Source organism: Salvia splendens, chromosome 13, assembly GCF_004379255.2.
Source record: "Salvia splendens isolate huo1 chromosome 13, SspV2, whole genome shotgun sequence".
NCBI classification, from domain to species: domain Eukaryota; kingdom Viridiplantae; phylum Streptophyta; class Magnoliopsida; order Lamiales; family Lamiaceae; genus Salvia; species Salvia splendens.
The window spans coordinates 30,691,704-30,811,462 of NC_056044.1; the positions used below are offsets into that span (position 1 = coordinate 30,691,704).

A 119,759-nucleotide genomic window follows, 5' to 3' on the forward strand; every position below is an offset into this window, starting at 1 on the left:
AAGTCGAGAGCGGAAATTTTCGAACTGCATTCTGATATGTTCGAAAAAACCAAAGCGGATGACGAAATCAGCCACGCGCCGAAGTCAGGATACGTACTGCTCCTACCATCAAGACCACGGTCACGATACCGAGGAGTGCCGAAATTTGGCAGCAGGTATTGATGTTCTTGTGAAAGCAGGGACGTTAAAAAAATACCAAAGCAAGCTGCCGAAGAAGAATAAGAAACAGAGAGGTGCGAACTGCGCTCCTCAGGATCCTAAAAGGCAACAGGATCCCGAAGACGATGACGAGCCGCAATATGACGGAGTAATCCAGACCATTGACGCTCTCCCAGCCGGGAAGACTAAGTCGTCCCTAAAAGCAGAACGCAGAGGCGTCAATCGAGAGGAGCCTATGCATAAAAGGCTGAAGAAGGAAGAAGTAATCACGTTTTCAGATGCAGATCCCGTCCCGGCCATTTCTCCTCATCAAGACGCGATTGTCATTCAGGCCGGAGTGGCAAACAAACTGATCCACAGAGTGTTTGTGGATACAGGAGCGTCGGTTAGCATTCTTTTTAAAGAATGTTTTGATAAACTGGAAGTGGATCCAGCTCGGCTCAGTCCGGCCCCACTTCCTCTGAAAAGTTTCGCCCAGGAAGACACCCGCCCCGAAGGTACTATCAGCCTTCCGATTACGGTGGGACGAGCGCCTACTAGCTCCAGTACGATGATCGAGTTTTTTGTGGTAAAAGCTCGGTCCCCGTATAACATCATCCTGGGAAGAGACTGGCTCAACACAGTTCGGGCCATTTGCTCTACTTATCACCTCACAATCAAGATCCCCACTAAAGGAGGGATTGCAGTCATCCGAGGTGATCAAAAGAGAGCAAAAGAATGTTTGCAGATTGCGCTTAAAAGTGCCGAGCAATCAGATCGGCACCATCAAGCATAGCAATCACAGCAGCCGGAGTCAGAGGCAGGAGAAATGACCGAAGTCACACCGGAGCCGAACTCGATGACAGTTCAGTTATACGAAGATGATCCATCCAGAACGGTCAAGATCGGTTTCGCGGGAACACCTCTGCTCCGGGAAAAGACCATCCAGCTCCTCAAAGAGTACAAAGATGTCTTTGCGTGGTCTCCGTTGGACATGACCGGAGTGTCTTCCGAGGTAATTACACATCGGTTAAATATTGATCCCTCAGTCCGGCCTATAAAACAGAAGCAAAGACTCTTTGCGGCAGAAAGAAATCAAGTCATCCATGACGAAGTCCGCCAATTACTGAAAGCGGATGTATTATTCGAAGTAAAATATCCTTCGTGGGTGGCCAATCCTGTGATGATCAAGAAAAAAGAAGGATGGCGGATGTGCATAGATTTTACCGATCTAAATAAGCACTGTCCTAAAGATTGCTACCCCCCTTCCGAACATAGATAAAAAAGTAGAAGCTTTGATAGGCTTCGAAATTTTCTGTTTTCTTGATTTGTATAAAGGATACCACCAAGTTTTAATGGATGAGAATGATGCTTCAAAAACGGCTTTCATTACTGACTTCGGCATTTTTGCTTATAAAAAGATGCCATTCGGTTTAAAGAATGCCGGAGCCACATATCAAAGGATGGTAGACAAGCTATTTCGGCACCTGATCGGAAAAGAGGTTGAAGTCTATGTTGACGACATAGTTGTTAAAAGTAGAAGCACTTCGGATTACGAAGACAATCTCAAATCAACTCTCGACGTGCTCAAAAAAGCCAACCTCAAACTCAATCCCCAAAAATGTACCTTTTTGGTAGATTCGGGAAAGTTTCTGGGTTGTTGGGTTTCAAAGGACGGACTCAAGGCAAATCCCCTAAAGGTTCAAGTTGTTCAGAACATGGCAATGCCGAAGTCCATACATGATGTGCAAAGGCTAACTGGATGTCTAGCCGCACTGAATAGATTCCTTTCCCAAGCAGCCGAAAAGCAACTGCCGTTCTTCAATGTTTTGAAGAAGGCACCAAAGTTTGAGTGGGGAGCCGAACAGAAAAAGGCTTTTGACGAACTCAAAAGTTATTTAGCCGAACTCCCTATTCTCTCTGCTCCAACAGATGCCGAAGTGATATTCTTATATTTAGCGGCATCAGATCAAACCATTAGCGCGGTACTTGTACGAGAAGAAGGCCTAAAGCAGCGTCCTATCTACTTTACAAGCCGAGCATTAAGAGGTCCCGAAACAAGGTATCAACCTCTGGAAAAAATTGCTCTGGCATTAGTAAATGCAGCAAGGAGACTGCGGCCATATTTCTATGCTCACAAGGTATGCGTCTTAACCGATCTTCCACTTCGGCAAGTTTTGACTAAGCCTGAAGCATCAGGCAGAATTGCCAAGTGGGCCATAGAGTTGGGAGAACATTCAATAGAATATCTACCTCGGAAAGCCATCAAGGGACAAGCCTTGGCAGATTTTTTGGTAGAGGCAAAGTTCGATCAAGCAATCCCTATTATTGCCGAACAGAAAAGCCCTACCAATGATGAACCAACACAGCCCCAGGAACCCGAAGTAGAGCCGCCGGACTGTTGGATTGGATTCGTAGATGGAGCTTCGAATAAGACGGGAAGTGGAGCTGGTATTCTACTTATCGCTCCCGACGGACACGAGGTAACTTATTCACTTCGGTTCTTATTCCCAACCACTAATAACGAAGCCGAATACGAAGCCCTTCTTGCCGGACTTCGGTTAGCGCAAAGTCTATTTATCAAATCTCTCAAAATCCATTGTGATTCACAAGTCATAGTGAATCACATGTTGGGTACAAGTGAAGCCCGAGATGAAAGGATGAAAAAATACTTGGACAAAGCGCAAAGCATTAGCCGAAGTTTCTCTTATTTTTGGATAATCCGCATTCCCAGAGCGGAAAATGGCCGAGCAGATACTTTAAGCAAGTTAGCCTCATATCCGAGCTCAAAAGTGGAGGAATTACCGCACAGAAGCATTGATGATGCTGAGGTACTTTCAGTAACCAGCTCGCCGAACTGGATGACGCCAATATCAAAGTATCTAGATCAAGGACAACTGCCCGAGGATAAGAGAGAAGCTCGGAAAATCACATGCCGAGCACTTCGGTATGAACTTCATGAAGGAGTCCTATATAGAAAGTCCTACCTTCAACCGTTATTGCGATGTGTAGGACCAGAAGAGACGGACTACATCCTTAGAGAAGTTCATGAAGGATCGTGCGGCAGCCACATCGGAGCTAGAGCTTTAGCTAAAAAAGTTCTGAGATGGGGATATTATTGGCCAACTTTGGTACAAGAAGCAGTACAGCTCGTGAAGAAATGTACGAAGTGCCAAATCCATGCAAATATCCCAAGGATGCCGCAGACCGATCTATGTGCTATGCAAAGCCCTTGGCCTTTTATGCAATGGGGCATAGACATAGTAGGACCACTACCACAAGCTCCTCGGCAAATGAAATTCTTGATCGTTGCCGTGGACTACTTCACAAAGTGGGTGGAGGCTGAACCATTAGCTACGATAACGAGCTCGAAGGCATTGGATTTTGTTTGGAAGAACATAGTTTGCCGATTTGGCATACCCCATATCCTCATTTCGGATAATGGGACTCAGTTCACCGACAAGACATTCAAGAATTGGTGCCAAGAGTTGAATATTCAACAGCGGTTCACTTCGGTCTCTCACCCACAAGCAAACGGACAAACGGAAGTAACAAACCGTATTTTGGTGAAAGGATTAAAAGCTCGGTTAGAACAAGCCAAAGGACAATGGGTAGAAAATCTTCCTCAAGTCCTATGGTCTTACCGAACTACACCAAAAACCTCCAACGGTGAAACTCCGTACAGTCTAGTGTACGGCACTGAAGCCGTAATTCCGGTTGAGATCGGCATACCCAGCCCCCGAACACTCAATTTCTCAACAGAACTGAATGATGACGGACTGAGAGCCGAACTAGATCTTGCCGAAGAAAGAAGAGAACTGGCCTGCATAAAAGCAGCCAAGTACAAGGAGCAAGTAACCCGGTATTATAACCAAAGGGTGAAAAAGCTGCAGTTTCAAGTGGGAGATCTCGTATTGAGAAACAATGAAGTAAGCCGAGCAGAAAAGCTGGGCAAACTTGAACCCACATGGGAAGGTCCGTATCGGGTGTCAGAAGTCCTGGGAAAAGGGTCTTATAAATTGACTCACATGTCAGGAGAACAAGCTGAATGTGCCATCAATACGAGATCTCCCACTTGAAACTGCAGCTTTTTCACCCTTTGGTTATAATACCGGGTTACTTGCTCCTTGTACTTGGCTGCTTTTATGCAGGCCAGTTCTCTTCTTTCTTCGGCAAGATCTAGTTCGGCTCTCAGTCCGTCATCATTCAGTTCTGTTGAGAAATTGAGTGTTCGGGGGCTGGGTATGCCGATCTCAACCGGAATTACGGCTTCAGTGCCGTACACTAGACTGTACGGAGTTTCACCGTTGGAGGTTTTTGGTGTAGTTCGGTAAGACCATAGGACTTGAGGAAGATTTTCTACCCATTGTCCTTTGGCTTGTTCTAACCGAGCTTTTAATCCTTTCACCAAAATACGGTTTGTTACTTCCGTTTGTCCGTTTGCTTGTGGGTGAGAGACCGAAGTGAACCGCTGTTGAATATTCAACTCTTGGCACCAATTCTTGAATGTCTTGTCGGTGAACTGAGTCCCATTATCCGAAATGAGGATATGGGGTATGCCAAATCGGCAAACTATGTTCTTCCAAACAAAATCCAATGCCTTCGAGCTCGTTATCGTAGCTAATGGTTCAGCCTCCACCCACTTTGTGAAGTAGTCCACGTCAACGATCAAGAATTTCATTTGCCGAGGAGCTTGTGGTAGTGGTCCTACTATGTCTATGCCCCATTGCATAAAAGGCCAAGGGCTTTGCATAGCACATAGATCGGTCTGCGGCATCCTTGGGATATTTGCATGGATTTGGCACTTCGTACATTTCTTCACGAGCTGTACTGCTTCTTGTACCAAAGTTGGCCAATAATATCCCCATCTCAGAACTTTTTTAGCTAAAGCTCTAGCTCCGATGTGGCTGCCGCACGATCCTTCATGAACTTCTCTAAGGATGTAGTCCGTCTCTTCTGGTCCTACACATCGCAATAACGGTTGAAGGTAGGACTTTCTATATAGGACTCCTTCATGAAGTTCATACCGAAGTGCTCGGCATGTGATTTTCCGAGCTTCTCTCTTATCCTCGGGCAGTTGTCCTTGATCTAGATACTTTGATATTGGCGTCATCCAGTTCGGCGAGCTGGTTACTGAAAGTACCTCAGCATCATCAATGCTTCTGTGCGGTAATTCCTCCACTTTTGAGCTCGGATATGAGGCTAACTTGCTTAAAGTATCTGCTCGGCCATTTTCCGCTCTGGGAATGCGGATTATCCAAAAATAAGAGAAACTTCGGCTAATGCTTTGCGCTTTGTCCAAGTATTTTTTCATCCTTTCATCTCGGGCTTCACTTGTACCCAACATGTGATTCACTATGACTTGTGAATCACAATGGATTTTGAGAGATTTGATAAATAGACTTTGCGCTAACCGAAGTCCGGCAAGAAGGGCTTCGTATTCGGCTTCGTTATTAGTGGTTGGGAATAAGAACCGAAGTGAATAAGTTACCTCGTGTCCGTCGGGAGCGATAAGTAGAATACCAGCTCCACTTCCCGTCTTATTCGAAGCTCCATCTACGAATCCAATCCAACAGTCCGGCGGCTCTACTTCGGGTTCCTGGGGCTGTGTTGGTTCATCATTGGTAGGGCTTTTCTGTTCGGCAATAATAGGGATTGCTTGATCGAACTTTGCCTCTACCAGAAAATCTGCCAAGGCTTGTCCCTTGATGGCTTTCCGAGGTAGATATTCTATTGAATGTTCTCCCAACTCTATGGCCCACTTGGCAATTCTGCCTGATGCTTCAGGCTTAGTCAAAACTTGCCGAAGTGGAAGATCGGTTAAGACGCATACCTTGTGAGCATAGAAATATGGCCGCAGTCTCCTTGCTGCATTTACTAATGCCAGAGCAATTTTTTCCAGAGGTTGATACCTTGTTTCGGGACCTCTTAATGCTCGGCTTGTAAAGTAGATAGGACGCTGCTTTAGGCCTTCTTCTCGTACAAGTACCGCGCTAATGGTTTGATCTGATGCCGCTAAATATAAGAATATCACTTCGGCATCTGTTGGAGCAGAGAGAATAGGGAGTTCGGCTAAATAACTTTTGAGTTCGTCAAAAGCCTTTTTCTGTTCGGCTCCCCACTCAAACTTTGGTGCCTTCTTCAAAACATTGAAGAACGGCAGTTGCTTTTCGGCTGCTTGGGAAAGGAATCTATTCAGTGCGGCTAGACATCCAGTTAGCCTTTGCACATCATGTATGGACTTCGGCATTGCCATGTTCTGAACAACTTGAACCTTTAGGGGATTTGCCTTGAGTCCGTCCTTTGAAACCCAACAACCCAGAAACTTTCCCGAATCTACCAAAAAGGTACATTTTTGGGGATTGAGTTTGAGGTTGGCTTTTTTGAGCACGTCGAGAGTTGATTTGAGATTGTCTTCGTAATCCGAAGTGCTTCTACTTTTAACAACTATGTCGTCAACATAGACTTCAACCTCTTTTCCGATCAGGTGCCGAAATAGCTTGTCTACCATCCTTTGATATGTGGCTCCGGCATTCTTTAAACCGAATGGCATCTTTTTATAAGCAAAAATGCCGAAGTCAGTAATGAAAGCCGTTTTTGAAGCATCATTCTCATCCATTAAAACTTGGTGGTATCCTTTATACAAATCAAGAAAACAGAAAATTTCGAAGCCTATCAAAGCTTCTACTTTTTTATCTATGTTCGGAAGGGGGTAGCAATCTTTAGGACAGTGCTTATTTAGATCGGTAAAATCTATGCACATCCGCCATCCTTCTTTTTTCTTGATCATCACAGGATTGGCCACCCACGAAGGATATTTTACTTCGAATAATACATCCGCTTTCAGTAATTGGCGGACTTCGTCATGGATGACTTGATTTCTTTCTGCCGCAAAGAGTCTTTGCTTCTGTTTTATAGGCCGGACTGAGGGATCAATATTTAACCGATGTGTAATTACCTCGGAAGACACTCCGGTCATGTCCAACGGAGACCACGCAAAGACATCTTTGTACTCTTTGAGGAGCTGGATGGTCTTTTCCCGGAGCAGAGGTGTTCCCGCGAAACCGATCTTGACCGTTCTGGATGGATCATCTTCGTATAACTGAACTGTCATCGAGTTCGGCTCCGGTGTGACTTCGGTCATTTCTCCTGCCTCTGACTCCGGCTGCTGTGATTGCTATGCTTGATGGTGCCGATCTGATTGCTCGGCACTTTTAAGCGCAATCTGCAAACATTCTTTTGCTCTCTTTTGATCACCTCGGATGACTGCAATCCCTCCTTTAGTGGGGATCTTGATTGTGAGGTGATAAGTAGAGCAAATGGCCCGAACTGTGTTGAGCCAGTCTCTTCCCAGGATGATGTTATACGGGGACCGAGCTTTTACCACAAAAAACTCGATCATCGTACTGGAGCTAGTAGGCGCTCGTCCCACCGTAATCGGAAGGCTGATAGTACCTTCGGGGCGGGTGTCTTCCTGGGCGAAACTTTTCAGAGGAAGTGGGGCCGGACTGAGCCGAGCTGGATCCACTTCCAGTTTATCAAAACATTCTTTAAAAAGAATGCTAACCGACGCTCCTGTATCCACAAACACTCTGTGGATCAGTTTGTTTGCCACTCCGGCCTGAATGACAATCGCGTCTTGATGAGGAGAAATGGCCGGGACGGGATCTGCATCTGAAAACGTGATTACTTCCTCCTTCTTCAGCCTTTTATGCATAGGCTCCTCTCGATTGACGCCTCTGCGTTCTGCTTTTAGGGACGACTTAGTCTTCCCGGCTGGGAGAGCGTCAATGGTCTGGATTACTCCGTCATATTGCGGCTCGTCATCGTCTTCGGGATCCTGTTGCCTTTTAGGATCCTGAGGAGCGCAGTTCGCACCTCTCTGTATCTTATTCTTCTTCGGCAGCTTGCTTAGGTATTTTTTTAACGTCCCTGCTTTCACAAGAACATCAATACCTGCTGCCAAATTTCGGCACTCCTCGGTATCGTGACCGTGGTCTTGATGGTAGGAGCAGTACGTATCCTGACTTCGGCGCGTGGCTGATTTCGTCATCCGCTTTGGTTTTTCGAACATATCAGAATGCAGTTCGAAAATTTCCGCTCTCGACTTGTTCAATGGTACGAACTGAGCGGGCGGTTTCTCAAGATCGAGACGTGGTCCTAATCTGCCTTGTACCGGTGCCCTTTGAATTCTTTCAAAAGGAGTTCGGCGAGGAAGCCCCTGATCGCTATGATCGGGCTTCTTTTTGTCTCCTCTGGATGAGCTGTCTAAAGACCGTTTTCGACGGTCTGCCTCATCGGCACGAGAAAACTGGTCCGCAATGTCCCACATCTCTTGAGCTGTTTGCGGACTGCACTCAACGAGCTTTCTGTAGAGAGCTCCGGGCAGAATTCCATTTTGGAATGCCGAAATGACAAGTAGATCATTGAGATCATCTACTTGTAGGCATTCCTTGTGGAATCTCGTCATGAAGTCGCTAATTTTTTCATCGCGACCTTGACGTATAGAAAGCAGCTGAGCCGAAGTGATTCGGGCTTCCGCTTTCTGGAAGAATCTCCTGTGAAAAGCATCCATTAGATCTCTGTAAGATCTAATGCTCCCTTGAGGGAGGCTGTCAAACCACCTTCTTGCGTTCCCGATAAGCAGCTCGGGAAACAGCTTACACATGTGAACCTCATTGAGACCTTGGTTCGCCATATTATACTGATAGCGTCCCAGGAAATCATGAGGATCCACTAACCCGTCATAAGTCATTGACGGAGTTCGGTAATTCTGTGGCAATGGAGTTCTGGTGATATCATCCGAGAATGGAGTCTTCAGCGCTCCATACATAGCGAATCCGACATCTCTCCGGTATGGTGGAGATGGAGTTCTCCTGTGATTTCGGTAACAAGGAGGAGAAGGAACATGTCGGTGGTGAGGATTCTTTCTCCTGGAAGGTGCGACACTACTGCGGTAGTGACTTTCATGTCTGGAGGGGGAGGGAGAATCCGCTGTTTTCTTCTCCGGCTTCTGGCTCTTTTGCAGGAATGTTAGGAACTCATCCTGCTTCTCAGCCAAGAACAACTTGACAGCCTCATTCAAAGCGAGCTGCTGGGGAGGCTCGGTGCGATGACTTTTTGAGTGGTTTGTTCCTTCACCGTGAGAACTGGAGGCAGATTTCTCCCGAGGCTGTTTTCCAGACCTATGGACTGGACTAGCTTCCTCACCTTCATCACGGACGGAAGTATGGGTATTATGTGATCTGGTACGCATTTTTTTTTGGTAGAAAAGGATCAAAAACTCGCTTTTATCACAGTTTTGGTTCTCTGTTTCCCACAGACGGCGCCAGTGATGATGTGGCGAATTTTTGATGGGAATAAATGCAAGTAATAAATGATCACAACACGGGAAATTACGTGGTTCGATTTACTGAGGTAAATCTACGTCCACGGGAAGAAGAGAGGGCAAATTTGTATTGCTTGGTCTCGCTTACAGATTACAATACTGATTTGCTATAAGATTCAGGATCTAGAGAGCTTAACCCTGGTCTATCTGATCTAAGTTCTATTTATACATTCGAACTAAGATCGTGGTTTGCAGCCCTGGTAGTGGGGTTGATAACTGCTTAATACCACTAAATAGATCGTGGGTGTAATGGAGGTCGTGGAGATCCTGCATGGGTCCACTATCTCCTTGTTCGGTCGAATACTGAGACCGAACTGCTGAACTTTGCCGATCAGCTTTTGCCGATCTGAGAGTTGAGCTCGATTGGTCGGCTTTTACCGAGCTATAGGCTGTGACCGGACTCTTTGGTTGTGCCGAACTGATATCAGCTTTTGCCGATCTGAGAGTTGAGCTCGATTGGTCGACTTTTACCGAGCTATAGGCTATGACCGAACTCTTTGGTTGTGCCGAACTGATACTCTTTCTTGGGTTTTGGGCTGATGGGCCGTCACTGCTATTGGGCTCGCAATTATTGTTTAGTTGTTTAGTCCGTATCCCATCACCCAGCATTGCTTTTTCCAGCCCTCGTATTCTGTATTCTACTACCCCGTGTGGGTTGATCTATACAAAAAATCACACAATAATCTTCTTAAAAGGTGAGGTTTTTACCCTTGAAAGCATAAACAAGTCACGCGTACCTGTAAAGCTGCATCAGCATCTCGTATCGCAGCATTTGGTTTCTTCAATCTGATAAAGACAGTCGCTGAAGAAGAGAACATTGATATAGTTATCCGGACAAATCGGGCAATATGAAATACGAGTTTTTTGAGCTACTCACTTTCTGTGGAGGATCATTGTCCGGCTCCACAATGCCTGAATTATCCAACTCAACGTCAGATTCAACAATGTCGTCTCATTGGTGTATCGCGCTTCCTTGAATCAAATGGCTTTATATCCTCATTGCTCTGCATCAGGTCTTATGTCATCAGTGAGTATAAATAACAGTAATAATGTCAGGTCGTGCATATAGTAAACAACCGAGGTAATAATGTTAAAGGTGTGGCCCTTCCAAAATTATCAGAAAATTGTTCCTTCTGATGTTACCATGTAGCTTGCAGTAGCAGAAATACACAAACAAACCTCGCTAAGAACATCAACGACAAAAGTTAAAAAGTGCAAAACAAACCTAAAGATGCTAGCATTCACGAAACGAATAGCGATTAAATGATATGCGAAACATGTTCATTTATGAAGAGTAAGGCTCGGTCCTCCAGCATCCAACGTCCAACGCTGCTAAACTTGCTAATAAGTAATTTTTTCATGTACTTTACACGTGGCCCTTCCACGTTGTCACCAACTTGAAACGAGCCAATATATAAACCTTGCGCCATTTCAGATCAATGATGGATGGGAATATAACTACTGCTCAATTTGTCACCAATGAAATATACATAACAAATTGGAAGTCATTAACGATGAAAGCATAGAGACAGTGTCAACAATGGATAACATCAAAGAGTTCATTCGACTTTCGATTTTCACAAGTGAAAACACCATCAATCCCAATTCTTAATGACATTCTTTTGCAACAAGATCCAAACCATCAAAAACCAGACAATGATAAATCAATGCAGTTAGTTCATTCCATTTCAAGTTGGCAACATCAAAGCTTAAAAAACAATTAAATCAGACTTACTCCAAGATCCAACCACACAACTCAACATCCAAAATCCACAAACAAGTTTCCATTTTTAAACATAAAACACACACAATCAAGAAGTATCCTTTCGAATCAACGTGATTAACTACAGCTTCATCAATGCATGAAAACAAAAAAGGAAGCTCATGAATGTATATCACCGATCCTCTAAACGCCGGAATTGGAGCTCCCAAACTGAAACAAAAACAAAAGAAAAACAATGAAACCCTTAAAACTTCCTCAATTTACAGCAAAATTAATGTTGATAACCAAAAAAGTTTGCACCTTTGCAGAAAATTCTTGAAAAATGCAAGAGATGGAGTGTGCAAGACATGTGGATTTAGTTCGTAGCACTCCACAAAACCCTTCAAAGCCTGAATCTTTTCCGCCTCCATTTTCTCTCTTTAGCTTGCTTGAGTTCACTCTGAATATTTGAGAATCTCTTTCTCCTTCAAAATGATTATAGATTCTACATATGCCTCGTTTTATAAGTGTTGGCACAAAACGGGTCTTCGGGTTGTCCGCAATCGGGCCGGGTTTGGAATAGATTCTATATGTGCTCAAGTTTCTTTTATCGGTGGATTTGAATTATAAAACTTGATAATTTTAAGTTGTGGGTCGCCTAGGGTCCAGTTTACCCTTTAGATATAAAATTAATACTTTTATTATCTTTTTAATTAAAAATTATTATACTTTAATTTTATTATTTAGATATAAATCATGATAAAGTTTTAATCATGTAATATCACGTTGTAATTGTGTAATATCATGTTTAGATCGTTATCATGTCGTGTCAAGTTAAATTGTAAATTACTAACGTTAACGATACAATTTTCGACATGACACGAAAATTTGACACAAACACACACAAAATCAATGGGTTGAGACTCAATAAGGACCGGTGATTTTAGATTAGGTTAGGATTGGCTTTATTGGGTTTGATCGATATCAGATAGACCCAATAATGACCTAATTCGTATGATTTACCAACTAAGCGCATATAATTTTATATTGTTAATTCTAACCCTCAAATTTGATGGAGTACTATATTATTTTCTTCTTGGGATATAATTGGTTACTACTCCAGCATATAATGTAACTTGTAAGATAGTCTAACATGCCGAATAAAAAAGTAAAATATCAATATATTTTACTTGATAAAATAGACAAGTCATTACTAATATATTGTTGGGTTTTTTTTCAAGAAATGATGTTCCCATAATAAATACTTCCTCAGTCTAATAAGAATATGCACTTTTTTTTTCTTTTAGTCAATCAGAATATGCACTTTCTAAATTTTGAAATTCTTGTCTCTTCAATGGGACGAGACTCATCCACTTAATCGGAGTAATACTTTAATTACATTTCCTTTCTAACTCCCTCTTATTTTATCAATTATGCATTAAAACTCGTGTCCAACTAAAAATGCATATTCTTGTAGGACAGGGAGAGTTATCTATTTGTAGAATCAACTGGCAAGACATCTCTCCTTAAATTAAAAAAATCAAGGAAAGTTAAATTTACATTTCAGATTTGTGGGTCTTTGAAGATCATAGTATTAATTTTGTGTAAAATTCCTATCAAACTCAAGAGAAAATACTAATAATTATTGATAGTAGCATTCATTTTGTGGAAAATCTCTATAAAATTCAAGAGATCATAGTAATAAATATTGATAATAGTATTAATTTTGTGGAAAATCTCTATCAAACTCAAGCGAATAATAATTTTGTAGGAGTAATAATTATTGATAATAAGAATTCTTCCCTTTTTGTTGCAAAACTTAAAATCTATACAACGTTTTTCTGATTATAAGACTACTACATTCTTTAAACAATTCAGTAATACAACAATGTTTAACACACAAAAAACAGAACATAAAAATTCATACTAATATACACAAAGCCCAAAGGTATAACACAAGCTGAAACTGGAATTGTTTTTATCTTGCACTTCATTTTTTTTACCCGATGGCCCGATTGCGGACAACCCGAAGACCCGTTTTATGCCAACTGGAGCATATTTAGAATCTATGCATTTTGAAGGAGAAAAAGATTCTCACAAACTCAAGCAAGCTAAGGAGAGAAAATGGAGGCGGAAAGGATTCAGGAATTGAAGGGTTTGGTGGATTTCTGCAAACTGAACCCACATGTCTTACACACTCCAACTCTTGCATTTTTCAAGAACTTTCTACAAAGGTGCTAACTTTTTTGGTTGTCCACTTTAATTTTTCTGTAAATTGAGGAATTGTTTAAGGGTTTCATTGTTTTCTTTTGTTTTTGTTTCAGTTTTGGAGCTCGATTTCCGGCGATTGGAGGATCGGTGAGCTAGATTCATGAGCTTCCTTTTTTTTGTTATTTCTGTATTGATGAAGCTGTAGTTGATCAAGCTCATTCGAAAGAATACTTTTTGATTGTGTGTGTTTTAAGTTTTAAAAATGGAAACTTGTTTTTGGATTTTGGATGTTAAGTTATGTGGTTGGATTGGATCTTGGAGTAAGTTTGGTTTAAATTTATTTTTTTGAGGTTTGATGTTAGATGAATTGAAACATTGAATTTCCAACTTGAAATGCAATGAACTCTTTAATGTTATTAAGAGTAGGGTTTGATGGTGTTTTCACTTGCGAAAATCAGAAGTCGAATGAACTCTTTAATGTTATCCAATGTTGACACCATATCTTCCAATTTGTTGAACATATGTATTTCATTGGTGATAAATTGAGCAGTAGTTATATTCTTATTGAATTATTAGATTGGAAATGGCACGAGGTTTATATATGTACTGGCTCGATATTTATGTTGGTGACAACGTGGAAGAACCACGTGTAAAGTACATGAAAAAATTATCATATTAGCGAGCTAAGCAGCGTGTGATGCTGGAAGACTGAGTCTTACTCTTAATAAATGAACATGTTTCGTGTATCATTTAATATCTCTATTGGAATCGTGATTGCTAGTATCTTTAGTTGCAGTTTTTAACGTTTGTCGTTGATGATCTTTGTTTATGTGTTTCTGCCATTGGAAGATACACGGTAACATCAGAGAGTAACGATTTTCTGACAAATTTGGAAGGCCACATTTTAACATTATTGCCTCGGTTGTTTCCTATATGCATGACCTGTGGTTATTTTATATTCACTGATGACGTAAAACCTGATGCAGAGCAATGACGGTGATGACCATGAAGATAAAAAGCCGTTTGCTTCAAGGAAGCGTGATGCACCAATGGAGGATACCTTAAATAAGGACATTGTTGAATCTGACGCTGAGTTAGATAAGTCAGACATTGTGGAGCCTGGCAATGATCCTCCACGGAAACTGGGTTGTGTTGAAGTAACCGAAGATGATCAAGAAGCTGATCAGTTATCGAAAGCAAAAGCTCTGGAAGCACTCGCTGAAGGTATGCAGTTTATGGAATTCATTTTTAAATCTCATTGCATGATGCTGAAGCTGCTTCTCATTACATAACTATTGTCTAATATTTTTCATTTTAAGTAATTATGTTTCAACTATTGATTAATGAATATGTGTTCTTCTCAGTAGTTATATTCTCATACTGATTCGTTTATATCTTGTTTCTTCGTATACTCATCTGCGACTTAACTTACGCATACAATAAAAGTTGGTCTGAATGAATTGTATTAAGTTCCGTTATTCAATTTTTCTTACGGCCTAAAACTCAAACTCTTTAGTGTTCTTAGACTCTTAGCCTTGATACGTGTCTTAGTCAATTTCGTTACGTTTGCTTGCAGGAGAAGTCATCCTGATTCATTCTGGTAGCGACTTGGATGAGAAACTCGATGCTGCTTCAAAGGCATCTCGGCTTTCAGTTCTCTACTTCACCGCAACATGGTGTGGGCCCTGCCTTTATGTCGGCCCTGTTTTCACTAGCTTGGCGGCTAAATACCCGAAAGTCGTTTTCTTGAAAGTGGACATCGACAAGGCTAGACAGGTTGCTTTTGAATGGGACATTAGTAGCATCCCGACCTTCTTCTTCATCAGAAATGGTGAGGAGGTGGATCAGCTCGTCACCGTGGACAAAAACGCGCTCGAGCAGAAGATTGCTCAGCATGCTTGATTGATTGTGTTGGAACAACTATCTACATTTGATCTATAGAACTACATTTTTTGGAACTGTGCATTACAAATAATTCTCCTTTGTTATTTATGTTCGGATATTACATGTGAGTTGTCTCACGTTATAAATGTGAAGGAAAAAAAAGAGATCAATTACATACCGAGTGAGCCACTCTTTTTTTTGTATTACCAATTAATTTTCGAATGGAACCTCATAAAAGTCCGGCTAGTCTTCCTTTAATGTGGATCGAAGCTTAATTGAGAAACTACCAAAACAAAGAAACTTAATTGTCGAGTCTGATGTTGAATTGAATGATTCAGATGTTGTGGAGTCTCGAGGTATGGCTAAAGTGATGTTGGGCTTGTAGGAAGAAGCTGCAAGAGATTTGCATATGGCAAGAAAGTTCGATTGTGACTAGGAGCCTACTGTGATGAAGAAGGTGATTTGCTTAATCTAGCAATGTTTTTCCAAAGGTTATGAAGGTGAAAATACTGTAAAAACAGTGCTGCTTGTAACCTTTTCAGGTTGAATAGAATCGCAAGAAGATTGCAGAACACCGCCAAAAAATACGAAAGGCTTCACATAGCAAGGGAGCAGAGAAAGGCTGAATTTGCTTCACTGTTAAACAATGGTACGCTTACTGGTTTTCGCGTTACAATTCAGTACTTTCGCAAGAAGAAAATTGCATAAAAAAAGGTTCCAGTTCTGATTTCTGAAGTTGGTTTATTTGACAAAGTTGTGTTACAGGGTAAGCGATCCGTGTCGAATCTGCTAGGGACCTGATCACCTGAAGGTCAAGCTGAATGCTGCTGCAAAGACGTCTCGCCTTGAAATAGTCTACTTCACTGCAACATGGTGCGGCCCCTGCGTCCACATTGGTCTGACATACACAAAACTAGCTTCAAAATACCCCAAGTCAGTGTTCCTGAAAGTCGACATTGATGAGGCGCGCGAGGCAGCAGCAAAGTGGCAAATCGAAAGCATCCCGAGTTACTACCTGTGGAAAGATGGAAGAGTGGTGGATGAAGAGCTCCAGATGAGGATGAACTCACTTGATAAGATTATTCCTGAACATTAATTGATAATTAATTTTTAACATAAATTAAAATAGACAATAAAAAGTTACTAACGGTCTAAGTTCTAAATTTCACCACGAATTAATGTTATCAAGCCTTTTTACTAGTGTTGGCTGTATTTGGTTTTCTTGTATTTTAAAAAACACTGGTCTAAGAAATGAAGTTACTGGTTTAATCCTAACTCTCAAATTTTGATATTTTTATTATCTTCTTGGGATCTAATTAGTTAGTAGTATAACGTAAATTCAACCTAATTTGTAAAATAGTCTAACATGCCGAATAAAAGGTAAAATACTCCATTAATGTCTTTTACTTGATAAAAATAGGCATGTTATTAATAATGTATTGTTGTATTTTCTTTTTAAAATGTTGTTCATAATATAAGTATATCTTGTTTGTTGGTAAAATTAATTGGTAAGACATCTCTCCTAGAATAAAAAAAATCAAGGAAAGTTTTATTTACATTTGTGGTTTATGAGTGTTTGAAGAGAGAGAGAGACGATGTAGTTTTCAATTGGAAATGTTGCCCGCGTCATCAACTCCAACTAACTTTTAAAAAGTAGTGCCTCTGCAGTACGGCGTCGTTATTGGCAACTTATTTCTTTCAAAGAGTTAAAAAAAATAATGAACAATTTGATGAACATAATTTTTTATAAGTAAATGTAGTATTCCAAATTTTGTTTAATTTAGAGCACAATACTACCTTACTTAAAGGGAAATGTTGAAATGAATTGAAGGAAAAATCAACCAAATCCTAGTGAGCATGGGTGGTTCCAATTTAACAGAATCACCCATATCCCATCACTTTTGTTGGCACATTCAGCTCGAAGGCAATACTACAATCTGACACGAACATATATGAAGTTAATCGAACATAAACACGCAATTTTTGGATTTGGGTCCTTAGAGGGTCGACCCAATAAGAACCCGATAATATCGGGTTGGGTTTGGGTTACCCGTTAAGAAATAATTTTTTTTAAAATTATTTTTATAAATAAAAAAATAAACTTTAATTTTATTATTTTGATTTAAATCATGATAAATTTTTAATCATATTGTAACATGTTTTAATTGTGTGATATTATGATATAATCGTTATCGTGTCGTATCAAGCTAAATTATGTGCTCCTTCTGTCCCATAATAGATGTCACATTTTTCTTTTTAGTTTGTCCCACAAAAGATGTCACATTTTTTTGGAAAAAATTCTCTCTCACATTAATATAAATATACTATTTTCTCTCTCACATTAAAGAATGAAAAGTATTTGTAATGGATTGTTCAAAAATGTAGTTCTATAGGTCAAATGTAGATAGTTCCAACACATTCAATTACCCTAAAAGGGGATGTCAAGATTGTTAAAAGGGAAGAAAAACCACTCTGTATTTTCTCTTCTAAACATCGAGAAATCAAGATTCATCAAGCATGCTGAGCAATCTTCTGCTCGAGCGCCTTTTTGTCTGCCCCGACGAGCTGATCCACCTCCTTACCATTTCGGACGAAGAAGAAGGCCGGGACGCTACTGATGTTCCATTCAGCAGCTGCATCTCTAGCCTCATCGATGTCCACTTTCAAGAAAACAACTTTCGGGTATTTACCAGCCAAGCTCGTGAAAACGGGGGAGACATGACGGCAGGGCCCACACCATGTTGCAGTGAAGTAGAGAACTGAAAGCCGAGATGTCTTTGAAGCAGCATTGAGTTTCTCTTTCAACTCGCTGCCAGAATGAATCGGGATGATTTCTCCTGCAAGCATACGTGACGAAATGGAGAAGACACGTGTTAAGACTTACTATAACAACTTGAAACGAGAGTATTGGACAATAGTTGTGTGAGTATTGGACAATAGTTGTGTGAATATACCACGTGTTAAAACAGAAGCAGCTTCGGCATCCTGCAATAGGACATATATATAAAAAAGGAATTACTCATTCAGAACTAAGGCTCCATTCGGTATCATGGAATTCGGCTTGAGGAATTGGAATAGGAGCTTTCAATTCCAAATCCAATGTTTGAATTTAGAATTGAATTACAATTCCAATTTCTCCCAATGCCACAATTTGAATTAAGTAAATAATTGAAATAGTTATAAAATCGGTCACCTTCACACACTGCACACACAATGCACACATAATGCAGTCACACTTCATATCAATTCCTCCAAATTCAATTCCATATACTATCATTTTTACGGAATAAAGGATTTGGAATTGAATTATAATACAATCCCCAAGAGAATTTGATGAATGAAATCGAGGAAATATATGTCAGGTTTTTTGTTTAGATATAACTCGAGGAATGTAGCATATTTAATACTCGCTTGTGTAGAAAAATCCATTGAAGTTTTTGGGGTGGTCGAAAACTATCAAATGCTAAAATAACCAAAAAGGTTAGGACTCACTTGACGCCTCTTCCTCTCAAGCTCGACTCGTCTTAATTCCTTCTCTTTACGCAGGCGTTCATATTTCCGGTTGTGCTCTTCAATTTTCTTTGCATTGGGTTCAACCTGAAAAGTTTTAAGTAAAAATCATATAAGGCAACTCCAGTTTAAAATTGAAGCCAAAAAACTAGAAAGTGATGTTTACCTTCTTGAGCGCTAGTCCTATCTCCTCATCAAAATCCAACTTTGATGCCACGTGCAAATCACGAGCAGCCTCTTCCCACGAGCCCAACATTGCTTTTGCCAGTCCTCGTGCTTTGTATCCTTTTGCCGAGTCTGGGTTGATCTATACAAAAAATCGCAGGAATAAATCAATAATCTTCTTAAAAGGTGAGGTTTTTTACCCTTGAAAGCATAACAAGTCAAGCTCAAAGTCACGCTTACCTGTAAAGCAGCATCAGCATCTCGTATCGCAGCATTTGGTTTCTTCAATTTGATAAAGATACTCGCTGAAGAAGAGAACATTGATATAGTTATTAAACACGACATCTCCTACGAAAATCTCTACAGTTCACAAGCATGAGAGTTACCTCGATTTCCATATAATATTGCCGAGTTTGGATTCAACATGATTGCCTCGGTTAGGTAATCTATGGCCTCACTTAACTTTCCTGAATTGGTAGAATAGAATTTGCAACAGTTATTCTCCTAGAAAATAGGCTATCGACAAAAAAATAGTAGTAAAAGAATTCCATAAATGGCATACCATCAGCGATTGCTTCCATAGCTTTTGCTTTCGATAGTTGAGCAGCTTCTTGATTTTCTTCAGTTACTTCAACGGAAGGGTCCCCCATCTGCAATAATAAAGTAATCCAGTGTGTAAAAGGGAAAAATCGGGCAATATGAAATCGGAGTTTTTGAGCTACCCACTTTTTGTGGAGGATCATTGTCAGGCTCCACAATGTCTGAATTATCCAACTCAACGTCAGATTCAACAATGTCGTCATTTGAGATATCCTTCATTGGTACATCGCGCTTCCTAGTATCAAATGGCTTTTTATCCTCATGGTCCTCACCGTCTTTGCTCTGTATCAGGTCTTACGTCATCAGTGAATATAAAATAACTAAAGGTCGTGCATATAGGAAACAACCGAGGCAATAATGATAAAATGTAGCCTTCCAAACTTGTCTGAAAATCTCTCTGATGTTACCGTGTAGCTTTCAATAGCAAAAATACACAAACAAACCCCACAGAGATCATCAGCGACAAAAGTTAAAAACTGAAAAACAAAGCCCATGAACCTAAAGATGCTAGCAATCACGAGACGAATAGAGATTAAATGATACACAAAATATGTTCATTTATGAAGAGTTAGACTCAGCATCAACAGCGTCACACGCTGTTTAGCTCGCTAATATGACACGTGGCTCTTCCACATTGTCGCCAACTTAAAATCAAGTTAGTATATAAACATCATGCCATTTCCGATCAATTGATGATAAGGAATCTAACTACTGCTCAATTTGTCACCAATGAAATACATATGGTAAGATATTTAACAGATTGGAAGTGACCAATGATGAAAGCATAGAGACAGTGTCAACAATGGTTAACATTAAATAGTTCATTCGACTTCCGATTTTCGCAAGTGAAAACACCATCAATCCCTATTCTTAATGACATTCTTTTGCAACTAGTTCCAAATTATCAAAGCCATACATGATAAATTAATGCAATTCAACTTTTCAATCCATCTAACATCAAACCTCAAAAAAGCAATTAAACCAAACTTACTACACGATCCAACCACACGACTCAGCATCAAAAACCCACAAAAAAAATTTCATTTTTAAACTTAAAACACACACAATCAAGAATATTCTTTCAAATGGGCTTAATTAACTACAGCTTCATCAATACAGAAAAACAAAAAAGGATGCTCATGAATCTAGCTCACCGATCCTCCAAACGCCGGAATTCGAGCTCCCAAACTGAAACAAACAACAAAATAACAATTAAACCCATAAACACTTCCTCAATTTACAACAAAATTAAAGTTGAAAACCAAAAAGTTTGCACCTTTGCAGAAAATTCTTGAAAAATGCAAGAGATGGAGTGTTTAACACATGGGGGTTTTGTTTGCAGTACTCCACAAAACCCCTCAATTCTTGAATCTTTTCCGCCTCCATTTTCTCTCCTTCGCTTGCTTGCTTGCGTTTACTTTGAGTGAGGATCTTTTTCTCCTTTAAAATTCTTAAATTCTAGAATAAATTCTCCAGTTCTAGAACTATTCACAAAATGGGTCTTCGGGTCGTCCGCAAACGGGTCAGGCTTTGCACAATTTTTGTTTAATTAGTACTAGTAATTATTTTAATTTAAAAAGATAATGTATTTTCTTAGATTTATTATATTGATTAAAGTTTATAGTAACAAGACGGTTAAAAATATAACAAACAATAAAAAGTTATTTATTGGAGTACATTAATAGCCTAAGTTCAAAATTTCACCTACGAATTATATTATCAAGCTTTTTTATTGGAGTAGTTGTTAGTAATGTATGTTTATATTTTTTTAAATATTGTTCATTTAATTGTGGAATCAATTGATAAGACGCGTCTCCTTAAATAAAAATCAAGGAAAGTGGAAAGTTTAATATTTACATTTGAGGTTTGTGGGTCTTTGAAGACCATATATAGTATTAATTTTTTCAAAAGTCCATATTAAGCTCAAGAGAAATGATAATAATAATTCTTCCATTTTTGTTGCAAAACTTTAAGATTTATACAATGTGATTCTGATTATAACACTACTACAATCTTTAAACAATTCAGCAAAAAAATGTAACTACAAGACTACAGCAATGTTTAACAGACAAAAAACAGAATATATAAATTCATACTAATAAACAAAGGTATAACACAAGCTGAAACTGGAATTCTTTTTGATCTTGCATCTTAATTATCTCTATAACTTATTTGCAGCTTCTGCTAAAACCATCCCCTCAATTGGCTGCTGGTACTGGACAAGACCCCGACGAGTTCATCGACAAGCTCGTCCCGCCTGATCCGGCCGCCCCGTAATCCCCAGACTGACAGTCACCATAAGGTGAAGCACTGATCACCCTACAATAGTGAGAGCAAGTCTTTTTAGGCACTAAACAGATCACTTTGCAACATTTAAATCAAAAATTGCGGATTTTGAACGTCTAGCTAAGCACAAGTGTGCCTTTACGTGCAATATGGAATGACGATAGGAATGGAATGGAAATTTAATATTTCATACGAAGGCATATGCACAAAGAAAGCGCGTCACCTATCATGAAAACGAAGACGAGACCTTTGGACTCAGGCACTAACCACTCTACCGATTGAACAAGAATTTCACAGACAATAAATTCAATCTAAGTTCAAATGAGGCTAGAGATCTACCTCTCCTTGCGCTTCTCCAAGAACCGGGCTAGAGATTTTCTGCGAAACTGAGGCACAGTGTCTGAAAACAACACGACGAGGAAGAAGATATTTAACGACTACGAAGATTATAGAAGTAAGATAACAACAAAAACACAAAAACGGTTAAGAAAAAGTACCTGCTGATATGAAGCTTACAGATCCTGGAGGAGTAACTGTTTTCAGAGGCTCAGCATTGATAGGAGGTGACATACGAGATCCAGATGGCCTAGCAGCGCTCGCCTCAGTCCTAAGAGCAGCCCATCCCAGAGCCGGGGAGGTGCTAATAGGGGTCACTGGGACGGGGCTGGAAAGGCGTGGCGTGGTTGCATAGGGCTGGCTTATGGTTAGCCTCTCGGGAACTGAAGATCTAGGAATGGCCGCCTGAATGTGAGATGCGGAAGGGGTGGCCTTAGGAGTCACCGGTGGTGCATTTCCAGCTAATAGCATAATAGCTTGAGCCTAAATCCATCGATGAACAACGTTATAGTAAGTGGACTAATGAGGTTGTCAGTGATAACAGAGGAAACAAGCATGTTCTCTACCTTCTCGGGGGAAATGTTGTCGAAGACACAGATTGAGCCGTTGTAGAAGATGGTCAACTGAGCCGGCGCGTTGGAGATCTTGGGTGAGTTCCTACACAATTTTAGCCTCATAGTTAAATCACCACCTTTCTTGATAAGGTTTTTGGTTCCGAATTTTCACGAAAAGGTACCTGAAATCAGTGGTTCCAACGACAGCGCTGTTGGAGGGCTTGGCCATTGGGACAACGGCCATGGGAGGAGCGTAGGGCTGGTGGTGAGCCACACCCGGTGAAGTGGTGATTGGACGACGGATGTTGTGTGCATCTCTGTGCTGAGTCGGGTAATTTGTCACCGTGTAACGGACCCCACCTTGCTTCTCAACAGCATTGCTTTTCTGCATATCAAAATGGACAGTTAGAAGGAAGCCTAACACCGCAAAAACACTCAAAAACATCTAATTCAAGAAACAATACAGTTAAAAAACTCAACAAAAGGGATCCAAAACAATCAATAATCAAAAGTAATCACAACCAATTAAGCAAATCAATCAAACAAAAGGGATCCAAATCAATCGAACAACCAACTAAACTAATCAAAGAAACAACACAGTTAAATAAGTGTCATCCAATTCATGAAAAGCAACAAAAGGGATCCAAAAAGGAGGACATAACCAACCTGTGAGGCAGGAAACTGGGTGTGACTAGACTCGAAAACATCAGTAGTCAAGGTAACCAAACCAGATGAGGCAAGAGAGTTAAAACCAGTCTTAGGTTGTGATGATTCCGCGAATTTTTGATGATGATAAATGCTCGTAAAAATAAATTACGACACAGAGAATTTTACGTGGTTCGATTTACTGAGGTAAATCTACGTCCACGGGGAGAAATGGGGGCAGGTTTGTATTGCTTGATCTGCGAATTACAGCTTACAACACAGACTTGCTATATGATTATTTCTCTAGAGAGATTCTAACCCTTTTCTACCAGATCTAAGTTCTATTTATACATTGAACTAAGATCGTGGCTTACATCATCACTCTAGGTCGTGGATGTCGTGTAGGTCATGGCCTAAGATCGTGGCCTGAGTTGACGCCACGTGGTAGTGGGTGTGTTGGAAGTTGTGGAAATCCTGCATGGGTCCACTAACTCCTTGTTCGGTCGAATACTGAGACCGAACTGCTTTGGTTGCCGATCTGAGAGTAGAGCTTGATGCCGACCTGAGAGCAGAGCTTGATTGGTTGGCTTTTACCGAGCTGTAGGCTGAGGCCGAACTCTTTGGTAATGCCGAACTCATCCGAACTCTTTGGTCATGCCGAACTCATACTCTTCCTTGGGCTTCGGGCTGATGGGCCGTCATTGCTGTTGGGCTTGTTTAGTCCGTACCCCATCACTACCCCCCCCCGAAAGACGAAGTGAATCACTTCGGCGAAGCGAGTCACTTCGGCATTCTGGATAAAGGTACGGGGGAGGCTGACGTCAGGGGACGTGCCTTGCATGTGACTGCATTAAATGCGACAGTAAAATCCGGCCGTTGAATCCTGAAAAGGTGGGATTCGAAACGGTGCGACGATTTTGAAATCTTCGCCGAATCTGATAAATATGCTCTTTCTTCCTCATTTGAACATCTTTGCTGTTGCGTCTTCTATACTCTCTCTTTCTCGAGAAATTTTCTTCCGCTTTCAAGAGCTTCTTCAGACTTTCTTCACTTTCAAAAAGTAAGAAAAATGTCTTCTTCTTCTTCTTCGGTGTCGGGTAGCGGTAGGAAAGGGGATAAGGGGTCTTCTAGCCGGAAAGAATCCGGGGATAAGACCGTAGAGTATTTTCACAGTATCTTGAGTAAGGATACTGTGATATCCCTTCACGAGAAATATTTTTTACCTGGGGGGAAGGCGGTGGTTCCCGACGATGATCATAGGGCTAACGACCCGCCGGAGGGTTATGCCACCGTTTACGAAGCCTGCTTAGAATGCGGGCTTCGTTTTCCTCTTCCCCCACCTTTTGTAGAGCTTCTTGATTTTTTTCAACTCCCTTTAGGTCAGGTGACTCCGAACTCTTGGAGGCACTTATCGGCTTTTGCTGCCGAACTGCGTAGGCTAGATAAGGATCTGTCTCTGAGGGCAATCCTTAATTTTTTCCAGTTTAAAAGGAAGGGATCTTGGTTCTACTTGATCCCCTTACAGCCTTTTAGGGCCTTCTGCAAAACCAAGTGGCCGAAATGGCAAAAACCGTTTCTTTTTTTATAATAGGACTTCGGCTCCGGGCTTTCCTTGGAGAAGGCCGAAGTCCGTGATTCCCCATCCTCGGTTAGAACCGTTGGCCGAGCTCGAGGGCGAGCTCAATAAGATTCCTATGATTAGGAAACAGTATTCGGAAACTGAGCTCGTCAAGGGCGACCTCGTGTTCAATATCTCGTCTTCGGACGAAGAGGCCGAGGGTGAGGATTTCTCTTTTTTATGCTCTACTGCTTTAACGAAGAAAACTAACCTTGTTTTCTTGCTTTTTGGCAGTGTTCATGCTGAATAAGGCTATCCGAAAGTCCTCCGAGCTTGAGGAGCCGGAGAAAGAGAAGGCTACCAGCTCGGCGCCTGATGCCGAGAAGAATCCGAAGAGGCAAAAGACCTCTTCGGGTCCAAAGAAGCCGGAGTCGACTTCGGCAAGTAGGAAGGGGAGGACCCAGAAGCCCCCGAGAGCGCCAGAGAAAGACGTGGTCTTGGCGCCTCCTTCGGAGCATATCTGTGAGCCATTTTTATGGCCCACGGACTTCGCCGAGGTGAATTGTCTTCTTGATTCTTTGGCCTGGCTTCTGTCCTGTATTTTTGGTGCCCTCTGTTGACTTTTTTCCTTATCCATTTTCAGAGGAACGATATGCTCTCCAAGCTCGTCGCCGTCGAACTCTCCAAAGCGTCCAATGACTATGCCGAGATGCAGAGGAAGTTGGCGGCTGCTTGTCATCGGGCCGAACAGGCTGAGGCTAAATTTGAGAAGGCCAGAGCTGCTAGGATTTCGGCCCAGGATGAAGCTCAGTTTGCCAAAAACCAGCTCGTCATCCAGCGAGAGCAGGCGAAGCGGAGCGATGCTGCTGCCGTGGTTGCCCAAGGGGAGGCTCTCCGTGTTTACACGGAGAAACTCTTTTTGAGCAGCCAGTTCTCGGCCTTTGTCGGTAGCCTGGTAAGGCTAATTGCCGATAAGGGCGAGCAGGGGGCCGATGTCGTGCTGCCTCTGTACAGCCGAGAGATAGCAGCTCGGCTTCAGAATCTGCCGCTCCTTGAGGAGCTCGCTTCATCCTCGGTCCTGCTTTCTGCAGACCGAGTCCGGAGTTGTCGAGCTGATCGGGACGAGAACCTGGAGGCTATCTTTGCCTCCGTGGGACCCGTTTCACCCGCTTCGACTTACAACGGAGAGGGTGAGGCCGAGCCGCTGGAGCGGGAGGCCGAAGTCGAGCGAGCCGGGCATCCGGAGAAGGAAGCCGATCAGGAGGCGCAGCAGATCGGCTACGGTGGCGCCGAGCAGGCTGGGGAGAGCAAGGAGGCAGAGGCTGAAGCTGAAGCAGATAAGGAGAAGGAAGCTGAACCTCACCGAGAAGGCGGAGACGAAGCTAGCGAAGTATGATTTCGTCTCCCTTCTCTTAGTTTAGTTTCTTCCTTTATGTAAAATGGCCTTGAAGCCCTCCTTGTATAGAAAAAATTTTTTTTCTTATGAATGAAAAAATTCTTCTTTCTGCTCTTGTGTCTTCGTTTAGCCTTTCGTACTCTCTTACTCCTGTTGTGGTTTACTACCTGCTCGGTAAGCTGAAATGCCGAACTGACGTAGCTGCTTTGTATTCTTAACTCTCAAGGAGCTGGAGATACTTCACTGGAAACGGCTGTACTCTTCGGCTTTAGACGAAGCTGAGAAAAGAGCTATAGCCGATCAGACGAAGAATGACGAGCTTCTGGCTCGTTTAGTGAAGCTGGAGGCCGATAATAAGGACTTAGAGTCCGATAAGAATGATCTGGAGGCCGAGCTGAATACGACCATTGCTGAGAGGGCTGCGTACGAGGATTACATCCGTGTGCGCGGGGGAATGACCATATCAGATGCTCAGAGTCGAGTTGACGAACTGTGGGAGGAATATAATGTACTCCGGAGGAACAATGCGCTGGAGAGCTCGGCTTGCCAACAAGTCGTGACATCATTGCGGCGCTGGGCTTCTCGGTACAACATTGTTCTTTCTCGGCGCCCCTCCATAGAAAGATTCCTTCGGCATATCGCGCCAACAGATGCTCGCACTCCAGATCAAACCTCTGGTTCCCTTGTTCAAAATCCTACTCCCAGCCAACAACGAACTCCGGAACAGCCGGAAACGTCAAGACGAGAACGGGCTCAGGAGCAACCGGAATCGTCAAGACAGGGACGGACTGAAATTCGCCGAGGAGTTGTGACTATGAGCGAGCAAGATCAGCAGATGCTTATTGCAGAGACTCTTCATCGCCGAGGTGTTAGGACTTCTCGAGCTCGGGGAAGAGGCGTTGGGTCGAGGATAGCATCTCGTCGACCTGCTTATTCTTCATCTGCTCGGAACAACCGAAATCGGCTTCCAGAGGATTTTGCAGATAGGTGGCTTAACTTCAGCAACCCTGGACAGTAGAATAGTCCTTTGTAATAGCGTAACGCCATTTTGTAGGGTAGCGGAGTTGTGTGCCGAACAAGATTTGAAAATGAAATTTTGTTTTTGTTTTCGCTTCTAACACTGTGTATTTACAGCTTAGCGAAAAAATTTCATCGTACTTGTCCTCGGTCTTATGAAGTAAACTTCTTTGACCGGACTTGTCTTTGGTCTGATGAAATAAATATCTTTGACCGGACTCGTCTTTGGTCTGATGAAATAAACATCTTTGACCGGACTCGTCTTTGGTCTGATGAAATAAACATCTTTGACCGGACTCGTCTTTGGTCTGATGAAATAAACATCTTTGACCGGACTCGTCTTTGGTCTGATGAAATAAACATCTTTGACCGGACTCGTCTTTGGTCTGATGAAATAAACATCTTTGACCGGACTCGTCTTTGGTCTGATGAAATAAACATCTTTGACCGGACTCGTCTTTGGTCTGATGAAATAAACATCTTTGACCGGACTCGTCTTTGTGTTCTAATTTGGCGATTTTCGTCGCCGGGATCGAACTTTCCCTTGTCCTAATTCGGCGAGTTTTATCGCGTGGATCGGACTTTCCCAGTTAACCGAAGTGGTCTTATGCAGTAAACCTCTTTGACTAGACATGGTCGTCCTCGGTCTTATGAGGTAAACTGCTTTGACCGAACTTGGTCGTCCTAATTCGGCGAGTTTTATCGCGTGGATTGGACTTTCCCTTGTCCTAATTCAGGCAAGTTTTATCGCGAGAATCGGACTTTTGTTGCAGTTCGTTTCAGACGAAGTGCTTGATTCTTAAGCAGAATTGTGGTCTTGTATCCTCTTTAGAAGCTTTGACACACAATCGTGGGCTTGTTGCAGCTCGTTTCAGACGAACTGCTTGTTTAAGCTGAATTGTGGTCTTGTATCCTCTTTAGAAGCTTTGACACACAATCGTGGGCTTGTTGCAGCTCGTTTCAGACGAACTGCTTGTTTAAGCTGAATTGTGGTCTTGTATCCTCTTTAGAAGCTTTGACACACAATCGTGGGCTTGTTGCAGCTCGTTTCAGACGAACTGCTTGTTTAAGCTGAATTGTGGTCTTGTATCCTCTTTAGAAGCTTTGACGCACAATCGTTGGCTTGTATGTTCTAAAAAGGGGATCAGCCTTTGAAGAACGAGATACCTCAGTTTTATTTGTAAGAGACGACACTCACATAGACAGACACAACGCACGTAGAGACAAGAACAAGTAAAAAACAAAGAAAACACATAAGACTGACCGACCGGACTGTCTCTTACAAATGGAACTTTTTGAGGTTGGAAACGTACCATGTTCGGGGTACTTGTGCTCCCGACGCGTGAGTCAATTTGTAAGACCCTTTGCCGAGGACTTCTGACACCCGATATGGACCTTTCTATGTGGGTTCGAGTTCGCCCAGCTTTTCTGCTCGGCTTACTTCGTTGTTTCTCAAGACGAGATCTCCCACTTGAAATTGCAGCTTCTTCACCCTTTGGTTGTAATACCGGGCTACTTGCTCCTTGTACTTGGCTGCTTTTAGGCAGGCCAATTCTCTTCTTTCTTCGGCAAGATCTAGTTCGGCTCTCAGTCCGTCACCATTCATTTCTGAGGAGAAATTGAGTTCGGGGACTGGATATGCCGATCTCAACCGAATCACGGCTTCAGTGCCGTACACCATCGAGTTCGGCTCCGGTGTGACTTCGGTCATTTCGCCGGCCTCTGATTCCGGCTGCTGTGATTGCTATGCTCGATGGTGCCGAACTGATTGCTCGGCACTTTTAAGCGCAATCTGCGAACACACTTGCTCTTTTTCGATCACCTCGGATGACCGCTATCTCTCCTTTAGTGGAGAAGGTGTTCGGCGAGGATGCCTCTGATCGCTATGACCGGGCTTCTTTTTGTCTTCTCTAGATGAGCTGTCTAAAGACCGTTTTCGACGGTCTGCCTCATCGGCACGAGAAAACTTGTCCGCAATGTCCCACATCTCTTGAGCTGTTTGCGGACCGCACTCCACGAGCTTTCTGTAGAGAGCTCCGGGCAGGATTCCATTTTGGAATGCCGAAATGACAAGTAGATCATTGAGATTATCTACTTGTAGGCATTCCTTGTGGAATCTCGTCATAAAATCGCTGATCTTTTCGTCGCGACCTTGACGTATAGAAAGCAGCTGAGCCGAAGTGCTTCTGGCTTCCGCTTTCTGAAAGAACCTCCTGTGGAAAGCATCCATTAGATCTCGGTAGGATCTAATGCTGCCTTTGGGGAGGCTATCGAACCACCTTCTGGCGTTCCCGATAAGCAGTTCGGGAAACAGCTTGCACATGTGGACCTCGTTGAGACCCTGGTTCGCCATGTTATATTGATAGCGTCCCAAGAAATCATGAGGATCCACGAGTCCGTCATAGGTTATCGACGGAGTTCGGTAGTTCTGTGGTAGGGAAGTTCGGGTAATATCGTCCGAGAACGGAGTCCTCAATGCTCCGTACATGGCGAACCCGACATTTCTTCGGTATGGAGGAGATGGAGTTCTCCTGTGATTCCGGTACCGAGGATTCTTTCTTCTGGAAGACATGATACTACTGCGGTAGTGACTGTCTCGTATGGAGGGAGAGGGAGAATCCGCCGTTTTCGCCTCCGGCTGCTTTTGGCTTCTCTGCAGGAAGGTTAAGAATTCCTCCTGCTTTTCAGCCAAAAACAGCTTGACAGCCTCGTTCAAATCGGGCTGCTGGGAAGACTCGGTGTGACGGCTTTTGGGGCGGCTTGTTCCTTCGCCATGAGAACTGGTGGTGGATTTATCCCTAGGCTGTTTTCCAGACCTATGGGATGGATTGGCTTCCTCCTGGTTCTCACGGGCAGGAATACGGGTACTCTGCGATCTGGTATGCATTTTTTGGGTTGAAAAAACGGTCAAAAATTCGCTTTATCACAAATTTGGTTCTCTGTTTCCCACAGACGGCGCCAGTGATGATTCCGCGAATTTTTGATGATGATAAATGCTCGTAAAAATAAATTACGACACAGAGAATTTTACGTGGTTCGATTTACTGAGGTAAATCTACGTCCACGGGGAGAAATGGGGGCAGGTTTGTATTGCTTGATCTGCGAATTACAGCTTACAACACAGACTTGCTATATGATTATTTCTCTAGAGAGATTCTAACCCTTTTCTACCAGATCTAAGTTCTATTTATACATTGAACTAAGATCGTGGCTTACATCATCACTCTAGGTCGTGGATGTCGTGTAGGTCATGGCCTAAGATCGTGGCCTGAGTTGACGCCACGTGGTAGTGGGTGTGTTGGAAGTTGTGGAAATCCTGCATGGGTCCACTAACTCCTTGTTCGGTCGAATACTGAGACCGAACTGCTTTGGTTGCCGATCTGAGAGTAGAGCTTGATGCCGACCTGAGAGCAGAGCTTGATTGGTTGGCTTTTACCGAGCTGTAGGCTGAGGCCGAACTCTTTGGTAATGCCGAACTCATCCGAACTCTTTGGTCATGCCGAACTCATACTCTTCCTTGGGCTTCGGGCTGATGGGCCGTCATTGCTGTTGGGCTTGTTTAGTCCGTACCCCATCAGGTTGCTTGTCTTCTTGACCACCTTGGAAAGACAAGAGATGAGGAAGGGCAGAGCCCTTGTTTGAGAATGACCACTGCATTGGTAAGCTTCTCACAGGAGCTACAACACAATGAATGAATAATTGAATATGAGATGAAAATATGAATCAAGAATGGATGAATATAGGGAACAGAAGCAGTAGATTTTCTAGGTCAGAGAGGTCTTATTTAAGGACTTAATCACCTAATGATTAACAACTAATAAGTAATTTGGTGAAGTGTAGTTTCAAAAAAGCTGCATAAAAAATCACTCAGCTGCAGCCGTCTTACTATTTTAATCTAATATAATAGTTAGGAATCCAAGATTAAATTAAATTAAAATTTTAAACCTGCAGCTGTATAAAAGGGGTGTGAACATAAACATTTTTATTAAAGGGAAGGGTTAATGGATTCTGCATCTCATGCAGATTATAATAAAGTTATTATCGTACTAGAGGAAAATAAAGTTAGTGGAACGTAGGTCCTACTTTTATATATCAGTTTTATAATAAAATGTGAGGAGGAATGAGTTAGTGGAATATGAGGTCAGTAAAGAATACGAAGTTCCCATCTAGTCAAACAGTTCAAATAGACAACCTATTTTTTGGAATAATCAAAAAATTATTTTTAGTATTTTATTCCTCTTTTAAAGAGGTGGCAGGACTACAATATTTCAGCATGTGGGGTGGGGGTGAGTGGTGACTTCTTGGAGAGCACAACTTATATTAATTTAATTATAATAACAATTTCTATATAATAATGAAGGGGCTCACGAGGTGCATGTTAGCATTGAACAAGTCTAAAACACAAGAAAATGGAATATGAATAAAAAATTGTGAGAGATGTAAAAATTTAAAAACAGGAGGAAGACCACAACCAATAAAAATACTATAGTGTTCTTATTTTAATACCCATTTTAATGATTTCTCACGAAACGTGAAGAATCCTCCTCCCACATCATGACATAAAGAATAACAATATTTAATTTAAGCTACAGTTGACAGCTGGTGGCATGCCAAAAAACTTATAAATAAATAATTTATTTTCAAAAAGAAAATGGCCCCTTTATCCTTACAAAAATAATCATTCTTGGATTGCCATGTTGCACCCTCTAGTTGTTGTTTGCACTTTGCAATAAAGAAGAGATGAACTTATAAGAATGCAAAAATGAAATAAAGCCATATGCAAATTTTAAATCCAAACATACTAAATAAATAAAAAAAAGATTCCTTTTTTACAAGCTTCATAGATTCTCATCTTCATACAATCAAGAAACTAAAAAATTCTGAAAAAAACAAAAGAAAAGAATGATTACCAGCATCAATTATTTCATCAGGAAGCTCCTGTTTCACAGACAAGCCCATGAAATCTCTCTCCATCTTCAAATATCAGCAGAAATCAAGAAAAATATCACTTTTTTTTATTATTGCAAAACCTGTGATTCTTGGAAATCAACCAGAAAAGGGGAAGGGTTAGAATTTTGGCAGTGAAGAGTGACAAAGGGCTGTTTGTTTGCTGCGGATGGCTTTTCTCTCTCGTGAATGAGAGAGAAATTGAATATTTGAGAGAGAGAGAGAGAGAGGGTGTAGAGCTGTTGAGGCTTTGATGTGTAATGTAATAACTGTATCATATACAGAGGTGTGATTGTGACATTTTTCTGAATTTTTTAATGTTAAACACTGCTTCTCGTGGTAATACTAATATACCGGCAACCTCCGGTCATCCAACATAGACTTTTTGTGAACCAATAAATTTTTTTTTTGGTGAGATAATAATTTTTTGAAGCACAGTAAGATAGGAGTATAATTTAAAGTGGAGATATTATCATTTTAATTCGGTTAATATTTAAAAATCAGGATATTGGAGAAAGGAATACTTAAATAGGGGTAATTACTGTTATGAAGTCAATGCTAACGTATAAGATTAATGTTAGTTTTGAGAATGAAAAACATTAATTAGCTTTATGCTTATTATCTTCGTCCACCCGAAAAATAATTTAGTAATGAACTATAGAAGTGGTTGAAGTATTAATTGACCTAAATCGTTAGAGTTGAGGTTGAAGTATTAATTGACCTAAATCGTTAGAGTTGATATAGATAAATAGAGACTAATAATGGTGAACGACCTAAAATGAGAAAACAACCTAAAATGATAAAACATAACTATTTTCATAAAATGAAAGTAGTAATTTGTTAAGAGAACCATCAAACATAGATCACGAATATCATATAGCAATATGCGATTTTTAAAAAATTTATACACAAAATTCAAATGTAAAAAACAAATATTTTAAGAGATAATGGTTGTAACCAAAACTAAAAGATAGGATTAGTATTACTCAATAAATTAGACTATGTAAATGTGGCATGAATGGTTAAAGCATAAATAGTAAAACTCGTGACTTATGTAAAGACGACGTGATTGGCCAAAGAATGGAATATAAAACTCGTGTTTTATCACGAGTAGTATGTTTATCATAAAATCACGCAATCTATCCGAAAAGACCCGTTCAAGATCATCGTGACCAAAAATTATGTGTCTATCAGCAATGGGTCATAAAATAATTTACTCTCATAGATATCATCTTTTCAAAGTGCGGTGTAATACATTTGTGATTTTTTCATTTAAACATAAGGTAGGATACTAAATACCCATTTTGTCTTACTCTAAGTGGCCCATAATCCTTTTTGGCATGCCTCACTTTAAATGACACATTTTTTAATATACACATATCACTCTATCTATTTTTTTGATATCTTATTTTATTCTCTCTACTTTATTCAGAAAATAACACTATATAAAATCCTATATGAAATTAAAAATATTTCAATTAGCGGGTGTGGGACATAGAAAGTAGTAATATATGCTTGCAACTAAATGTGTCAAAACTTGCTAGTTGATGTCCAAATAAAAGATTGTGTACTATTTTGATGATTTTTTTTACCATTTCAACCACAATTAGATTCGATCTTTCTTTAATTGATCAATCTTCGTTCATATTATAATTAGCATAAAGAAGGATATTTTTAAAGTAGTACCATCTTTTATTGATTCAACCACTACCAAATTCCATAATTTAGATAAACAGAATATTTGGTTTCAAAGAATGTCTACTTCACTGTAAAAAAAAAATTCATAAAGCACATATGTTTATTCAGAGTAACAGAACAAATTTTCAAATCATAAATTTTTAGATATTTAATTTTTTTTTTCAACGCTATGAAAAACAATAGTAGGAGTACTACAAAATTAAAGTTCTAAAATACAGAAATTTGTAAAATAATTTAATACGGAGTATATACATAGGCAACCGGCTAAAGGGGTAGCTGTGATAAAACAAACACCACGTGAGACAACATGTTCCGTGAATCACGCTTTTAATGCCACGTGGTGAAAACGTGACAATTCTCGTGCACATTTATACTCCCGCAACCCACCTGATTCTTATCTGCCACATCTCAAAATTGGGATATGATAGCGTGACCGTTTGGTGACACGTACTATCCCCTCTTCTCCAAGTGTCACAAATTTATTGGGCCTTCACTTGAATATTAACCAATCTTCCTATCCCATTCATTTATCTTACTTAGTGCTAAAGCAATTATGTTTACTAATAATAAATTTATTAAGTTAGTGGGACACATAAAATATACTACTAATATTTATTTAATTAAAATAAGTTCTCTTAGATTAATAAACTTTGACGCGTTTCATCTCATAATCACTTCAATGAATTATTATCCTCAATATATGTGTCTCACATTTGAAGAAAAAAATCTCTCTTCTTACATAAGCATTGAAAGTTTGAAACTATTGTTATAGTATTAGGAAACTCAAATTAAATCCAATGGATAGACTATATGGAAAAAAGTCAAATTAGCTCTAAATTAGGTGATGTTGTACATATTTAATTTTATGCATTTTCAATATGTGAAAAATGAAAACTAGTGTTAAGTGGTTAGTGAATGTTCTAATTGGATACGTCTTTTCCACTTTATTTATTTAGTCATGTGAAGCATGATCTTATGTGAATAAAGAAGGGTCCCACTTCTAGTGGTCCTTTGTGAGTTTTTTAAATTGGTTTTAATAGTGCCATGGTCTTTAAATCTTTATTACAAAAAAATTGATATATCTATCATAACAAAAAATTGTGAAAAACTAATACTTTTGAATTGACATAACACCAAGATTTTTGATTTATTATTGTTTGCTTTACATATCTTTCTAAACGGCAGAACAAAATTATGGGAGTAGTTAACTAACTAAAAAGGATGTTAGTAACAAGCTTTAAGTATCAACAATGGAGTTAGGCATTGAGCACTTCATGTAGTGTGCAATCACTTTGTATAATGCGCAGATTAATAAAATATTACAATCGTCATAGCATTTCATGTAGTACTTTACACTTCACAAAATATAAAGATATTGTATAAAGAAAATAGTAGTATGTAAAACCTATGAATAAAAGTGTAAGTAAATATGTTCCTAGTGTTAAGGCTTGTGGGTATGGAATTAAAATGCTTATAAGTACTAGTACAAGATTTATGAATAGTTTGGAGATGCATTTATGATTAATTGAAAATTTTAAAATTAAACTTTAACGGATTTATAAAATCCTCGAGCCTATCTCGCTCGGAATGAAGTTGAATTCGATCAAATGTCAAACAATGTGATATCCCACAATCTTATTCAATCTCTAAATATTTATATATAAATGATAAAATTAGAGGAGTATTTCAAATTCGGATACTAATCAAATTTGTCTAGTTGGAATCCATAGTTTGTCCGGAATGAACTAGGCTGATTCAAATATAAAAATTAGTTCCAAATTAAATACTGTAGCAAATTAAAGAAGTCTCATCACCCATGACGAAAAAAGCATAGAAAAATGAAATAAATATATGAAGCTTTAGGTCAACGTACAATAATTGAGATATATCCAATGTAAACCGCTCTCCAACCCACAGAAATAATCAATATAAAATACTACTCCCTCCGTCCCCGAATAAGAGTCGCTAATTTCCATTTTGGGCCGTCCCTCATTAAGAGTCACTCTTCATTTTTACCATATATGGTAGTAGGCCCCACATTCCACTAACTCACTACACTCACATTTTATTATAAAACCAATATAAAAATGTGGGTCCCACATTCAACCAACCTTTTCAACCAATTTTTCTCTACATTTCTTAAAATTCGTGCCCGGTCAAAGAACGACTCCTATTAGGGGACGGAGGGAGTAGTATTTAACAAGAGAACCCCACATGGTTAATTTACTTATGATTATGAATTTAATATTTGATTTTTTTTAGTTGGGGAAGGGGGGACAGCATTTTTTTACCACAAATGACCTTCATTGCTTGGATGCTTGGTAATAAACGATTTAATATTTGTTTAGACTAATATCTATTAGTAGGCGCAAAGTCAACTTTTGATATTTTTAAATATAGTTTGGTATTTATTTCATATAAAATGTTTAGATAATAGTATAAATTTTTTATTATCGTTATACAATTATATACTCTTGTATTTTTCTAAATTTTCATGCTTTAATTATTTTAATATTAAATAAACGCACGCCTATCGAATTTGAATACACTAGAACTACTCCAACCATAACAATATCCATAGGCACCAAGTTGAAATAGAAAAATTAAATCAAATGTATATTTGGCTATATTTATCAATATCACCATCAAAACTACTAATATCATGATTATAATTAGATAATTATCTGAATGTATATTTTATATAGAGATAACTTTTCAATATTAAGTCATAGCTATATATCATCCTGTATCCCGACATACGAAAAAAAAAGATAAGACTCGTTAGCTTCGCATATTAATTAAATGGATTTTTTTTAATAATATGAAAAGCACAGTAACATTACGAACTATACAATATAGTACATATGAATAATACTATATAAGAAGACGATAGAATATCCATATCACAGTTGTCAAGTTGCTTGATAGTAGTACAATTTTATTTGAAAAATGCTTTTATTTGGGGAAATAATTAAGTAGTTAACATAAATAAATTTGATAGATGAGAGCGACAATTGCTAGAAGAGATAAGAAGGAAGGCATGTGATTGGCGGATCGGAATTAAAATCTGTTTTTGCGGTTTGGTCCCAATATTCTTAGGTATTACTATTATTAACCACAATTGATGACGTCACGGATGATATATTAAGCTTTCTACTTTAAGCACGATACATGAACGTGTCACGTCTGTTTCTTATATTAGCAATATTTATAGATTTACTTCAATCATGCCACTTAATTAAATGATAATACTATAGGATATTTTGGCTAAAGGATTATGTGATTTTGATACTACACGTTTCATTTTATTACTCAAATCTTTGTGTAATCTGTCACCCATGGAGTATTTACTATTGGAGTAATGATCCAATTCAAATCCACCTATTTACACACACGTAATGTAGGTTGGGAAATGCCAAAAATTCAAATTAAATTGGTTTGGATTTGATTTTGGTGGCTAAGATTGGTAAGTAAATTATAAATTTGGGCTAAAAAACACAATATCCCTCAAAATCACGACCCTCTTTTTATTATATATGGTTGAAACTCTTTCTTACTTGCAAGAGGAGCACGATTTAAGATTTTATAATTACTTTAAAATTTGATATTTCAAAACCTTAAAACATATTTTAAATTCACATATATAAGTATGTGGTCCCTTAATTTTATACTTTACCATGATCAAGATTTTTATAAAATATTTCAAACAAAATGTTATAATATGCTTATGTGAAAATAATTCTTGAGCATCATTCTCGTTTGATCCACATTTTCATTAGAACCAAATTAAGCGTATAAAATGAAAAAATAAAATGTAAAAGAACGATATTCACAGATGAATATACCCATGATATGATAGTATGTAAATGCTATTACATTTCTCTCTCTTTATATCATTAATTAATAACGTGAATAGTAGATTACGAGGTATAAGAATTGAATTAGATTTATATGTAATACTATCATGCACATTTCTATATATAAGTTAATGCTATCAAAGTAGATTGTGAGGTATAGAATTGAATTAGATTTATAAAATAAATAATTTTAAACATGAAATAAATTAGAGTGATGCTAACAAATAGTCCTAAATTAACATAATCTATGTAATATGCGAATGTGGAGTGCATGAAAATTTTAAAATGTAATCGCCTATTCTTTAAAAAAGATTATGATATTTTATCACCTACCTAACATTGCTTGAAATATTAAAAGTACTACCTCAAGTCCTCAACACATAAGTTTTTTTAGAAATACTGAAATGGCTAATTTTGAATAATTTTGTGGCTATATAAATAATCTATATAACCAATCGCATATCATTGAATTTTTTTAGTGGCTAGTATAATTTGAAAACTCTAAAATGCACTCCTGTACACTCATAAAAGAAAGTAAAATTAAATATTGACCATGGTGAGAATCTTAGTTATAGTACTTTTTATAGCTTTAATTAGCCTTAAGCATAAGTTAAAACTCACAATATATATATGCAAAAAGATCCAATATTTATTTCATTCTCGTGTTTTCTTGTCACACATGCGTGGTCCTCAATTGGAAAATGTGACAAATTATTTTTCTAAAAATGATTCTACATGTGTGGTTGGTAATTGCAACTGTTTTATTAAATAACGAAGAGTGATTAAGAAATCGATAGCAACAAAGGATGTGTCCTTGTCTCTGCCATAAAACATGCCTTTCAAGGACATTGAAAATAATTTTATAGTAAAATTTTTAAAATAATTTTTATGAGAAAGTTATTTTAGTAGTATTGTATATTAAATCTATATGAATCTTTGGACAGCTCGACGACTTTTTATTTAATTCAAAATATTTAAGTGGTTGAAAAAATCAACGCGGCAGGGCATGTGTGCATGTTCTACAAAGCAATAAAATGTATTGGTTTTTAAATTATGAATAAGACATTTTATTTAATTTATAAATCAAATGTCTTATTAGTTATTAATAATCATATAACCAAGATTTGGGGCAAATGGAGCAAGGTACTCAATGACTTAATTGAGTGGCATTTTATGTGTTTGATTAAACATTTTGCTTTTTTATTTAGTGGGATACCAAGAGTTAGAAATACAAATTGCACCAATAAATTATTGGAGCTCGATGAGGAGTTCAACTGATAATCCATTACTCATGTTTCTTAGATACTATCTTAGATACTAATGTAATCAATAGATCAACTTACATAAATTGAATGGAAGTATTGAACGTGTTTTTGGGAATATTTAATTTTTGTAGTATGAAGGTTAATTTTTGTAGTATGAAGGTTTAGGTAAATAGATGCGCTTTGCTATTAACGTTAATTTGGAATTCGGCCTAATTCAACGATTAAACCATGACACAACATCAACCCATCATTTTCAACTCAATAAATAATGAATCTTGCCTCAATTTTAAATTGCATCTAGGAAGTAACATTTGTTATGTAAAGTTGTCTTTAACGTGGTGTTAGTTTATAGCTAATGACAAAAACAATATTTTAGCTATACATGTTGCTTTTGAATTGTTGTTTTCTTAACTAATACTATTATAAATTGTACTTATTCATAGTTAATTCAAATAATTTTGACTTATTTAAATCTAATTGAAAGTATCAAAATAGGCTAGATCATCGATGGGCCAGACAAAATTTTGGGCCTAATAACAACCCGGATTCTCACTAGTGGGCTCAGGCCGGCCCATAAAGACCGATTACTCGAGGTGTGCTAAGGGGATAGTTTAGGTCCAATGGGCTATTTTATTGGGCCGATACTTTGTGACTAATTAAAATATGGACTTTGCAAATGGTGTGTCAAGCAACTTTTTTATTTTATTACATGTTGTAATAAAAAAATCTTGCTAATTAAAAAGAAAGACGTGAATATCAATTATTTTGAAACGAAAGTAAGATCAACGTATCTTTATCCGGAAGATGAAAAATAATCAACAAATTGCAATTAAAGAATCTCGATAGAAAAAGTAACAATCGAATCAAATGGACTTTTCTTATATCTTTATCCCAATTTTCATTATTATTATATTATCTCCCATAAAATAATTGACTTCCCCTTCCCCCACCATTAATAGTCGTATACATACAAATTTTAGATTTTATCTGGAATATTATGACTTAATTTCCATTGCCCCTCGAATAGAAGGTCATGCAATGTTTATTAGATTCCTTTTTTATATAAAATTAGGGTCGTATCAATTCACGCTCTTGCTAATAATTTTATAAATATAGTTGAAATAAAAATGGTTTCCAGTTCCTCTTAATAATATTCTTATTTACAGACAAACTGATCAGATAGTACTAGATTTTTTAAGGGCCTTTACTTTCGTAATATTATAGATTGATAAAAATACATGATTGCTTACTTAAAAGATAATATGATTAAATAAACACAAATTTAGTTAATTCATCAAAGTAAATAATGAAGTAATTGAGATTTTTTAATATCAATTTCTCGTTATTGAGATAGTACATGTTTGTATTTGGGGCCAACAGTATATCTAGGCGGCTGAAATCGTAGACCAACTCAATTTGACATTTATAATTAGTTGTAACTTTAAACTCTTATATTGTATTAGTAATCTTATTCACACACATAATTCAAATTGGACGTGCAAATGCAATTCGGAATTCAAATTTGCGTGCTTGTGATTATTGCGAGCCATATATATAAATAACGCATCTACAAATACCAATGTTCATCCACCAAATTGGTATTTTCAGTATAGTACATAATTTTGCATGCTACAAAAATCTTGCTAATTAATTTTGAGCAATAGCTAATTAATTAAAAAAAGATGGTTGTTGGTGAAATATTGTTGAATTCCGGCCATAAGATGCCGGCGCTAGGGTTCGGAACGGCCGCACTTCCGGCGCCGACTTTGGACGAGCTCACCGCCATCCTAGTCGACGCCATCGCCGCCGGTTACCGCCACATTGACACCGCGGCCATGTACGGCCAGGAAGAAGCGATCGGGCGGGCGGTGGCGGAGGCGGTGGAGCGCGGCCTCATCAAGAGCCGCGGCGAAGTGTTTGTTACGTCTAAATTGAATGTTAACGACAATCATCGTGATCAAGTGCTTCCTGCCCTCAAGGAAACTCTTAGGTAGTATATGGTAGTAATTAATTAAAATTTTATATTCTCATTTTTTTTACTATTCTTTTATCTTTTGTCATTTATTTATTCTGTTTTAGGAAATTAATATCGATTTATTTTTGGACTGTTGCTAATATATCAAGGATCTAACTAAATCATTTCATCAACTAACTTTTGGTAGATTCTTAAGATCGTTGTAATTTTTGTAGAAAATATTACTAGTACTATAAAAGTAGTAATTAAAAATATGAAAAGGAATAAATATACTTCTGCAACCCCAAATTAGCCGAGACGTTTCTTTTCGACACAAAAATTTATAAAAATAATATTTAGTGATATAACTACAAGAGTGATTAAAGTAAATAATTAAAAAAAGGAAATATATAAAAAAAGATTCAAAAATCGATTTTTGTCAAAATAGGGACTCATTTAATTTGACATGTCTAAGAAAGGAATAAAAATAAGAGTGGACATGTTCATAGTTGAATCTAAGAATGGATTGAATTTCTTACTACTATCATATATGGATAATTATGAAAAATATACACTAGCTCAGGCTCATAATAATAAGAACATTTTATATGAATGGTTGAAAATTGAAATAATAATATTATCAAATTAAATTCACTTGATCACCCAAAATGTAAAACTCTTTCAGACTAGATTGTTCACAATCCAATTTACTAATCTTGATTTATGATTTATGATTTAGTGACTAATTAAGCTCAAAATCACAACATTTCACACAAGCATTAGACATAGACATAAATTGAAAATTACGAGTGCAATTTAATGATAATTTTGTACTACTTGATTTGCAGCAAGTTAAAGTTTGATTACGTGGATCTCTACCTTATACACTGGCCACTAAGAATCAAGAAATCTGGTGACGTGTACAATCTGAGAGCAGAAGACTTGCTTCATTTTGATGTGAAAGGGGTTTGGGAAGCCATGGAAGAGTGTTATAAGTTGGGATTGGCTAAGTCCATTGGTGTCAGCAACTTCAGCTCTGCTAAGCTCTCTAAAATCTTGGAATTTGCCACCGTTCGACCATCGGTCAATCAGGTTTGTCGGATCGGACTATCATTTTTACTCACAAGCACAATCGTTTTATCATATCGAACAATAATTTTTAAATAGTTATTTTCAATTATAAAAAATTAGAACAATTTTCTTGTTGTTGAATTAATTAGGTGGAGATGAATGTAGCATGGCAGCAACGAAAATTGATTCAATTTTGCAAAGAGAAGAATATCCATGTCTCGGCATGGTCTCCTTTAGGAGCAAACGGTGCGTTTTGGGGAAGCCTCGCTGTTATGGAAAGTCCGATCCTCAAAGAAATCGCAGCTTCCAGAAACAAGTCCATAGCACAGGTACATAGTCGGGACCGTGTCGATTTGATTTTTTTGAGCTTTTATCGAGCATAGCCCATATAAAAAGTTTTCACTTTCGTTACTTAGGGACAAAAGGTGATTCGCTCACCCCAGGCGCCCCCATAACCCGGCCCGACATCGCTATGGAGGGGTTCAAACACGGTACCTCAGCGGCCCATTAGGTGGGAGGAACTTACACTGGTAACCAGCACACAAGGAGCCACCACAGTGGTGAAACTCCCACACTGCGGCTGCCAGCATTCGATCCTGTCTGCTTAGGGACAATCTACCACCCAGGAACCAACTGAGTTAAGCCCGTGCGGGCTTTCACTTTCGTTACTATTAGGCTGTTTATATTCTATACTGCTACTCTGTTACTCGTCATCTTTTTGGTTTGAGCGTTTTGTAATATATGACTGACTCAGTAAATCTCGAATTGAATGCTAAAGGTGGCATTACGATGGATAGTTGAAGATGGTGCAACTCCCATAGCTAAGAGCTTCAACAAGGAGAGAATGAAGCAAAATCTTGAAGTTTTCAACTGGCAACTAAGTGATGAAGAGATCTGCAAGATTCAAAAGATTCCTCAAGCAAAAGGATTCTCAGGAGATATATTTGTTGTTCAAGATCATGGAGATTACAACTCAGTTGAAGAGTTTTGGGATGGAGAAATTTGATGAAAATTGAATCTTTTGTAACTTAAGCATAATGTCACACAAATAAAAATTTCCTATACACAAACAAACACTTTTCCCTACCGCAGTTTATGTACAATCAGAGAGATATTGGAACAAAAGTAAAACATATTTTCCCATCTGAACGAGTCCTTGGGTCTGAAGAAGCTTAAGCTCCAAGATGTCGAGGCAGTACCTTTCCGGAGAGCTTAGAAAGCGCGCTGACATACGAGGCTTCTCACGTTATATTAGCTTTTGTCGTGTGTAGAGCGATATATCCGAATCTGAAGGGAAATAGTTGAAAGAGATATACTTTGAATTAGGGGAGAGTAGTCTATGTGTGTAACTATTTTCAGCAATTCGGATTACCTGAGCTATTGCGTATATGGCTCGCAAGATCCGTGCATAATCAGTTCCGAGCATTTGAATGAAAACATCCGCCAACAGGGTACCCCACATGCTACACAAAATAGGATCGTAATAGGTTAACACATTTCCAGAATTGAAGCCGAAGCAGAAATCAGATACCGACTTGACATGAATATCACGTGCGAGTATAGTACTTCGCCACAAGGGTCAAGTTTCGAAAGGAAAATTGGTCAAGGATTTGGCATGTATATGGACTGATCCCGGGATCAGTGAATCTAAAGATAGGTTACAAGTCATCCATGCTCCTCGTATCATATAACACGAACTATTATCCCGTTGAGCCTCAGTAAAATAAAGCCAGACCCTGCTTCTTTCATAACTACTGCTACTACAATTTTTTAGGTTGATGTCGAACCAATGAAGATCAAAGAACTCATGACTCTGAGATGTGGAGAGGTAATAAATAAGGAGTTCAAATGAAGATAAATGGATATTGTAAGCGTGAGGCAAGCCCGGACTCCATGACCTAAAGTAAAAAGTTGAGTAAAGTAGAGTCCTTACAGTGGGCCAAATAACTGTGTTATACTCCTGAGCCCCAAATACCGAGCCGCAGCAGCTTTTAGACCCTGACAAGTGACAAGTATGTTTAAGGCGAAGAATACTTTTTTATGACAATCAAACAAATTTACGAACCATATAAAAGTAACTACTAACAAGAATGAAACGAACACATTCAAAATTAATTTTGAAGCATAGTCAGCCTTCCATAAATAATTCAAATGAGCAAAATAAGTCACCTGTCTAGCAGCAAGAAAGGCCACTCCAGATTCCAAGTTGATAGCCGCCAACTGCCCACCCTGCAAACCAAATACAATGAATTTAGAAACACATTGAAAGCCACGTTCGGATAAGTTTTCTAGCCTCTCAAAATGTTAATTTGGATAAAAAGACTCTCATTGAGGACCTTTCTGATTAATTCTTTCTTCATCGTATATTTGGCAGCTTCCACCGAAACATTCCCTCCTAACTACAAACAATTGGATACTGAGTCAGAATTACAATAAGAACACGTTTTAAATAAAAAGACGGGCAATTCCTTACCAATTCCAACAGTTTCTCCAATGTAAGCATCCCACCACCCTAAGTAGAAACAGTACAGGTGAACCAAAGTAGCAAACAGAAACGAAGACAGGCAAAGAGTGACAGCAACCATCATACCTTTAATATAATTGAGCGGATATCTGTTGCTCCAATCCCAAGAGCTGCAAGTTTCTGCACCTTCCAGCTGCTGAGTCCTTGCTCGAGAGAGTTAGGCCCATCATTTTTTGAGCTTACTTTTGAGCTTGAAAAGTTTTCTTGTTCTTTACTATGGAAAGTAAAAAACAAGTAAATAAAGTTAGTTTCCAGGTAAACGAGGAAGAGACTTAACATACTCCAACTACACAACAGGTTTTGAAATCATGCAAATACTTTTTTTCTCCGGAGACTGAACATAAATAGCCACAATCTGGAAGCTATCGCTGTGAGTGTGTGTGTATAAATTTAGAAAGCTGAAACAGGAAATAATAAATCTTTGACTGCCAATTTATCTTTTTCTGAAAACAAGAACACTCATATGGAGAGATGAAGTGTTAAGACCGCCAAAGCAATGATACAAACCAAAATTGTCAAAATCAAAGTCAATCCTAATGCAGTTATGCAACTAAACAAATTGATCGTCTTTGCTCTTGAAGTAAAAGCATAATACTTTTATAATCACCTCGAATATTCATGTAAGAGATGAAGGAAAATCTCGACTTCTAGATCTTCAGCCGATAATTTAGCTGAACAAGGAACTTTTAACTTTTTCCTTACTCCAAGCAATACACTTCTATACGACGGCCTCCAGCCCCTGCTACGAACAAGATTCAAACCTTGAATTTGAGTCTATTTCGACAGATCTACGATGTTCTTCGCTTAATTGAGATAATGCTTGCTGTTTCTAATAAATTCTAGCTAAAAGGACGAGCATTAACAGCTATGCATAGAATAACCTCAATGTTGACCGTGCATCAGCAGCGAGAAAGAAAAATCGAGATTCAAGCATCGAGATATAATCTTCCCTCTCATCCGGATCTTCTCCGGTCATAAAATGGTCAATTTCATCCCTTTTCAAAACTGACTTCAACAGTGGACTGAAGAAACTGAAATGATGAATATATAAAAGGCAGATTATAATAAATCAACCTAACTTCAGCCGAAATCACTAAATTGCCTAACATATCTGCAGCTACAAGCATTTCATCAAGCAGCTAATAGGTGAATGAAAAGGGAAAAACACCTTCGCCCAAATAAAATCCTTTCAAGTTCATATAATTCAGAATCAGACGCGAGCTCAAGCACTCTCCGTAGCTCTGGATCATAGGCGCTGCTTTCACTTTCCTCTGGGAAGAAGAAAACAAAGAGTAATCAATTCGAAACCCGAAACCTAAAACCATGAAATCAGCAGCATTGTGGTACTCACCATATGGATATCCCGAAATTGAAGCAAAAGCGGGCCCTAACACGAGCCTCAATTGCAGGCCACGATTAAAAGGACTCTTTTTGGGGTTGAAAATCAGCTGCGAGATTGAGAAATTATCTTAATTAATGCCATATTATAGTGATAGTGATTGAGTGATGGTGTTTAGAAGTACTCACTGGAAAAGTGTGACGCTGGGAGAAAAGTGTGTGGTATTGGTGGGAGAAGTGGGTTGGGAGGGCGGGGTTCACCGAAGAGAGCGGTGGCGCTGTGGTAGTCGACGGCGGATACATGGGTGGTCGACGGCGGCGCTTATAGCAACACCACTGCGGAGGAAATAATACTAAATTTTTTGCTTAATTCATTATTTTTATTTTTTTTACTAAAGATTTATGAGTAAATCTTATAGCTAAAATATTCCACCTATTTAGCTAACTAAAATATAAACATTTTTGAATTGAAATTGACTTTATAGTATCAATATTACCAATAAATAAATAAAATGTACGCAAACAACTTAATAATAGCAGAATCAATGAAGTACTACTACAAATTTGTATAAATCGAGTTATCGAGTAAAATTATTGAAGAATATTTACAAATTGGGAAAAATATTACTATATCAAGTTAGGACATGCTTTAAATTAAAAATCATTAAACATATCAAGCAAATTATATTTCACCTTTCATTTAAACATTGCAAAAACCAAATAGCCAGCAAATGATAAGTAAATGCTAGCAATTCTAAAATGGAAGAATTTGGCTGAATGATAAGCACAAAAGCATTCATTTAACTACATCATTTTCCAAACCCCTTTTGCTATTTTACAACACTAGCCAATATCTAAACATCACAGCATTTTAATTTCAACACAATCTCAAGCGTCAAGGCTTCAACTAGGACCGTTGCTGTCACCGTCACCGCCCTCTTCTTCGTCTTTGATGTATGGCCATCTTTAAAGCATTCAAGAAATCGAATTTGCAGAGACGGTAGGGCAACTCGATCACAGGATTGGGAAAGAATAGTGATAGGAAGTAATAAATGGCGGAATTGAGGGATGATGTCTGACTGCAATCACAGGCCAGCAGAGACCAACCCATGCAACGTGACGATACCAATCACGACGTTTTCATCATTAATGACAGGCAAGAACTGCACTGGTGACGGAGGAGACTCCATCTTCTGCATTGCCTCCACAGCCATGGCTTCGGGGCCAATGGTCCTCGGGTTCCTGGAATAAACATATAAGAGTTGTTGAACTTTCTCAATCAAAAATCAAGAAGCAAATGCATATGGTCCCGAGAATAGATCACACGTAGCAGCTGATAAACCGACCTAATATAGAGTTAAAATATGAGGAAGGGTGGAAGAAGTTAGAGCCAGTTTCTATGCTTCAACAAGGCCTTGCCATGTCAGTATTCGACTTTGTGAACTAGAAACATGTTCCTACAAAATCTTGTCTCTGTTAAACAATGTCTAAGCGCCAGAAATTGCAAGAAAACTAATAGCAGAACTAGCCTGCCTACCCCCCCTCCTTCTCATGCCTATTACCGAGCCACACCCTTCGCCTTTTTGCCATACAACAATTTAGAATTCATCCAACAAATGGCCGAGGAAGAAAAATGATCAGAAACAGAGTACCATGACGCAAAATAGGCTGTAAATTTCACCAATTGTTTAGTTTTTTCATAAACAAACCAAAATCTAGATTTTATTACAAGAAACTGCCAATTTCCTTCAGAAATTATACATAAATCAAGTTTTCGCCAGATCATAAGAAAACATACTACTTCCTCCGTCCACAATAAATAGTTTCATTTATGGACGGCATGGGTTTTAATGATAAATTGGTAAAGTAAGAAGGGGGGGGGGGGAGGTAGGTAAATTATGAGAGAGGAGAAAAAGTATATAAAGTGTGAAAAAAAAGTTTCCATTTTTGAAATGGGATTATTTTTCATGAACACCCTAAAATGGCAAAATGAGACTATTTTTCATGGACCGAAGGAGTAACATATAAGCATTATGGAAGGTGGTTCTAAGTGGGCTTACTCACCAAAATGAGAATCTAAGTTGAGTACGAGGGTAAGTTAGTATTTGTGCCGACTAAAAGTTAAAAGTTATACAACTCCATAGCAACCATAGAAAACTTATGGATTCCCAAATGCATTTTAGTCTTTATGACATTTTCAAGAAAAGATGTTTTACTTGCAAACACAGCAACTAAAAGGCATACAGTCATGAGCCAGAACAATAAAATCGGGCGAGTAAACCCACCTGTTACACATCTCTCCCACAGTGAGCTTGAAGATCCCCTCGCCACTGGCTTTCAATGTGCGTCGCAAGTCACCATCAGTGAAAGTACCGAGCAGATGGTAATCGTCGTTTATCACAAGAAGGCATCCGCAACCTTTACTGGTCAGCTCTACGAGCAGATCCATGATCAGATCTTGCTCCCTGCACACTGGAAGCTCGTCTTTCTTCTTCATAACATCCTTCACCTACAACCAATATGGGACTCATTCACAACAAATCGATATAATACGGGAAATTCACCATAGCACATAATTTCAAAGGAGAGGCAATGCAATCTAAGAATGCAACAGAAAAAACAGACACACGGATAAAAGATCCACCAAAAATGAATCTTCTTCCACCGGTTTTCATGAAAAATTATACTCCAAGAAACAGATCCCACCAACCTTCATATATCACTTAGACAATTCTCCTCAATTTTCTACACAATCCAAATCTTACCACACCAACCACTAAAATAAGAAAGCACAGCCATTGAAGCAACATTAAACTCCAAGAAAGTTACATTATACTTCAAATCATAATTTCAATTCAGCATCTTTTACCACATTCATATCAAGCTTCAAAACCCTAAATCCTTCAATTTTCCCTCCTAATCCACATCACAAACTCACACACAAAAAAAAAAAACAAGTACAGTACATTAAAAAAATCCCCAAAATTCACCTTAAAAATCAAGCACTTCCCAATCCTCCCAGCAGGATGATTCGACGCGTACTCCTCCTTGCTCAAATTCCTCGCCCCCATAAGCGCAATCGCCACCGTATCCCCAAAAACCATCTGGATCGCCGTCGACGTTACCGGCGCCAGATCGAAGGGGCACAATTCCCTCTCCAGGGGTAAATGCACGTTCAAATCGCACATCCGCGTCAGCCCATTCGGCGCCACCGACGTCACCGAGATCAGATAAACCCCCTTCGCCCTCGCGCACGGCGCCAGCTTCAGCAGCTCCTCCGAATTCCCGCTCTTGCTGAACAGCACCAGCAGATCCTCCGCCGACAGAATGCCGATGTCGCCGTGGAGCGCGTCGACGGGCGACAGGAACCCCGATTTGATGCCGAGCGAGACCAGCGTCTGCGAGATCTTCTGCGCCACGAAGCCCGATTTCCCGACGCCGGAGAAGAAGATGGTGCCCTCGGCCTTCAATAGAGCCTCCGTGAAGGCTAGGGTTTGGGAGATGTCGAGATTCTGGAAGAAATGGTTGAGGTAATTTTGCTGGCATTTGAAGAGATTGAACAAATGGGTTTTGTCTAATTTCTGGGAAGATATGTTCATTTCTTGATGTTGGGGGTCGGTGAAAGAGAGAGAAAGAGACCCCATTTTTCCCGGGTTTCTTGCTCTACTGAGCTGCTGAATCTGTGATTGAAGGAAGAAAAAACGCGCTGAATTTTTGAGTGATTGGAGATTTTTGCGCGGATGCCAGAAGCTACTATTTATAGTAAGAAGTGTTTATCGATATATTCTTGCTAGTAAAACAAAGTTCCAAAAATAACCCTCCAAAATTAATTACTACAACTGCAGATTTTCTTAAGTTGGAGTCATGATTCGTAGAGGTGGATTAGTGCAATTGTAGCTAGTTGAAGTGACGTATAAATTTAAATGTAAAATTATTTAAAATTGTATATTTATAAGCATAGGTTTTACTTTTAAGTTATGTGTAAAATTATATTGGAATTGATAAATGTGAAGTGAAGTACTTTATGATACTATAAAAGTTAAGTTCGAGCTCTAATTGAATTTAACCAACTTCGAGTCGATATAAATACTTTATGAATCGACATTGCAACATATAATTCCATAATGGTGAACAATTGTCGTGGTGCATCATAAAAAAGAAGTGTGTTCTAAATTAGTAGAATATATTATTTTGGGATAACTGCCTTCAAAGTCACAAACTTTGCCCGAATTCCGGTTTTTCCCACGAGCTTTAAAATTGGCGTATAAAATCACGAACTTTGCATTTAGTCTGGTATTTCCCAACCCGACCCGACCCTGTGTTTTCCGGCAACTCAAAATCCTATGTGGCATGTCTGAATATTGACGTGTCCGGCATCGGAAAATCGTAAAACGACGTCGTTTCTAACACCTAAAACGACGTCGTTTTACACAGCTGCTTCCTCCCTTCCTCCGCCAGCCCTCTTCCTCCGCCGCCCAGCACCGCCACCAGCTCCATCGTCGACAACGCCACCACCAGCTCCGCAACGCCTGAAACCTCTCTCCCTGTGTCGCCAAGTCCCCCACCGCAGTCTGAATCCTCCCAGCCACGTTCCTCGGCCAATCGTACCTCCGGACTCCCGCTCGTAGCCAAGGTGTAAACATTATCGTAACATAATCACGACATCTTCACCATTCGCTTTAACTCCATATTTACATATTTCTCTCTCTATAAAAGCTTCATCAGTCTTCTTCTATTCCAACACTCCCAGCACCGCCACCAGCTCCATCGTCGACAACGCCACCACCAGCTCCGCAACGCCTGAAACCTCTCTCCCTGTGTCGCCAAGTCCCCCACCGCAGTCTGAATCCTCCCAGCCACGTTCCTCAGCCAATCGTACCTCCGGACTCTCGCTCGTAGCCAAGGTGTAAACATTATCGTAACATAATCACGACATCTTCACCATTCGCTTTAACTCCATATTTACATATTTCTCTCTCTATAAAAGCTTCATCAGTCTTCTTCTATTCCAACACTCTCTCTCTCAAAATTTCTACTAGAATCAGTAAAAACAAATTAGAGACAGCCACAATTTTGAATTCAGCGGGAAATCGGAATCGCGGAAATGGTGAATATTCCGGCGAGGTTCGGAAGGATGGCGGCGGCCTTCGACGAGATGTCGAGAGATAGGTCGTTCGAGAGTGGCAGCAGCGAGCACTCCGCCGATTTGTCCGATCTCGTCAATTCCTTCTTCGAGAGAGAAATTAGGGAGCAGAGAATCGGCGGAGATGGCGATCGAAACGGAAATCCAGTTGAGATCGACGATGATGAATTTGAGAGTGATTCGCAGGATTCCGGGTTTCATGATTGTTTGAGTAAATTGTTTGATCGCGACGACAGTGTAGGGAGAAGCATTTCTACTGCTGTGGAGAAGGCGATGGAAGTCGTCGGCGGCGAGGATTCGTCGCCGGAATTCAATCGGCGGCTAATGGCGCGATTGCGAAGTAGTGGCTTTGATGCTGGTGAGTTTTTTCATTAATCTTACTTCAATCTATAAAAATTGAAAACAATATAGTACTGTATGATTCTTTGTGTTTTAAGTTTTTTAAAATTTTATGTTTTTTAATTTTTTAATTTTGTGTTTTAAGTTTTTTTTAAAGTTTTTTAATTTTGTGTTTTAAGTTTTTTTTTAAGTTTTTTCTATTTTTTGAATTTTGCTTTTTAAATTTATTTCTTTAATTTTTTTCAGAGTCACTACATGATGCCCATGTAAGCTGCCATGAGACGCCACATCATTTAAAAACGGCACGTCAGCTCAACATTTTGCCGGAAAAACAATCATGGGAAATCGGCGACTAAATGCAAAGTTTGTGACTTTATACGCCAATTTTAAAGCTCGTGGGAAAAACCGGAATTCGGACAAAGTTGGTGACTTTTAAGGCAGTTATCCATATTATTTTCGTACGCCCCAATATTATTTAATTTGCCATCTATATAGATATGCGTGTTAAAGAATTGAGGGTGATGTTGGGTCGATTATATAGGTGACGTGGCATTAATTAGCTTTCTTATTTATGCCATGAATTGATTGGCAAAATAAGTAGTATATGTGAGGTTTAACTACATCATTAATTTTTTTGGCTATTACAAAGGTTAAAGTGCCTTTGAATAGGTGCATTACAAAATGGTGTGATTGGGAATCACAACCATTTCACAAGCATTCATGCGCAAGCCACACGCTTCTATACGTATGTCATATGCAACCATGTGTTCCACACATTCAATATGGAGTAGTAATTTTTTGTAGTGGTAATAGATTATTTACCAAATAGTAATAATTACATTGATGTCGGTGGGGATCATAAGGGGATAAATTTGAAGTACTAATAAAACCATCACATCTTTGGCAAAGAAGTTAACTTAATTATAAGACATGTTGTTTCTATGTTAAAATAGGCGAAAACGAAGCTTTGAGAATACAAGATGAGAGATTGTGTTGATGCTAGGAGGCAAGGAGACTACCCTCAAATGGCAGTTGCAAAGTATACTATTACTATATATCAGTGTGAATCATAAATGTTAGCAGACTTTCATGTTTGGATTGTTGTGATGTGGTTGACACAGATGTCTGAAGTCGCTGCTTCGTGTATGAGAGACGAAGCCGCCTCTCGTCCACACATGAGCTCTGTAGTTGAAGCTCTCCTTCCTCTGTTGGATTCAGCCTCCTAACCATGATTTTTTTTTATCAATTATGATCTCATCACTTAATGCTATGTGGATAGAACATATGTTGAAGTTTATTTAATATTTTGTTATATTCCTAATATAAAAATTATTAATAATTTTAAGACCAATGGAACCTTAACTCAACATAAACTCCAATAGCTAACATTTACTGGAGCTTGAATATCTGATGAATGAACCAACATATTAGTGATAAGAAGCATTATGTGATGATACCTATAAATTTTCTTGCAAATTAATCGTAGTGAACTAAGAAACAAGATCGTCAATTATTAAAATATGCACACTCTCACTCCTATATATATGATCACCTCGTTTTTGTTTATAAGTTTTGCTAGTGCAGAAGAGAGATTGGCATTCTTTCAAAAATACTCTCTTTCACATTTTTCTTTCTTTTTCCCGTTATTTAATTCTTTTTATATTGTTATTCTCTTCATTCATAAATATTTTTTTATTTTATATTTTAGTATGTCCATCAAAATTATTCTCATTTATATTGAAAGAAATATTTTCACCAAATATTCTCTTTTCTCTTCCTTACTATACTAATTGTGCATTAAACATGTATCATCGACAAATATGACTAATTTTATGAGCGACATAAGTATTAGTAGTAATTATTTTTCTTGCACAAAACTCTAATTGTAACTTTTTACGTATGATGCATGTAAATACTTCCTTTGTCACGTAAATTAAGAAAGTTAAGTATTATTTCTGTGTTAAAGGCTTCATTTTCAATCGAGCCACTTATATTCGAACAAAATTAGAACTAAAGAAGTGTGTATTTGACTATTTGTACAAATTAAATTATTAAGTAATATTTATAAAGTTTTGGTTAGGTCGAAGACATAAATTAAAGACTAAAAACAGATTCAAGAAACATAACTCGCGGGGTCAAATACACTGAAGAAGATCGTTATATGCATCAAATAGGCACAAGCAGAAGAAGTGCAGTAGGACGAAAAACGAAAGTGAAACCTAATCCTGAAGGTTTGAACCGAACCATGGATTCGACGGCACCTCCAAATACTGAGTTTAACGAAATTTTCCGACCCACAAGTTTACTTGGATTTGCCATTATCGAACGACAAAGCCACAACCTTAGGAAAATCTAAAACCTACAAGAAAGACCTTGCATTCTCCAAATTTAACAACATAAATACCTACATAAACATATAGATCCATATAACCTTTGTTAACAACGTCTCCATTTTGACTTTTGTAATTGTCACTTAAATAAGAAGACGAAACACAAATCTTGAAATGTCTCTCTATAAAAGAAGAACCGAACCAAATAACCCTAACCATGAAAAACAAGCGCCTCGGCGCGATGGTTAAGCGCTTCGCCAAGCACCAAATCGAGCCACTGAAGGCGGCTTTCGAAGCATCCAGCCACCTAACTAGAAAGACGAAGATGGAATTAGCCACAGCTACAGGACTGGACGTGGAGCAAATAGCTAGCTGGTTTAACCGGAAACGAGCTTGGACTAGGGCTAGAGACGCCCTGGCCAAGCTCGAGGCGGCTCATGTTCGGCTCCAACAGGAGCTGGAGCTGGGCCGAGTGAATGAAGCCGAGCTGCAAAGGGAAATTCAAGAGAGCCGTATTAGAGAAGCTGAGATGGAAGAGGAGAACCGGCGCTTGAAACAAAGGGTTGCGATAGCGGAAGGCGATCGGCAGCTTGTTTCGTTGATGAGGTTTTTAAATGAGTAGAGTGATGATGAATGAGTCGAGTCGAGTCGAGTCGAGTTGAATAAGAAGTTGGAAGTTATTTTAGTACTATAATATGATAAGCTATTAAATAAATTTGAATGAGTTTGCTTACTTACGACGAGCCAAGATTCGAATCCAAACTCTTACATTCGATATTCATGGTAAATCGATTTCATGTAATATCCAATTTTTTTCATGTATGTATATATGTCTATTGGAGAAATTGTAAATTTGTGATATGAAACATGATCTATTGTTCTTATAAAAACTAAAAACACATTCTATACTAATATTACTAAATTAAAATAAAAAGATATTTGTGATTACATGCTGATTATTAGTAAAGAGTTCAACTATGTTCCATAGTTTTTGACGATTATTCGAAAACATCATAATCTTTAGGTGATCCCAAAAAGCCACTCAACATATCATTTTCAGATTAAAATTATTCGGTAAAAATTTCAACAACTTGACAATCAAAATTACATAATAGCTTCTATACGTCAACTGGCGGAGATTTTGAACGAAAAAATTGGTAACACGAACTCGATAACTTGACAGCAGCCAAACAAAACCTAGTTTAACAACCCATATATATTTATACATATATACATTATCCTTTAACAACATATCTTTAGAGAGAACAAAATCAAATAGATTCTTATGGAAAAAGGCCAAATTATGATTAAGTCATTTCCTCCTCAAGATGGGCTAATTATGATGCCAATTGCCAAACCACATTTTCCACCCAAAAGGTCTAGCTAATAAAACATACGAGTACATCTATAAATAATATAGCTTGCCCATTTGATTACCTTTGTAAGTCATACCTATCATTATCAAGAACATAATATTATTGGAATATTATATTCTAGTACCCACTTGAGCCCAATCCTCAACCAATTATATTCAAGATAAAATAAGAGTAAAAAGTAAAAAAAAAATATTATTCACACAGGCCCTACCTTTTTTAGCTGAGTCAAAAATCGAATGTATGTTTCCACATAAATTTAATGTGACATGCCATATAAGATACTAGTATAAGTAACCTATCCATCATATGGGTTTTCTTTTATATGCTATTCATTAATCTGTCACACCCAATTTTACATCATGTGCAAGTGTATTTATGTATGAGTCAGTCACTTATTACAAAATACTAGTATATTATTTATGTTGCCCATATTGATTTTATAAATTAGGTAAATGTCATTTATATGATGAATTTATAATGCTACATACCCATTAAACCTGACATTGTTCAATTTCTTTTACTCACATTCTAAAAAACTAAACGGTACAAAAACTTTAAATAAAGTATTTTTATTATCCAATCACATCCCAAGGCAGGAAAATTTGCAGGCCTTTGTAATGTTAGTATTTTTATAATATTAAAAAATATTTAATTTCCGATCTAACCACACCATGCCCCACAAACCCAACCCTGTAACGTCTAAAATAATGAAAAAAAAGAAAAGAAAATAAATATCTACATGATTTATTTTCTCCTCAGAAGTTTAAACTCAAATTATGAATTTTATATTCGAATTAACATATTCATGATAATGTAAGTATTGCTTACTCAGAAAAGTGAAGAAGTGTTTGAAAATTTGTTTACTCAGATTTCTAAATAAGTTTTGAGCGATGGATTCAATACCACCATTTTTGGCTTCTCGAATAGCATCTCGTCGATCTGTAAGCTTATTTCGCCACTCATTTTAATTCGAATTCGAATTCTCCCCCATTTTGCTCTTGATTCGTTGGGACAACATTCCCGTCCAAGGGGAGTGTTCGTCCTTTCTAGGGTTTCGTTAAAGCGCAGATCTTTATGAAATATCGCTTAGGTTTTGGTGTTCAATCCCAAGGAAATTCACTACTTGTAGCTCGGGTATTGTGAATGTTGATAGAGTTTGCGTGTTGGGATCCATTAAAAATGTCATACTTTTGATAGTAGTATTTTTTATGAATCTATTCTTAGCTCGGTTATTGTGGTTTTAGTTTGAATTTCCCCTTTTTGGTTTTGATTTTGTAAGTTTTTGGTTGTAAAGATATGGTGAGAAATGTCATGTTTTTTATGAATCTATTCTTAGCTCTGCTTTAGGAGTGTGGTTTTAGTTTGAATTTTCCCTTTTTGGGTTTTGCTTTTGTAAGGTTCTGGTTGTAAGCTATGGTGAAAATATGAAACTTCTGTATCTGGTTTGTTGTTTATGTCTTTTTGATAGAGTAGGGAGCTGAAGGTTCAGTTTGAATAACGGGTTTCTGCTTTATTCGTTTATCTCATTTTTCAGGTTTAGGCTCGTAGAGTTTTGAGTACTTGGTCTGGATTGCTCGGAGTGTGTATTTTCGGATGGCTGATTCAGGTTCTGTAGATGTTATACTGGAGTTTCTGAAAAGGAACAAATTTACTAAGGCAGAGGCTGCATTGCGAAGCGAATTGGGTAACAGACCTGACTTGGTTGGGCTTCTTCAGAAGCTTATGCTTGATGATAAGGAGTCAGGTACATTGGGAAAAGAAGTGAACGGGGGTGTTTCTGGAGAAGAAGATAAAAGCACAAAAAGTAGTAGTAGACATGGTGGGGAAAGTCTTAAGGTTTCATTTACCCCGACTATTGTTGAGGCATCTAAGGAGCTAATTGTGAAAGAGGTAGATAGTGGAACTGGAAGAAATGGGTCAGATAACAAGTGGAAAAATGCTGGCACTATCGTCAAGCAGGGCAAGTTTGGTGAGAATATTGCAGGAAGCGAGAAGAACTTCGTCTTCTCTAATGGTTTGGATGATACCGTGCTTGATTTGTATTCGTGGAAATATGGTACAGGCAATGGTCCAGTTGGCAGCGCTGATGAAAGCAATTTTTTGGGTTTCCAGGTTCCTGGAAATGCTAAGATAAATTCAGCTGAGAATCTCAATAGTGGTCAAGTTCACCGCAAATCTGGGGATAATGCCAGTGTTTCTGGTGAAAAGAGAATCACTTGGCCTGGTAGTGTTAGTAGTGTCAGTACAGATTTGACGTATGAGAAGAATAATGATCATAAGGAATTTGATCAACAAAGAGTGTCAAGTATCAAATGCTCGAAGGATGATCTTGTTGATAATCACTGGTCCAGAAGCGATGCATCTGATCATCCTACGGCTGAGCTCCGAAAACAGTGTCCTGAGAAAACTGTTTTCCCATCTTCCGGAGGAGATACATCTACCAGTTATGATAGTGCTATTGCTGTTATTGATAAACAGGAGGGTAAAAGGAAAGCAGAGGTCAATAACGTTAGAGCAGTAAAGGAACAAGTAGATGAGGTGGGTAGAGCTCCTTTCTTTGGGAAGAATCAGGGAGCCGAGCCCAAAGAATTTGGTCCATTAGAATTTCATATTGTACCCGAGAACCAAAGGGAAGAGTTACCAAGGCTACCACCTGTGAGACTCAAGTCAGAAGATAAGCCTTTCAATATTCACTGGGAGGAGAAATATGAACGTGATGCACCAAAGATCTTGGAAACTGACAATGCCTTTCTTATTGGCTCATTTCTGGATGTACCTATTGGCCAAGAAATTAATACTATAGGTTTGTATGAATACTTTAGAATGTTTTCTTTCCACAAAATGCGCAACTCTCGCAGACCTGCTAATATAGAATATAGATATAAACAAGAACATCATGGAATCACTCAAATTGGTTACACATACTGATATTTTTGAATTGTGAATTGTTCAACCTTGTGAATATACTGAATGTGTGATATAGAGCCACTCACTATTACTTGCTAGATTGCTTTTGTGGAACTTGTGCACAGACCCACTCGAGAGAACAGTTTGGTTTGCTTAACCTCATGCTTAAGTACATTGGCAGAGAGGAACATGGATTATATGGAATAATGATGAATTTTATTTAATCTCCTTCACTTTCCAGTTTGTTTCTTTTTTCAATTTGCTTATAATGATTTTTCTTCTAATCCTTCCATTTAGCTATTTATCCTTTATGACTGCTCTAGTTATTTATTGCATTTCTATTTGCATAATGATGATTCACAGGAAAGAGGCTAGGAGGAGGCAGTTGGTTGTCTGTGAGTCAGGGTATCACCGAGGATACTTCTGACCTGGTTTCTGGTCTTGCAACTATCGGTGATGGAATGAGTGAATCCTTAGACCACCCTAATGAATATTGGGACTCCGATGAATATGAAGATGATGATGATGTTGGCTATATGAGACAACCTATTGAAGATGAGACCTGGTTTCTGGCTCATGAAATCGACTACCCAAGTGACAATGAGAAGGGGACAGGGCATGGGAGTGTTCCAGACCCTCAAGAAAGGAGTCAGAACAAAAATGATGAAGACGATCAGTCATTTGCTGAGGAGGATTCTTACTTCTCTGGGGAAAGGTATATCCAGTCGAAAACTGTTAATGCTATTGTACCTGCAGAGGACCCTATTGGGCTGTCCGCCACTGAGCTGTACAGGAGAGACACAGATCATGATTTGATTAGGCAATATGATGGACAGTTGATGGATGAGGAGGAGCTCAAGCTGATGCGATCGGAACCTGTTTGGCAGGGTTTTGTTAGTCAGACAAATGAACTGATTATGTTAGGGGATGGAAAGGTTATGGATGAACTGGGAAGGCTTCACGAAGATATCTGCATGGATGATAATCAACATGGTTCGGTTAGATCTATTGGTGTAGGAATCAACAGTGATGCTGCTGATATAGGCAGCGAAGTGCAAGAAACTTTGGTTGGAGGCAGCAGTGAAGGTGATGTAGAATACTTTCAGAATCATGATGTTGGTGTTCAAGGGTCTAGACACTCACAACATGACTCGGATGAGAATACTGGGGAAAGATCTAGGAAAGACAATAACAGATCAAAGACTCATAATACTGAGAAACATATGATGAGTAATGATATAGCAAAGAATCAAAGAGATGGACCTTTCTCATTTCCTCCTCCTAGAGATGGACAGTTTGTGCAGAAATGCTCAGGCAAAGCTTTGTGGTCAAATCATAGTAAGACCATTTTGGGGGATGAAGCTTATGGCCATGGCATGGTGAATGATGACATGCTTGCATCATGGAGGCCGAAAAGTAATGACTCGTCGCCAACTAAGAGTTCAAGGGATGAGCATGCTAATGCTGGGGAATCAGCAAATTCAAGCCCATCATCTCTTTCAAATTATGGTTACAGTGATAGGGAACTTGTAAAGAAAGAAGCCGATGCAAAAACAACAGGTGTAACAGAAGAGGATCCAGTGGCTTCCCTTGAGGATGAAGAAGCTGCTGCTGTTGAAGAGCAAGTAAAGCAAATTAAAGCACAAGAGGAGGAATTTGAGACCTTCGAGTTGAAAATTGTCCACAGGAAAAACAGGCATGTATATTGTCCATATTTTTTTCACATCATCCTGTGAATAGTTTGGTTCAACAGTTTTTAGATTTTGTGATACTTCTATGGGACTGGGGCTGTAACGGCTGTGTAGATTTCACATCACCCCCACTTTTATTGCTTTACTACTCCTAGCTGTGGTATTAGAAATGGCTTCCTCAATTTTGCTTCTGTTTTTGTTTGTTTAGGACTGGCTTTGAGGAGGACAAGAATTTTCATGTTGTTTTGAACTCAGTCATTGCTGGTCGTTATCATGTCACTGAGTATCTTGGATCAGCTGCATTCAGCAAAGCTATTCAGGCACATGACCTGCACACTGGCATGGATGTGTGTGTGAAAATTATAAAGAACAACAAAGATTTCTTTGATCAGAGCCTTGATGAAATAAAGCTGCTCAAGTATGTAAATAAACACGATCCCGGTGACAAGTATCATCTTCTTCGGTTGTATGATTACTTCTACTATAGAGTAAGTGAGCAATTCGTCCATCGATTTGATTGGCACAGATTGTTCAGCATTAAATGCTGTTAGCACTTAGCTTCATTCCTCCTGGCTTGCTTCTCATTTAGTATGCATTGCTTTAGACAACATTGTATTAATCTTATTATCTTATAGAGGCTATATCAACACTATGCACAACTTGATTGAATCAAATGCAATTTTCAATTTCAGCTCAGAGTTAATTAATGAGTAGTGGCATAATTAGATGTTAGCTTCGGATATAAGTAATACGAGCTTGTGAGTTGTGATCATCAATCATAGTTTGGTCTGTGAGTGAAAAGGGACACTACTGACAATTATTCATATATGCAGGAGCATCTATTGATTGTTTGTGAATTGCTCAAAGCAAACCTGTATGAGTTCCATAAATTTAACCGGGAATCGGGGGGAGAAGTATACTTTACAATGCCAAGACTACAGGTTATATGTCCTAAATTCGTTATGTTATTGCTTGCTTATTATAATATTTGTTGCTGACTAGAATTTCGATTGCTGCAGTCAATCACGATTCAGTGTTTGGAAGCTCTTCAATTCTTACACAGTCTTGGCCTCATACATTGTGACCTGAAACCTGAGAATATATTGGTCAAAAGTTACAGTAGATGTGAGATTAAGGTTATCGATCTAGGAAGTAGCTGCTTTGAGACCGACCATCTTTGTTCTTACGTTCAGTCTAGGTCATACCGAGCTCCAGAGGTCATTTTGGGACTCCCATATGGAAAAAAGATTGATGTTTGGTCCCTCGGTTGCATCTTGGCAGAACTTTGCACAGGCAATGTAAGTTTTGCTGTTAACTACTTGTTGAGTATTTTATTATGTAGTTGAATTACTCTTTGAATAACCATTCAACATAGGCTTCTATATATAAATAGTTTCTTCTTCCTCTGTTTTCGATGTTATTACTCATGAACTCTGTATATTCAACGCAATGTTTTTTCCTCTATAGGTACTCTTTCAAAATGACTCTCCTGCCACCTTACTTGCTCGAGTTATCGGGATCATAGGCTCTATTGAGCAAGGGATACTTGCCAAAGGACGCGACACATACAAATATTTCACCAAAAATCACATGCTTTATGAAAGGAACCAGGTACCTCATGTTACTCTCCACCCCATTTTATGTGCATTTCACGTTGTAGTGATGCATAACGAAATAAAATGGTTTCTTCCCTGACCTATCAGTTACTCAACTCCAGATCTCACTCTAAAACTGTGGTCGAATCAAATAACAACGTGATGGCATTACCACTAAATGCAAAATTACATCTTTCTCTACTTAGATGCATTCACAGCTAATATCATATCTTGCCACGAGAGAGATCAAATTAGCCCTCTTCTTATTTTTAGCACGTTATTTCACTGCACTGAACTTATCAAATTACTGAATTCACTGTGAAACCTAACCTGGGTTTGAATCATGGACGAAGTAAAAATTTCATTTTCTTAGTGCAGTAAACTTCACAGCAAATTCGGTTATTTTGTACGTGTGGTACAGTGGACTTATCTTGCTACTCGACGTATAAACTGTATGCGTGCATTACTACGTTTGCGCGATCCATCTACAGAAAATGATGCATTAGCTCCTCTTTTTTCCTGCAGGATAGTAACAGACTAGAATACTTGATACCCAAAAAGTCATCCTTGCGGCATAGACTGCCAATGGGCGACCAAGGCTTCATCGACTTCGTTGCTCACCTGCTCGAAGTGAACCCAGACAAGAGACCTTCTGCATCCGAGGCTCTGAAACACCCTTGGTTACAGTACCCTTACGAACCCATCTCTTCATGAGAACGGAGGTTAGTCTTTGATCAGTCGCGTCTCCAAATTATTCCCACAAATGCTGGCCCTCTGCCCCCGTTGATACAAATCATTCTTCAATGTGGCTGCAACGTCGGAGCACCTGCTCAATATTAGAAGGTGTGATCGGTTTTAACCGATGATCGAATCTTCCCCTACCCTTTGCCAAAAAATGTATCTGATTATTACAAAAACAGAATGTTGTCTTGCACACGAAGTGTATTGATAGGATCGATCCTCTGTTGTTCTCTTCTTTTCTTTTTTTTGGCCTTTGCATTTTGTGTTTGTGGGCAGGAAAAGGAAGTGACCACTCTTGTAAATGGTGTGTGATTATTCTTTTAGGTAATTTAGTTATAATAGCTTGTGAGAAATAGTATCTTATCCAATTTTGATTGTTGTACCACTTTGATTAATCATCGATATTAGCCCAATCTTCTCATATTAATTTTTTTTGTGATTCTTAATCATTGTAGTGGTGCATAAATTTGATTTTTCAGTCCCTTTTCTCAATCCTTACTGATTTGTTTTATTGTTTTTGTTTGGGTATATCAAAACTTAATAGTAGTAGGATACAATGGTGAAGTTTGAGTTTATTTAAGTGAATTGTCATTTAAACATATATTTTCGTTTATTTTTGGTCAATTTTATAATTTTTTCAATTGTCCCATAATGGTTAAATTCGGAATAATATGACCGAATCAATATAATACGATAACAAAGCGACATTATTTTTGATAAAACGATATCACTATATTGCGAGTGTTAATTGAAATATGCCTATGTATCCAAAAAGACGTAGTTTTGTTGTTATATTATATTTGATTTTTGCTTTTATGGGATAATAATTGCGAAAGATTGAAAGACGGTAATTTTATACTTTAATATAAAAAATTATGGGACTGACAAAAATCAAACTAAAATTATAATTTAAATGATAATTATCTATTTGTTTAATAATCTTATCAGTTAAAGTATATTTAATCTTATATTTTATCAACTATTAACTGGTCTAATTTAATTTTATGTTATGACAAGTATGGGTGAGCATTCAGATTTCATATCAAATTTTTGGTCAATCTGATCCAATCTAAAAATTCCAAATGTTATGAAAAATGAATCCGATCTGATTAGAATTGTCCAAACATCCAAAATCTGCTTCGATCCTCTTCGAAATTCCAAAATTGCATATCAAAATCCAAAAACTAAACACTAAAAATCTGAAAAATTTAAAAATCCAAACAAGGGGTGAATTTGTAATTACAGAAAATAAAGTAGTAACACCAATATATATGTGCCCCAAATTAAAAAGTACTACCTCCGTCCCCCAAAATTCGTCCCGGTTTGATCGGGCACGGGTTTTAAGGAATGTAATGGAAAGTGGATTGAAAAAGTTAGTGGAATGTGGGCTTGACTTTTATATATTAGTTTTATAATAAAATGTGAGTAGGAATGAGTTAGTGGAATGTGGGGTCCACTACCAAAAATGGTAAAAGTGAAATGGGACAAATTTTGGGGGACGGACGAAAAAGGAAAGTTGGGACAAATTTTCAGGGACGGAGGGAGTAGTACCTAAAATTATTTCAGAAGCTTTATTGAATTTGGATATGGCGGAAGAGGAGCAAACTACCAAAACGACGCCGCTCTTCGCTGCTTTCGGCGGCGAATCGCTCCCCTCCGCCGCTGATAGTAGTAGCGACAAAGCCACAGCGCAATGGCTGCAGAACTCCAGCTTCAACACCGACCTCTCCGTCATAAATGACGCCGTTAGCAAATACAAACTCACCTACGACGAGGAATCGGAGGAAGAAGAAGAAGACGACAACGCGGAAGGAATTGATGCCAGGAAACGGCCACTGCAGTACGATATGGTGCCTTCGGAGGCCAGCGCTTCTTCCGACGAAGAGCGCGGGAGGAAGAGTAAAAAGAAGAAGAAAAGGAGAAAGGGGGAATCGAGCGGATCGCGTGCGTCGTTTAGCTATGCGGCAAAACTATCCTCTAATTCGAGGAAACCGGGTGTTGAGAAATGGGCGGCGTCTTCTTCTTCTACTGCTAATGAGAAAGAGTACTACTTTGATTCCCGGGGAGACCGCGACAATTTAGCCTTTGGTAGCATCTACAGGTTAATTGAGCTACCCTTCGCTTGATTTTGTGCATTTCTAGTGTTTGATGCATTATTTTGGGGGATTTTTCATTATTGGCTGCTGCTTGTACCCTATATCTCTGTATTTGCATGTCTATAAAAGAGAGTGTTTTGATTGTATAAGTGTATGATCATGTTTTAGAGCTTTGAATTAGTACAGTTTTATCACTCACAGAGTTATTGAAGATAGGTTTATTAGAGTTCATGTTCTTTCTTTGAGTTTCTATGCGGATTAAGGTCTTTATTTTGGAAAATGATACTGTTTACATTTCCGGACTAATTATAAGTGTGCGATGATGAAATGCAGAATGGATGTTGCTCGTTACAAGCTTTGCAATTCTAAGAAACTCTGTGAACAGAACTTTATCCAGTGGAATAAAAGAACTCGTCGGCTGGAGGGGGATAATGACGTTGATGCGTTGGATAATAGACTTAGGTCTGGGGGGCGCTATTGGTCGGCGAAATATGCTGCTATTGAGCGTCATAAGGACTTGAAACGGATGCGGGTTCTTGCTCCTAGAAGCAACATGAAGAGCTCGGTTGCTGATTATATCCCTTTAGTTGATGAAGGTTCAGACAGTGGACTGGCATCGAGTGCCGAAGTTGTTCAAGAGTCCTGGGAAGATGAGGTCTTGCGGAGAACAAAGGAGTTCAGTAAGATGACGAGGGAACATCCACAGGATGAGAGCCTATGGTTGGCATTTGCGAAGTTTCAAGACAAGGTGGCAAGTAAGCAGTCTCACAAAGGTGCTCGTCTTCAGATCCTCGAGAAGAAAATCAGTATTCTGGAGAAAGCAACTGAGATTAATCCAGAAAGTGAAGATTTACTTATTTCTCTTATGAAAGCTTATCAGAGCAGAGATAGCACTGATGTGTTGATTAGGAGATGGGAGAAGATACTTACATCTAATTCTGGAAGTTGCAAGCTGTGGAAAGAATTTTTACGGGTTCTCGGGGGTGAATTTTCCAGATTCAAGGTTTCCGAGCTAAGGAAAATGTATGCGAATGCTATCCAAGCCTTGGCTGGTGCTTGCATAAAGCAGCAGAGGCAGGTTCTCACTTTAAAGATCCATACTTTTTTCCTTTGCTTGTATTAATAGAGTTAAAACAGAATTACTAGCAGAATACATAAGTAGAGGAAAAAAGCACGTCACAGACTCACATATTTAACACTAGTAGTGAAAGTTTAGATTTATTTGGCGTAGACGGCCATTAATTTTAGCATGAACTAGTTCCAAAGCTCATGTTTCTTTCTCTTGCTAGTCATAATGCATTGGATTGAGTAGCTTATTTTCCTTATTTAGTTATGATTTCTGAAATATTGATCCAGCCTCCTCCTTGTGCTGGATGCAGGCTCATCCATCTGACAGTGCAACATCAATTGATCCGGCTATTATTCAACTGGAGCTCAGTTTGGTTGATGTTTTCATTGGTCTTTGTCGCCTCGAATGGCAGGCAGGTTACCAAGAACTGGCAACTGCTTTATTTCAGGCGGAGCTTGAGTATAGTTTGTTTTCTCCATTTGTTCTCTCGGAACAAAGTAAGCAAAGACTGTTTCAGCACTTTTGGAGTAGTAATGGTGCCAGAATCGGGGAAGATGGAGCCCTTGGATGGTTAACATGGATAGAGAAGGAGGAAGAACAGAGGCAAATGCTTATTCGTGAGGAGGAGGCCTCAGATGCAGTTGAGGAAGGTGGTTGGACAGGTTGGTTTGACCCATCATCTGAGACTACAGAAATTGAATTGCCAGGAACTACTACTGAGGAGCAGAAGGTTGGTGAGGAATTGAATGATGAATCTGACACAAATGATGTTGATCAGAAGGATGATGTTGAATCTCTGCTTAAGGCACTTGGCATTGATGCCGCTGCTGAAGCTGATATAACGATTAAAGATACAGAAACATGGACTAAATGGTCAAAGGCAGAAATGACAAGAGATTTTGATCATTGGATGCCTCTTCGTGCAAATTCAGGTTTGTCTCCATTCATGTGCTGTTTCTCCATCAATCATACTTATGGTTATTGGTTACGTAAACTGAAAACTTAAGTTATTGATTGGACCCAAATGAGATGGTCGAGTTGTATGATTAGTTAAGTTAACCTGCAATTTATATTAATGACCATGTCCTTGCCTTCTCAATCCATTACAAATGATCCTGAGGTCTTTTCTTTTTTACGCTTACTGCAGCATTTCTCCCTGTAGTTTTAATGTCATATATTTTGAGTTTATCTACAATTTTGTGGTGAAAATGACTTGGCTAAATTGGCCAAACAGATCAGGTTTCTCATGATGTTGTCACTGCTGAAGCCGAAGATGAACAAATTTTGAGCATAATAATGTATGAAGATGTGAGTGATTACCTGTTCTCACTCAAGTCCGAGGAAGCTCGATTTTCTCTTGTGTCCCAGTTTATAGATTTCTTTGAGGGGAGGATAGCTCAGTGGTAGGTATTATGGCAATTATGATACCTATACGATACAATATCAACTGCTGTTTTCTTTTGTTCCCTGACCACACCACTCATGTTCACAGGACTTGCACAAACAGTTCAAGTTGGGTTGCAAGGACACTTAGTTTGGAAAGTCCCCCATATTCTCTTCTAGAGGATCTAGGAAAAGTGCATGATGTTCTGGTGAGGAAGTCGACCAACCTAAGAAGTTGTAGCTTGGAGCTACTTTTAGAAAGTTCAGATGACTCAAATATGAGGACTAATATGATGAAATTTCTCCGAAATGCTATCTTACTTTGTTTGAAAGTGTTCCCACAAAACTACATCTTGGAGGAAGCTGCTCTTGTTGCTGAGGAGTTATCAAACACAAGGATGAATTCAACTAGTTATTCTGTGACACCATGTCGAGCTCTGGCAAAGACTTTACTGAAAAATAATAGGCAGGTATGTGTTATACATGTGTAATTTGACCTCGAGTTCATGAGAACCGGAAATCCTTTTTCCTTACGACCATCCCCAGTCAATGTTAATCTCACGTAGACATGCTGCTTAGTCTTTTTAGATACTTATTGGAGAGAATGTCGTTTACTTTAGAGATCCACTGCAGGTTAAAAGCATATGATTTTACATGTGTTTAAAAAGGATCTACTATGCACTCTCACCTTCTCAAGTGGATCTAAACTCTAAAGATTCTATCAAGATTTACACTTGATTAGATAACCATCGCCTATTTAATCTGTTGTCAAACTCAACCAAAATTGGCCTGGAAGTGGAATTGATGTTATATACTAACTTTTTATGCGCTTCTTTATTATAGGATGTATTGCTATGTGGAGTTTATGCTAAAAGAGAAGCTTTCTATGGGAATATTGAGCATTCCAGGAAGATTTTTGACATGGCCTTATCATCGGTTGAGGGGCTTCCACCGGTATGTATTAATCCACAGTTCGGTTATGTTGTTACAGTTTGGACTAGAGTTGTCATGTTGTAGGCTGTATGCTCTGAAAAGTTTACATTTCTTCTAACAAATATATTTTGCTATTATATTGAGTTTGAGGCAGTAACTGAACAGGCTGTGGATTTTTGTCCTCTTTTCTCTTACCATGATTTACCAACCTTTTCAGTTATCCTGCAATTATTTTCTAATGCCTGCATCTCTTTTCCATGGCTAAAGCTAAAATATTCTCTTATTTTATGTTCGGGTTTGTTGCTATTGTGGATTTTAAAAAACTTGGGATAGTAAGACAGTAAAGTTCTCGAAAATATTACGAATTCCACCAGAATCAACAAAACTGTTTCAAGATGTTCAGAAGGACGATGTTATTATTATTTTTATTTTCCATGGTCACTCCATGTATGCTGTAATCCTACCCATTTTGGATCCATGTAAAGCTGAAACCTAATGTGTTTGTGCTTAACCAAACAGGAACTTCGGTCAAATGCATCTCTGTTGTACTTCTGGTATGCAGAAGTTGAGCTTGCGAACAATTCTTCCGAAAGTTCTGACTCCTCGTCCCGTGCAATACATATCTTATCTTGCTTAGGCAATGGAGCAAAATATACTCCATTTAAAGGACAACTGTCAAGTGTCCAACAACTTAGAGCCCGCCAGGGGTTCAAAGATCGTATAAGAGTGTTGAGTTCAACATGGGCACATGGTGTCACAGATGATCATTCTGCTGCTCTTATCTGTTCAGCAGCTTTATTTGAAGAGTTGACATCTGGATGGGCATGTGCGTTGGAAATCCTGGAAAACTCTTTTACAATGGTGCTTCCAGGTGAATATGCTTCTTCTGTATGTATTTTATGGGGGTAACAAACCTCAACAATTGGCTTCTTTTTTCCATATGCATTGTTTTAAAGAGAATCCCTCGGAGTTTGTATTATAATTGCAATCATTTTCTTACTGCAGAGAGGAGGAGAAACAGCAGGCAACTTGAATTCTTGTTTACCTATTATGTGAGGATGCTTGACAGAAATCACATGGAACTTAAGCTTTCAGGAATATGGGAATCTATTGTGAAAGGATTGCAGTTATATCCTTTTAGCCCGCAACTTCACTATGCTTTAGTTGAAATCAGCCATCTCTACACATCACCCAATAAATTGCGGTGGACTTTTGACGATCATTGCCGAAAGTATAACTCACTTTTCATCATTTGCTAAGTATTCTTATTCTCTAGTTCGTTGTTTCTTGAGAAGGATCTAATTACTGAATTGATCAAAAATCAGAACCCCATCTACCATCACATGGCTCTACGCATTGGCCTTTGAGCTGAGTACCGGAGGCTCCCAGCATAGAATACGCGGACTTTTTGAAAGGGCATTGGAGGATGACAAATTGCACAGTTCAGTGATTCTCTGGCGTTGTTTCATCGAATACGAGAGGAGTGTAGCATGCAATACTCCGGGAGCTAAAAGAGTGTTCTTTCGTGCAATACATGCATGCCCCTGGTATGACTTCTCTGACAATAGTAAAAATACTTTGTGTATCGACTATCAAGGAGAATATACCTTTCAAATTAGCTGGAATTATTGAGGATCAGGAAATTAGGAGTAATAGAATTTTGACCAAGACTTGCACCAGATATATACATGGTATTTATAATTGTAGTTACTGAAGAAAATATCAGGCAAGATCTTACAACTTTGGGATATAATGAAATTACTGTTGTCGGTTTTTGAATGTTGTTTGCGACTACCTGAAATTGCTTGATCCTTTGCAAAGGCTGTGTATTTGCTATTCAAGAGTTTCCCACTATTTTGACGCGTGACCTTTCTTCCAACTTCCAGGTCGAAAAAGCTGTGGCTTGATGGTTTTCTCAAACTGAACTCAGTATTGTCTGTGAAAGAGCTGTCGGACCTCCAAGAAGTCATGCGAGAAAAGGAACTCAATCTGAGGACTGATATATACGAGATTCTATTGCAAGATGAGATGGAGGCTTAGCCCTGTTAACTCTCGTTGTCTGATGCTGCTGTTTCTTCGTCTTGAACCACCCATACACCACGTGCTATCAAGCTCTCGTTGTCACTGCTGTTTCTTTTCCTTGGACTACTCACACACTGCGTGTTGATAGATTAAGGTGAAGCTAAGCTAATGGCTGAATGATCAGAGATAGTAGGATGTTGGAAAAGTGGTCAATAAAAGGTATGGTTACTGTTCTACTAAAAAAAGAAAAAGAAAAGAAAATTGATGGCTACTGAAAATATGAATATTTGTTCTACTCCATTACTTTAACAGAATTTGATAGCTGTTGTGATGACTTTCTTTTCTCAATGCACACAATACATTAAACTAACCTTTTATTGCCATATGAGCCACATTTCCATAAAAATAAAAATAAAAAATAAAAATATTTCGGCCTTGTAGTTTTTTATTACGTTGTGTAAAAAACAAATATAAAAATAAAAATTGAATCTTTTCCGCATATGGGCCACATTTCCATATGCTTATAATTTTTGTATTATAAGTTTTTACCAAACTTTGATTTTATATAAGAATACTATGATTTAAAAACTAAGTATATATTTAAATACATGACCTTTCAAGTATTCTTATTATTTTAACCACTATGAATTGTCTCCTATAGTGCATACTTGAAATGTCTACGTGATTTATTCGTCGAAAATTGATAACCATGGAACATTGAAATATAGATCAATAATAAAATCTCTGTATTCGAAGTCATGATTTTAATTCCATATATAAAATCAGAATATAAATATATTCATTAGCATAATAAATGAAAGGGGCAAAAGTAATTACAAAAATTTTGCAAAATACTCCAAGGAATTTAAGATATTTGACCGCCCATGCACGTGACAGTAAAACGGGACCAGATTCATAATTCTCCCACTTCGAAAATAAGTAGAATTAAATGATAAGATTTGGTGACTTTAAATCAATTAAAATTAAAAAAGTCTCACTCATTCAATCAGCAATGGCCTCGACCAACCCGGCGCCGCTTGAAGCGGATCCGGGTCTGGAGGGCGTTGGAAGTGGGCTACTCGCAGAGCCACGTCCACGACCCGCTGGTTTGCACCGGATCCACCAACCACGCTGAAGTGGTTCGGATCCATTTCGACCCGAATGTTACGTGTATTCTGGGGGGAACATGATCCGACTTCTCTCAATAGTCACCTATTATTTTATTATTTCTATTTGTATCTAATAGCCAATAGCAGTAGTATATATTTTTTGTTATCTGTTTTTAGGTTGAATTTCGTTTTATGTTTGTTTAATTGATTTGTTTTGGTATAGCTATGTAAAATTATAAATACTTAATTATATCCTCAACTTTAGCTTCATATCTATACATATCATTCCTTTGTTGGGTTAATCATTGCTAAAATCACAAACTATAACAGATTATTTTCAATGAATTTAAGTATTCAAAACTACAGAGGCTATTCGTTGCTAAACTATGTCATTTTGGTGAATTCAATTGCCACGTGAATTCAATTTTGTTAGGTTAGTTTTAATTTCACCATAATTCTAAACCTAAACCGTAGGAAATTGACAACAAATTAAAATCAAAGTTTAGATTTTTTGATCACCTTTTAAGTTCATCATTCTTTTCAAATATCAGAATTCGACCTTATTAGTTCGTGATTTTATCCACCGATAGCCATTCATTTATTAGATTGCTCAAAATTTCCAGTTAATTTGTCTTCAAGAAACATACATCGAATCCAATGGTATACCTATGAAAATTATCTAAAAATTGTGACTCAAGGCTATTAAGTGAACAACATAATTACTATAGGCTGTTTTTATAATGTTAATAATTTAAGAATAAAACTATGTATAAGTATACTTGTATGAAGTTCTAGGTAGGATGATTGGACGAGAAATTTGAAATTTTACAAGAAATTGATGTATACAATCATATATAGACTAAATGTGGCTTTTTAAGGTTTGGACAATTTTGTTGTATGATTCACAACAACATTAACTAACACAATTACTATATTATCTAATGTTGCAGGGAAATGATGTTGGGACACAGTATATGATACGGAGAGGTTCCGTATCTGGGCGCCGGCGACGAGAAGACCAGAGGGGGAGGATCGTTCGCGGAGTCTTCCTCCGTCGAGCAGCCGCCGACCGCTAGGGTTTTCGCGTTGGAGTTTATGTAACTTGCGGAGAAAATAAAGGGACGATAAAAAAAAGGTAAATTCTGATATATTGATAATGATTTCAATGTACAGAACCCCTATATATATCTAAGGACCCTAGGTTTGGTTCGACTCGATCAATTCCGGGAAAGAACCAACAAGAAAACCCGAAACGGAGCTTATAATTACGCTCGACTCTAAAAGGCAATTATTTTAATAGTTAGCAAAAATATTAATGAAAGTCTTAAGCAATAACAATTAATAAGGAAACGTTAAACGTAATCATCCAACTTCGCCGGACGTCTTGATATCCGCTTCGGAAGTTCCGGCGACGATTCCCTTGAGCTTGACCCCTCTGACTCCTCAGCGCTTGCATCCTCCTCACCCTCGTCTGACTCTCGGTGCGCTTCCTCCTGCCCTTTAGCCGTCTCTCTTGATGTGCTACTCACCGTGCTTGTATCAACTCCCCCCCGGATAAGAAACTCCTTGTCCTCAAGGAGGTAGGCAAAACGGGACCGAATAGTGTCCAATGGCTCCCAAGAAGATGCGACTGAAGGGTCCCCCGACCACTCCACCAATACCTGTTCCACCGCTTTCCCATCGTGGAGAGCGACTCGACGATCCAACACCCTTATCGGCTTTCCAACCGGCCGAGCTCCCAGAAATTCCTCCGGTAAAACAGAGTCAGAGGCTGCCGAACCCCCCTCGACGAAAGGACGAAGTAGAGACACATGAAATACGTTATGAATCCTTGCACCCGGCGGCAATGCAAGACGATATGCCACGGACCCAATTTTTTCGGTGATGACAAAAGGCCCATAGAAACGCTTGGCTAGCTTAGCCGACAGAGGGCGAGCTACCGAGTGTTGACGATACTGTTGTAACTTGAGGAGAACTCTATCTCCCACCTCAAACTGAACATCCCTGCGGTGCTGATTCGCGGTGTCCCGCATCCGCTGCTGCGCCCTCTCTAAATTTTTGCGCAAGTCCACCAGAAGAGCGCCACGCTGCTGTATTAAATCTGCCACAGCCGGCTCTGTCCGGATTCACCCCGCCGTCGGCTGAACAGCCACCAAAGGAGGTGGTTCGCGACCATAGAGAGCCTTGAACGGAGACATTCCCAAACCCTCGTGATGGTAGCAATTCAGGGCCAACTCCGCCCACGGTAAAAAATTCGCCCATTTCGATGGTCGGTCCCCTGCGAACACCCGCAAGTATTGCTCCAATCCTCTGTTGCGAACCTCGGTCTGACCATCCGATTGCGGGTGGTAGGCGGTGGAATAGTGAAGCTTCGTCCCACTTAGCTCGAGCATGTTCTTCCAAGCGTCACTAAGGAAAATAGGGTCTCTATCGGAAACCAAAGTCAACGGAAAACCATGATGCTTGACCACTGTCTCAATGAACAAACGTGCCACCCGCATAGCATCGAAGCGAGCAGGAAGTGGAGCAAAATGAGCATATTTCGAAAGACGGTCCACCGTCACCATGATAGTAGTGTAGCCCCGCAAGGGCGGTAATCCCACGATAAAATCCATAGAGACATCTTCCCAAACCTGGGAGGGAATAGGTAACGGCTGTAGCAACCCGGCGGGTTTCTGTGTAGAATATTTGGTCGTTTGGCACTCCACACACGATGCAACAAATTGTTTAACGTCACGGCGCATGCCACTCCAGCAGAAATGAGCCGAGAGCCTCCGAAGGGTTCTCTCAAAACCCGGGTGACCTGCTTGCGGAGTGCTATGGTGCTCATGTAAAAGGGCCTCACGCAGAGGTGAATCCTTGCTCACGAATATCCGTCGCCCACAATAAATCAGCCCGTCCGAGAAAGCAAATTTTGGTGCCGCCGTACCCGCCACAATCGCTCGCTGCAGCTCCTGTAAGTCCGGGGCAGCCGCTGTTTCCTTACGCAGCAAGGTCAGAATGTCGGGCCCCGGCTGGGCGACACTCATCAGCAACTCCCCGTCGGCCATTGCCTCCTCATCGCGGCGCGAAAGCGCATCCGCAACCTTATTAGATGCTCCACATTTATATTCAATAGAGAATTTGAAACCCATTAATTTCCGGACATACAAATGTTGCTCCGGGGTCTGAATTACCTGCTGCAGAAGCTCCCTAAGGCTCTTTTGGTCGCTGCGAATCACGAACTCGCGACCCAACAAATACTGGCGCCACTTTTGTACGGCCTCGACAATAGCATAAAGCTCCTTATGGTATGTGGATGCACTCCTTTTCCTGGGACCCAATTTCTTACTGAAAAAAGCGATTGGGTGGCCATCTTGCATAAGCACCGCTCCAATGCCGAAATTCGACGCGTCAGTCTCCAAATAAAATGTCTTAGAGAAATCCGGTAAACGCAAGACGGGGGCTGCCGTCATAGCACGTTTAAGTGCCTCAAAACTGTCCAAAGCGGCCTGGGTCCAGCAGAAAGAATCCTTCTTTAGTAAATCCGTCAGGGGGGCAGCGATGACGGCGTATTGCGCAATGAAGCGGCGATAGTATCCCGTCAACCCCAAGAAGCCCCGAAGTTGTTTGACTGTAGTCGGAACCGGCCACGCTACCATGGCATCAAGCTTTGCCGGGTCGGCCTTAATAACTCCCTCCGAAATCAAGTGTCCTAAATAATCCACTGTAGTGCAGCAAAATATGCATTTGGACATCTTAACAAAAAATTGCTGTTTATCCAGAATCGCCAATACCTGAGCTAGGTGAGAGGCGTGGGTTTCCAAAGTGGGGCTGTAGACGAGGATGTCGTCGAAAAATACAATAACAAACCTCCGCAGCCACTGTTGGAAAATACAATTCATCGCCGATTGGAAGGTGGATGGCACGTTGGTAAGTCCGAACGGCATCACCAAGAATTCAAAGTGACCGTCATGAGTGCGAAAAGCGGTTTTGTAGGTGTCCGCCTCGTGCATCCTGATCTGATGATAGCCCGAACGGAGATCTAATTTTGTGAAAAACCGGGCTGCACCCAACTCATCAAATAACTCGTCCGCAGTTGGAATCGGAAAATGATCCGGAACGGTGGCCTTGTTCAAGGCACGGTAGTCGATGCAGAAGCGGAAGGTACCATCCTTTTTGCGAACTAAGAGAACCGGTGATGAGAAAGGGCTGTGACTGCGCTGAATCACCCCCTGTTCCAACATGTCCCGGACCTGTCTCTCAATTTCATTCTTCTGAAAATATGGGTAGCGGTACGGACGAACTTTCACTGGCTTGGAATTCGGCAGAAGGTGGATGCGATGGTCAAACTGGCGGGCCGGTGGAAGGCCAACCGGAACACTAAAAACTGTTGCATGTTCTTGTAGCACATCGCGGATTTGTGGAGGTAAATCGGGAGGGAAAACTGCATCATTCGCGGCAGGGTCAGCTGACGGAGGCAGCTGGACTACCTCGTACATTTCGAACAATGACACCCGGGACACAAAAGATGTCAAGGACCGGAGAGAGATCTGACGCGGGCCAGGGTTTGCGCTCGTGAGAACCACCAACTCATTGCCTCTAGTAAATTCCATTGATTTCTTGACAAAATCAGTAGTCACACGCCCCAACGACTCGAGCCATTCCATACCCAATATCACCTCTGGGCCATGAATCGGCAAAATGTGGAGGTCAATAAGAAACTCCGTGCCCTGCATGATCAACTCGGTGGCCCTGGAGATGTGGGAACACAACAATGATTCCCCATTCCCAACATATACTCGAAACGGCTTCACCGCTGTGAGCGGAAGGTGGAGCTTCTCGGCCACGCGGGGGTGGAGAAAATCATGCGAGCTGCCCGTGTCGACTAGCACCTGCACCGGCTCCGTCCCGATCGTGCCCGCCAAGGTCAGAGATTTCGATCTCCTCGTGCCGTCCATCGAGTGAAGATGTGACAGATCCGCCGCAATAACTTCATTAGAAAATCCCTCGGCATTATCTTCAAGCGGGTCATCCTCGTTATCCTCGACTCCCATGTAGGCGAGGAATCGATGCTTGCATACGTGTCCAGTCACCCACTTTTCCGGACAATAGTAGCAGAGGCCAGACGAGAGCGTTCTGCCTTCTGAGCCGCCGAAAGCCGAATGATAGGCGTCTTGGAGCCCTCTGAACGGGGCACGTGCTGCCCTGGGCGTCCCGAAACAGCCGGCGATGCCTGGCTTGGGGTCGCTACTGGTGGCGCTGAACCAACTGGGTGCGAGTCACGCGGGGGCCAAGGGCGGCGCTGCGCAACCTGGGGTGCGGGGCTGAGGTCCGGCCGACAGGCAGCTAGCTGAGCAGCCAGGGCGAAAGCACTTGCCAATGTGGCTGGCTGGTGTAACAACACCTCGTCTTGCAAGGGTTGCTTCAGACCCGCCACATACAAATCCAGAAGAACATGATCAGGCACCCCAACAGCGTTATTTTGCAATTTTTCAAAGGCCAGCTGGTAATCATAAACCGTACCCGTTTGGACGAGTTTCTTCAGGAGTCCCACATGCCTCGTGTAGCATTGAGGGTCGAAGCGGCGGCGAACGTCATCCAGGAACTCATACCAAGTGACATACTCGTTGCTAGCACAATAATTCCAGATCCAATCTGCCACCACGGGCTCAAATAACATAATAACGTAGTGGAGGCGTTGCGCCTCTGGGGTTCCCATATGATCGAAGTAGAATTGAACCCCACGGATCCAGTTATTCACCTCTGTTCCGTCAAATCGAGGGGGATCCATTTTTACCCTTGTGTGGGGATGCGAATCCGAATTTGGTTGCCCAAACTGAGGGCGTGCATTGGGTGGGCCCCAACAAGACAAGGGATTCACCGTAGGTGGACGTCGCAGCTGTGTGCGCTCCGGAGTACGGCCAAAGGCTGAGTCGGCGTGGTGCCTAGAAACTGTGGTGGATACCCCCACAGAGTCCGAGAAACCCGACAGTGGAAGGGAGAATGGGCCTGCAGCAGATGTAAAGGGCCCTAGGGTTTGTGGTAATGAGGCGTGTGTTGCGAAGGTAAATGGCGCTGTCTGTGGGTGGTACGACGCAGCGGGAAAGGAAGGTCTCACTGAAGGAGTCGGGGTGAAAGTGAACAGAGGGAACGGACTTGTACTCAGCGGCGGAGGGCGGTCCGTGAAAGGCGGGGCTGGTAGTGGCCGCGTCGGGAGTACTTGGTCTCCCACATCGAATTGCGATCGCATCTCATTCACCACTGCCGTGAGATGTTCCAGTTGTAACATAATCGCCGTCAACGACGGTTGGCTGGCAGTCGGTGCGTCGGCTGTGCAGTTGAAATCCCAACCATCTCCAAGCAATCGGACGCAGAACTCTGTGAAGCCATTGAAATTGATGTAGGGAGTATGAGAACCAAAGAAAGCACCAGATGATACGGAGAGGTTCCGTATCTGGGCGCCGGCGACGAGAAGACCAGAGGGGGAGGATCGTTCGAGGAGTCTTCCTCCGTCGAGCAGCCGCCGACCGCTAGGGTTTTCGCGTTGGAGTTTATGTAACTTGCGGAGAAAATAAAGGGACGATAAAAAAAAAGTAAATTCTGATATATTGATAATGATTTCAATGTACAGAACCCCTATATATATCTAAGGACCCTAGGTTTGGTTCGACTCGATCAATTCCAGGAAAGAACCAACAAGAAAACCCGAAACGGAGCTTATAATTACGCTCGACTCTAAAAGGCAATTATTTTAATAGTTTGCAAAAATATTAATGAAAGTCTTAAGCAATAACAATTAATAAGGAAACGTTAAACGTAATCATCCAACTTCGCCGGACGTCTTGATATCCGCTTCGGAAGTTCCGGTGACGATTCCCTTGAGCTTGACCCCTCTGACTCCTCAGCGCTTGCATCCTCCTCACCCTCGTCTGACTCTCGGTGCGCTTCCTCCTGCCCTTTAGCCGTCTCTCTTGATGTGCTACTCACCGTGCTTGTATCAGTATAGGTCAGGTATATACTACTACAACCAAGAACAAGCAAAACTAGCCCAAGAATCACTAGAAGCAAAGCAGAATGAGGTGGAGAAGAAGATAGTGACTTAAACTACACAATAACAATACATAGAAATCAATCTGTGTGGCATCACCAAATAATTTCTTATCTAACAATACAACAACCGTCGATGGCAAATGCAAAATCAAACTACAGTTCATCCTTATTCGTCGTCGATTCATCCTCATCGTCACCGGGATTGTTTGATGATTTTTTGATGGGATAAGATGCCTCCATCGCAATGCCACACTGTCCATGTTTTTTAGCAATCCCGCGTTGCATTCTAACGTAACCCTTTTCGCCCCAATCGGCTCCCCACGAGTTCCTCACGATCCAGTATTTTGTCCCATCGAGGGTCGTGCCGTACCCAACAAGCGCCACCCCGTGGTCTAGGTCAGTGCCACATTCCCCTGCATATACACCCTGCCACATTAAAATGAAAAAAATTAGTTAAGTTTGGAATTATACTATTCCATTAAATCTGACTAGAGATGTCAATCGGGTCATTTCAATTTTGAAGACCAATAAATATGACACTAGGCCATCTCAACGTAAGAAGATTAAATCAAATTGATTTTCTTAGAGACGGCTAACTTGGTCCTAATTATTACTTGAGACCAAGTTAGTCAGGTTGATGAGGTCATACCAAATTTGATAGCTCTAATCATAGTGAATTTATAAAAAAATTGACCATGTTGTGTGGATTATGATTGGAACTACCTCTGAGTAAAACTGGAAATCACGGCCTCCGGCTTCAATTGCCACCGAGACCGGCTGGTTAACTACCGCTTTCAATAGTGCATCTTCGTTGTTCACGGGTACATTTTCGTGTCCATCTATGGATACTACCGGAGCATTCACCTGTAGTAAATAAAGGAACAAGATTAAGTATAAAGAAAAATATAAATTGCTCTCTTTAGTGTTGTTAAAATCACGCTTGGCCTCTTGGGGCGTGGCTACTATCGCCCCGAGGTGGCTGGGCCAACTAGGGGCGCAGGTGTGGCGCCCCCATTTAGTCATTTATGCCTCTGCACTTATGCCTCTTTAAAATCTCCACTCTCTTTAATTCATTTAATTTAATTCTCACTTATGGTGCTTAACTGCTCCATTTATATCCATAACAACACCATGCACATAAAAAGAGTCCTAAAAGGATGCGATATGACATGACTATAGTGGTAGGTTTGTAATAAAAATGTTAAATAAGCAAGTGAGAGTATGATAATAATATGTTGCATGACAATTCCTATAAATGAAACGAAACTATTTTGTTGAATGATAAAGTACATAGTAAATTTGAATAGAAATTAGAAGTGACTGTTTATTTTTACCTTTTTCTTGTCACATTTCCCATCTTTAGCCGTGTAGGGATAGATACTCTCTGTTGTTAATCCTCCATTTTTTTGAATGAAATCAAAAGCGGCTTCCATTAGCCCTCCATTGCACCCTTGGTTCTCGTCGATGTCGCAATCAACGAGCTCTTGTTCGGACAAAGACACTAATTTCTTCGTCTTGATGTAATTTATCCCCTCAACCGCAACAACAGTCGAAAACGCCCAACAACTACCTGTTTTCTCATAAGCACACGGGCGGCGGCAGAAAAAAAATTCTTATAGAAGCTAAATTTTCTAAATTTTAAGTTTGAGATTTTAAAAAGACAATTTTCTTATTATTTAATCCGATGATGAAAATATTATATAATAATAAAAAAATGTTTGGTAGCGGCTTAAGCCCCTCTTGGCATATTCAAGGGAATAAATGTCTTACCACAATTTCCTTGATCTTTGACTGCGGTGACAGCGCCTTTCTTCCTCCAATCAACAGAGGTCGGAGCATCATGTACGTCCTCGTACATGAAGCTTCCATTCGCATGTGGGGCCCCTTGGAACATTCGATTATGGCTCACCTTCGAACCGGCATAGACGCTCTTGAACTCGTGGTTGGTCATGTCGGCGAACTTGTTGAGTTTGAGCTTGTAGGGCTTGTCCATCTTGTTGAAATCGTTGATGTAATGGGCATTGGCCTTGAAAACGTTGTAGCGCTTTTGTTTGTCGTGGATGCTCCTCGACACGGTGTGGTGGCTCCACCACCGCTCGTACAGGTCCCACAACCGCTCCTCGGTCTCCAGCTCGGCCTCGTGGAAGTCAAAACACTCCACGAGACCGATGATCACGAGGAGCAAGAGTGTTGCTAAGAAGAATTTGTTCATTTTCTTTTCAAGAATGTGATGGGATTTTTGTGATGAGAAATTGTGTTTTAGTTAGGGGTTGAAATTCTCCTTTTATAGAGCAACATTGGTCTATTGTGTGATGGGATAAACAACTTTTTTTTTGGATGCTTTTAGCTTTTAATAACAGAATTTTATTATATCAAAAAATACCTGAAATTTGTTATCATGAAATGTGGAGGTGGAGAAGTCAGAAAAGGGAAAAGATAGATTTAAGAAATCAATTTCATGGCAATACATTTCTGGTTTTATTTTCATTTTTGATATTGATTATTTTGTGGACTAATTTAACTGAAGAGTGTACACATGAAGCTCCATCTAATTAAGGTTTATCTAAATGAGATTTTTATTACTAGATGGTAGTTTTCAACCATCGAATTATTGTTGTGTGCATTTGAAGAACACCTTAACTTTTGCTAGTAAGTTTGTCAGTGTCAAATTATTATATATCTCATACTATAAAACTAACAATTGAAATAAGAGACACCTTTAATTTATATCATGAACAACTTTGCAGTATAATTCATATGCTTCGTGCAACTATTTTTTTAATCACTTTGATCTCTTATGGTTTAGCTTATTAAATTGTAAGTTATATTTCATCAATTTAATTAGGTTCTACAAAAATTTACTAACATTTACTTGCAATTTTTTCTTCATAATTAATCATTATTGTGAATCGTTGTGTAAAGACTGCATCATCACAACGAAACATATAGCTTCTATCAAAATAAACTGTTGCATCTGCTCGTGACAATCAGAATATAAATCTTTTATTTTTTATAATTGATTATGAATAATTATATAGTACATTTTTGCTATTAAAGAACAGGATACTTAAATTAAAATAAAGAATGAAAATATACATTTATAATGTAAACTAAAAAACAATAAATTCCCAATTTCTCAAGCACTTAGTTGAAAATGGGACGGTTATGCATATATCATCAATTCCCTTTTCTAAAAGAAGCAGATGTTTAATTTCTCAACCAGTCGATGCATCATGATGTCGAAAATAACAGCTCTTTATTTTCCAGATTTGAAATAAAACGTTGCTTCTAAAACTACTACTATTACTTCTGCATTTCGTATCTATAGTTTGCAGCTACAAGAAACCAGAAAACCCATATTTTCAACTTTATCAAAACACTAGACAATAAAACATAAGTAACTTATTTTGTCCGACGTTTCTCTTCCATTAATGGAAATGAATGTGAAAGTAACAGCAAAATCATATACAACATCCCACTTTTAATTTTACGAAGCATTATTTTAAATAATATTTGTACAAAATAATATTATTTATAACAAAATTTTGAAATTTAAAAATCATTTGGTACCCCTAATTCCACCAACGTGCGATATAGGCTATAACAATTGAGTCGTATATAGGTCCCTATCTTTGTCACTTACCACTAAAATATAAATTTCAAATTATAATTATTTAAATCTACAATTAGCCTTTAAAAAAACTTAATTTCAAAAGTAAAAATTTACATAATATCTAACGATTTGTAACTGACCGTGTACAAAACGATGGCATTTTAGGAGTCATACGAAATCGAAGAGGGATATGTTGTCTCTCCCCGTCCCCCCATAGCGCGTACGCTTCCTCTCCGTGCGCCGCATCGTCTCCAATTTCGAGCCCATCTTCGTCCATTCGAAGAGGGACGATTCTACTTATCACTATACATATCAAGCTTGTTACCACTACGTTCCAAACCGTTATAAAAAGGGTTCCTAGGACTTGGAAGCCCATTTGGCGAAGCCCGTTACTGAATTCGTGGTTGATTACTCCGTACAAGAAGCCCGGGCCAAGATGATCTCCATTGTAGAACATAGCAAGGAGATCGGGCTTAGCGAGAAGGCCCGAGAGAAGCCCACCGAGCAGGCCCGCGACTGCGTGGGTGTGGAAAACTCCGAGCGTGTCGTCTACTTTTTGGAGGAAGACTGATTTTTTGTGTAAAACCATCATTGTGTACCAAGGAATTAGGCCCGATAGGATTCCCATTATGATTGCGGCCCATGTATCCACAATTCCTACAAATCCAAACTCATTAGTAATTTAGTAGTACTAGTATAGCAAAATTGTCACATTTTTGTGTGAATGATTACATACTCCCCCGTCCCTGGAAAAATATGAACTATTACCTTATTAATCCATTCATGAAAAATATGAAGTTTCTAATTTTGGAATAGGTAAACAGCACATTACCCCCTACACATCTTTTTATTTAAAACTTATACAATTGCACTACACTACTAATGATGTAAAACTCATTCTCCATTAACACTACTTACACTACCCTTTATCTCTCTCGTACTTTATCAATTATACGTTAAAACACGTGGCGAATCAATGTTCATACTTTTAAGAGACTGATGAAGTTGTATGATATACTCTATTTCACTTTAATTTTTTTTCGGCACCTAACATACAACTATAATTTTTCGATGAATAGTAGTCCAACTATCCATCAAAATTAATTTCATTTTTATTTGTGAAAACTTTATCACCATTTTTTTCTTTTTCTCTCCTACTTTATCATCTCATTTTCTTTCTCCCTTGTACTCTATACCAATCGTGCATTAAATTACATGAAAATGTTTTTGTTGACAGAGTAATAATTTATGGGATTCTACTCCAAACAACTTCATAACCAGGTAATATATCTAAAAAAACTTAATTATAACAAATACTCATAAGCTATAGCCATTTTACATCATATCAAACAAAATTGCATGTTACATATAGTTTAATACTACTACATCTAAATAAACTTATATTGATAGGAAAATGATCAATACAAAAATGGATTTCAATACAAAATCCAGATCAAATCCCGATCATGAGATTTGGTAATCTAATGGTCAATAATTAAATAAAAATAAGGAGGGTCATTATAAAGTAGTTTTAGGTCATATTACAAAATTCGGGTTTGAGGTCATGTTAAGATCATTTTATGTCATCATTACTATAATGACGTAAAAATAAGCTTATGATGACTTAAAAATGACCTTTGTATGCTTGATTCTGCATTTTTATATTAAGAATGAGCTTTGCATAGATCAAAACCCTTGATATATAGAAATTATGACAGTCAAACATATCAAATTTTATCCCATGTTAGAACACTAAACAAGTCCTCAAGTATGAATTACGAAAATGATAGTTGATGAAGAGGTCATTAGTTCGATCCCTATCTAAATATAGATAACTTTTTAAACTTCATCTAGTCTATGCTCCCTCCTACCTCAAAATAAATTTTCTTTTTAGTCTATCTAGTCCACTTCCATTATTAACAAATTTTTTTCTTATGCAGTGAGCTTTTTTTCTCCACTAAAAATATTTCAATTACTTTTTCTTTTAATTTACCATAATATATTAATTTCACATTACAAAGTCACTATTTTTATGGGATATAGAGAGTTTTAAACTAGTTATTACTATTGTTTTTACAATGTCTTTATAATGAGGAAAATTTACCAGCGGCGGGAGTGATGCAAACAAGGCCGGTCATCATCCCCTGCACGGCTCCGACGACGGAGCTCTTGAGGTAAACGGCCACGTCGAGCGACAGCCGCACGAGGATGCTTGTGGCGGTGCAGACGTGGGTGTTCAGCACTGCCAGCGAGGTGATTTCCGTTGAAGCCGGTCCAACCCATCCACAGAAACCCAGCGCCACCAAGCATGTTTATAATGTTGTTAGGCGGGAAATGCTGCCTGTCCTCCCTATGCCTCGGCCCCACCTATCAATCAAGTTTTAAAATACTTATCAATTATAAATGACCATTTATTATAATTAATACTCCATCATACAAATGTTGTCCACATTTAATTCGGTGCGAGTTTTAAGAAATGCGGAGAAAAAGTAATTGAAAAAAGTTAATGAAATGTGAGTTACACATTTATATATTAGTTTTAAATAGAATGTGAGTATAAGTGGAGTAATGAGTTATTTGGAAAGTGGGCTACATTTACCAAAAATGGAAAAAAAACAAAATGAATAATATTTCATTACGGATCAAAATGACAAAACTGGACAATATTTCACGGACGCATAAGTAATAGAGAAATTAAAACTTGGACATAATTTGCAATTTGTTCTACTACTAATATTTAAGGTTGATTTCATTATAGCTAAATTTATTGTATAAACAGTTGTAGTGGTACCTACATTTAATATTCCATATCTACCCGTATATAATTTTTCTGGTGTATTTGTATGTAAATTTCTAAATTTTTATTAAATTCTGATTTTGCATACTATGTTAAAATTTGGCTATAAATTTTTAAATTATTGATTTGTTATTAATTATCCAAGTGAGATTTTCATTATAGTATGGTTCAATATAATCACAATTGAACAAATAAAATTATTTGATTTAGTATAATACGATGTTGTTTAGTGCTTAAAATACGATGTCGTTTTAATTGAAGTTTAATATTGCCACGTAAGTAGGAATATCAATCGGGCCAGTCCACTCAAATTGTCGGGGTATTCAGGCCAGCCCACTTGGGTACGGCCCTAACTCTATGGCTTTTCCGAATTATTCAGATTTACCTATGAATTTCGGACCGGATTGACATCCCTACACTTATATAACTAAAAAATCAAGAAATTAATTACCCAATAAGCCGCAGTCAAACCAGCCACTCCGGAAGAAAGATGAATAACATATCCCCCAGCATAGTCAATAATCCTATCCGTCAAGAATCCCTTCCCCCAAATCGTGTGCGCACCCACGGCGTACGATAGCGTCGTCCACAGCGGCACGAACATCATCCACGCATAAAAATTCATCCTCCCAAGCAACGACCCACCAAGAAGTATCACCGTGATGGCCGCAAACGCAAACTGATAGAAAACATAGTCCGCGGTCGGAACGTAGCCCCCCAGCTCGTTCCGGCCCAGGAGATAACTCTCGGCCATGCCCCTCGCGTCCGGCTTCCCCACCACAGAGATCGCTCTTGGCCCAAACGACATCTCGTATAGGGCCATGAACGCGGAGTTCACGGCCAACTTCTTCTTGACCATGCTCCCGTACAGGATCACGAGGCCCGGGACGCTCTGGAGGCCCACCATCGTGGCTGACGTCATCTGCCATGCGTTGTCGCCCTTGTTTAGCCAATCGGGCGATGCCACGTCGGAGACTAGGCCGCTTGGGAGTGATGTGTGATTAGTCGTGGACATTATTTTTTTGGACCATAATTTGGAATTGGATGTGACATAAATAGGTGATGGGGATTGATGAATTTTATGTTTCTTGTTTGGAGAAATGACAGGCAGATTCCTACGAGGAATCAGGAATCGCGATGGTAGCAAGATTCATTTTTTTTAATGATTTAACTACGATTGTTGCAGGCTATATTCTCGTTAAATTCGACCACGTTTTTCTTGGATTTGATTGGAGCAGGGCAGGGTGACAGTACGATTCTAGTTGTTTTTAATGATTTTGTTATTTTATTATTCCCCGTGGAAGACGACGTCTTGTTTGGATGACAAGAGATTTTATGTATTTTTATAGAGAGAATAAAGTAAGAGATATAATAAAATAGAAATAAAAAAGTTTCTAACTGAATAATGTGTCATCTTGGTTAGAACAAACTAAAAAAGAAAATGAGTCATATTCAGCGGGACGGAGGAAGTACATAATATTGATGTTGAATTGATTTGATTTTGGGGTTGTGCTATATATAATGTTTCGAGCAGAGTTTTGACTTATGCAAAGTCCATTTTTAATACAAAAATGCAAAATCAATCATACAAAGGTCATTTTTAAGTCATCATAAGCTTAATTTTACGTCATTATAGTAATAATGACATAAAATGATTTTAACATGACCTCAAATCCGAATTTTATAATATGACCTAAAACTACTTTATAATGACCCTCCGTGTTTTATTTAATTATTGACTATTAGATTGTCAAATCTCATGATCAGGATTTAGTCTGGATTTTGTATTGAAATCAATTTTTGTATTTTTCCGTTTTGAGCATTTGATTTTAGTTAGTTATTTCCGTTACCATTTGTTAATTGTTTTAATTCATTTCATATAAGTCCAATTTCCACAACCAACCCAGGTGAACTCAAGATTCAAGATTCTTCGATAAATAACAAACTATGAATTAGAGTATCCACACTAGTGCACTAATTTATTAATGAGAGAATTTTACATTATTGTAGAGTAATTTATTTCCATTTCTAATATATAACTCCACATTTCACTCTACAATTGAATATTCCCTTTTTCATATTTATACTACTAATATTTAATTAATTTTTAAATCTAATTACTTCATCCGTCTCACCATAAGAGTAACATTTTGTCATTTCGGTCCGTCTGACAATAAGAGTCACATTTCACCTTTACCATAAATAGTATGTAGGTCTCACATTCCACTAACTTATTTCAATCACATTGTATTATAAAACCAATATAAAAGTGTGCTCCATATTCCACTAACTTTTCAAACCCACTATACTTTACATTTCTTAAAACTCATATCTACACTACATCAAATGTAACTTTTATTGTGGGATGAAGAAAGTATTTTCAAGTAGTATATCAGTATAAATTTTGATGCAAGTATTTATATACCCCTATGCACAATAACATTAAATTATTGTAGAAAAACTATACCATGCGGATAAATATATAAAGTATACTAGTACTATGTAAATGGTGAATATATGTACCACTAGAATGTATTTCCTCCATCCTATAATATAAGTCACATTTAAGGAATGACATGAGTTTTTTAAGAGATGTTTTTTTTGTTAAGTGAAGAGAAGAAATAATATATTTATATTAATGTTAGAAAACTTTTTGATAAAAGAAAATGTAACAAAAAATGAAAGTGTGATATCTATTTGTATGAGACAGATGGAGTATATTTGAAAGAGTAGATAGATGGATTGAAAGTGGCCCATTAATAACGCCATTATATTGTTTCGCAATTTCGAAAATAGCCATATAATAATTCACCTACCCATTTTCACCATATTTCAAAATTTAAAATTTTAATCCGTTAGAAAACAAAGCGATTGAGATTCATAACTTTATCACACACCTCAGAAAAAAATGAATACCTAAAAGCTAAAATATTCAAGTTTAAACCAACGGGTCGCAGCACAGTTGACAACGCGGAGTGGTGGTGACCTTGAGGTCACGGGTTCAAACCCCCCATCCGCTGAGAGACTTTCGGCCTTAATCTGCAAGCCCGGTCGATGATAAACTCGTGGTTTAGCAAGTAGTTTGGGTGTTTAACGTGAATATTTCAGTGTTTTGTAGCATATTACTTGAGTTTGCATCCATTATCCACTACTTTAGTACTTTGATGAGTTTGTCGAGTGTTTGGAGCTAAAACAGGTGAAAATGACTTGAAAACGAGCTTGAAGGAGGATTACAGAAGGAACGCCCGACCGGGCATTATCCCTCGGAAGAATCGCCCGACCGAGCGTTTGTGCAAAGGAAAGACCGAATCCAGAGAATTCGCCCGACCGGGCATTATCCCTCGGAAGAATCGCCCGACCAGGCGATGTGAAGGAAGTGTAATTCTCGACTGTTCGCCCGACCGGGCGATTTTATCGGCGAGACTTAATTGCTATTATTTCCGCCCCAGGTATAAAAGGAGACCTAGGTTTCAACACCATGGAGAATAGACACGCCCCCAGGAGCAGTTTTCACATTGGAGAGCAAATTAAAGCGACAAAGAGCCCGATTCATCAATAAGGTTGAAGACGAAGACGATTTGCCCACTCAATCCACCTTTGGGAGTATCTTTATTAGTTTTCTTATGTTTAGTTCACTTTCCATGGATTTATCTTGTGAATTTGCATTGAATATGAGTAGCTAAATCCCTTGTAGAGTTTTGGTGAAGACTACAATGAACGCTTTTGATTAATTTAAGGACTTTTGATTACCTATGCTCTTGTGATTTCTTTGTTTCATTCTTGTGCTCTTTCAATTCAATTGCTTAGCTACCAATTGAGTTTGTTAACCTAGTTTTGAGTAATCGAGAGATACCTAATTAGGATTGATAAAAGAATGAACAACACCTAGATAATTTGCATTCGAGAGAAGGGATTCTAGAGTGAGGGCTTGAGCCTTTTGTTTTAAGGAGTTAATTGTGAAGTATTAGAAGGAGACTTCAATATTAATGGTTAATCAACGGGTTGGGTGCACTCGAGAGAGGGCTTAGCCTAGACTAGCGGCTTTCCTAGTAATCCTAGAGACTTCAATTGGGTAATCGAAGTTGTTGAATTGTTCACTTTGTGTTCGTTGTAGTTGGATCTAAAGCTCTACTTCTTTCTCTTATTTGAAACCTATCATTTGTCGCGTGCTTTTAACTTGTTTATGTTTAATTATTTTTCCAAGAATCAAACCAAACCTTTGAATCATCTAGATAGTAGTTAAAATCGGTCCGTGGTACTTGAGTTTATACATTTTGTCTCTGTGGGATACGATACTCTTGCTTGCTTTGTGCTACACTAGCCCCGTACACTTGCGGGATTTTCTTGTGTTAAAATAAGATGAGTCAGTCGAGTCGGATTCCGCCGGATTAGGTACACCTAGGCATGCACAAGGGTCGTAAACCGCCGGTTCCGGGCCCGAACCGGCGGTTCAAGGGTCGAGAAATTGCCAAACCTGAACCGGCCCGCCTAGCTCCCGGCGGTTCCGGTTCCGGTTCAAAAAACCGGCGGGTTACGCGGCGGTTCAAAACCGCTGGTTTTCAGCTTGAACCACCGGTTCGGCGGTTCGACGAATTTTTTATTATTTTTTTTTTTTTGCATTTTTCAACTTTTCAATTTTAATCAAATTAAATTACACTTTTCAAGTTTGTTTTTGTATGCAATGTGAGTAAATAAAATTGAAAAAAATACGGCTAAAGTTGCAATTTTATTGAAATTGCATGTTTACAAATTACACGTTACAAGTTACAACAATTACAAATTGAAAACATATGGCGGTCTTGAAGTCTTAAACAAAATTTAAATACAAATGAGACTACTAGTGAAGAACTAATTACAAATGACAAGAAATGACGTTGAAGTTCTTAAACGTATAAGTGTATTATATATATACTCTTAACCGGCGAAGAAGATCTTTCTACATAACTAAATTAAGGACACCTTTAGCAATTCAACTTTAAATGTTGAGTTTCGTCTAACAATCAACAATTATAGTAGAATTGTCAAAAGTTTCCCTCATTTAGCCGTATAGAGAAATATACTTCATCGACTAGAGTATATACAAATACAATTATGTAATTGTATTTGCATATTTTTAAAGTAGGAATTAATGGGAAAAAAAAGAAATAAAAGAAAAAGGACTTGAGCTCAACTTAAATTAAAAAATTTAAGTTGAGGTGCCTACGTATCCCAATTGCTCATTTGCATTAGGGAATCAAAGTCCACGCCTGAAAAGCTTCCGGAACCGGCGGAAACCGGTCGGAACCGCCGGTTCAAACCGGCGGTTTTCATCCAAAACCGGCGGTTTTCGCCCAAAACCGGCGAACCGCCGGTTCATACCAATCCCTACTTTGAACCCCTACGAACCCCTACGAACCCTATGTCGTTCGACCCTTTGAACTGGCGGTTCGAACCGCCGAACCGCCGGTTTTGAACCGCCGGTTCACGGTTCAAGATATTGCCGAACCTGAACCGACCCTTATGACCCTGCGACCCTTCTGCCGGTTTAACCCGCCGGTTCCGGGCCAAGGGATATGTACATGCAATGCTCCAAAACACGAACAGCAGTGCAATAATAAACACCCGACAATTCAACAGTAGCATTTTTGAAATATTTGAACAATTTAAATAAAGCCAAACTGTTATCCCAACAGCTATGCGAAAGATATAAATCACGGTAGGGGTTAGTTCTATAAAAATCACATAAAGCATCTTTATGTGTCAAGGTAGAATTCAGACAATCATATGTCGAATTCCATCTATGAGACACATCCATAGTAAAATTCGTGTACCTGACATTCTTTTGATGGCAATATTTCTTCCATGCTTTGCCAATAGCTGGCTTTTGATGGATTAATCTAACTGCATTTCTAATAGGAGAGACATGCTTTTGCCATAATTCAAGCGCATCCTGTACACATAAATTTAAAATATGGCAAATGCATCTTTGATGAAAATACTTACCTCCAATTACCGGTGTACAAGCCGCAATCAAATCGGCAATACTTGCGGTGTTGACAGTTGCATTATCAAAACCAATAGAAAATATCTTGTTGCATAACTGAAACTCATTCAACACTTGTATAATCAAAGAAGCAATTTCGGGTGCAGTGTGTGGACTTTCAAATTCTCTAAAACCAATTAAACGCTTGTTCAAAGTCCAACTGTTGTCCACAAAGTGAACCGTAATACCCATGTATGAATGACGGTTAAAACAATCCGTCCAAACATCTGAGCAAATGTTCACCCTGTGGCCAATGTTAACTAAATAACGTGATAATTCTACCTTTTTCTCCAAGCACTGCCGAACGGTAGATCGTTGCACGGTCATTCGACCTATTCTTTTGATTGCTACATTCAACCCACTTTGCATAGTAACCTCAAAACTTTTGTCATCAAAAACAATAAAGGGCATATGCTTCATAGCCGCCCATCTAGTCATTGTATCATCAAAATTCTTTTTATCATATTTAAATAGAGGCGCACCTGACGAACCCGAGCCGGCGGGTTGGAAGTTTAGTTGGCTTTGGGTAGAGGCAGTGCCGCATTCTACCGGATGCTTTGCCACTAAATGGCGACGGAGGGTGCCATATCCACCACCGGCGGACCATTTGTACACTTTATCGCAATAGTTGCAGTAAACATGAAAGTCCGAAGTCTCTTCTTGAGAGTTCGGATCGTGAGGACTTGGAATCACCACCGGGACCTTCTTGTAGTGTTTGATAAAAATGTCCGATTTCAAAGCTTTTGCCGTGTTAGTGGGTGCAGGGGGAGGCATCTCCTCATTTCCGCCGGTGCTAGAAGGAATACGAGAATGCGATCTATCCTCGTTGTTGTCCGAGTCCGACGATATAGTAACGTCGAACTCCTCATCTTGTTGGGAACGTCCTCCCCTACCCCCACCTTGTTGCATTTCAGCAAGTAGCATGGCGGTCCTATGATCTTCTTCCATCTACAAATATTATGTACGTAGAAGTTAAAAGTATGAACGCAAAAAAAAAATTAATGAAATTTTGTGCATGTGAATTGGAAAACAAATTTTTCATTACTTACTTGCATGCGTTCGGCTGCCAATCGGGAAACCTCTTCCATAACATCTCGACGACTAGGTCGTCGAGATTTTGAGGGACGCGTAGTGCTTTGATCTTGGGCTATTCCCTTGCCCCGATCACCACGTCCCGATCCACCACGAGAAGAAGACATATTGAATATATTGATAAATGAAAAGTAATATTGACTTGGAATGAAATATGTATAAAGTATAAAAGAAGTGGTAAATTATGAGCACAACAAATATAGTAGTGAGCAGAAAGTGTAGAATTAAACTTGCGCAATTAGAGAGAATGAGGAGAGAATAGAGAAATGGAGATTGAGAATGAAATCCTTGTTAACACAAGAATGGGGTAAGGAAATATGAAGGAGAAGTGGGGTATTTATAGGAGTAAAATTGGAAGAAATAAAAAAAAAATTCAAATTTCAAATTTTCGGCCGAACCGCCGGTTTACCGCCTGAACCGGAGGTTCAACCACAAAACCGGCGGTTTTTCCACAAAACCGGCGGGTTGGTCCACGGTTTTCCGACACAAACCGCCGGTTTCTGACCTCACCTAGCCCCTACGCCTGAAAAGCTTCCGGAACCGGCGGAAACCGGTCGGAACCGCCGGTTCAAACCGGCGGTTTTCGCCCAAAATCGGCGAACCGTCGGTTCATACCAATCCCTACTTTGAACCCCTACGAACCCTATGCCGTTCGACCCTTTGAACCGGCGGTTCGAACCGCCGAACCGCCGGTTCACGGTTCAAGATATTGCCGAACCTGAACCGGCCCTTATGACCCTGCGACCCTTCTGCCGGTTCAACCCGACGGTTCCGGGCCCGGTTCCGGTTCATGAACCGGCGGTTCCAAACCGCCGGGCCGGGTCGGTTTGTGCATGCCTAGGTACACCTGTGTTTTAAAACAAAAAAAAAATATTCAAATTTAACATAGCCACTTCACCTTTACCTCACACTTCATGCTGATTTTAAACAACTTTTTCTATTTCTGTTCAAGCTAATAAAAAACCTTTCCAACCATTGCATCTTTTTTAGCCAATTCCAATTAAAGAAAACAAACGAACAGTAACACACCATGCCCATATGCACTTTCCTTGTAAATGAAACTAAAGTAAAAGTGCCAATTTTTTAAAGATAAAAAATAATTTTATCCAATTAGAATAAAACAAAGGAAAAGAAAAGCATAAATTAAAAACATGAAAAGAATCTTTCTTTTTTCCTCCCCTTTTTCTTTTTCTCATTAAAAGTGATCCAATCAATTTACACCAAAGTTACAACTCACCATCCCTAAACTAGAAGCCACTCAAATTACAAGGATCAAGATGCAAATAAAGAAAATAAATAACACTACAACAACAAATTAGCCTAAAAGCCCCTAGATTACCACTTTTCATTCAATTAAGCCCCTACAGAAGCAGTCGCCGCCGGCTTAACCTTCGGTGGCCTTCCACGTCCACGTGGCGCTCCCTCGGCGGCCGGAGCCGAATCCACATCAGCATCAGCTGGCTTGGCCTTCGGTGGCCGGCCACGTTTTTTCCCGGAGAGAGAAGGAGCCGCTGTGTTAGGGCTCTTTGGCTTCGGCGGTGGCGGCGGAGCATTGGGGTCGTGAGATTTGGGAGGGCGGCCGCGGGGGCGGGGAGAGAGCACGGGAGCTCCGGGAGGAAGCGGCGTCTTCGGCTTGGGAGGCCGGCCGCGGCCGCGGCGCGGCTGCGCGTTGGGATCGGGGACGAGGTAGTTGTTCTTGAGGAACAGCAGCTGGCCGGACGACTTCATCTTGTTGAGGTGGTGGTTGAGGAGCGCCGAGTGCGCCGGCGGGATCGGGCCGTAGGTCGCCTCGATATCCTTCGCGATGTGCTTCGAGATCGCCGATTTATTCGAGCCGTTTTCCTCGTTCAACGCTTGAATTGCCGCCAAAATCATCTATACGAAAAAATAAATCGAGAATTTTTTCCACGAAATTCAGCGATTAATCTACGAGTTTCAGATGCATAATTATGAAATTCAGTGACGAATAGATGAGTTTCAGATGCACATGAAAACCAGAGACGAATCCACGAGTTTCAGAGCACAAAATCACGAAATTAACGAGTCGACGAGTTTCAGATGCGAAATCACGAAATTCGGTGACGAATCTACGAGTTATAAATGCAAAATCACGAAATCCAGTGAGAAATCTATTAATTTATCGGATACAAATTAACTGATAACAACATGCAATTCACAGCTGACGATAAGTAACAAAGTTGAAAAGAGCTGCATTCTACCTCAGGATAAGGAGGCAACGGAGTCGGAGCTGGCGCCATTTGAGCTTGATTGTGAAGATCGCTGCCTTGTAATTCTTCGCTCGCCATGGCCACGAACAATCTCGATCGATCTTCAAAACTTCAAGCAGAATTGGAGTAAATTTAGTGATTTTACCCTAAGGTAAAAGGGGCTATGAAGAAGAAGCAGCAAATTCAATGGATAATTTTGGGTGAGAACGAAGGTTATAAATGGTTTAAGATCATTAAAGCTAGATCGGAAATGGGAAAAAGGAAATGCTGCAAATAAATAAATAATAAATGTTTTAATATTTGAGTAAAAGCTTATCGAGTGATCTACGGTTGGGGGTTGTCTAATCGGTTCTGATCCAACGGATGGATTTCTTTTTCTGTGTGATACAAGGATCAGTGACATGGCTGTGCTATTTCCTTATCTTTTTTTATGCTCCGCCGTCGGAAAAATAAAATTACAAATATACCCTCCGGAGCTCAGCTGTTTATCGCTTTCAGCTTGAACATTGGAGTGTGTGGCAGAGTTGTCATGTAACCTGCGTGTTGTGTGTTCATTGGTTATTTAAATATTTCATATTTTTTTGTGTTCATTGGTTATTTAAATACTCCCTCCGTCCCGAGCTACTCGCTCATTTCCTTTTCGGCACGGAGATTAAGGAATGAGTGTATAGGAAAGTCAAAAATGACGGCTGTAGGTGAAAATTTTTACTAAAAATAGAAAGAGTGCAAGTAACTTGGGACGCCCAAAAAGGAAATACGTGCGAGTAGTGCGGGACGGAGGGAGTATTTCATAATTTTTTTGGTAAACTTACTAATTTCTTGCTCCACCCACCATTTAAGGTGTCATTTTGACTCGACACAGATTTTAAAAAATTGTTTAACTTTGTGAAAACAAGTAACGGCAGAAATTGAGTGATATGTAAGACTCATTTCAAATATTAGTTTTATAAGACTCATTTAAAACAGGTTTAGGGTTTAAAATATGAGTGTAAAAAGTTGGTGAGATGTGTGATCGCATTCTAAAAGTGGAATAAAGTAAATGGTTCTATAAATCGTGGACAAACTAAAATGACAAAATGGTTCTTTAAATCGTGGACGGAGGGAGTATGTACTTCCTTCGTCCCAATAAATATGAAAGTAATGGGTTTCTGGCACAAAATTTTATGTAACATTATTTTATGAGTTAATGAAGAGAAAGTAAAACAAAGATCGTATTCTTTCCAATTTAAGAAATGTTTCATTTTAAATTGGATAATCCAAAAAAAGGAAAATGTTTCATTTCTAATTGGATAGAGGGAGTATTTGATTAATCATGCACAACATTTATGAAATAAAATTTTTAGTAAAAAAGTTTCATAAATTTCAAATTTAATCCTAATTTTTAGTACTATTTTATCCTGTATATCCCTTGAGCTTGAGAGGTATATTTGTCAATTTAGTTTGATTTGAGGATAAACTTGTGATTTTTTTTAATGTTTATGTAGTACTTTTTTGTGATTATTTAAGGACCAAAAATCTTTTTGGCATTATTAAATCTTTGTATATTATCTCAAAACAATTTATTTAAATCTCAGTAGTGTTATTTAAAAATAAATTATTTAAATCTTAGTAGTATTATTTAAATTATTGTATTACAATCGGGAAATTAATATGCATTTGTACTACTATTATTTAGAGAATATACAAAAATTTAATAGTACCATAAAGATTTCATTAAACTAAAAACTGAATCCTTTAAAACTAAATCATTCAACATTTTTTAAATAATAGTACTACAAATACAAGCTCCCCCTCCAAAAAAATATACAAGTTTTATCATTTTAGCGTGTCCACCAAAATTAGACTAATGAAATACGGAATTGAATTTGAAGGAATATTAATATGAAGTGTGTGTGCAGTGTTTGTGTGGGTGCAATATATGCACAATGCGTGCAATGTGTGTAGTGTGTTTTTGTATGCAGTGCCAAATTTAATACTAACTATTTATAATTCGATTGATCTACTTTTGATATAGAATTTAAATTGTGGAATTGGGAGGTACTTCAATTCCAAATCAAAATATTTTGTGGTACGATGTACTATTGGATTTGGAATTGAAAGCTCCAATTATAATTCGGCAAGGCCAATTCCACTTCCAACATCAGCATGGCCCCCGTCCATGTCTCATGTTCCCGTGGCTATGCCGTCAGCATCACTGCCCGTCACACGCCAGGAACTGTTGACGCCTACTTCGTCCGGCCTGCATGCATCCTCTATTGCCACTATTTATGCGTGTGCAAACAAGCCCACCGCTACATCCCAGCAACTCAAAACATGGAAAAGCAACACAAAAGCCAAAAAGAAAAACCATGGTGAATTGTAGTAGTAGTAGTAGTATTATAAATAATGAGATATCAATATCTGAGGCATATACTACTGAGTCCATTTCCAGCCATCATTTACCAAATCCACGATTTCCAATTACACAAACGCCACTTAAATCTTCCGTGGCTAACTGCATTACAGATTCTATGAGAAATAAGTTACATTTTCGTCTTAAATATTCTCAGTTGATTTCACGCCGAATGATGAACTCGAGACATTGTACACTTGCACTCATGGATGGATGAGAATCAGCTTCACCTTGAAGGCACAGATGAGCAAGATTAACCACCTGCTTTTGAAACAAACCATCATAATCATGAAATCAAATGCAAGAAACACATATATGAGATAATTAAAACAAGTTATTTACCCTCCTAACTGGTTTGCGTGGGTAGTCTCCTTTTAATCTAGCATCCACAATCTTGTGTACCCTGTAATCCAGTCGTGGTAATGCCTGGTTTCATATTGTTTTAAAACATCACACAAAGCAAACACACATTAAGGAATAATTTGTTGCTAGATCTGCTGCATACCCATGACACAAGGCCACGCTCACGCAGCCCTGCTTCTCCTGTCAAAAGCACAAGGAGAATCACACCAAAGTTGTAAACATCGTCTCGCTTGTGTTTATACCATACATATATCCGCAGAGGAATAATCCAAAGTGCCACATGGAGTCCATAGAAAAGGATCAATTATCTTAGCAGTTCCATCGTCACAAACTAAAATGTTGCTGGATCTGAGGTTGTGATGGATTATTCTTTTGTCATGCATGTAACATAATCCCTTGGCGACCCCAAGAGCGATTTGCATTCTCTGGGACCATGATAAGGCCGGATACGAATTTGAGCTTGACTCTATGCCTTGTTGTTCAAGAAGAATGTCGTGTAGAGACCCTCGTGGAGCAAAATCATACGCCAATACCTGCTGACGCCCATCAAATTTATAAACAACTATTTCGACCACGTTCTCATGCTTCAGCTTAGTTAATGATCCTGAAACCTACAAAGCCATGTGTTAAGCTATATTAGTCATTCCAAAATAAGTAATTTTGTTTTCATCTAGATAAGCCAACCTCTGATATAAATTCATGCTTTGGCATGTAGTGGAGCCTTTGAATTGTTGCATCCTCTCCAATTTTCAGGATTCCTTTGAATCCATTACATATGGGACTAACATCATATTCAATGATGTCCTCTGTTTCACCGAATAGAACGAAAGGGACATTATCTTCTTTCATGGCAGTGGCAGAGATGGCCTTTGACAGCTTATCAACTTCAACCTCATTTTCATCCTTTGCAGTTGATCCTGTTTCACATTTACCAGATGGTTTAACTTTATTCCAAAATGGCCAAAATTGTAATTTTAGTGTTGCTGTCCCTTTCCTCTCCTGCTGTTCAAGGGCTAAGTCGAGCTGCGCCACAACTTGAGTCATTGTGAGTCGTTTCTTCGGATCAGGATGCAAACATTTCTTAACAATCCCAACAAATGTCTTGAGGCAATCTTCCGAGATATCTCCCTTCAAATTCGAAACTACAATCTGATCTGCTTTTCCATTTCGAATATTTTCCTGGGCCCATATGCTCATACACACCTCATCCCCCGCAAGCCTTCCTTCAACTGCGCGTCTCTCACTCAATACCTCCAATAATATTATCCCAAATGCATAAGTGTCACTTCCCTTTGTAAGTACACCGGTGCTAAAATAACTCGGGTCCAAATACCCAAATGAACCCTTAACATTGGTGAAGACATGGCTCTCTAAGATATCATGCCCTAAATGTTTGGCCAACCCAAAATCCGAAACCTTACCAGTGAAATTTTCATCTAAAATGATGTTAGTAGGCTTGACATCACGGTGCATGACGGAGCAACCCGAGTGAAGATAGTCCAAACCTCGCCCCGCTCCAACACATATCTTAAGTCGTTCATTCCAAGAGAGTGTCGACTGATTATGTAAGTTATCAGCCAGCGTTCCCTTAGACATGTATTCATAAACAAGAATCATCTCTTCGTCTTCATCGCAGTACCCAATAAGAGAGACTAGATTACGATGTCGGAACTTACTTAGTGTTTCAATCTCGGCAGCAAACTCCGTCTGGCCTTGGCTGGGATCCGACGCTAGCCGCCGCTTTATGGCCACAGCAATTGAGTCATTATGAATGAAGCCTCTGTAGACTTTGCCAAAACCACCCTTTCCAATCACATGCTCGTCGTTGAAATCTCCGGCGGCTAAGTTGAGTTCAGCAAGTGAAAATCGGCGGCAAAGATTCTCAGACGTTGATGAATTCATCTTTTGCAGCTCAAGTTTGTTTGACGGTTTTTCCGATAGCAAGTAGGCCCCTAGGATTTGGCTTTGCTGCTGATCATTCTCCACTACTTTGGATTGTACACCTTTTATAGGCCACATTTTGGTAGTATTATATTTCCTTTGTCTCAGTTGAAACGGTTTTTGTCACAAACACTAACTTGTTCATCTTGATTTCATGATTATGATTATTTATTTTAAGTACGGATGAAGCTCGTTTTCGTCCAAAGATGAGTGCAGTTGTATACGATCTCGAGTTGTGCCTTAGAGAAGCCACATCACAGCTCTCAGGAGGTGTTCTGTTTGTAAGATTGTATCCGAGATTAAATTTGTTGTGTGTTTGGTTCATGAGAATCAACCCCACAACTCAATCCTAGATGAATAATGTTGAAATTTGAGTATACGGAGATACAAACTTGCCGGGCGAAAATTACACGGAAAAAACAAGGAGAAAAATACACGGAAACAACTGAAAAATTACACGGAAAAACTTGTGGAAAACGGTAAGCCGAGTCGAGGAGTCATCTTTCCCCAAGACGAGATACACCCCGGTAGTGCTCTCGGTTTGGCGTATCGTCCCCAAAGACAAAACGATTTCGTCTCTGAAGTAGACGCACCGCTAGCAGCAGAGCTTTTGTCTCCCATTATGCATCATGGTCCATCGGGGACAGCGTGAAATTTGAGTTGGTCTAAAAAGAATATACGACTTCGTCTCTAAAGTAGACGCACCGCTAGAAGCAGAGCTTTTGTCTCCCGTTATGCATCAGGGTCCATCGGGGACAGCCTGAAATTTGAGTTGGTCTAAAAAGAATATGCGGGGCTTGAACCCCGCTCAACGACCAGCTCCAAAGAACAGCCCTAAGACCACCTAAAAACAACTCTAAAGAACAACCCTAAGACCACCCAAGCGCGCGTGTGTGTTCTATTACCCGTCTTATTCCACGATAATTATTACACATAATAATTCATCTTGTTAAATACTTCATCAAAGAAGTTAATCATCCCCGATGTGGGATAATTAACACTCAGTTAATTAATCCCTTAGTTTTTCTCATAACCCATTTCTAACTTTATTGTGACCAATTTTAATATATTATTTCTCACTCACCGGGAATCTGATTTGAGAAAATGAATATACTACGGTCATCTACTCGGAACGTAGATCGACGCTATTGCATTTAATTTCACAAAATTAAATGTCTTGTCACATTTATTATTAGTCAAAGTCGTTTGATCAAGCATGATTCCAATAGATAATTAGTCATAACTAACCCCTTATGACTAAAATAATCTCACAACTCAATCCTAAATTGTATTTTGGTATTATTTTATCTTGCAAACCGAAGCCCACCTCAGAGTTGAAATTAACTGAGATTGCATCTTATTATGCATGAAAGCAGGGGAGTTGAAATGAAAGAAATTAATGATTATTATATTTGATTGGTTTGGTTTTCCTTCTTATTGAAATGACAATGTCACTCAAAACTATAAAATTATTTCAGACGAAAATGTAACTTAATTTTTCGTGGCTAACTGAATTACAGATTCTATGAGAAATTAGTTTCATTTTCATCTTAAATAAATTTATAGTTAGGGTGAGATTATCATTTCTATTAGAAGAAAGGAAACAAAATCCAACGAAATGAAATAAGCATGAATTAATTTCTTTCATTTCAGCTGGCGTGTATCTTCAGCTCCCCAGCTTTCATGCATAATAAGTTGCAATCTCAGTTGATTTCAAGTGTTGTGATTTGCTTTCGCGAAGACACAGCTCGAGATCTTGTACAACTTTCCCATCTTTGGACGATAATATAATATGACACCAGGGCAGGCATTACCATAGCTCGATTCGCACACAAGATCGTGGATGGGTAGATTAAAAGTAGACTACCCGCCCGAGGCAGTTAAGAAGGTAAATAACTTGTTTGTCTAATAAGTCTCTGGCATTTGATTTCATGATTATGATGCTTTGTTTTAAAAACAGATGGCTCGAGTTGCTCAACTCTGCCTTCAAGATACAGCTTATTTTCATCCAAACGTGATCTGATTTTCAAAGCAAAGCATCATAATCATGAAATCAAATGCAAGAGACTTATTAGACAAACAAGTTAATTTGATTGGACTGTGATTCATTACTCGTTAGAAAGTAGAAACACATTCCATATAGTAAAAACAGAAATATCATCTGGTGCCTACATCCCTGTTTCTCAGTTGGTTTCGCCAAGGCACAGCTCGAGATCTCGTACAACTTTACTCATCGTTGGCTGATTATAAGCTTCTTCTAGAAGGCACAGTTGAGCAATTCGAGCCATCTGCTTATAAAATAAATCATCAGAATCATGAAATCAAATGCAAGAGACTTATCAGACCTTCTTAACCGACTTGAGAGGGTAGTTTGATTTTAATCTACCATCCACAATCTTGTGTACCTTGTCTGAATCCAGTTGCTGTCAAATTATTCAAAACTAATTATACATAGAACATGAAGCAAAGACACACTGCTAAAGAATTTATTGATGTGCTGCATACCCATGACGCAACGTGATGCTGCCTTGCTTGTATGTAATCAATTATTTTACTACCTGTCAAGAGCTCAAAGAGGATCTCACCAAAGTTGTAAACGTCAGTGTTATGATTGTACAAACGCTTGTAAACGTCAGTGTTATGATTGTACAAAGGCAATATACCAGGATGACACTCTCCCCATGATATTACTTCACAAGGTTGGCATTCAGTCCATAAACAAGGATCAATTATCTTAGCAGTTCCATCATCACAAAGTAAAACACTGCTGGATCTGATGTTATGATGAATATATCCCCTGTCATGATATTCATCATGAATGTAGCATAATCCCCTTGCGACCCCAAGAGCGATTTGGATTCTTTGAGGCCATGTTAAAGCCGGATATAGGTTTGAGCTTGAACCCATGCCTTGTTGTTCATGAAGAATGTCGTGTAGGGACCCTCGTGGAGCAAAATCATACGCCCAGACCTGCTGATTGTAAACAACTAGTTCGACCACGTTCTCATGCTTCAGGTTAGATAATGGTCTTGAAACCTAAAAAAACCAAGTGTTACATAGTAATCTATTTCATCCAGATAGGCAAATATATACTATTCCAAACCTTTGCTCTTAATTCAAATTCATGCTTTGGCATGTAGTGGAGCCTTTCAATTGTCGCATCCTCTCCATTATACAGGACTCCTGCGAATTCATTACGATTGGGACTAAAATAATCACCACCAAGGTCCTTTTCTTCACCAAATAGAATGAAAGGGATCCATCAATGGGAGTAGCAGGGATGGCTTTTGACAGCTTATCAACTTCAACCTTAATTTGATACTTTGATGTTGATCCTGTTTCATCATAACCAACACAGAAATATGGAAATCATTCATCACAACTTAAACATCCAATATTTGTAAAGTATTTACACATAGAAAGAATTCACTTTTACCAGATGGTATTTCTCTATTCCAAAACGGCCAAAATTGTAATATTTGTGTTGCTGTCCCTTTCCTCTCCTGCTGTTCAAGGGCTAACTCAAGTTGTGCCACAACACGAGTCATCGTGAGTCGTTTCTTCGGATCAGGATGCAAACAACTTTTAACAACCCCAACAAATGTCTTGAGGCAATCTTCCGAGATATATCCTTTCAAATTTGAAGCTACAATCTGGTCAGCTTTTCCATTTCGTATATTTTCTTGAGCCCATACGCTCATACACACCTTATCCTCTGCAAGCTTTCCCTCAACCGCAGGCCTTCCACTCAATACCTCCAATAATATTATCCCAAACGCGTAAGTGTCGCTTCCCTTTGTAAGTACACCAGTGGTAAAATAACTTGGGTCGAAATACCCAAACGAACCCTTAACATCTGTGAAGACATGGCTCTGTGAGATATCATGTCCTAAATGTTTGGCCAACCCAAAATCCGAAATCTTAGCAACGAAATTTTCATCTAAAAGGATGTTAGTAGGTTTGACATCACGATGTATGATGGAGCAACCAGAGTGAAGATAGTCCAGGCCTCGTCCCGCTCCAATACATATCTTAAGTCGTTCATTCCAAGAGAGAGTTGAGCTGTCGTTGCTGCTATTACTGGATAGCTTGTGGAGGTGATCTGCTAGCGTTCCATTACACATGTAGTCATAAACAAGAATCATCTCTCCCTGTTCATCACAGTACCCAATCAGAGAGACTAGATTACGATGTCGGAACTTACTTAATGTTTCAATCTCCGCCGTAAACTCCGTCTGCCCTTGGCTGGGATCCGATGACAGCCGACGCTTTATGGCCACAGCAATTGAGTCATTATCAATGAAACCTTTGTAGACTTTACCAAAACCACCCTTTCCAATCACATGCTCGTCCTTGAAATCTCCGGTGGCTACGTTGAGTTCATCAAGTGAAAATCGACGGCACAGATTCTCGGCTGCCGATGATTTCATCTTTTCATCTCAAAGTTTGCTTTGCCGATAACATAGAGATGAAGGAAACATAAAATCACAAAGGAAGGTTGACTTTGTAGTTGATCATTTCCCGCGGAATGACTTGTAAAACAGATTCAACATAAAAATATCGGAATGTATAACGCTAACAGCCTACATTATGTTATTATATTTTCACATGAAAATGATGGCAATTCGACAATTTACAAGCTTGTGTTTTCTTTATCACGCTCATATATGTTAGATTGAAAATTAACAAATTTTAGCTAAATGGTACTCCCTCCGTTCCATTGTAGTGGGGGCATTTCTTTTCGGCACGGATCAACAGCGAAGGATCAAAATGAAGTCGAAGTTGATAAGCTGTCAAAGGCATTTCCTGCCACTGCCACTGCCACTGCCACGGAAGAAGACGATGTCCCTTTCATTCTATTCGGTGAAACAAATGACATTGTTGATGATTGTTTTAGTCCCATGTATAATGAATTTGCAAGAATCCTGCAAAATGGAGAGGATGCAACACTTGAAAGGCTCCATTACATGCCTAAGCATGTATTTGAATTTAGAGCAAAGGTTTGGAATTACTATATTATATATTGGCCTACTTGGATGCAAAAAGTTGATCAATTTGGAATGTCTATGGCTTTGTAGGATTCAGAAACATTATCTTCGCTGAGACCGTGGTCGAACTTGTTGTTTACAGTTTGGATGGCCGTCAGCAGGTCTTGACGTATGATTTTCCTCCACAAGGGTCCCTAAACGACATCCTTCATGAACAGCAAGGCACAGGCTCAAGCACAAACCCATATCCGGCTTTAACATGGTACCAAAGAGTCCAAATCGCTCTTGGGGTCGCCAGGGGATTATGCTAAAATCTTAATCTTTGGGCTCAATGCTACTGTCTGGATTATTTTTCTGAGAATATAAGCCATCCTAAACTAAAGATTGATCACGGGCAAGGCGATGTTTACAACTTTTGTGTGATTCTCCTCGAGCTTTTGACAGGTAGTAAAATACTAGGAGAAGGGGACCTTGTGACATGGGTATGCACCATAGCAATAAATTCTTTCTAAGTTTATACTATTACTATGTATGATAAGTTTTGAATCAATATGATACCCGTAATTACCACAGCTGGATTCGAAAAAGGTACACGAGATTGTGGATGCTAGATTAAAAGGAGAGTACCCGCTCGAGGCAGTTAAGAAGGTAAAATAACTTGTTTATCTGATAAGTTTATTGCATTTGATTTCATGATTTTGATGCTTTGCTTTATAAGCTGATGGCTAAAGTTGCTCAATCGTGCCTTGGAGATGAAGGATACTATCGTCGAAAGATGGTTAAGGTTGTACAGGATCTTGAGCTGTGCCTTGGCGAAACCAAATCAACTGAGACTCAGATTGCATCTAATTATGCATGAAAGCAGGGGAGCTGAAGATAGACGCCATCCGAAATGAGAGAAATTACTTCATGCTTATTTCATTTTCTTTGGATTACAGTATTTCCTTTTTTCTTAGAGAAATGACAATGTTACTTAAACTATCAAATTATTTCAGACGATTTAAGTGGTGAATGTGTGATTGGAAATGGTAGATTTGGTAAATGATTGCTGAAAATGGACTCATTACTGCAGCATATATATACCTCTTCAAAATAAGAAGGCCATATACAAAGCATGATGATTATATAATCCCAGTTACTTTCAACTCTGAGTCTTGTGGTGACAGAAGTCGTTCAAGAGATTTTAAAACATACTTCATATTCGGACGGTTACCAGGTTGAAAATCAAGGCATAAATCAGCAATTTCTGCCATCTGTTTGAACAAATCATCATAAGCATGAAATGCAAATAATCAGCACATTGCAAAAGAAGTCATTATTTACGTACCCTTTTAGCTTCCGTGCTGGAGTAGTCTGCTTCAAGTTCAGCATCGACAATCTCATGTACCTTGTCCGAACCAAGCTGTGGTTTTGCCTGAAACAACCATACATATGATAGGATAGAAATTCATGAGATTCTATCCTAAAGGAGTAAGTGGAGAAGTCCATAAGACTTATACTACATGTTAAGAAAGAAACTGCATACCCACAACACAAGGTGCTCCTGCCCCTTACTTCGCGTCTGATCAAATGGTTTTCTACCTGTCAATAGTTCGAGTAGAACCACACCAAAACTGTAAACATCACTCTTTCTTTTTACAATGCCCCCAATACATCTACCACCAGACATAAGAGTGATTCATTAGTACATAGTCACACTACTAAATCTGATCTGAACTCGGTAACACATACTCTGGGGGATGATAATCACTTTTAGAGATGAGGTGATAAGGATGGAGCTCTTCAAAATAAGACTCCTTGCAAGAACATTGAGTTGACGGATGAAGATCAGTTATCTTAGCATTCTCATCTTCAAAAACTAAAACATTGCTTGATTTGATGTTCCGATGAATCAATTTATGATCGTGAATGTAGCACAATCCCCTTGCAACTCCAACCGCAATTTTGATTCTCTGGGACCATGTTAATGCCTGACCTCCTGCATAAGATTTTATATATGAAGTTGGAGATTCATGAGTGCATTGTGTGGTAAGTAACCAAGGATAAGCAATTAACCATGAAGAATGTCATGTAGGGACCCGTGTGGTGCATACTCATACACCAAGACTTGTGTATCACCATCCACACAAAAAGCAAGTAGCTCAACCACATTTTCATGCTTCATCTTAATTAGTGCTGAAATCTGCATATGTTGTCCCAAGTTATACACGCTTTGCAGCCACATCAGCATATATAATGGTATTGTCAAACCTGTGCAAGAAATTCAGAATCTAGGAACTTCTTGTTGAGCCTTTTGATTGCTACATCCTGTCCTGTTTCTAGGAAACCATGGAAACACACCCTCCATTGGACTGTGTACTCAAACACTTGGTACTAAAATTATGAGTCATGTCCAATATATCAGCTGCGGAAACTGCAATTTGCTTCTTATTAGCATCAGCATCTTCTTCAATGGAAGGGACTGCCTTCGATGTTGATCCTGTGCCACCATAGCCAAAAAAAGGAATCTAAGAATCAATAATCTAACAATTTATATTTGTAAATTATCTGCACATAGAAAGAATTCAGTTTCACCAGCTCGATTCTGAAATGGCCAAAATTGTAATTTCTGTGTTGTCGTCCTTTTCCTCTCCTGTTGTTCAAGGGCCAACTCGAGTTGTGCAACAACTCGAGTCATCGTGAGTCGTTTCTTGGGATCACTATGCAAACATCTTTTAACAATCCCAACGAATGTCTTGAGGCAATCTTCTGAGATATCTCCTTTCAAATTTGAAGCTACAATCTGGTCAGCTTTTCCATTCCGAATTTTATCTTGAGCCCATATGCTCATACACACCTCATCCTCTGCAAGCTTCTCCTCAACTGCTCGTCTCCCACTCAATACCTCCAACAATATTATCCCAAACGCATAAGTGTCACTTGCCCTTGTAAGTCTACCAGTGGTAAAATAACTCGGGTCAAAATAACCAAACGAACCCTTAACATTTGTTATGACATGGCTCTGTAACAAATTTTGGCCCAAGTGTTTGGCCAATCCAAAATCTGAAACCTTAGCTGTGAAACTTTTATCCAAAAGGATGTTTGTAGGCTTGACATCGCGATGTATGATGGAGCAACCAGAGTGAAGATAGTCCAGACCTCGCCCCGCTCCAATACATATCTTAAGTCTTTGATTCCACGAGAAAGTCGAAACACCATCACTATTCTCCGATGAGTTGTAGAGGTAATCTGCTAGCGTTCCATTAGACATGTAGTCATAAGCAAGAATCATCTCTCCTTGTTCATCACAGTACCCAATAAGAGATACTAGATTACGATGTCGGAACTTACTTAGTGTTTCAATCTCTGCAGCAAACTCCGCCTGCCCTTGGGTAGGATCCGATGACAGCCGACGCTTTATGGCTACAGCAGGTGGCCTATTAGAAATGAAGCCTTTGTAGACTCTACCAAAACCACCCTTTCCAATCACACGCTCCTCGCTGAAGTCTTTGGTTGCTAAGTTGAGTTCAGCAAGTGAAAATCGACGGCACAGATTCTCAGACGTTGCTGATTTCATCGTTTCAGCTCAGATTTGTTTTTCCGACATCAAGTAGGCGAAGCAAATTAGCAAACACAACAATCACAATGGCACCAAAGAATAGTTGACTTTGTGGCTCATTTGCTCACCATTCTCCCGCGAAATGACTTGGTCTGACAAGCATAAAAAAAAATAGAAGACCCACATTATGGTATTGTATATTAACATGAAAATGATGTTTAAATTCATATGCGTCGCATTTTCAACAACTCATGCAATTTTCTTAGGGCTCGTTAGGTGATCATTAAATGTCCGTAGATAGAGTCAAATCAATGCTAAGTTTATTAAAAGTGTAATTATATTTAGAAAATTCGTAAAAAAATATATATTGAAGATATTTATAAAAAATAAGTAAAGATATTTATCAAAAATATGAGTATGTAATAAGTTTATTAAAAATATGTACTCTTTAAGGTATTGAGGGCATTTTCGTTTGAAAAAACTAGGAAATAGTAAAAAAATACTTAGATGATATTAACCCTTAGTTGACGGACCTCAAATAATATTTTCAAAGTTTGCGGACTTAAAATGATACTTTGACAAAGTTCGTGGACAAAAAAAAATGTTCCCTCTAATAATAATAATAATAAAACTATGATGGAAGAAAAAATATTAGAAAAAAGAAACAAAGAAGTTGCAAACTTACATGTTCGTACAACTAGTATCACGCCCGTGCGATGCACGAGTCATTTTAATTTCTTCATATTTATTTCATTATGCGAAATAAAATTGTGAAATGATAAACAAAAGAATATTCGACATCATCTTACTTTGGATTATACTTTTTCAATCACATTAACCCACATGACCACAGGTGTGCTTTTAAATGCTAAATTTTCTTAAAAATGTCAATACGAGCACATTAAAATTCCAACACATATTTGTGTTGACATTTTAATAAACTGTCTTGACATTTCAATATCAGACTTAAATTAAAACACTTTTTAATTCTGTGAAAATATGAATTAACCATTGAGTTATAACTGCAGGAGCAAGTTTACATTGCAATAATTTAAGATTGCACTGGTGAGACACTTCCTAGTCGAGCTTAATTTCATTGCAATATAGTGACCATATACACTAAAAACCCAAACCTTGAACATAAATCCTAAACCCTTAACTTTAAAATATACTCATCATGACCAACAAATGAGCCAAATATCAATAAAATTCTCCCTCCGTCCCAGTTCAATTTTACTTTGTTGATCACTTATTCTATTTTGGGGGTTTTAGATCTGTATTTGATATCTTACATTGGGTCGGTCTACTTGATAATCCTTACTAATAGTAGAGGTTTTTTTACCTGAATTTTGGCTATAAATCTGATTATATGCTCATATCAAGAAAATGCAATTTTAATTAAAAAAAATGACGACATTCTGTTTTTTTTTAAAATTTTGTGCAAATCTATACACATGTAAAAGAGAGTTTTGGATCAATAAGATTGGCTCGATCGATACATTTGAATCCTAACCATAAACACTAAATTTTAAACTCTAAACCATAAATACTAAACCCTGAACCCTATTAGCTTCTAGATTTGAGATCAATTAGAATGGCTCGATACACTTGAACCCTAAACCAATAATCATAAACCCTAAACGCTAAACATTGAACCCTAGATCTAAACCGTTACCTTCATCTCAATTATATGGAGATATGTATTAGTATTAATTTTCATAAACTGTCTCATTTCCTGTTCGCCTAATAATCATAGAAACAAAAAAAATATTTCTAATTTCTAATTTTATTGAAATATGCATAATAATATGCATTTGCTGGACTGTCTCCGTGAAACCTTCAGTTCATGACGACGATAGCACGTCTGAGGCAGGAACACATGAGAATCACCGCACTTTTTTTCCACCACGGTCATTACAATTTTAATTAACATAATTGGTATTTATAGAAAATTTAGTAGCTTTTGGCATTCTGATTCCTTTTATATTCTTCTCTATTGACTCTTAGTGATTCCGATTTAATTTATTATAAATTAAAGTAGTCATAAAATGGCATAGAAATTTTTAACCATTCTCAATGGATTTTTTTTGAATCTGAACCAAATGTATGTAGAAGTTCAACCACTACTCATATTATTAGGTTTTATTGAATTAAATTTAATTCCAATGGTCATTGTCTTCCCTTTATTAACGCGGAGTACGTTATTAGTTACTATTAGAATTCTCCTAATCACACGTTTTACATTTAATCATGTGTTTAACCAGCCATTTTATCTTTAATCGTATTAATTTTTAACTAAAATGGCATTTCCATAAATATACAAAGGTGGAATGAAATACAATAATAACTAATTGACTTCCCTCGGTAACTTAATACTACCATTTAGGTAAAATTTGTTAATTTTCAATCTAACATATATGAGCGTGATAAAGAAAAGACAAGCTTGTAAATTGTCGAATTGCCATCATTTTCATGTGAAAATATAATAACATAATGTAGGCTGTTAGCGTTATACATTCCGATATTTTTATGTTGAATCTGTTTTACAAGTCATTCCGCGGGAAATGATCAACTACAAAGTCAACCTTCCTTTGTGATTTTATGTTTCCTTCATCTATATGTTATCGGCAAAGCAAACTTTGAGATGAAAAGATGAACTCATCGGCAGCCGAGAATGTTGGGTTGCGATGTCGCTGATCTCACACACGTAATCGAGAAAATAAAGCACGCAAACGATATAACGTGGTTCGGTGATGAACCACCTACGTCCACGGAGAAGATGACCGGAATCTTATTGATGAACTCTTTACAATTACAACGAACTCACACTCACACTCTACCGCTCACAACCGCTCGCTATCTTGAGAATTAATCTCTCTGAGTGTGTGTGTATATGGTGTAATTCTGCTACTTCACTACTGAGCTCTATCGAGCTATTTATACAAGATGCAATCAAGAAATAAAATCCAACTAACTCTATTTCCCAAAGTTAGTTATAACCGCTACTCGGCTCAAAACCGAACAGCCTTCTCGGCTCAAAACCGAACTCTTCCTTCTCGGCTAGTTCCAGCTCAAAGCCGAGCTTCCTTCTTCTGCCTTCTTCTTCTCGGCTAGTTCCAGGCTAGTTCCAGCTCGGTAAGCCGAGCTTACCGAACTCCTTTCTAGCCGAGCTTACCGAACTCCTTTCTAGCCGAGCTTACCGAACTCCTTTCTAGCCGAACTCCTTTCTAGCCGAGCTAGCTCAAAACCGAGCTTCATTTCTTGATCTCTTCTTTGAGCTGCAGAGGCTCCACCACTCGATCAAATCAGTAGTTTGCATGGACACACTTTCACAAATCTCCACCTTGTCCTTGCAAAACTCCATCAATATCTAGATTCCCTTCTCAATCCTGTTCCATACTTCAACATTCCACAATTTCCACCAACTTCAAGCAATGCTTGAACTTCAAAGTTGGCAGTGACTTGGTTAACATGTCTGAGGCATTTTCTTCAGTGGGAACCTTCACCACATTGATCTTCCCACTCTGAATTTCGTCTCTGATGAAGTGCCTCCTTACATCGATATGTTTAGATCTCTCATGGAACATTTGGTGCTTGGCTAAGCATATGGCTGAATTGCTGTCACAATTAATCATTACTGCTCCCAGCTCTATCCCCAGATCTTGTAAGATTCCTTGTAGCCATTTTCCCTCCTTTGCGGCCTCTGTTAGTGCAATATATTCTGCCTCAGTTGTGAACAATGCGACCACCGGTTGTAGATTCGACTTCCAACTAATGGCTGTACCAAACAAAGTGAATATGTAGCCGCTTTGGGACTTCCTATTATCCAAGTTGGCCGCATAATCAGAATCACAGTAGCCTACAAGAATCTCATCTTTCTCAGACCATGCTTTTCCACCAAATCTCAAACCAGTCATAACAGATCCTCCCAAATATTTCAAGATCCATTTCAGAGCTATCCAGTGTTCTCTACCCGGATCAGCCATGTACCTGCTAGCCACGCTTATAGCATGAGCCACATCCGGCCTTGTACATATCATCAAGTACATTATGCTTCCCACTATATTCGCATATGGTATCGCACTCATTTCCCTTCTGATTTCATCGGTTTTAGGCGCCTGTTCTTTGCTCAACTTAAAATGGCCTGCTAATGGAGTAGAGACTGCCTTTGCATTTGTCACCTGATATTTCCTTATCACTTTCTTGATGTACTCAGCTTGCACAAGCCTCAGTTCCTTCTTCTTCCTATTTCTGACAATGTCCATGCCTAGGATTCGTTTTGCCTCCCCAAGATCCTTCATCTCAAACTTTTGTTTGAGCTCATCTTTTACAATCTGCAATTCACTCAAGCTTGATCCAGCTAGTAGAATATCATCTACATACAGTAACAGGTAGGCTATTATCAAATCTCCACTTCTCTTGACATATACACAGCTATCAAAGCTGGATCTCTCAAACTCCATCAGCTCCATTTGCTCATGGAACTTCTTGTTCCACTGCCTACTGCTCTGCTTGAGCCCGTATAGGCTTTTCTTAAGTAAGCAAACCTTCTTTTCTTCTCCAGGCCTTTCAAAACCCTTAGGCTGCATCATATAGATCGTCTCCTCTAGATCCCCATGCAAAAAAGCTGTTTTTACATCGAGTTGATGCAGCTCCCAATCAAAATGAGCTGTCAAGGCCAATAAGATCCGAATGGAGGTGTGTTTTACCACTGGAGAGAACACCTCAGTGTAGTCAATACCTTCTACTTGTGTGAATCCTCTAGCTACCAACCTTGCCTTAAAACGTATGCTTTCAACTTCCCCAACTTCAACCTTCTTCTTAAATAGCCACTTGCAACTTATGAGTTTCTGAGTCCCTGGGTCATTCACCAAAATCCAAGTCCCATTTCTCAACAAGGACTCTATTTCTTCTTCCATGGCTCTGATCCACTTCTGACTTTCCTTGCAATTTATGGCTTCTTCATAGGTTGAAGGCTCTGAGAACATGAGCACCTCTGCTACACAAAGAGCAAAGAAGCTCATATCATAATCTGAAAACCTGCTGGGCAAGCCTGCATTCCTCCTTGGATTTCTTCTGTTTCCTTGATTTGATGGATCTCCACCTCTTGTGTTTTCATCTGACTGAGAACTGGAAGCTCCACCTTCTTCTTGGTGTTCAGAGATTTCAACATCCTCATCAGCATCAGACCAAGCAGATTTCTCATCAAACTCAAACTCTTGTATGCTAGAGCTACTGTCACCACCAGGGGGTGCTCTACTTTTCTTGAATGGCATTTCTCCTTCATCGAACACTACATCTCTACTCACAATGATATTCTGACCCCCTTCATCCATATTCCATAACCTATACCCCTTCACTCCATCTTGGTATCCCAACATCACACATTTTCTTGCTCTTGGTTCCAACTTATTCTGCTTGATATGTGCATAAGCCGCACACCCAAAAATCTTCAAGCCTGAGTAGTCTCCCAAAGTTCCATACCATCTCTGATCAGGAGTCTCATTAGAAATTGATGAAGAGGGGCATTTGTTAATCAGATCAGCTGCAGTTGAAACAGCCTCTGCCCAAAATTTCTTTGGCATTCCAGAGTAGAACAACATGCATCTCACTCTTTCCAGCAACGTCCTGTTCATCCTCTCTGCCAGCCCGTTCTGTTGAGGGTTCCTTGGCACGGTCCTATGCCTTCTTATCCCTTTCATTTTACAGAAGCTATCAAACTCAGTAGATAAGAACTCCATCCCATTATCAGTTCTTAAGTACTTCAGCACTGACCCCCTCTCATTTTCATATCTAGTATGTCATTCTCTAAACCTCTCAAATGCTTGAGACTTCTCTTTGAGGATGTAAACCCATACCTTTCTTGAATAGTCATCTATAATAGATATGAAATACTTACCTCCACCTATGGATTCTGCTGGAGAAGGCCCCCATAAGTCACTGTGAGCATATACAAAAGGAGCTGTTGTAGTGTGCTTTCCACCAGAGAATGGTAGCCTTTTTGCCTTTCCAAGAATACAAGACTCACATTTGTTGAGCCTCTCTGATGTCCCCAGCCTCATTACACCCAGCTTAGCAAGCTCCTTGATGCCCTTTTCCCCCACATGCCCAAGTCTAGCATGCCACAGATCCAGGCTCTCTGACTGAGTAACATTTGCTGCATTGATCACGGTTTCACCCACCAAGTAATACAGGGTATTCTTTCTTTTGGCCTCCATGACTATTCTGGGACCCTTTGTCACCCTGAGCACTCCGTTACTGGACTCAAACCTGTAGCCCTTGGACTCCAGCAGCCCTAAAGAAATCAAGTTTCTCTTGATCTGAGGTATGAACCTCACTTCTGTGAGAGTTTTTACACTACCATCACTCACCTTCAGCTTGATTTCTCCAATCCCTCTAACATCACATGTCTGATCATTCCCCAACATTACTGATCCTGTGTGTGCTGTCAACTTTTGAAACCAGGATCTGTGGGAGCATATATGAAAGGAGCAACCCGAGTCCATGATCCAACATTCTTCAATTCTTGCCCCTGAGAGTATATTCAAGGCCTCATTGGCCTCTACTTCCTGAGCAAGATCTGCAGTATTTGAACCTGCATTGATCGCTTGTTCTTGCTTCCTTTTCCAAGCAAAACATGCCTTCTTCAAGTGACCCGGCTTTCTGCAATAGTAGCAGCTTCTAGTCTCCCTCTCTCCCTCAGCCTTTTCTTTGTTTTGTTTCTTCTTGTTGAAAACTTTCTTGTTCTGACCCTTCTTCAAGAAAAGACTCTCAGCCACTGGATCATTTTGTCTAGTAGAAGTGGAATAATCATTCTTATGCGATTCCTTCATTTTCAGAGCAGAATGAATTTCTTCATATGTAACCTTGGACTCTCTTCCAAGTAACACCGCATCCTTGAAGTGTTCAAAACTCTTAGGAAGCGAATTCAGCAGCATCAAGGCTTTATCTTCATCCTTGATCATTTCATCGATATTTTCCAAATCATCTACACACTTACCAAATTCTTCAAGTTGCTCTGTAATTCCTCTCGCATCTGAGAATCTGAATGCAAGGAGCTTCTGCTTCAGGTGTAAACGATTTGTAATGGACTTGGTCATGTACAATGACTCAAGTTTTGTCCATACTCCCGCAGCTGTCTCCTCTTTGGAGACTTCCCTCAGAACCCTATCTGACAAATTCAAGATTAGGGTGCTGTAGGCTCTATACTGCATATCCTGAAGCTTTCCTTTCTCTTTTTCATCGACCTCCGCTTCTTTCTCGGCATCGACTTCATTCTTCAAGATATTCCATAGGCCCTGCTGCATCAAGATGGCCTTTATCTTCAACCTCCACAGCCCAAAGTCATTTTTCCCGGTGAACTTCTCCACCTCAAACTTAGCTGTAGACATTTCTCAAACAGACGGTGGGCAATCGCCAAGATCAGCTCAAGTACCGGAATTCTTGGACCCTAACTATCCCAGAAAGCAATCAAGAACTCCTTTGGGAAATTCCCACAGACGGCGCCACCTGTTGGGTTGCGATGTCGCTGATCTCACACACGTAATCGAGAAAATAAAGCACGCAAACGATATAACGTGGTTCGGTGATGAACCACCTACGTCCACGGAGAAGATGACCGGAATCTTATTGATGAACTCTTTACAATTACAACGAACTCACACTCACACTCTACCGCTCACAACCGCTCGCTATCTTGAGAATTAATCTCTCTGAGTGTGTGTGTATATGGTGTAATTCTGCTACTTCACTACTGAGCTCTATCAAGCTATTTATACAAGATGCAATCAAGAAATAAAATCCAACTAACTCTATTTCCCAAAGTTAGTTATAACCGCTACTCGGCTCAAAACCGAACAGCCTTCTCGGCTCAAAACCGAACTCTTCCTTCTCGGCTAGTTCCAGCTCAAAGCCGAGCTTCCTTCTTCTGCCTTCTTCTTCTCGGCTAGTTCCAGGCTAGTTCCAGCTCGGTAAGCCGAGCTTACCGAACTCCTTTCTAGCCGAGCTTACCGAACTCCTTTCTAGCCGAGCTTACCGAACTCCTTTCTAGCCGAACTCCTTTCTAGCCGAGCTAGCTCAAAACCGAGCTTCATTTCTTGATCTCTTCTTTGAGCTGCAGAGGCTCCACCACTCGATCAAATCAGTAGTTTGCATGGACACACTTTCACAGAGAATCTGTGCCGTCGATTTTCACTTGCTGAACTCAACTTAGCAACCAGAGATTTCAAGGATGAGCATGTGATTGGAAAGGGTGGTTTTGGTAAAGTCTACAAAGGTTTCATTGATAATGACTCAATTGCTGTGGCCATAAAGCGTCGGCTGTCATCGGATCCCAGCCAAGGGCAGACGGAGTTTACGGCGGAGATTGAAACATTAAGTAAGTTCCGACATCGTAATCTAGTCTCTCTGATTGGGTACTGTGATGAACAGGGAGAGATGATTCTTGTTTATGACTTCATGTGTAATGGAACGCTAGCAGATCACCTCCACAAGCTATCCAGTAATAGCAGCAACGACAGCTCAACTCTCTCTTGGAATGAACGACTTAAGATATGTATTGGAGCGGGACGAGGCCTGGACTATCTTCACTCTGGTTGCTCCATCATACATCGTGATGTCAAACCTACTAACATCCTTTTAGATGAAAATTTCGTTGCTAAGATTTCGGATTTTGGGTTGGCCAAACATTTAGGACATGATATCTCACAGAGCCATGTCTTCACAGATGTTAAGGGTTCGTTTGGGTATTTCGACCCAAGTTATTTTACCACTGGTGTACTTACAAAGGGAAGCGACACTTACGCGTTTGGGATAATATTATTGGAGGTATTGAGTGGAAAGCCTGCGGTTGAGGGAAAGCTTGCAGAGGATAAGGTGTGTATGAGCGTATGGGCTCAAGAAAATATACGAAATGGAAAAGCTGACCAGATTGTAGCTTCAAATTTGAAAGGATATATCTCGGAAGATTGCCTCAAGACATTTGTTGGGGTTGTTAAAAGTTGTTTGCATCCTGATCCGAAGAAACGACTCACGATGACTCGTGTTGTGGCACAGCTTGAGTTAGCACTTGAACAGCAGGAGAGGAAAGGGACAGCAACACAAAGATTACAATTTTGGCCGTTTTGGAATCGAGATGGTATAAGTGAATTCTTTCTTTATATAAATACTTTACTAATATTGGATGTTTCATTTGTGATGAGACTCTGTGTTAGTTGTGGTGAATGGTGAAACAGGATCAACACCAAAGGATCAAAATGAGGTCGAAGTTGATATGCTGTCAAAGGCCATCCCTGCCACTGCCATGAAAGAAGATGTCACTTTCATTCTATTTGGTGAAACAGAGGACATTTATGATGACTATGTTAAACCCATGTCTAATAGATTCAAAGGAGCCTTGGAAAGTGGACATGATGCAACAATAATTGGAAGGCGCCACTACATGCCGAAGCATGAATTTGAATTTAGAGCAAAGGTTTGGAATAGCTATGTAATATATTGGCCTATCTTAATGAAAAAGTTTACTATTAGGAATGACTAATGTAGCTATAACACCTGGTTTTGTAGGTTTCAGGATCATTATCTAAGCTGAAGGATGAGAACGTGGTCGAACTAGCTGTTTATTATTTTGATGGCCGTCAGCAGATCTTAGCGTATGATTTTGCTCCACGAGGATCCCTACATGACATTCTTCATGAACAACAAGACATAGGTTCAAGCTCAAAGCCATATCCGGCTTTATCATTGTCCCAAAGAGTCCAAATCGCTCTTGGGGTTGCAAAGGGATTATGCTACATTCATGACATGGGATTGGTCCATGATAACATCAGATCCAACAATATTTTAATTTGTGATGATGAAACTGCTAAGATAATGGATCCTTTTCTATGGATTCAACAGTGTGAGACAGTATCATCTGCTAATGAGTGTCATCCTTATCCGTCCGCTATTCGCAGGAAAAGTGATGTTTACAACTTTGGTGAGGTTCTCCTAGAGCTTTTGACAGGTAGTAAAACACGACGAGAAGGGAAGCATCACCTTGTGTCATGGGTATGCAGCGCATAACAACACATCTTCCTCAATGTGTCTTTGTTTTGTGTATATATTTTGCGTGATGTTTTAAAATAATATGACACCATGCATTACCACAGCTCGATTCAGACGAGGTATACAAGATTGTGGATGGTCGATTAAACGCAGACTACCCACCCGAGGCAGTTAAGAAGGTAAATAACTCGTTTGTCTGATAAGTCTCATTTGAAATCATGGTTATGATGATTTATTTTATAAACAGATGGCTCAAGTTGCTAAATTGTGCCTTCGAGATGGTGCTTATTATCGTCCATACATGTGGAAAGTTGTACGAGATCTCGAGCTGTGCCTTGGCGAAACCAAATCACAACACTCTCAGGGTAAATAACTTGTTTAGATAAGTCTCTTGCATTTGCTTTCATGATTATGATGGCTTGTTTTAATAGCAGATGGCTAAAGTTGCTCGGTCGTGCCTTCTAGATGAAGAATATAGTTGAAGTTGTACGAGATCTCGAGCTGTGCCTTGGCGAAACCAAATCATACACTCAAGGAGCTGAAATCAACTGACATTGTGTATACAGTATATTTTTATGCATGAAAGCAGGGGAGCTGAAGATAGAAGCCAGCCAAAATGAGAGAAACTATTGAATGCTTATTTCATTTCATTGGATTATGTTTCCTTTCTTCTTAAGATAATGTCACTTACAAAATTATTGAAGACGATTTAAGTGGCGCATGTGTGATTGGAAATGGTATATTTCAGAAAAATGAAAATGGACTCATTACTGCAGTATATATATACTGTACGCCTCAGAATTTAGTATCTCTTCATTTACAATTATTTGAATTTTGTATTGCATATCCAACTTTTCAGTTGTTGAAAAGTATAAAGTCCTCTTTTATTAATCTCATTGTTGTAGCAGAGTGATAAGTGTATAGAAGCTATGTGCCGATTGCTTCATTTATTTTATTTTAGGAAGAAGAGAGTAATAACGGTTAGCAGCGCGATTGAGCGAATTGGCGTCGCAAAGGAGGTGAGAATGATGGGAGCAACAGCGACAAAATTATAGGTTAGTTTTGCATTATTTATCAAAATTGAGCTGCATTTCTTCAGCAACGGCGCTGAATTTCAACGAAATTGACTCAGGCTCGGCAACACCGCTCATTTATGATTGATTACAGTTTCAACTGAGAGAGCATGCTTACAGATCAGTTAGTCTGCTGTTTATCTGATTCTCAATCGCTTTTGCAGCCTCTAATGACAATCCAACTCGGTTGACAGACGATGTTTCGATCAACTGACCCAAATCTGATGCACGATCCAGTTCGGATCTTTCCCTTTCCCAATTCTCCTATGCTCAACTCCTCCTCCACTTTTACCCAGCTTCACACAAAGGATTCAGGAGTTTTGATGGCTTGTTTGTGGTTGAATTTGAATCTACTCCAATTTTCTTAAACAATTGGTGGTGGAATGAGAGAGAGAGAACGCCGGCGTACAGACGGGGAGAAATTTTTGGGTATTTATTGTATTCTCTTTTTGAATGTTTATTACTGCATCCGCATCTGTCCATAATAGATGACACCCTTGAAAAATGACAAGTGATTTTAGGGGATACTACCTCCGTCTCCAAAAATTTGTTCCACTTTGACCCGGCACAGGTTTTAAGAGCATGCGCAGCGGTGGACGGACGACGTCCGTCCGTCTGTACCGCTGGCACAGACAAGCGCATCGAGCACGTCCGTGCCAGCGAGCAGGCGACGTGGCGGCACGCGATTGGGCAATGGCATAGCCGTTGCCTTTGAATTTTATTTTTTTTATTAAAAATAGGTTTTTAATTAAAAAAAATCGAAAAAAAAAAATTCACTTCCAAAAAAAAATATATCCGTTTATTACCGTTTTTACCACTTTTTAATTTTTTTAATTTTTTCCCACAAAAATACACATTTTCATCTATAAATATCATCACTTTTACACCCAAAAATTCACACCAATCTACACAATTCTCATCTTCATTCTCTCATATCCATTCCCATCTTCATTCTCCCATATCCATTCCCATGTTCATTCTTCCATATCCATTCCCATCTTCATTCTCCCATATCAATTCTCAATCTTTCTTCCACTCCTACACCATAACAATGTCCGGCCACGGCTATAACCCCCCGGGCTCCGGTTGGAACTCCGAATGGTTCGGTTCACCACCGTTTCCTAGTCCGGAAACGGAATACTCTGCCCCTCCTCAAACCCAAAGTTCGGGCGTTCCGGGTGGCTACCGGCCATACACAATCGACGACCAAGGTGCCCCCAAAGGGCGATACAGGTGGACACCGGAGCCTAGGCCGACCACCCCTCCCAAACTCTGACTCCTCCTACTCGCGTTGTCCGCACACCGTACACTCCGGCGGAGATGGATAAATTGTTCAAGGCATACTTGAAAATCTCCGAAGATCCGGTGGTTGGCACGAACCAATCCGGCGATCACTTTTGGTGGCGCATCGCTCGCCGGTATAATGAAAACCGGCAGCTGGGAACAGTTGAGCGCAACGAGAGTATGGTGCGCAACGCCATCTTCCGAGCCAACGATGAAATTGGCAAGTTCAATGGCTATTTCCTCCAGGAAGAGCGGAATGCGGAGAGCGGCCGGAGCGAGGTCGACATCATCACTGCCGCGATGAGCACCTACCAATCCATGAACCACAAGTCGTTCAAGTACCTCAACGTTTGGCAGGAGACGCGGACGCACCCGAAGTATGTGAGAGGCGTAACATCCTCCTCTAGCGGCTCCTCCAAACGGTCAAGGTCGGTATCCCTATCCGACGCCGGCTCCGAAGAAGTGGCTAGCCAACTCGCCGGAGCTAACTTGAGTAGCCCTGACGCCGGCCCGAGCGGTTCCCAACGCCGACCGCAAGGAAGAAGAAGGCGGCGGCCAACCGCCGTCGAGCCGC

The 119,759-nt window shown here is 39.4% G+C and overlaps 17 protein-coding genes and 1 pseudogene across 20 annotated transcripts; 7 read left to right on the top strand and 11 right to left on the bottom strand.

Moving 5' to 3' along the window:
- The first annotated feature begins 13,323 nt into the window (after positions 1-13,323).
- LOC121760344 (TPR repeat-containing thioredoxin TDX-like) lies at positions 13,324-15,581 on the top strand. Its single transcript, XM_042156027.1, has 4 exons — positions 13,324-13,462; positions 13,553-13,586; positions 14,426-14,663; positions 15,016-15,581. Exons 1-4 carry the CDS (start codon positions 13,353-13,355, stop codon positions 15,339-15,341), a joined length of 708 nt encoding a protein of 235 aa, XP_042011961.1. The 5' UTR covers positions 13,324-13,352; the 3' UTR covers positions 15,342-15,581.
- A 219-nt stretch (positions 15,582-15,800) lies between these two features.
- LOC121760867 (TPR repeat-containing thioredoxin TDX-like) lies at positions 15,801-16,419 on the top strand. Its single transcript, XM_042156465.1, has 3 exons — positions 15,801-15,814; positions 15,866-15,992; positions 16,117-16,419. The coding sequence occupies exons 1-3, from the start codon at positions 15,801-15,803 to the stop codon at positions 16,417-16,419; spliced, it is 444 nt and encodes a 147-aa protein (XP_042012399.1).
- A 1,273-nt stretch (positions 16,420-17,692) lies between these two features.
- On the bottom strand, positions 17,693-21,028 carry LOC121762024 (TPR repeat-containing thioredoxin TDX-like). The gene is made up of 10 exons (XM_042157758.1): positions 20,875-21,028; positions 20,753-20,786; positions 19,725-19,880; positions 19,561-19,648; positions 19,385-19,465; positions 19,239-19,303; positions 19,000-19,140; positions 18,816-18,920; positions 18,278-18,308; positions 17,693-18,160 (listed from the first exon to the last, which is right to left on the bottom strand). The coding sequence occupies exons 1-10, from the start codon at positions 20,982-20,984 to the stop codon at positions 17,835-17,837; spliced, it is 1,137 nt and encodes a 378-aa protein (XP_042013692.1). The 5' UTR covers positions 20,985-21,028; the 3' UTR covers positions 17,693-17,834.
- A 503-nt stretch (positions 21,029-21,531) lies between these two features.
- LOC121762025 (protein TIFY 6B-like) lies at positions 21,532-32,573 on the bottom strand. 3 transcript variants are annotated; one of them, XM_042157759.1, is made up of 6 exons: positions 32,301-32,573; positions 22,957-23,159; positions 22,787-22,877; positions 22,382-22,703; positions 22,224-22,284; positions 21,532-21,917 (listed from the first exon to the last, which is right to left on the bottom strand). In XM_042157759.1, the coding sequence occupies exons 1-6, from the start codon at positions 32,304-32,306 to the stop codon at positions 21,797-21,799; spliced, it is 804 nt and encodes a 267-aa protein (XP_042013693.1). In that variant the 5' UTR covers positions 32,307-32,573; the 3' UTR covers positions 21,532-21,796. The 3 variants fall into 3 exon arrangements, with proteins under 3 accessions (XP_042013693.1, XP_042013695.1, XP_042013694.1); XM_042157761.1 differs by lacking the exon at positions 32,301-32,573 and adding an exon at positions 23,794-23,829; XM_042157760.1 differs by lacking the exon at positions 32,301-32,573 and adding an exon at positions 23,441-23,661.
- Positions 32,574-40,795: 8,222 nt separating this feature from the next.
- On the top strand, positions 40,796-43,196 carry LOC121763089 (methylecgonone reductase-like). Its single transcript, XM_042159153.1, has 4 exons — positions 40,796-41,147; positions 41,960-42,203; positions 42,332-42,511; positions 42,961-43,196. The coding sequence occupies exons 1-4, from the start codon at positions 40,840-40,842 to the stop codon at positions 43,186-43,188; spliced, it is 960 nt and encodes a 319-aa protein (XP_042015087.1). The 5' UTR covers positions 40,796-40,839; the 3' UTR covers positions 43,189-43,196.
- On the bottom strand, positions 43,184-46,425 carry LOC121763088. The gene is made up of 12 exons (XM_042159152.1): positions 46,234-46,425; positions 46,058-46,154; positions 45,875-45,977; positions 45,588-45,737; positions 45,314-45,445; positions 44,773-44,920; positions 44,656-44,694; positions 44,519-44,581; positions 44,352-44,411; positions 44,116-44,180; positions 43,555-43,645; positions 43,184-43,469 (listed from the first exon to the last, which is right to left on the bottom strand). Exons 1-12 carry the CDS (start codon positions 46,345-46,347, stop codon positions 43,434-43,436), a joined length of 1,098 nt encoding a protein of 365 aa, XP_042015086.1. The 5' UTR covers positions 46,348-46,425; the 3' UTR covers positions 43,184-43,433.
- A 374-nt stretch (positions 46,426-46,799) lies between these two features.
- LOC121762531 (probable arabinose 5-phosphate isomerase) lies at positions 46,800-49,801 on the bottom strand. Its single transcript, XM_042158438.1, has 3 exons — positions 49,035-49,801; positions 48,330-48,553; positions 46,800-47,286 (listed from the first exon to the last, which is right to left on the bottom strand). Exons 1-3 carry the CDS (start codon positions 49,686-49,688, stop codon positions 47,130-47,132), a joined length of 1,035 nt encoding a protein of 344 aa, XP_042014372.1. The 5' UTR covers positions 49,689-49,801; the 3' UTR covers positions 46,800-47,129.
- Positions 49,802-56,017: 6,216 nt separating this feature from the next.
- LOC121761944 lies at positions 56,018-62,593 on the top strand. 2 transcript variants are annotated; one of them, XM_042157656.1, is made up of 8 exons: positions 56,018-56,173; positions 56,767-58,035; positions 58,503-59,835; positions 60,039-60,318; positions 60,664-60,771; positions 60,850-61,128; positions 61,298-61,441; positions 61,951-62,593. In XM_042157656.1, exons 2-8 carry the CDS (start codon positions 56,826-56,828, stop codon positions 62,137-62,139), a joined length of 3,543 nt encoding a protein of 1,180 aa, XP_042013590.1. In that variant the 5' UTR covers positions 56,018-56,173; positions 56,767-56,825; the 3' UTR covers positions 62,140-62,593. The 2 variants fall into 2 exon arrangements, with proteins under 2 accessions (XP_042013590.1, XP_042013592.1); XM_042157658.1 differs by lacking the exon at positions 56,018-56,173 and adding an exon at positions 56,233-56,366.
- Positions 62,594-63,740: 1,147 nt separating this feature from the next.
- On the top strand, positions 63,741-70,003 carry LOC121762452 (nuclear exosome regulator NRDE2-like). The gene is made up of 10 exons (XM_042158335.1): positions 63,741-64,267; positions 64,596-65,340; positions 65,642-66,263; positions 66,566-66,734; positions 66,824-67,184; positions 67,558-67,668; positions 68,167-68,518; positions 68,653-68,878; positions 68,973-69,194; positions 69,534-70,003. Exons 1-10 carry the CDS (start codon positions 63,753-63,755, stop codon positions 69,685-69,687), a joined length of 3,477 nt encoding a protein of 1,158 aa, XP_042014269.1. The 5' UTR covers positions 63,741-63,752; the 3' UTR covers positions 69,688-70,003.
- Positions 70,004-77,865: 7,862 nt separating this feature from the next.
- Positions 77,866-80,046, bottom strand: LOC121761039 (vignain-like). The gene is made up of 4 exons (XM_042156624.1): positions 79,581-80,046; positions 79,145-79,380; positions 78,534-78,674; positions 77,866-78,236 (listed from the first exon to the last, which is right to left on the bottom strand). Exons 1-4 carry the CDS (start codon positions 80,020-80,022, stop codon positions 77,964-77,966), a joined length of 1,092 nt encoding a protein of 363 aa, XP_042012558.1. The 5' UTR covers positions 80,023-80,046; the 3' UTR covers positions 77,866-77,963.
- A 1,498-nt stretch (positions 80,047-81,544) lies between these two features.
- Positions 81,545-85,235, bottom strand: LOC121760868 (annotated as a pseudogene).
- Positions 85,236-92,481: 7,246 nt separating this feature from the next.
- LOC121760174 (HMG-Y-related protein A-like) lies at positions 92,482-93,820 on the bottom strand. The gene is made up of 2 exons (XM_042155796.1): positions 93,554-93,820; positions 92,482-93,209 (listed from the first exon to the last, which is right to left on the bottom strand). Exons 1-2 carry the CDS (start codon positions 93,638-93,640, stop codon positions 92,688-92,690), a joined length of 609 nt encoding a protein of 202 aa, XP_042011730.1. The 5' UTR covers positions 93,641-93,820; the 3' UTR covers positions 92,482-92,687.
- Positions 93,821-95,996: 2,176 nt separating this feature from the next.
- Positions 95,997-98,336, bottom strand: LOC121760869 (putative receptor-like protein kinase At5g39000). Its single transcript, XM_042156466.1, has 6 exons — positions 97,002-98,336; positions 96,560-96,928; positions 96,460-96,497; positions 96,297-96,357; positions 96,150-96,215; positions 95,997-96,056 (listed from the first exon to the last, which is right to left on the bottom strand). Exons 1-6 carry the CDS (start codon positions 98,334-98,336, stop codon positions 95,997-95,999), a joined length of 1,929 nt encoding a protein of 642 aa, XP_042012400.1.
- A 2,093-nt stretch (positions 98,337-100,429) lies between these two features.
- Positions 100,430-101,284, bottom strand: LOC121760265 (receptor-like cytoplasmic kinase 1). Its single transcript, XM_042155912.1, has 3 exons — positions 100,764-101,284; positions 100,604-100,681; positions 100,430-100,546 (listed from the first exon to the last, which is right to left on the bottom strand). Exons 1-3 carry the CDS (start codon positions 101,163-101,165, stop codon positions 100,442-100,444), a joined length of 585 nt encoding a protein of 194 aa, XP_042011846.1. The 5' UTR covers positions 101,166-101,284; the 3' UTR covers positions 100,430-100,441.
- Positions 101,174-102,688, bottom strand: LOC121760870 (receptor-like protein kinase ANXUR1). The gene is made up of 3 exons (XM_042156467.1): positions 101,695-102,688; positions 101,362-101,593; positions 101,174-101,294 (listed from the first exon to the last, which is right to left on the bottom strand). Exons 1-2 carry the CDS (start codon positions 102,686-102,688, stop codon positions 101,370-101,372), a joined length of 1,218 nt encoding a protein of 405 aa, XP_042012401.1. The 3' UTR covers positions 101,174-101,294; positions 101,362-101,369.
- A 502-nt stretch (positions 102,689-103,190) lies between these two features.
- On the top strand, positions 103,191-104,105 carry LOC121760871 (probable receptor-like protein kinase At2g47060). The gene is made up of 5 exons (XM_042156468.1): positions 103,191-103,258; positions 103,344-103,508; positions 103,614-103,728; positions 103,820-103,894; positions 103,965-104,105. Exons 1-5 carry the CDS (start codon positions 103,191-103,193, stop codon positions 104,103-104,105), a joined length of 564 nt encoding a protein of 187 aa, XP_042012402.1.
- Positions 104,106-104,277: 172 nt separating this feature from the next.
- LOC121760872 (putative receptor-like protein kinase At5g39000) lies at positions 104,278-106,802 on the bottom strand. Its single transcript, XM_042156469.1, has 8 exons — positions 105,821-106,802; positions 105,606-105,725; positions 105,497-105,564; positions 105,302-105,428; positions 104,978-105,224; positions 104,772-104,901; positions 104,574-104,660; positions 104,278-104,499 (listed from the first exon to the last, which is right to left on the bottom strand). The coding sequence occupies exons 1-8, from the start codon at positions 106,800-106,802 to the stop codon at positions 104,368-104,370; spliced, it is 1,893 nt and encodes a 630-aa protein (XP_042012403.1). The 3' UTR covers positions 104,278-104,367.
- Positions 106,803-114,306: 7,504 nt separating this feature from the next.
- Positions 114,307-117,602, top strand: LOC121760874 (putative receptor-like protein kinase At5g39000). The gene is made up of 7 exons (XM_042156470.1): positions 114,307-114,326; positions 114,932-115,920; positions 115,997-116,256; positions 116,349-116,831; positions 116,933-117,007; positions 117,076-117,193; positions 117,263-117,602. The coding sequence occupies exons 1-7, from the start codon at positions 114,307-114,309 to the stop codon at positions 117,268-117,270; spliced, it is 1,953 nt and encodes a 650-aa protein (XP_042012404.1). The 3' UTR covers positions 117,271-117,602.
- The last annotated feature ends 2,157 nt before the right edge of the window (positions 117,603-119,759 follow it).

Bases quoted from the DNA above. Each gene is read 5' to 3' on its own strand.
- LOC121762531 (XM_042158438.1), bottom strand. From the start codon at position 49,688: ATGGGGTCTCTTTCTCTCTCTTTCACCGACCCCCAACATCAAGAAATG. The intron at 48,554-49,034 runs GTGAATTTTGGG...TATTGGTTGTAG, and splicing joins GGAAGTGCTTGATTTTTAAG to GTGAAGGATGTTATGAAGAA. The intron at 47,287-48,329 runs GTGGGTTTACTC...TGTTTATTCCAG, and splicing joins GTGGGAGAGATGTGTAACAG to GAACCCGAGGACCATTGGCC.
- LOC121763089 (XM_042159153.1), top strand. From the start codon at position 40,840: ATGGTTGTTGGTGAAATATTGTTGAATTCCGGCCATAAGATGCCGGCG. The intron at 41,148-41,959 runs GTAGTATATGGT...CTTGATTTGCAG, and splicing joins GCCCTCAAGGAAACTCTTAG to CAAGTTAAAGTTTGATTACG. The intron at 42,204-42,331 runs GTTTGTCGGATC...TGAATTAATTAG, and splicing joins TTCGACCATCGGTCAATCAG to GTGGAGATGAATGTAGCATG.
- LOC121762024 (XM_042157758.1), bottom strand. From the start codon at position 20,984: ATGGAGGCGGAAAAGATTCAAGAATTGAGGGGTTTTGTGGAGTACTGC. The intron at 19,649-19,724 runs GTGGGTAGCTCA...TTATTATTGCAG, and splicing joins ACAATGATCCTCCACAAAAA to ATGGGGGACCCTTCCGTTGA. The intron at 19,304-19,384 runs GTAACTCTCATG...TCTCTTCTTCAG, and splicing joins AATATTATATGGAAATCGAG to CGAGTATCTTTATCAAATTG.
- LOC121760344 (XM_042156027.1), top strand. From the start codon at position 13,353: ATGGAGGCGGAAAGGATTCAGGAATTGAAGGGTTTGGTGGATTTCTGC. The intron at 13,463-13,552 runs GTGCTAACTTTT...TTTTTGTTTCAG, and splicing joins TTCAAGAACTTTCTACAAAG to TTTTGGAGCTCGATTTCCGG. The intron at 14,664-15,015 runs GTATGCAGTTTA...GTTTGCTTGCAG, and splicing joins TCTGGAAGCACTCGCTGAAG to GAGAAGTCATCCTGATTCAT.
- LOC121760872 (XM_042156469.1), bottom strand. From the start codon at position 106,802: ATGAAATCAGCAACGTCTGAGAATCTGTGCCGTCGATTTTCACTTGCT. The intron at 104,661-104,771 runs GTATGCAGTTTC...TGGTTGTTTCAG, and splicing joins AGGAGCACCTTGTGTTGTGG to GCAAAACCACAGCTTGGTTC. The intron at 104,500-104,573 runs GTACGTAAATAA...TTGTTCAAACAG, and splicing joins CCAGCACGGAAGCTAAAAGG to ATGGCAGAAATTGCTGATTT.
- LOC121762025 (XM_042157759.1), bottom strand. The intron at 22,878-22,956 runs GTACCTTTTCGT...AAAATTGTGTAG, and splicing joins GTTGGAACCACTGATTTCAG to GAACTCACCCAAGATCTCCA. The intron at 22,285-22,381 runs GTACTTTTTCTT...TGTTGTTTTCAG, and splicing joins TGTAAGCTTCATATCAGCAG to ACACTGTGCCTCAGTTTCGC.
- LOC121760874 (XM_042156470.1), top strand. From the start codon at position 114,307: ATGTCGCTGATCTCACACAC. The intron at 116,832-116,932 runs GTATGCAGCGCA...GCATTACCACAG, and splicing joins AGCATCACCTTGTGTCATGG to CTCGATTCAGACGAGGTATA. The intron at 117,008-117,075 runs GTAAATAACTCG...TTTTATAAACAG, and splicing joins CACCCGAGGCAGTTAAGAAG to ATGGCTCAAGTTGCTAAATT.
- LOC121761944 (XM_042157656.1), top strand. From the start codon at position 56,826: ATGGCTGATTCAGGTTCTGTAGATGTTATACTGGAGTTTCTGAAAAGG. The intron at 60,319-60,663 runs GTAAGTGAGCAA...TCATATATGCAG, and splicing joins ATGATTACTTCTACTATAGA to GAGCATCTATTGATTGTTTG. The intron at 61,442-61,950 runs GTACCTCATGTT...TTTTTCCTGCAG, and splicing joins TGCTTTATGAAAGGAACCAG to GATAGTAACAGACTAGAATA.
- LOC121760174 (XM_042155796.1), bottom strand. From the start codon at position 93,640: ATGGCGAGCGAAGAATTACAAGGCAGCGATCTTCACAATCAAGCTCAA. The intron at 93,210-93,553 runs GTAGAATGCAGC...TTTTTCGTATAG, and splicing joins CGTTGCCTCCTTATCCTGAG to ATGATTTTGGCGGCAATTCA.
- LOC121760871 (XM_042156468.1), top strand. From the start codon at position 103,191: ATGGAGAGGATGCAACACTTGAAAGGCTCCATTACATGCCTAAGCATG. The intron at 103,509-103,613 runs GTACCAAAGAGT...TGAGAATATAAG, and splicing joins CCATATCCGGCTTTAACATG to CCATCCTAAACTAAAGATTG. The intron at 103,729-103,819 runs GTATGCACCATA...TAATTACCACAG, and splicing joins AAGGGGACCTTGTGACATGG to CTGGATTCGAAAAAGGTACA.
- LOC121763088 (XM_042159152.1), bottom strand. From the start codon at position 46,347: ATGTATCCGCCGTCGACTACCACAGCGCCACCGCTCTCTTCGGTGAAC. The intron at 46,155-46,233 runs GTGAGTACTTCT...TCAATCTCGCAG, and splicing joins CCCAGCGTCACACTTTTCCA to CTGATTTTCAACCCCAAAAA. The intron at 44,921-45,313 runs GTGATTATAAAA...TACTTTCCATAG, and splicing joins CTCTTACATGAATATTCGAG to TAAAGAACAAGAAAACTTTT.
- LOC121760265 (XM_042155912.1), bottom strand. From the start codon at position 101,165: ATGGGTTCAAGCTCAAACCTATATCCGGCTTTAACATGGCCTCAAAGA. The intron at 100,682-100,763 runs GTATGCAGCACA...ATAATTTGACAG, and splicing joins AGCATCACGTTGCGTCATGG to CAACTGGATTCAGACAAGGT. The intron at 100,547-100,603 runs GTCTGATAAGTC...TTTTATAAGCAG, and splicing joins CTCTCAAGTCGGTTAAGAAG to ATGGCTCGAATTGCTCAACT.
- LOC121762452 (XM_042158335.1), top strand. From the start codon at position 63,753: ATGGCGGAAGAGGAGCAAACTACCAAAACGACGCCGCTCTTCGCTGCT. The intron at 64,268-64,595 runs GTTAATTGAGCT...GATGAAATGCAG, and splicing joins GCCTTTGGTAGCATCTACAG to AATGGATGTTGCTCGTTACA. The intron at 66,264-66,565 runs GTTTGTCTCCAT...TTGGCCAAACAG, and splicing joins GCCTCTTCGTGCAAATTCAG to ATCAGGTTTCTCATGATGTT.
- LOC121760867 (XM_042156465.1), top strand. The intron at 15,993-16,116 runs GTTACAATTCAG...CGAATCTGCTAG, and splicing joins GTACGCTTACTGGTTTTCGC to GGACCTGATCACCTGAAGGT.
- LOC121760869 (XM_042156466.1), bottom strand. From the start codon at position 98,336: ATGTGGCCTATAAAAGGTGTACAATCCAAAGTAGTGGAGAATGATCAG. The intron at 96,929-97,001 runs GTTGGCTTATCT...ATGGCTTTGTAG, and splicing joins AGCATGAATTTATATCAGAG to GTTTCAGGATCATTAACTAA. The intron at 96,057-96,149 runs GTACAATGTCTC...TCTGTAATGCAG, and splicing joins ATCCATCCATGAGTGCAAGT to TTAGCCACGGAAGATTTAAG.
- LOC121760870 (XM_042156467.1), bottom strand. From the start codon at position 102,688: ATGAAATCATCGGCAGCCGAGAATCTGTGCCGTCGATTTTCACTTGAT. The intron at 101,594-101,694 runs GTAAAAGTGAAT...ATGATGAAACAG, and splicing joins GAATAGAGAAATACCATCTG to GATCAACATCAAAGTATCAA.
- LOC121761039 (XM_042156624.1), bottom strand. From the start codon at position 80,022: ATGAACAAATTCTTCTTAGCAACACTCTTGCTCCTCGTGATCATCGGT. The intron at 78,675-79,144 runs GTAAAAATAAAC...TATTTACTACAG, and splicing joins GGAAATGTGACAAGAAAAAG to GTGAATGCTCCGGTAGTATC. The intron at 78,237-78,533 runs GTAGTTCCAATC...TTAATGTGGCAG, and splicing joins ATTTCCAGTTTTACTCAGAG to GGTGTATATGCAGGGGAATG.